The 141,665-nt window shown below is 39.4% G+C and overlaps 7 protein-coding genes across 14 annotated transcripts in view; 4 read left to right on the top strand and 3 right to left on the bottom strand.

The window, feature by feature from the left end:
- Positions 1 to 6,277: 6,277 nt before the first annotated feature.
- apold1b (apolipoprotein L domain containing 1b) lies at positions 6,278 to 19,228 on the bottom strand. Of its 8 annotated transcripts, none has more exons than XM_061031166.1 (24): positions 18,887 to 19,227; positions 18,233 to 18,305; positions 18,080 to 18,145; positions 17,957 to 18,001; positions 17,809 to 17,865; positions 16,174 to 16,233; positions 15,405 to 15,446; positions 15,252 to 15,314; positions 15,092 to 15,166; positions 14,950 to 15,009; positions 14,756 to 14,830; positions 14,444 to 14,506; positions 14,250 to 14,327; positions 13,682 to 13,741; positions 13,513 to 13,584; positions 13,188 to 13,259; positions 10,810 to 10,887; positions 10,654 to 10,707; positions 10,460 to 10,495; positions 8,492 to 8,569; positions 8,348 to 8,387; positions 8,209 to 8,254; positions 7,075 to 7,489; positions 6,278 to 6,958 (listed from the first exon to the last, which is right to left on the bottom strand). In XM_061031166.1, the coding sequence occupies exons 2-24, from the start codon at positions 18,302 to 18,304 to the stop codon at positions 6,476 to 6,478; spliced, it is 2,190 nt and encodes a 729-aa protein (XP_060887149.1). In that variant the 5' UTR covers position 18,305; positions 18,887 to 19,227; the 3' UTR covers positions 6,278 to 6,475. The 8 variants fall into 8 exon arrangements, with proteins under 8 accessions (XP_060887149.1, XP_060887150.1, XP_060887151.1 ...); XM_061031167.1 differs by having other exon boundaries at positions 15,405 to 15,443; XM_061031168.1 differs by lacking the exon at positions 17,809 to 17,865.
- Positions 19,229 to 20,185: 957 nt separating this feature from the next.
- On the bottom strand, positions 20,186 to 38,685 carry si:cabz01007807.1 (uncharacterized). Its single transcript, XM_061031288.1, has 35 exons — positions 38,531 to 38,685; positions 38,307 to 38,381; positions 36,596 to 36,661; positions 36,425 to 36,487; positions 35,813 to 35,860; positions 34,535 to 34,588; positions 33,498 to 34,445; positions 33,225 to 33,371; positions 33,022 to 33,114; positions 32,608 to 32,670; positions 32,147 to 32,206; positions 31,969 to 32,004; positions 31,813 to 31,875; positions 31,225 to 31,275; positions 31,066 to 31,134; positions 30,903 to 30,974; positions 30,722 to 30,814; positions 30,522 to 30,578; positions 30,150 to 30,209; positions 29,767 to 29,832; positions 29,627 to 29,677; positions 29,466 to 29,525; positions 28,786 to 28,845; positions 28,511 to 28,609; positions 28,371 to 28,421; positions 28,152 to 28,247; positions 27,359 to 27,469; positions 27,185 to 27,283; positions 27,061 to 27,105; positions 26,850 to 26,924; positions 25,564 to 25,632; positions 25,219 to 25,258; positions 25,074 to 25,131; positions 23,533 to 23,878; positions 20,186 to 22,128 (listed from the first exon to the last, which is right to left on the bottom strand). Exons 1-35 carry the CDS (start codon positions 38,549 to 38,551, stop codon positions 21,724 to 21,726), a joined length of 3,870 nt encoding a protein of 1,289 aa, XP_060887271.1. The 5' UTR covers positions 38,552 to 38,685; the 3' UTR covers positions 20,186 to 21,723.
- A 3,595-nt stretch (positions 38,686 to 42,280) lies between these two features.
- On the top strand, positions 42,281 to 47,605 carry LOC132958678 (protein translocase subunit SecA-like). The gene is made up of 2 exons (XM_061031655.1): positions 42,281 to 42,339; positions 43,629 to 47,605. The coding sequence occupies exon 2, from the start codon at positions 43,650 to 43,652 to the stop codon at positions 46,848 to 46,850; it is 3,201 nt and encodes a 1,066-aa protein (XP_060887638.1). The 5' UTR covers positions 42,281 to 42,339; positions 43,629 to 43,649; the 3' UTR covers positions 46,851 to 47,605.
- An 815-nt stretch (positions 47,606 to 48,420) lies between these two features.
- Positions 48,421 to 85,241, bottom strand: ndrg2 (NDRG family member 2). Its single transcript, XM_061030944.1, has 16 exons — positions 84,978 to 85,241; positions 61,193 to 61,275; positions 59,142 to 59,183; positions 58,306 to 58,411; positions 58,084 to 58,204; positions 57,196 to 57,258; positions 56,419 to 56,479; positions 54,986 to 55,072; positions 54,699 to 54,755; positions 54,507 to 54,610; positions 54,366 to 54,404; positions 54,208 to 54,259; positions 53,017 to 53,064; positions 52,873 to 52,908; positions 52,380 to 52,431; positions 48,421 to 51,934 (listed from the first exon to the last, which is right to left on the bottom strand). Exons 2-16 carry the CDS (start codon positions 61,262 to 61,264, stop codon positions 51,771 to 51,773), a joined length of 1,104 nt encoding a protein of 367 aa, XP_060886927.1. The 5' UTR covers positions 61,265 to 61,275; positions 84,978 to 85,241; the 3' UTR covers positions 48,421 to 51,770.
- A 16,771-nt stretch (positions 85,242 to 102,012) lies between these two features.
- Positions 102,013 to 105,163, top strand: LOC132958466 (uncharacterized). The gene is made up of 5 exons (XM_061031306.1): positions 102,013 to 102,217; positions 102,576 to 102,608; positions 103,088 to 103,369; positions 104,317 to 104,583; positions 104,711 to 105,163. Exons 1-5 carry the CDS (start codon positions 102,181 to 102,183, stop codon positions 105,010 to 105,012), a joined length of 921 nt encoding a protein of 306 aa, XP_060887289.1. The 5' UTR covers positions 102,013 to 102,180; the 3' UTR covers positions 105,013 to 105,163.
- Positions 105,164 to 113,612: 8,449 nt separating this feature from the next.
- LOC132958937 (uncharacterized) overlaps positions 113,613 to 141,665 on the top strand; it is a 59,562-nt gene continuing 31,509 nt past the window's right edge. Inside the window, exons 1-8 of the mRNA XM_061032014.1 lie at positions 113,613 to 114,302; positions 114,661 to 114,693; positions 115,172 to 115,453; positions 116,405 to 116,671; positions 116,799 to 117,074; positions 128,668 to 128,934; positions 129,062 to 129,340; positions 129,607 to 129,879. Of these exons, the coding sequence (XP_060887997.1) occupies positions 114,266 to 114,302; positions 114,661 to 114,693; positions 115,172 to 115,453; positions 116,405 to 116,671; positions 116,799 to 117,074; positions 128,668 to 128,934; positions 129,062 to 129,340; positions 129,607 to 129,879 (1,714 nt within the window). The 5' untranslated portion in view covers positions 113,613 to 114,265. The remainder of the gene's footprint in view (positions 114,303 to 114,660; positions 114,694 to 115,171; positions 115,454 to 116,404; positions 116,672 to 116,798; positions 117,075 to 128,667; positions 128,935 to 129,061; positions 129,341 to 129,606; positions 129,880 to 141,665) is intronic.
- LOC132958465 (uncharacterized) overlaps positions 138,131 to 141,665 on the top strand; it is a 3,544-nt gene continuing 9 nt past the window's right edge. Inside the window, exons 1-5 of the mRNA XM_061031305.1 lie at positions 138,131 to 138,861; positions 139,220 to 139,252; positions 139,731 to 140,012; positions 140,964 to 141,230; positions 141,358 to 141,665. The exon at positions 141,358 to 141,665 is cut by the window's right edge and continues 9 nt beyond it. Of these exons, the coding sequence (XP_060887288.1) occupies positions 138,825 to 138,861; positions 139,220 to 139,252; positions 139,731 to 140,012; positions 140,964 to 141,230; positions 141,358 to 141,659 (921 nt within the window). The 5' untranslated portion in view covers positions 138,131 to 138,824 and the 3' untranslated portion in view covers positions 141,660 to 141,665. The remainder of the gene's footprint in view (positions 138,862 to 139,219; positions 139,253 to 139,730; positions 140,013 to 140,963; positions 141,231 to 141,357) is intronic.

Raw genomic sequence — 141,665 nt, 5'->3', positions numbered from 1 at the left:
TGTAAGAGCTCAATGCTAAAAATGTCCTCAATGTCAACACACAACTGTTGCCGTTGTGTGTTGTCATGTAGCAGAAGTAGTAAAAGAAGCTGAAGTAGTGTTTCAACACTGATGCAAACCTGTTCTTTCCCCTAAATTAAAGTAACATTTCAACACAGTAAGTGCAAACCAGGATACCGTAAACAATGACATCAGTTCACGTCAGTTATTTTTACAGACTATACTTCAGTCTCATGACAAACAATGGAATGGACTGTGAGTCATTTTGTCCCATGACAGCTTCCTTCTTCACGGCCTTTTTGTGTGAAAACCAGTTCTGCGCCCATGGAAGAGTACAGGGTTTGAGTTGATAAAAGGAAACGTATCTTGTGAGTTGTTTCAGTACCTACTCTTAAGGTGAATCAGGTAAGAAGTTATTTCACACAAGCATGGCATGTAAAGAGTTGACGCTCTAGCTCCTGGGCGGGGAGTCGCGCCGATATGAGCTCTTGGCATGTGGTGCGTCATGAAAAAGTGTAATGACGCTACAAAGGCAGCAGCCGTCTCGCCGCTATATTTATATTTTTTGGCCATTATCAGCTTTCTCCATAGAGCCTGTTAGCATAGCTTCCAAGCAATATGGCGGACGTTAAGTTTCGATTCTGGGAGTGAGTTCCCACCCAATGATCTGTGATTGGTCTGTAGCTTCAGTGGTCGAAAATATGAGGAACTAGCGTTGTAGTTTCACCCCGCTAACCGCAACGTCGTCGGAAGCTCCTTTTCAGACTTAGATATACAAAGATTTCCCATCTCGGGGGAAAATGAGGGCGGGATGCACGACCAGTCAAAAATACTACCAGGTTTCTAATGATACAAAGCTTAATGCAAAGTATCCCTTTTACTGTGTCGTCTTTGAAGCTTTTTTTATTCCCACCTTTCTGACTTGTTCAAGAAACCGGCAGGGATGTAAAGACATATGAAGCGGGAAAATCGACAATCTTGTTGTTGAATTTTGGAAGCTAATGATCAATTTTTAGACGGGGAATCTAAATTGTGACACTCCTGGTAGAGAAACATCAATCAGAGAAGATTGCTGTCGTTTTTTAACGTTTAAAGTCAGCGTACACTCAGTTAGTTTCCCTCTAAAGCCTCTGACGGACAGTTGACAAATACTTAGGAGGGTAGTCGTCTTTTTACTGTTTACTTTCATCCAGAAGTCAAAGACCTTGTGCAAATATTGGAAACCAAATATTTGTCTTCTCCTCCCTTATCACACTGTGTGTACAGTATATCCAAGCTGTATTGCTGTGGTGTTTGATGGATGGTGGGGAGCACTGAATCAGGCGCAGCCCTTCATGTAGTTTCTACGCTAACAAGAGAATATGATTGATGAGTGGAGAGGAGGCAGAGTGCATGGCAGGGAGAAGTATTTCTACTGTAGAGTTAAGAATAAATTACTGCAGTTGTTTGTTACAAATTGGATACCTCCGTTTTTTCTTTTTTTTTTTTACTCACCGGTAATTACTTTCAAGTGTTTTTTGAGAGTTATTGACTCTGGCTTCCCCAATATGAACCCTCTGCACCTTTAAGAAAAAGCTAAAGACCCAGCTCTTTCATGAATACCTACTAACTTAATGATGATGGTCTCCATATTATTGATGATGATGATGGTAATGACGATGGTTTTTGTTCGATAACGATGACTTATAAGATGGTTTCTATACTGATTAGAGCTCTCAAGAACTGCCCTCAATGTTGTGCTTTGCCTCTGGTCACTTCCTGTCAGCACCTGTGTGTCCAATCGGACTCAAAGCTGATCGTTTGCTCTTACTGACATTGTTCCCTTTTTTTCTAGATCCTTGCTTGTGTTGTTCTTACTCTCTGATGTACGTCGCTTTGGATAAAAGCGTCTGCTAAGTGAATTGTAGAATAGTAGAACATAAGACTACTTTCAAACGTAACTCTTCAAGTTCATGGTGTCAGTGGGTCAACAGGTAGCGTAGTGGTTTGCGTGCGCCCCCCCGAGTACGGAGGCTATAGTCCTCTAAGCGGGCGGCCCAGGTTCAAATTCAACCTGTGGCTTCATTCATGCATGTCATTCCCCAATCTCTCGCTCCCTGATTTCCGACTCTATCCACTCCAAAAAGACCCAAAAATAAATCTTTAAATAAAAAACAAAAAGCAAAAACGTCATCATGTGATTGTCATGGATTGCATTTGGGCGTCCCACCTGGTTTGATCCCCACAATAACATTTGTCCTGCATACAGCCAAAGCCTGTAAGTGTAGTCACTCCCGCTGACCAATAGAAAGAATGTCGTTTTAAAGATCTTTGTCATTGGCTTGAATTCTGAAGCCAAGAGTCAATATCCACGTCTTGTATACAGTCTAGAGTGTCTGGAGTTTCTGTAGAGAGACAAAAACAAGTTTGCAACCTACACATTGAGTGCTCTTATGGCTGACCATTGGTCCATAGCAGACCTCGTTGTTCTTTTTTCTCTAAACTGTGGTTTGCTAAACTTGACCCTGTTCCCCAGTAGACCTGTAAATAGCCTCAATCTATACAACAGTAAAGACAAAACACACGAGGGCGTGTTGAAACAACACCTGTGTGTGACATGCAGCCTGAAACATAATTACAGTTTACACATAACGCAGCCTTGCTAAGCCTTGTTTCGTCCCTCAGCAACACAGACAGGTTATACAAGCCACCGTGAATGACTTTAAAGACTGTGTGACCCCTGATCAACTCTGACAGGTTTCACATGTACGGGCGTGTGAAGTTGTGTAGCTTTAACTTTCATCCCAGATGCTATCATGCGCAGGTCTTGATTGTAAAAAACAAACTTAACTAATGTTAAATAAACATAAAAAAGAGAGGTGATCCTTGGAATTATTTGATAGATATCGAGTGTTTATTTGGATATATTTGAGTTAAAAAGTTCATGATTTAAATAACACAAAACAGCAAAACTAAGACCCTGGAAAATACATTTGAATTTTTGTTTGCATGTTTGGTAAAATTAAGTTCAGGTGTAGTAAGTGGAAACACTGTAGTACGCAAATCTCTCTCTCTCTCTCTTGGCATGCTTTAGTGCAGCTAACCACTGCAGGGGTGGGCAGCTGGCGGCCCCCATCGACCCTCAACGTGGCCCTCAGGTCAATTCTTACATATCAATTAATTGAAAAACATGAAGAAAACATGACAAAATCTGCCATGAAATCATGAAAATCAGAAATATGTCCATAATAATATTTGATCACTGGTATATGTGGCGCCCTGGCAGCAGTGAGAATTAAATGAATGTGGCCCTTGCTGTGACCAAAATTGCCCATCCCTGCTTTAGTGGAACCCATTCAACTGATAACTGGTGTGGGGCCACAAAATTATTTTGACCCCCCCCCCCCCCCCCCCCATAAATTGTATTTCCTGTTTTGCTCTATTTTTATGCTTTCAATGTTTGTATGTCATTTTAAATTGGGTACATTTTATTTGTGATAGTAAATATTCTTACTTTGTTTTATTTTCACTTTGTTTCATCTCTTAAGGTGAAGGTTTTGAGAAAAGCCCTCATGGGTTTCCACCTCACCTGCATATGTGTTTTATTTGTTTTATTTTTCTGTTTGACTCTTCCTTCAAAAAAATGCAAATAAACTAAACTAAATGTAAGTTCTGTGTTCTACAATTCTACAATTCACTTAGCAGACGCTTTTATCCAAAGCGACGTACATCAGAGAGTAAGAACAACACAAGCAAGGATCTAGAAAAAGGGAACAATGTCAGTACAATGTCAAGAGCAAACAATCAGCTTTGAGTCCGATTGGACACACAGGTGCAGACAGGCATTGCACAGAGGCAAAGCACAACACTGACGGCAGTTCTTGAGAGCTCTAATCAGTATAGAAACCATCTTATAAGTCGTCGTTTAGCAAACAAAAACCATCGTCACAACCATCATCATTAAGTTAGTAGGTATTCATGAAAGAGCTGGGTCTTTAGCTTTGGCTTTGTTCTGAAATTGAAACATTAAGCCACAAGAATGCAGCTCTGCTTGTCAGTCTTGCTTCACTGCCATGTGGTGTTAAGTTTGATGTAAAGACCGTCCCCCTCCACATCTATCAATATGACAGGCTTATCTAACTCGTGTTCCCAAAACCAGGCAAACATGTTCGAATGGAATTCACACACTGACGCAAACTGAGCTCAGCTCGTCTGCGTCTGCGTTTCTATTGAGTATACAAAATGCAAACAAAAGAAAAAGACAAATAAATCTGCATAAGTGTGAACACAAAGTAGACGTGCCTTTTTCTTAAGTTGACGTCATGCAGCATTTGTCGACTCTTGTGAAAAGAAAAGAAAAGATTTCACATCCTTGTCGTCAAGGACTGCAGACGTGTTTGCTCAAGCTTCATCATCAAGTTTGGACTAAAAAAAACCCAGGCTGTATGTTTGTATACATATGTTTGTATGTTTAATTTAACATTCATAAAGACTTTTATTTGATTGATTTGAACCACTCATATTTTATTTTTCTAAAACTTAAAACTAAACCATACGTTCACAATAAGATTCTTCCCACGAGTTGTTGGATCATATTTTAGAGAAAGGCTGAATGGTTTGTTGATTTATTAGTCATCACTGAATAACCTTATATCTGAAAGCAAACACATGATTGTTGGTGCTACGTTCTCTAAGACTACAGCTCCACTTCTATGTGGACTGAAGGAGTTCAAACTCTTCATCATCACAAGGATTTTAATGAGACACAGGTTTCATCATCCTGTATGTCGAGCATAAATTCAAGTCTTTCTGGTACACCCACCGTTTTCAAAGCTAATGAAGCTAATGACCATTGACTCATTTTATGACTTTTTTTTACCTGCCTGTTGCAGCTTTGCTTTTTTTTTTTTTAAATCCTTCTCCATAAGATCACAATTAATCATGCAGCCCTAGCAGCCTAAACAAGTTAGATCAGATTGTTTCTCTGTTATTCAACAAGAAGGAAATAAATGCTTTCATGATGAGAAGAGGGTAGATGTTTTCATGTTTGCCATAGGTGTACCATTTAGAGTCGATCATTATCAGTCATATAGAAACTTTCAATCCGTGACCAGATGAGATGTCTCAAAGATGAATTACAGTCGCTGCCCCACCTACTTTAACGACACTTACCAGAAACATCTTTTTCTTCCTTCTTGGAGATGAGCCGGAAAAGAAAGAAATGTCTATGTGCACATTTTCGTTTTGTACTTGTTCACCTTATCACAATAAAAAAAAGGAAAAAAGAAAGAAATGGTCTATACTTTCAAAGGTTCCCAATACACTTTGAGAACTAAGTTTGAGCCGCCCAAGAACGCTAACAAGCAGCGTTAGCTTTATTTAAGGTTCCACAAGCCAAAAAGGAGCAGGACCTCCACATCGTAAGATTGTCGGTTTATGAAACACAGAGCTTACTTCTGTCTGATGAGAAAATAGCCCAGTTTCTTTGTTTCGTTTGACCGAGAACAATATATAATCTATTTTCCATTTTTGGCCAAATTGTGATATGGTGTGATGTGACTAGTGAAGTGGTTGTTCACCATGCCAGCTGGAATGTGCACATATAAATGTTTACACTGTTACAATAATGAAGCCTGCTGAAAAGGAAAGCATGGACAGAAACATATGTCAGTGTACACACTGACATATGGACCTGTCCTCCGTTTTTATTCATTTGTAATCAGGACTGAAAGAATCATAGTTGACACTGGGTAAAGCGTAGGGCAGCACAATGAGGGCTTAACGGTCACAAGCCCATTTAGTCAGACCCATTATCATCTTTTGTTCCAGTTGCTCAACTTTTTTTCTGCGCTCTCTCATTGTTTATCATGTAACTCGACATGCGTCAGTTATCTGATCTGACAGCTCCCATGAAGTACTCTGCTCATACTTCTTCAATCAGATAAAATCAGGTACTTAAAAAACGACTGAAGAAGGTTATTTTTCACCTGTCTGTGTAGGAAACTTATACTCTTTGTGGGACTCTCCAATTTAGATTTTTTTGTTGTGAAGGTCACACTGAGAGGATTTAAGTCACTGATATTTTAGTTTTTCAGATTGTTGCTCACAAAGATATGGAAGTGAGGATTTTTTTTTTTTTTTTTTTTTTAAAGTGGTGTTGAAATGGAGAGGGGCAGGATTAGCAGCATTTTACTTGCATCACTGCATCACACGGTCATCACGCCTCCTGTGTCACCCTCGACCGGTCTGTTGGGTGTTCAGTTCCAATCTTTCACAACTTCAAGAACTGACAGACAAATAAGCATAAAAACACTTTTATTGCTGGGAAACATTGTAATAACAATCTTTCATACATATCATTAAAAACTACTTCTATAAATAAGTGAAATATTAAAATGTACAAAGAAAAAAAAACTACAGCATTATTAGTTTTTGCTCAAACTTCATTTTGTGGAAAAAGATTGTTTTAGTGACAGTGAGGTTTTGGTTTTGTCCTTCAATCTTCAAGTTCAAGGAGTTTCTTCAAATCAGCCTTCAGCAGCTCCTCGTCCTCTTCCTCCTCCTCCACCTCTACCTCCACCCCATCCATGGTTCTCTGCAGCTCTTCCTTGATGCGGTTCAGCTCCAGCAGCCCGTCCTGCAGGTCCTTGCAAACCTCGCGGATCTTGGCCGCGAACTCCGTCTTGGCTCCCTTGTTGAGCTCCACCGAATCCTTGGCGAGGAAGAAGACGTCCAGAGCGAGGAAGAGGCCCGACATGACCCCGGTCGTGACGCTCATCACCTGAACGGCTTTGGCGGCGCTCCCCGCGGCGCCAAGGACCTGGACCGTGCCGATCAGGCTCTCCGTGTTGATGACCAGAGCCTTCCCGGCGCGGCCGCCCTCCTTCATCACGTGTTTGACGTTCTGGTTCAGGTGCTTCTTTGAGATGCTCTCGGCGTACTGCTCAAAGTTCCACTCGTCGAGCGTCTCCATCCCCTCCTGTTGGGTGAGTAAGGGGATTATATATTCTCAATAAACACAAAAACTCAAGGTGATTCAGATTTACAATGAACTTATGATTAGTATGATTTTATAATAAAAAAAAAACATCTCACCTGCACAAACTCCAGGCACTCCTTGATGTCCTTCATCTCTTCCTCGTAGTCCTGGATCATCTTCTCCACCTTCTTGCGGTCCGTCTTCGAATGCACCGTGTCCGTGATGTTCGCCGAGGCCGAAGTCACCCCGCCCGCCGTGGCCACGCCGATGCCCACGGCGGTGACGATGAGCGACGTGCCCATCGTAAACGGCGCCAGGATGAGGCCGGTTATGGTGGTGATGGAGCCCGCGACGCTGGCCACGCCGCCGCCGATGCTGGCCGAGACGGTCTTCTTGTGGAACAGGTCTGCCGCGTCAGCCAATGAGAGCAGCTCCAGGATCCTCTGCTGCAGCGAAGCGCCGCGCTGGTTGAAGAAGCGCACGAAAAGACGAGCCGCCATGAAGACGCGATCGGCCGCTTGTTCCACCACTCTGAGATGAGGAAACAAAGGAACATGGGTTACACTGGATTGTAATGACTACAGGTTTGTTTGTCAAGTTGGGGCGCTGGTGGCGCAGTAGGTTGTGCGCAAGCCCCATGTATGGAGGCTGTAGTCCTCCAAGCAGGATTGAATCCCACCTGTGGCTACTTTCCCGCATGTCATTCCATACTCTCTCTCTTCCTGATTTCCAACTCTATCCACTGTCCTGTCGCTCTATTAAAAATTACAAGTGAAGGAAGAAGCAGGATACAATTATAATTTAACTTGAAAAAGATTTGGGCATCGTCCAGGATGCGTCCAACCAGAAAATGGATGGATGGATTGACATTAAACTTTTTAGTATAAAATTAAATTGTATGATTGTGGGGCTGCTGTGGCTTTGATCTCAGCTCCTACAGTCTCCATGGTGATGTGTTCTTTGGCAAGACAAGGAAACCCCAAATCTCCCAGTGGCACTAACATCAGCGTGTGGGTGTGATTAGTCAGAACTGATGGCCACTTTATATCGCAGCCTGTGCCATCAAGGTGTGAATTTGGTGTAAATGTAAATTTGACATTTAAAAGTGTAAACCCACTTTGAAAACTGCTTTGTAAGTATGATTGATGAGATTTGGACATCAAATGCAACTATGTTTGGAATTGTAATCATAGTGATGTTATCGTGTTTGAAAGTTTGAAATTGTCGCCTTCAATAGATGTGATACTTACTCTTCAGCTGCATCATCCTGGTTCGCCACATTCCACTCGTCCCATCCTAACAAGACATTTAGATCAGTTCAGCAACAGCTTTCAACTGCGAGAATGATCACCAATAGATCATCAAAAATTATATTATTATCACACATACCCTCTACTGTTCTCCACCACGCTACCAGGCCCTCCTCATCCTGGAAACGACCAATTACAACATTTAAAAAAGAAGTAGACGTGCAGGGTTATTCAATGAAAGCTTTATTTGAGATCTTAATGTTGATTTCAAATTTCAGCTTACGTCTAGAGGGTCTGGAACAGTTCCTTCACTGTGCACTGGTATTTCTGCCATCTCTAGAGTCTGAACTTCCACGGTCTCCTAAAACAGAGAAATAAAAATGTTGTCACAACCTTTGGACACATTAATGTTCTGAGCTGTTACAAAGTGCTTTCAGTCTACAATCTGACAGACAATGGGGTTAGATTTGCATCATGCAAAGTCAAATTCCTCGTATGCGTAAATGTACTTGGCAATACAAAGTACCATTCTGATTCTGGGTGACCTTTTCAAAAAGTGAAGTTTAGTGCTTCAATGCTGCTCTGTTGTTTACCATTTGCAAGGCTACTTCTAACCGCTAACCAGCTACCATCAGACATGTGAAAATATGTATACAATTTATATAGCACATTTAAAAACATGGGTTTAAAAAGTGCTTTGACATGCAGCAAATGCAGAAAAAAGCAAAATAAACCAATCACAGAAGAACATAAACAACAGCAAAACTATAGACACTGTTGGTGTAAGGGCCTCAAACGCACCATTCAAAGCAAGATGAGGAATCAGGCATTCCCCCTTCTCAATATCATATTTCATCAACTGTGTAAATACGTATCCTATTACTTATGGACTTAACACTTCCAACATGAACATAACAGTCTAAATAATGTATTATTGTAAAATGCAGTCTAAGTATTTCATGGGTGCAACCCACACACTCTGCTCTGCTGCTCATCCCACAAGTGCACATTCCTTACAAATGTGGCAACATTTAAAAAGGGTGTTCCCAACGGTAAAAGATTGATTGCCAAGAAGCATTGTGACAACAAAGAAATAATCCACCAAACACAAATTTCCTTACATTTTGTGTAATGTTTATAATAAATACCACACCTTTGGCCCTGCAATATCACCTGTGTAAATATTGACATACTCACAGGCTTTTGTTTTGGATATTATGTCGGTAAAACAGTAAAAGCTAAAATTCCAGTCCCTCACTATCATGGATCTATGAAAAAAATTAAATTAATACCACAATTGCAGTGTATTCAAAAAATGTAGTTTCAATGGGAGTCAATGGCACAAGAAAATGACGAAGGACTAAAGGTGCGATTTTTTTTTTTTTTAACATTGTATTAAAGAGTTGAGAAATACATGAATTTTTTTAATTCACCCCAAAACTACAGGAGGGTTAAATAACATTTAAAGTCGAAGTCGGCTACAACGGGGTTATCATGACATACAAGCTCATAGTATAAAATGTTACAAAAGATCAGGGCCATGTTTTCAGCTTTTGTGAATTCTCAACCATCTATTTATTTTCTTGCCGTTTGCATGTCGCACATTATCAGAAGATGAAGGCACATTTCCTCCATCTTGATTACCCACTCTTTAAAAATGACCAGAATGGTAGATAAACCTCTTTATTTGAAGTGACATAACCTTATTGGCAGAAAGTATAAACTCACTTCTGCAGACCTACACTGTAGACTTATAAAAGTCGTCCAACGCTTCATTCCAATTATTTAAAATACGACACCAAGAGCAGCTGTCATTTCATTCTCCATTGTTCATTTCAATGTTTCCCTTATCATGTACCGCAGGCTCGGAGTTATCATGATAAGGCGATGTGCACAATAGAGTTCACCTGAGAAACCCAAAGGCAGCTGTGTCATAATGTGGTTGAACAACAAAGAGAGATTCGTTTGAATTGCAAATAGAACATTACCCATCCCTACACACCCTTTATAAATATATGAGCCCGCCTGAGTTATTGAAGCAGCGATGAGCCATGCATGCTTTTATTGACAGGCTTTCATGATGTCTCTACAAAGCGACTCGCATGCGAGGGTGTTATTACTCGACATACAGCTAAAGTAAACTGCACTGCAGCAATACATGTGTGGCCGACGATCTCCTTGGTGTGTCGGGGCCTTTGTACCTTTAAAGGACTGAATTGGGGGTTGGAAAGGTGCTAACTCTCTTACTCACCTGGGTCAGTTCCTGGGAGTCAGGTGATGCAGAGTCCTGTGGAGTAAGAAAATATATAAGAACTCTACATGTAAGAAAAAGCTTAAAAACTCAAGAACAGTCCCATTTTTATTGAACCAGCTAAACCAAACGTTATGTCATGTTATTGATTTATGAAGTGGACCCCTTTGGTTGAGCTGTATAATTATTGGTACCTTTGTTCCCGACCCAAACAATGCACTCGGTAGGATTCTCTTTAACTTGAACGTCTAGAGAGGAAATCAAGAACACACACACACCTCACTTTACGAGTCACCGTGACACGGTCGAACTGTTTAAAGTAAACATTTAGAAACTGCTGATGAACATACCATTCTTCTTTTTTTTGGCACCTCTGTTGGCTGGCTTTTCACTTCACAGCTAGTGTCGCCATCAGTGTACCAAATAGACTGTGAACAGGTGGAGGGATTAGTTTTAAACAGTTTGACTCAAGTTTAAATTATTTACATTTCCTGACAGGTGCTTTATTTTTAAATCTTTTGGAATATGATTAATAAACTCGATGTTTCTCAGTGACTCATAGGTGAGCCTTTTATTTTAAATCTTGTTATGATAAAACTGTAATCCACGGTCAGACTGATGTATTAGTCCACCATTGTTTAGAACTGACTCATGTTAAGACACTGAAGTACAACTGTCATGAAATATGAGCTATTGTTGTTTCCTTGTTAGCACATCATGTGCTTCTCACTTGGCAGTTGGTGCACATTTTTCCTTTAAGCCTATACCCAGAGATCAAGTTTGGTCAATCAGGTTGAGAACTAGATTCATTTAAGAAATTAACGGGAGACATATAAAACTAAGCAAAAGCACTGGGGATAGGAGTTTAAAAGGGACATATTATGAAAGCCATTCCATTGTCTGTTGAATTCCATCACAAGCGCACCTCATTCTACTTAATGAGGTACTGGTTAGGTGATCACCTGAACCAAATCTTATTTAACGAGGAAAAAGTATAAAAACCACTGCTGTGGACATCACTATCCTCTTGCAATAGGACAAGCTGGATGGCAAAAACAGTGCAAGTAGTACTTCAAAAGTAATTGGAATTAAAAAAAAAACAAAAAAAAAACTATTGCCCATGCCGAAAGAGTTTAAAAGAAACGTTTTGAGTGAGGAAAAGAAGGGTTCAATTCTGGCTTTACTGGCAGAGGGATACAGTGAGCGTCAGGTTGCTTCTATCCTTAAGATTTCTAAGACGGCGGTTCATAAGAACAAGGTCAAGCAGCAGACATTGGGGACAACAAAGCTACAGACCGGCAGAGGGCGAAAACGACTCTCCACTGAACGGGATGACCGTCAACTCATTCGAATGTCACTCAGCAACCGTACAAAGACATCAAGTGACCTACAAAAAGAATGGCAAATGGCAGCTGGGGTGAAGTGCTCCTAGGGGCAGGGCTCAAGTCGTGTAAAGCTAGAAAAAAAGCCCTTCATCAATGAGAAGCAAAGAAGAGCCAGGCTGAAGTTTGCAAAAGACCATAATGATTGGACCATAGAGGACTGGAGTAAGGTCATCTTCTCTGATGAGTCCAATTTTCAGCTTTGCCCAACACCTGGTCGTCTAATGGTTAGACCTGGAGAGGCCTACAAGCCACAGTGTCTCGCACCCACTGTGAAATTTGGTGGCGGATCGGTGATGATCTGGGGGTGCTTCAGTAAGGCTGGAATCGGGCAGATTCGTCTTTGCGAAGGACACGTGAATCAAGCCACGTACAAGGTTGTCCTGGAAGAAAACTTGCTTCCTTCTGCTCTGGCAATGTTCCCCAACTCTGAGGATTGTTTTTTTCCAGCAGGACAATGCTCCATGCCACACAGCTAAGTCAATCAAGGTGTGGATGAAGGACCACCAGACCCTGTCATGGCCAGCCCAATCTCCAGACCTGAACCCCATTGAAAACCTCTGGGATGTGATCAAGAGGAAGATGGATGGTCACAAGCCATCAAACAAAGCTGAGCTGCTTGAATTTTTGCACCAGGAGTGGCATAAAGTCACCCAACAGCAATGTGAAAGACTGGTGGAGAGCATGCCAAGATGCATGAAAGCTGTGATTGACAATCAGGGTTATTCCACCAAATATTGATTGAAGTTAAAACATTATATGGTCTTGTGTATGAATGGATATGAACGTGTTTTCTTTGCATTATTTAAGGTCTGAAAACACTGCATCTTTTATTTTCTTTCGACCATTTGACATTTTCTGCAAATAAATGCTCTAAATGACAATACTGTAAGTTGGAATTTGGAGAAATGTTGTCAGTAGTTGATAGAATAAAACAAAACTGTTCATTTTACTCAAACGCATACCTTCAAATAGTACAATCAGAGAAACTGATAATTTTGCAGTGGTCTCTTAATTTTTTCCAGAGCTGTATATTTGGGTAACCTGAGTGTCTACCGACCCACAAAATGTGAAATAAACCCATCCAGTCCTTTGTTTGTGGTCTGCATAAGTCTTACAACACAGAGAAAAATGCTCTCCTTGTGACATCACAGTGGGATTCTGGTAAAAACATACCCTCCCCTCCCCTGGTACCTGAGAGAGCTGGTTTATACAGGGTCACAAACCTCCTCTGGTGCTTGATTCATGTTATACTTTGACCAAAGCACAGCACAGATGTTTCATTTAGACCACAGGGGGACTGTTTGAAAAGGTGGAACAGGGGATAATATGTGTTAATGTCTCACATGTCTCTCTATGGTGCTGTCGTCCAAGCTTTCAGTGCTGGTGGAGTGCTCTTTTTGTAAGGTTTTGGGTTCCTGATAGGAAATGAGAAAAGTTGGGTTAAATTAATAAATGTTAACTTTTGGCATCCAAAGATCAAATTACATGATATTTTTCAAATTAGCCAACTGTGTTCAAAGTACAGGGAAGCTAATGGAGTTAGGCTAAGGATCTTTATCATGAGGTCTTTTATTATTATTGCTAAAACACCATGCATCAAGATGATCTCTGACGTATTAAAAAGCCAAAGCACATACTCCTCCTCCCCCAAAAACAAATCACCTTAACCTTCATCTGCGTCTTCAGTGACGGATCTGGTTTTGGAACTGCTGAGTCCGTTTCACATTCCTCCTCTGGCATCTGCATCGCAACAAAAACAGCCCCAAAAAATACTTCAAACAGGTGAAATTTCAACAACTTGACATGCGATTAGGAAATATTACGATGTTGACTCTACCTGTGTGTAAGACCTAAAGGGGTTAACTCTCTGCATCATCCCTTTGAACATCCCAGGGTTCTAAAATATAATCCATCGACAATTGAAGAGAGATAAAAAGTGAATACAATCATTCATCCCTTTGTATCTCACATGGGTCACATTTGAAAAGCAGACAGAAGCTTTGAACTTTCAACAAGGCTTTGGTTCTTTTCTCTGGCGCCATCTGGTGGTAGTCGGGATAATAACATTGGCAAACAGCAAAGCAGGCTGCCTCGAGGTCTCTCTGTTTACTGCTATAAAATATGCCTGTTTGCTCACAGAACCAAGTGGAGAATAAACAAGCAAACTCCCTTATTGCATGGTAAGGATGCTGATAAATGAAATGATTTCATTGGACCAAAAACTCCCTATAAAGATGATCTAACATGACTTAAAGTCTTTCTTGCTAAATTTAAGCACATCTTAAGACTAAGGGCTTGCATGATTATTATTTCTACATTCATTTGATGACATGCATACATTGTGAACTATCTGATGTTATTATTCAAACAAACAAAGATATTACGTCGTCTGCTTTTTGATCTACCTGCTTCTCGGGCAGGTTGTTGTTTTCTGTCAAGCTTCCCTTGCTGGAGGACAGCTCGTTGCTGAGGGGCTGCGAGTCCTGAAATGTCAACATGCGGGAAAACAAACTTTAAAAAAAAAAAAACGCACAACAGAAACTGCAGACGAGAAGGAACCACTCTGTTGTCATCGGTATTAAAAAACCTGCCCTGGTACCTTTGGCTGTGAGGATTTGAACGGGTTGACCTTTTGCATCACTCCTGCGAACATCCCTGGATTCTAAAGATGAAAAACAAATTGGACAATGACTCTACAGAACACGCTGAAAACCTACACAGAAATCTTACTAACTTGCATTTTTGCAATCATCCACGTCACCTCTCTACAGAAACGCTTTGTTTAAATCGTCTTCAACAGCTTAAACTATGTCCAGTTCCCTTTCCCCCTTTGGATCAAGCTTCCATTTGAAAGTCAGTCCGACTTTTTCCATCCATGGATGATGTACAGACTACAGCAGACTGAATTTACCTCTTTGACTTCAGTTTCTTTCTCAATCTCTGGTGGATCTGCGGCTTCATTTTGAGCATCGCTCTTTGGCACCTGCTGCCAACAAAACAAAAAAAAAAGGAATAAAATGAAAACCTAAAAAAGTACTCAAAACGATATTAATTCCAAGTTAGTCTGAGTTTTTTTTTTAAATGTGAAATATTCAGAGAAGATACCTGTGTGAAGGGCTTGAACGGGTTGACTTTCTGCATCATGTCTTTAAACATATTTGGATTCTGAAACACATGAAGATCATCCTGTGCTTAATCAAGTAACATCCACGATGAGCATGTAGAGACTTTTGTAAAATTGATCTACCTCTTTCTCTGACGAGGTATTGTCTGCTAAGCTTCCACTGCTGGAGGAGAGTTCATTGTTGAGAACCTGGGAGTCCTAACAAAGTCGACATGCGAGATGAATACACAAATTGAGAATTGCTCGCCTTCAAATCGGTGTAATCGGTATCATGTTCTGGTACCTTTGGCTGGGAGGATTTGAACGGGTTGACCTTCTGCATCATTCCTGCAAACGTCCCTGGATTCTAAATCGAAGACACATTCATTGGACAATCAGAGTCGGACACATTGTTATAATAATAAAAATTGTGAGTCAGCGCGCAGACTCAGTTTACCTCTTTAGCTTCATTTTGAGCATCGCTCTTTGGCACCTGCTGCTGAGAGAACAAAGACGGTGATAAAAAAAGAAAGAAAAAAAGAGTTTTAGGTTTGTCTTTTATCACATGTGCAGAGAAGATACCCGAGTCAAGGGCTTGTACGGGTTGACTTTCTGCATGTCTTTGAACACCCCGGGGTTCTGAAACACAAGCTCCAACTTAACTCTGCTACATCAAGTAAGATTCATTACAATAGAGAATGAAAATTAATGTCCTCTGATCGAGAGCTGTCCATGAAGAAACAAAATATACACATTCTTATTTTTTTTCCTGTTCTCTTTTTCTTTTCCTCCCTCTTTTTATGATGGCCACATTAACACCAAAATGTTTTTCTTTCCATTAATGTTGACATATACAGTATATATATATATTTTTTTATATTTTCTTTCCCTCTAAATTATCTTCAATTTTGTTTCTGTTTATTTTTCTTGCTACTTCCCACTCAGCCACTCACTTTAAAGCATCACACTGCCACACACACTTTTCTTATACACTACCTCAACTTACTACTTGACTTTTATTAGATCTACTTTAATTATATTCGTCTTTGCCTGTCTTTGTTTATTTGCCGTTGCTTTAATTGTCATGTCTATGTGCACATTTTTGTTTTGTACTTGTTCACCTTATCACAATTAAAAAAAAAAACGGAAGAAAGTTAAAATAAAAAGGGATTACAAAACAGATAAATTGGGTTTCTTAATGACGTTAATGGCGTTCTTTCCCCCACCTGTTTGGAGTCCGAGTCTCGTCCCTGTTCCAGTGACTCTGATGATGAAGCTTTAGGGACCTGCGTTAGAACATTGACCATGAGTTGACAGCTCATTGTCCAGCACAAATCCTTCATTCTCACGGTTGCTGTAACAGCTAGCAGACAATGCTCTGGTTCACCTTTTTCTCTACATGTACAAGTCTCCCTGTTGTCTTTAAATCGTGACCCAAATTTCTGATATTTTTTCAATCAATTAAATTTATTTAATTTGAAAAGAAGTGGAGGTTTGTATGGAGGACTAAAAGTGCCAAAATTAAATATATAAATATATAATTAATTAAATCATTAAATGTGTCATCAATTATTTAATATTGGAAATAAATCAACAAATATATAATTATTTAATTAAATGCATGTGTTATTAAATAATTAAATAATTATTTAAATGTGTCATTAATTATTTAAAATTGGTAATATATAAATAAATAATTTATGAAATACATAAATAAATGTTTAAATAATTATTTAAAATGTTCATTCATTCTATGTAAAAACACATCTATTTATTCCACTATTTATTTAATTATTTCATGTTTCCTGCTCCAGCAGTGCATCATGAAATAATTTTATCTGTCATCCTCTCCCATCAAACTCAGTAGGCGGGATTAACGTTGATCGAGTCACAAACCATTGCGAGTCAAACAAACATGGCAGCAATCACAGAGGATCTGCATGAGCTCTCCCGTGAGTTAATAACAGATATTTTAGACCTGGCAGAGAATGCTGACGCTGGAATTTCGGACCCTGAACATGTGGCTAGCAAAGCAGAGGGATTTATTGAAGTTCTTGGAGTTATTTCCGCTCTCTCTGATCAAGATATTGACCCAAGAGTGTTCGCAAACTTAGAAGAAGTTCTCCAGCGCTTCTCCCGTACTGGGCCGCAACACACACACGAACCAGGGCGCCCGGCTTTTGACATACCCACTGCCATTCTAGAGCATCATGTCCGGTGTGGGCTACCAGCTCATGCAGATCCTCTGTCATTGCTGCCATGTTTGTTTGACTCGCAATGGTTTGTGACTCGATCAGCGTTAATCCCGCCCACTGAGTTTGATGGGAGAGGATGACAGATAAAATTATTTCATGATGCACTGCTGGAGCAGGAAACATGAAATAATTAAATAAATAGATGTGTTTTTACATAGAATGAATGAACATTTTAAATAATTATTTAAACATTTATTTAATTATTTATGTATTTCATAAATTATTTATATATTACCAATTTTAAATAATGATAATTATTTAATACCACATGCCAACACGCATTTAATTAATTAAATAATTACATATTTATTTATATATTTGTTGATTTATTTCCAATATTAAATAATTGATGACACATTTAATGATTTAATTAATTATATATTTCATTTTGGCACTTTTAGTCCTCCACAGGGTTTGGACCACGATGGGACAAAACATGATAGGAAAAAAAGGCTCTCCATAAACTTTTGTGCCCTCACATTTCTTCTGGCACACATTCGGGACCTACTGAAAGTCGGAATCGCGACCCACTTCATGGTCCCGACCCCACCAGTTGAGTACCAAATGGTCTGAAGTGTAACAATTGCTTTTATTGAAATGTTTTACCTGTGACGTGTACTTGAATGGGTTGACCCTTTTCATAACTCCCATCACGCCAGTCCTCTGATGTTTATACAAAACACACAGATTAAATAAACCCAAACATACTCAGCAGTGGTTGTTGAGATATTACAAATGTGGGACTCTTTCTTACCTTAGTTTTGGGGTTTATCTCACTTGTGACCTCACTGGTATTTTCCTATTAAGAGAGAATAACAGTCAGAATGAGGGGAGACACCTGTTGTCCATGTGTGGGTTTGAACAATCAGCCAATCACCTGTGAGGCTTCGGTCACTTCAGCATCATGTCGGCCCATGCTGTGTGCGATGGGTCTGTCTACTTCCTGGTGACGATGAATAAACCAGCAATTAATTAAACAAACACACAAAGACAAACAAAATACTGCCTCTTTCTCTTGAGCTCTTCATACCTCCTTGCTGGGTTTTGGTGTGACATGTGGAGTTGTTGAAGAAGCGCCTTTGTCTCTTCTGAACATATTCATGCTGAAATACAAAAGTTTTCAATACAAACAGAATACAGAGCTCTACATAAACTCAGTCACGTTGGACAAGGTCGTTTGATGGCCCGACAAACCAAACCCCGGTCATATTTTTGAGTATTTTAGATGCAATGTTTATCGGATTTAAATGTCGTTTAAAGTTGAGTAAGATGCTTAGTGGAAAATACCGTTTCAGTGAAGAAAAACAACAACAACAACAACAACCTCTAACTCAAAGAACCGGTTGTTTTGTACACTACCTCAGCTGATCGCTTACGTCAGTCTCAGCCCGAGCATGAAAGCACAGCAAAAGTTATAATGTGTCAGTCCGGTTGAAGTTTTGTCAAAAAAGATTTTGCCGAATTACAAGAAAGTGTCAAACTGAGCGGGGCTATGTGAGGAATTCGTGTTCATCGACGTGTATCGAGCAAAAAACGCAACAAACCTTTAAATCGGTAGAACTTCGAACGGAGTTTCGCTTGAACGTCACATACGCGTCAGAAACAGCACCGCGCTTTGTATGAGCGACTATGGAGGAATGTTTGACAACACAAAACGACACAATGAAACAAGCAGGGTGCCTACCTCAGTGTTGCGACAGGAAATCAATAATAAAAGAATATGCTGGGTTGCTAAAACACAACAGAAGCGTTAACTAGTTTTTAACTAGTTGATCAAGTTGATCTCCAAAGTCTCTCACTTCCCCTTCATCACGTAGAGACGTCACGACACAAAGTGAGGCGGACCTCAAAGGTGTTTGACTACCGATGATACTGTCACTCCTGCCGGCTCTGATTTCAGGTGAACATTTAGTTTTAAAAAGTGAACAATGGATGAGTACTGAGTATCTCCGACAAGTAACTTCACTCCAGCGCTATAGTTAGACTATAGTTTTAGTTAACAGAGTCCCATGTCTTCATTTGATACACCTGTGTTTCCTGAACTGGGGCGTGGCCTCATTCCTCCAAGATTTATCTGGTCCCATCACGGATCTTTAGTCAGATCAGGACATACCTGACTGCCTCAAATAAAATCAGTATAATTACTTCTGGTTTATAATATACGACGGAAGATTAGGGCCACATTAATTTTTTTATTTTTTATTTTATTTCGAGATTAAAGTCGTAAATTTACGAGAATAAAGTTGTAAATTTACTAGATTAAAGTTGTAAATTTACAAGATTAAAGTTGTAAATTTACAAGATTAAAGTTGTAAATTTACGAGATTAAAGTCATAAATTTACAAGATTAAAATTGTAAATTTACTAGATTAAAGTTGTAAATTTACGAGATTAAAGTCGTAAATTAACGAGATTAAAGTCGTAAATTTACGAGATTAAAGTTATAAATTAACGAGATTAAAGTCGTAAATTTACGAGATTAAAGTCATAAATTAACGAGATTAAAGTTGTAAATTTACGAGATTAAAGTCATAAATTAACGAGATTAAAGTCGTAAATTTACAAGAATAAAGTTGTAAATTTACGAGATTAAAGTTGTAAATTAACAAGATTAAAATTGTAAATTTACGAGTTTAATCTCGAAATTTAAAAAAAAAAAGGCTTCTGTTTTGTCTAAACCTTTAATTTCTTCAAGAATTGTCTATAGCTTCACTTTTTAATAATAGTAATATAATAATAACGTGTGTACTACAAGCAAGTGAATACCTTATTTGGAATTATTATTGAAAACTTCTTAAACTTTAGCTCAAACCTCAGCTAAATTAAACTTTTAACAAAAACGAAAATCAAGCTTTATGTAGTTTGGATGGACAAACTGAAATTACCAAAAAAATTCAAATTGAAGGTTTTCAGTTTTAGTAAAGCGTTTTTTGTTTCATCAAAGTTCCTTCAGAATAACTTTTCAGTCATTTTTTTGCTCAGGTTCATGTAAAATAAAGTTTTTATTCACAGATACATTTTAAATCACGATATCTCAATATACTTAAAGAGAACATTTCATTTTTAACATTCTTTTCAGGTTAATATAATGCAGAAAGATACACTGATTGTGTGGATCATTGACAAGATAAAAAAAAAGGGGGTCCTGTGATTGACAGGCGACTAGTCCAGGGTGAACCCCGCCCAATGACAGCCCTGATCGGCTCCAGCCCCCCCAAGATCCCCAAACTGGATAAGCCACTTCGATAATGGATGGATGGATGATATATAGAGGAACAACTTTTCCCTAAACATTTCTCAATTATGACATGTAATAATAGAAGTCTATTTACAACATCTGAACACATTAATAATAACGTTTGAGAGGGATAACAGAACATTACAGGGACACACACAGGTTCAAACCATGAAGCTATAGGCACACCTTAACACCTTCTGCACATTTACATGGATGACACACGGTAAAACCAAAAGTGTATCAAGTTTTTATTTAAACATTATATTGTACTCGTCTAATAATGAAGCTGCAATACCTTTAAAAAAGTGAACAAAGTGTTTTCTCAGAGGCCTTTTAAGTACCGGTGATGTGTGGCTTAAAGCACTTGAATACAACAAAAGATACACAAATAAAATAGTTGTGATAGAAGAAGGTTGTGTAGCTGACCCACCAGCCAACCAGTACCACTAATTCAGCAAGAGAACATGTGCCATTAATTGGATGTGTCTGGAAATCTTGTTTTAAGCAAAGTTTTAGTTTGTCAATATTGAACACAGGACAAACGTATAAAGGACATGAAGGTTACTTTTCACAAGCTGAGTCCTGCATGTGGCTAAACTCAATATTGCAACTTCAACACCTTCACACTCCCTATGCCACTTTGTTGTCTGCAGTTTCCTCTTTTTATATTCTCATTAACATTTGAAATATAAAACATACACTGATTACACATATAGAGATCAAATTAAATATACTTTAAGTTAAGATTGAATAGCTGTTCAAAAATAGTTTTCTGAGTTTACTTCTTTGTCAACTCGGTGTTATAGAGCTTAAATACACTGTAGTGGACGGTGATGGTGCTTACACACAGTTCAAATGTCTAAACCGAACCGTCTCTCGACACAGAGCAACGTTTAGATTCACCTTATGTTGAACCTCTTCACTCATACAATAGTGTCTAAAGTGCTCAATTAGAGGTGTCACTGTCCCTGGTATTTGGACCAACCTGTGTGTGTTTCGTAAACATCTTACAATAAAGTGCAAATCTTAAGTCACCAGAGTTGAATTATTTGGTTGTGATTTTGGCCAGCGTTTCCGCCAAGCTTTTTTTTAACTTTTGGTTTTTGCAATTTACTGATTTTTAAATAAATAAAATGTCTAATCACATCTTGAGTCTGTTTTAGCAGACTGATTTTAGGAAAGTTTTTAACAGCAGGTGAATTCCTTTAAACAAACATTTCCCTTCTTTAGCCAGTAGAGGGGGCTAACGGTCTTTGTAAGTCAAAGTGGAGTCACAATGTGGCTCACACGTACCCAGTAGCCTCCTGTAGCTCCTCTCTGATTGCATTGAGCTCCACTATTCCATCATTGAGCACGGTCGCCACCTCCTTTATCTGAGACACCACCTCTTTCTTGCATCCTTTCTTCAGCTCTCTTGAGTCCTTGACAAAGTACTTGTCCATGCCCACAAAGAGTCCTTGAACCGCGGCCAATGCCTCATCCGTGACCTCGGTCGCTCGCATGATGGGCGCGTCCACTAAGCTGATCATCTGGACCGCCTGGCGGATCTCCCAGTCCTTCGAGTAGTGCTGGGTGCCCGACCTGAGGAAAGGATGACCGCGCAGTTTGTACAAGCCCTGGTTCACAAAGTGGACGATCTTCCCGATGTCCAGCAGGTGAGCCTCATACTCCTCCAGTACCATCTCCACCTTGGGGAGTAGAAGGGAAACATCAGAATATTTGATAAGCATGTCAGGAAGTCAACCCTGGTTAATTGTGTCAATGTCAGCCATTTTGAACTTTTTGTGTGTCAACACTTAACCCTCAGGCATCAGTTTAATTTACAACCCTCTTAAGTCACTAAGGACAAAAAATGTCCACTTCCAAAAAACTGCTATTAAAATAGAACAGATTGATATTTTTTTCTACTTGTTCTGCATACATCTCTTAAACAACTTCAGCCCTGCTCAAAACTACCAAACATTCAATCATTTTTTAGGAATTTAACCCTTTAAATGCCAGTTTGATTATTTGATGTCACTGTTGTTATTTATGAAAAAAACACAAAAATTAGTTATTTTCCATATAAAAAATATGTGGTGACTGGGGGATTTTTTTTTGGATATGTCAAAGATTATTCAAAATATTGACTTTGATGCATTGTTAGTTTTTGTGTTTTTTCAGATTTAAAATGTAGTTCCCTGTTTGGACATTGGAGGGCGAAAATGTCTATCAAATATTGAATAATTATCAGGAATTTAACCCTTTAAATGCCAGAATCATGTACTCAAACTGGCATTTGAAGGGTTAAATTCCTGCTAATTATTCAATATTTGATAGTTTTGAGCAGGGCTGGAGTTGTTTAAGAGATCTATGCAAAAAAAAGTAGAAAAAAATATCAATCTGTTCTATTTTTATAGCAGAAATGTTTCTCAGTGTTCTATTGAGCTATTAAAAAAATAATAATTTGCATCCCAAAATGTGTCAAGAGAGAGACTTTCTCACAAAAATGTGTGCCATATGCACTAACACAGACAAAATGATGGCCAGATGAAGAGGACACATTTGCCCAAATGGACAAAAGTCCATAATGATGCATGAGGGTTAAAGTGTTAGGATAACCACCATAACAATTCTGATTATTCTTACAATATTGCCAATAATCCATCAAAGAGTTCTGAATACATTTGACTAATCTTGGGCTTAATAGTTTAGAGTTGATGAACTTTCAAAAGGCTTCCCAATCAGAGACCTTAACCCGATCTGCATCATGTATTTGGTCATTATCAGAGTTGTGGAAAGTCAACAGAAATACTCAGAAATCTTTTGTGGTTTGTGGTTGTGGTTGAATAAACACCAGATTTAATGAGTCATTTGATGACTTTTCATTTCAAAAAAGCTATAAAAATTGCAAAATCAAAAAAACTAAAAGGGTCAAAGTGTATCTACACTGTGATTCTACTTTCCTCACTGAAAGAACAACATAAATAAACTTTATAACCCTGCATCAGATTTATGAATGTATGAATTCCCCTGTGTATCTAATATGAGATGTTTCCAGTGACTGCACATTGGATGGGAGACATTTCATTCATAAAAACATCCGGGCTTACCTTCTTGCGGTCGTGCATGTTGTTGACATTATCCGATATTGCCGCAGAGGCCGAAGCGATTCCACCAGCTGTTGCCACGCCAACACCAACAGCGGTTACTATGAGAGAGGCCCCGAAAGTAAAGGGGGCCAGTGCCAAACCGGCAATGGCCGTTACACCCCCGACAGCTGTGGTGGTGCCCCCGGTGATGCCAGCGATCTTCGCCTTGTGATGGAAGGTGCTGATGTTGTCCGCGATGGCGTGGAGCTTAATGACGGACTGCCACAGGACCTCGGCTCGCTCGGTGAAGACCTTGTTGTAGACGCGGATGCCACGGTTAACTTTATCTGCCAAGATGCTGAATGACCTGAGAATCATTTGGGAAGGGAAAGCTTTTTAAGTTCAACATTTAAAAAAAAATTAGTTCAAAGAAAAATATCTAATATTTACAAAAATCACCAAATATTCCATCAACTCTACAACACAAAGATTACCGTAATATTCCAATAATATTCCATTTCTTTTTGTGACTGTGCTTCAGTTATGATCCTAAGGTGAGATAAACTGAATAAAATCAAATGGATTTTCAATGATGCAGTTAACCGACACAAAGCTCCCTTCTGTCTCTGTGTTGGTCCACACTAGGGCTGTGCTCCAAAAATCCATATGGCAATACATCATCATGCGCTCCTTGCAAATACATGTATCGATTCAGATGTTACAGAATCGATTTGGCTGCAAAGCTGTGATGACAGTTTTGAAAGATAATTGATCTATGGTGCAGTTCACAATAACATCATATTTATAGCTCTGGGATTCACTTTTTTTAATGGCTTTCTAGGATCTCTGAGGGCCTGAATTGAAGTGTTTTAAGTTGTATGATCCTTAAATAACAAGTGTTAATCTAGTCAACAAAATAAATGACGAAAATATTCGTTGACGAAGGTCTTTTTAAATTATTCGACTATGACGATGACGAGACGAAACTCCGCTGTTTGGCGATTTGATAAATAATATTACTTCATCTAATTGACGAAAATGTGACGAAACGAAAACTACATTACAAGTGACGATTATCACGTACCCCCTCAGCTGTTCTAAAATCACTGTAAACCATAGCACACTTCATCAAAGGTGTGTGTGGTGAGTGCAACAATGTGCAGCCTGGAGCCTGAAGGTCCGTGAAGCCCCGCCCCCTGGAGCTTCTAAAATATCTTCTATTTTCGTCAACTAAAATGATGTGCAATTTTAGTCAGTGACTAAATTAAATCAATAACAAATGACTAATATCTGACTAAATATAAAGGACATGTTCGTCAGGAGACTATGAGTATGACTAAATTTGAAAATGGTGTGAAGATTAACACTGTAAATAACAGCATATAGTTTGTCCGATCCACTAAAACACTTACCGGTAGCTCTTTCAGCTCTACGCATTGAACCATTCATTTTGTTTCTGGGATTGCAGCACCAGGAATAAATCCTCTGGCATACTTTCAACCATCAGCTCGGTTAAATAAGTACACTTTTAATTCTGTCAAATTCAAATAAAAGAGAAATACCTGGCTTCATCCTCCTGTAGGACTTTGTCCTCATCATCTGACGGCACCTCATCCCATTCTGAAACAACAGTCAGGTAACAGGTTTTAAATGAACGTAGAACATGGGATTTATTTGTTCATTTCTTTGCTCTGGTTTGAGACTCACTTTCCACAGTGTTCCACCACTCCATCAAACTGTCAGTGTCCTGTGACAAAACAGATCAGAATACACACATGAGCACTAAACTACCAGGTTTAGAAAGATACAGTAGTGGATGAAAGAAATGCTTGTGTTTGGGGCGCAGATAGACTAGCGTTTAGGTCGGGTCCCATGTATGGAGAAGAGGGTAACCCGGGTCAAGACCGGTCTGTAGCTTCTTTCCCGCATGTCACCCACCACCTTTCTCTCCCTGGTTTCCTACTCTATCCACTCTCCTATCCAATAAAAGTCAAAAATCCCCAAAACAAATCTTTAAAAAGAAAAAGTGTTTGTATTTTAAAACAAACTGACCCCTTCCTCGTCGTCGTCCTCCAGACCTTCTGCAGCTCGCTCATCCATCTGAGCGGCTAACCACTCCGCCTGAGACAGAGGGGACAGAAACAACACCATAAATATGTCAATAGCTCTTTGCTGCATACTTGAGAAGATTGAGTCATCAACACCGGGCTTAATTTAGCCAAGACCTTTGTATATATAAAGATTTTTTTTTTAAAACAAGTTGATGCTTATGCTAGCATGTTTGCTATGTTGCTGAACTGGCTCAGTCACACGTTGAAGGAATGTGTCAGGAACAAAGAAGTGGAAAACAACAAGGTTTTAAAAATAGCTTCTCAGTGGGAAGATGAAGTCAACAGAGTACATCGTGTATGAATGATGATACTAGTTGTTTTGTAAACTAGAACTGAACATTCAGCCGTTGGCTTTAACACCAAGGCTATGCTAATGCTAATGTACAATCGAAATAACAGATGCTTCAAAGTAAGCTCAACATTATCTCAATAAATAAAGATATTAATGCTGAACTGGCACAATAAAAACACAAGATGCATTTTTACTCTAAATCTGATCCATGTTGTGTTTTCCCCAATAGGCTCGTCAGGTCTGACTCACCGGAACATTTGAGACCAAAAAGTTTCTCTTATCAACGTCAGCAGTCATGTTGACCAATTTAAAACAATGCGTTGCTTCATTGTGAGTTCCAGTTGCACAATAAGTTTATATAAACAAATTAAAGGTGGAGTCAGATCATACGTGGAATCTAGGTCACTTTTTAAGAGTTGTTTATTCTTTGAGGCCAATCTTGATAAAACCCAAGCACAACATGGGCTGGCCCCTTTTTATATATATCTGAGCTTTTAACGCCTTGTGAACCAATACGCAGTCTGAGATCCTCTGGCAGGGCCCTACTGGCTGTTCCAAAGTCCAGGCTAAAAACTAAAGGGGGACATGGCCTTTGCTGTTAGAGCCCCCAGACTTTGGAACAGCCTGCCAGAGGAGATCAGACTTGCAGATTCAGTCCCCCTTGTTTTTACATCCCTACTCAAGACATTCTTTTATAAAAATGCTTTTACTCTGTGATTTCGGTAATTGTTCTTATTTTTATTTTATTAGTCTGATTTTGTTGTCTGCTTGTTTACGCTCTGCCTGTTGCTTTAATTGTCTCTCTGCTTTTATTTTCTGTTGTAAAGCACTTTGTTACTTGTATAGAAATAAAGTATTATTATTATTATGTTTAATGCAAGGTTTTAGCAAATTAAGCCTCACAATGACTCTTTTTTCAAAAAGTGCCAACTCACCTCGGCGGCCTCTGACATGTAGTCTCCAGATGTAGCTCCCGTTGGATCATCCGACTCTGAATCCATTGCTTTGTTCTGTCAAGACGATGAAATAGAAAAAAGGAAAGTGAAAGCATTGACTTTTTTTTTTGTAAAGACGTGGTGGCAAGAAAAGCTCAAATCTTTCTTTCTTCATGGGATTAGCGATGAGTTTGAGAACATGGTTTTTCACCTTGGCCTTGAATTTCTTGAGAAGTTTCAGTTTGGACGACTTCTTCTGTTAACGAGAACAATGGATGGATGAGAAACCCTCAAAGTAAAGCAGCAAAATGTGAGAAGATGAGTGACAGTGATACCGGTTTGCAGGCGTCCGCTTCATCCAGGTCGCTGCCGTACATCTCTTCTGGACTCATGAATTCTTTTCCTGTTTGATCAAAATCCTCAGCAAAGACATCCTGCAAGATATAAACTGTATATTAGTAATTCATCAAACCAACAGAAACAGATTTAAAAGAATGAAGTGAGCTTACACATGCTGCTTGTTGAGGCATGTGGTGGCTGAATCCGATGGGTTCACTCTGGCCGTTGGCCGTCTTCGGCTTGCGAGGTGGGGGATCCGGGGCTTTGTGTTTGGACTTTTTCTGACAGAGGAAAATAGATCTAGTTGGATTCTCAGTCTCATTAAAAACAGTCCGGTGTTGAGCGTTTTGCTCTTCCATTAAAGGCTTTATATGTGATTTTTTGAACAACTCGCGGTGCATTGTTGTGTTAGCATGCTAATGCTAGCGATCTTTATTATGCTCGTATCTTCACACTGCATGTAAATTTACCTGAAATGAGTGTGATCTAGAAACACAGTTAAGCAGTGAGTACAGTATGTTATTCTTCTTTTCTCTAGTCCCTCAATTAAACAACTTTTATACGACAGGGGAGGAGTCAGCCGGCCGTCCCGGCGATGTAAACAAACTGAAGATAGGACTCACAAAACTCTGAAAACATCACAGACAGTGGGACTCTGGTGTCACACCCATTGTAGATAGTCATGATTCACAGAGTTATTTTCAGAGGATATACTTGATTTCTATTACATTTAAGTGTGAAAAATCACATAAAGTCTTTAATGGAGTGTGAAATGAGACCTTTCACAAAAGCACCAATGATAACTTTGTTTTGTTGCTAATCTGTCAGAATGATCTGTGCTTTCTTTGGTCACTGTGTTGAGTCACAGGGTGTTTATACATAAACAAAGGCACTTCCCTTATACATGCAGCAGCTGCTTCAGTAAGCTTGTGACTGATTGTTAAAGATACTTTCATCACATACCGGTTTATCCATCCCCTTTAGATCTTCATCGTCTAACTCTTCTGCGGAGAAGCTGCTCTTCTTCTTCTGAAGATAAGGGTCGTCCAGCATGCCCTCCTGGTTAAAGAAAACATTTCATTTTCTTTTTTATTTGAACCCTCGATTGGCCAGAGTCGTTTATTTTGGTCTCTCACATCCGATCATTTAATTAAAAAAAGAAAAAAAAGAAAAGTGATTTACTTTGGAGCTCCGACGACCCACGTGCAGCATTTTCATCTTCGTCGGTTTCTTCTGTTGATGAAGGGAAAATAAACAACATTACGTGACGACAGACCACACAGCCGTCAATAAAACTCTGTATGATTACAACGGAAACGTACAGGTTTAACATCTTCCATTCCGTATGGGTCTACGTCTCCGTTCAATCCAGCAGACATGTGGAGCGCCCTCTGGAAGTCTTCATCATCCATTAAATCAGCCTGGGAAACAAATTCAAATACTCTTAGTGAAAATCATGACTCCTGGTTTAAAAACATCGAAAGTATGGAACAAAATGTACTTTTAGGTTTTAGTCAAGTCAGCAAATAATAACAGATAACTCAGAACACATCATGCAAACATAACACACATTTATGTATCGATCCAATAACAGTACCTTGCTAGTTGACTGAAGACTCTGGCGTTTCAGCTCCTCTTCATATTCAAAAGCATCATCCTAAAATACATGAGGAATAAAATCACACCTTAGATGTTGAAAACCAAGAAATGGTAATTGGAAAGCGGTTGGGAGCTCTCCAGCTACCAGAACAACTTCCATCATTTGGTCCGCACCGGGACTTGAACTGACAACTCTCTGGTTCCCGACCCAAGTCCCTCCAGACTGAGCTAGTGCTGCCTCCTAAATAAGATGATGAGCGCGCGTTTGCCAACTTTTTCTGGACACATCAAGTCATCCACATGAAAAGATGTCTCAGGGAACATTCAGATAATTCTCCCTTTTTTTTTTTTTTTTTTTTTAATAACTTTTTTGCTTTTCAGTTACACTTGTCCATTTTCTCATGAAATCCTAACATGCCATTTTACCAAACAACTACACATCCATATCCATACACACACCCATGCCTTCATACCTACATTACCTTGATTGACTAACAACTTCTGCAAACATATTGGTAATTTGCTATACAACAGAAAAGTGCATTTAAAGTACAATAAATAAATAAATATATATGGATTTTTATATAAATAAAATATTAAGAGGTGACTAGAGCCCAGGCTTTCTGAATGAGTCATACGAGGTGAAGTTAAGGGAACTGAACTGAAGGAGACCCTTACCTGGGACGTTTTTCGGGGTGTGTAGCCACACGCGCCCAAAATCTCATCCTGTGATTTATCCTGAAGATAAATGTTGAACTGCTTAAGATTCTGCTTCAATATGAACAAAGCCTGCACAGACTGTTCAAACGCCAACATACTCCAAAAGTAAAGAGTCCTACCTTTGAGCTCTTACGAGGTGTGTATCCGTGCGCTCCCTTTGGTTCATCATTCTGAGGAGAGAGTGTCAACATGAAAAACGTCATTAAACAAGTAAACAAGAATCCATGACAGCAGAGTGTAAAGAGTTAAAGCCTGATACCTTTTCTAAAGTGATCGTATATCCCCTTTGTGGAACAAACTTGATCTTCATCTTCTTTGTTTTCTTCTGCAGAGAGAGAGAGAGAGAGATTTTTTGATTTTTCAAACTTCTTTTAATTGCTCAAAGCATTTTCAAAAAAACACAAACAACAAACAACCAACACTCAAATTCAACACTCATCTAGTTTCAGACGAGAGAGAGAGAAAGAGAGAAAAGAGAGAGAGACAGAGAGAGAGAAAAAGAGAGAGAGAGAGACAGAGAGAGAAAAAGAGAAAAAGAGAGCGAGAGAGAGAGACAGAGACGGAGAGAGAGAAAAAGTTCTGCTTGTGTCCATTAAACATCCCAGCATCATTACTATCTATCATTATTCAAAGTATTACAACCTCTACATGATGGGCTTCTCCTCCGTCCTCCTCACCAGTGCTGCCATCCAAAGCAGTCCCCTGTTGACAACGACACACTGAATCAAAAAACAGTCTCTATGAACCGTTTAGTACCACTCAAATTGATCTTTGAGTACTCGGATGAGAAATATTGTGGGAAAGAAAAATTATGAAATTAGGACAGAAAATAATGCATCATGAGTTCTTATTCCTGTGCAATTTTCTACGGTAAAGAAAGTTTTTGCAGCTTGAAATGCTGTTTGAAAAAGTAAAGCTTTTTGAAAACTTCTCATCCTGTTGCACCCTGCACTCTGCAGGAGGTTAAGGACTTACAAAATATTAGTAAGGGTCGGGAAGCTGCTGGTACATTACCTCTGACCATCGGCGTATTATGGAGTCTTTCTTGCCGACACTTTTCTTATCACCATCCTGTTGTAGAATGAGATAAATGAAGTCATCAAAATTACAACATTGTTCTTAGAAGTTCATATGCACTGTAGGGTGGCTGGTTACCAACAGATTCAAGGGCAGATTCAGAGTAAAAAACAAAAAATTGCTTCAGACAATCTCACCTTGGTTTCTTGATGTAAATGTCCATTTAGCACAGAGGAGTTAGTGGATGCTCGTCTAAGCAGCTGACTGACTTTGGTCTTTAGTGGTTTCTTCTGTTTTAAAAAAAGAAGCTTATTAAACAACACTGGTTTTAGAGTCGCTGTTCATTAACAGAATATATATTTTTAAAAGCTGACATACTCTGTAGTCCGTCTCGTTCTGTTGCCCGTCTTCATTTTCTCCAGTTGACAAGTTCCATTCTGAATAATAATCCTGACAAACAAAAAGGACTCACGTTTAATACTGTTCTCTTACAGCGTTAATTACAGACACACGCTCGTAGATTTGATATTTATCGCCTTACCTTTGAAGATCGACGTAATATGGGTACTGTCCTGCTCTTCCCTTCTTTTGTGTCATCAGGAAACTTCTCCTACAAAGTGACAATCACGACAGCTCATGAAGACAAACACCTGAACACAATCAAGGCAGCACCACTGAACTTTCTTTTTGCTTCGTTTACCTTCGACCCTCTTCTGGAGAGGAGTGACATTCTGAGTTTTGGTTCCTTTTTCTGTAAGAAAGAAAACGTGTTTTCAAGTACAGACTGAAAACATACCGAGATAATCACAAACTCTGCCGGGTTTTGAAGGTCATGCTCAGTCTGCTTCCATCCTACCTACAGAGCTACATACTTCAAAAAAGTAATGGAAGTTACCATCTTCGCTCGCAGGACTTACTCCTTCTAATAACGCCTGTACTGAATTAGGAAAAAGGGCGTTCAAGTATGCTGCTCCCTCTTCTTGGAATCGTGTGCAAGATACTTTAAATCTTCGGGAGCTGGTTTCCTTGAATGTTTTTAAAGGTCGTCTTAATGATCTGGAGGCAGAAATATCTGACTGTAGATGTTTGAGCTAACTCGTATTGCCCTTTTTGATCGTTTTGTTGCTGATGACTTATGACAGATTCCGATGATTTGTGATTCCTGTATTTTATGTCTGAAACCCTGTAAAAGTGCTGCTGCCTGTCCTGGCCAGGACGCTCTTGTAAAAGAGATTTTTTAATCTCAATGAGACTTTTTCCTGGGTAAATAAAAATAAAAATGTGGTACCTTGACCTGACTGCCGAGGCCGTCTTGATCTTCCCCACTTCCGCCATCAGAGTCCCCCTTCATCTAAGAAAGAGGTTAGCCTTTATTAGCATCGTCTTTGTGCTTCATAACAAACAAAGCTAAATATATATATTTTTTAAAAACAGGGGTCTTAACCTTGTAGGACTCTCGTCGTAGTCTCAATGTTCCCGACTGAATGAAAAAAGAACAGAAAATTAGACTTCGGAAAGAATATGGGTTTTGAAGAGAACATTGCTGTTTGACATGATGACAACATATTTAAGGACAAATGTGGTTAGGAGAATGAGGTGAAATATTAAAAGGTTTGTTTTACTGGTTTGAAGTTGGGGCTGAGCTCTGGGCTGTCTTCGGGCCAGTCTTCAACACACCTTTCCTATTTCAGTAAAAGCAAACATTTATATAGACCGTTTTACTCCAACATATTTCATTAATTTAGAGAGGTAATGCTCCCCCTGAGAATGACTCAGCTCCATATTTGGAATCTCTTTCTGGTCAATCTTCATCCATGTTTTCTCAAAATCCAGTCTGCAGAATGCCATCAAACTGGTTTGTGATTCACACTCTTACATGGCCTCATTGCCTTTTTTTCCATATCATTATTGTAAAGCTATACCTCACATTTTGTAGCACTACCAATACTTCAGTTTTCAACCATCCACCATGTTTGTCACGATCATAGCCTTAGGGCTTCAAATCTATAATGATGTTTCTCTATTGTCTTGTAAATTGCTTAATAACTGTGACACATCCATTTTCACATTTTGAAAAACTCACCTGTCCAGTAAGCAGGACGTCTTCGTAGACAACATAGTTTTCAGGGTCTGTTGGTTTACTTTCCTGTAAAAAGAAAAAATAAGACATGTAAAAAATAAGAAAAATAAAAAACAAGAAATAGAAAAAAATAGAAATATAAAAAATAAGAAATATAAAAAATAAGAAATATAGAAAATTAGAAATATAAAAAAATTGAAAAATAAAAACATTTGAAAAATAAAAAATAAGAAATATAAAAACATTTGAAATTCTCACCGAAAAAAAAAATACTTTCTATCATAAACACAAACATCCCAAACATACTCTGGAATTTCCATGACCGGGATGGCTGAAAACCTACACAGACTTCCCAAGCATAACACATATATAGCCTGTGGTAATTAGAATGAGGTCAGAGGTCATCAGAATGCCTACCGGTGTTTTGGGTCTATGTGGAATAACCGGTTTTGGGAGCCCTTTGACGGACAGTTTAGGTGATGTTTTTGGCACAGGTGGATCCGGTTTAATCTAAAAACACAATCCAAAAGAATACAGTGAGTTACTTCAGTGACTGTAGTAAGGCAATGAGTGAGTAAAACAAGCAGACAGTATTAGGCTAAACTCTGTTCTGAGCATACAAGGTTTGCTGGTAAGGGTGGTCTTTCTGGTAAGGTGGGTCTTTCTGGTTTCGGTGGCTTTTCTGGCATGGGTGGCTTTTCTGGCTTTTCGGTCTTCTGTAGTTTATTTCGAGGAAGCGGCTTTGGTGGACGCTTGAAGGTTCGAACCTTGAGGATTTGTTGTAAAAAAAAGGTAAAAGGTGCATGACATGTAAATCAGAATACGCCTTAGACAACAATGTGCATTTGGCTTTTTAATATTCGTCCAAATATCAAAAAGTACGAGTGACATACATGGTTCATTTGAGTTTGGGATTGGCTGGGTGTCATGGACAGATTCCTGGCCCGACTGAAGGGAGATGGCTGAAGGATGTCACGTTTAGTACCCCCGGGAGTCGTCAAGACAATGTCCTGCGGCCTGTCGGAAGACAAGGCTTGGGTGGCCATTTTGGATTCTAATGGCGCTGCTTTGAAGAGATCTGGTGACGATATATCCGTCTCTGTTTCTGGCCAACCAACGTTGCCGTTAGTCTTTGATGGAAGTGGTTGGAAGATGTCCGGAGTGCCAATAGAAACATCTTGGAAAGGGTCATATTGTTTTGAGGGAGTAGTACCAAAGGGGTCATCTGGACTGGAAGTGCCTTGGAATAAAGTCCTTGTAATTGGGCTCGGGAATGGGTCAACCGCAGATGTGGATGCTGGTGAAAATATATCACCGATTTCCTTGGAAGACCGTTTAAAATCATGCTCTTTGTTGACGAGTTCCCCACTCTTCATGGGAACACCTTGGAAGAAATCCACTTCATTGGTTGTGGCTGTGTGAAAAGGGTTTGCCACCATAGGCTGAGGAGACTCAGACAGATTTGATGGAGATCTAAACGGGTCGTCAAAGACACTATTGTCTCCAGCACGGGACTGTAAGGGTTTGGACAGGTTTGGGGTTTCAGTAGACGTCGACTTCAATAAGCCTGGCGAGCTCAGGGTTACATCATAAAAATGGCCATTGGTAGACGTGTGTTGGGCAGATGTTGACTTCTGGAAGAGCCCTTTTACTTGGCTTGGGGTAATGGCATCTGGAGGTTCTGAAAAATGAGCTCCATTTCCCACAGTTTTCATTCCAGTTGGAAGATCCAGAGGTGTACTCTGGAATTCAGGAGGTGGGACAAAGATGCCATCAAGGTTTAGTTCCTCTGAAGTTTTCCTTCCTGCGTCTTCCTTTAAATGTCCTTTGCTGCCCGATTCCTGATTTTAAAAAAACACAGGGTCATTAGGAACATGTTTTGTGAAAATTAAAGTAATCGTGCTTAAGAATCAAAAAAAGTTATACTCACCAAATAATAGGAATATAAAGGGTTATTTTTTACCAAACCTCTGTCGACTCCATTCTGAAATTGAAACAAGAAGGAAGATGAAGACTGTGATTATCTTTTTTGGACTTTGAACATTTTAAAAATTATCATGTTTTTACACATGCACAAAACCCAGAACTTTTCAGTGTGAGCTACATTTATGAACTCAAACTGCTGGATTTCCCCCCCTGACTACAACTGGAACTCATCCTGACAGCCCCTAAGTGTTACAGTGTAGGACTCTTTCATCTGGTCTTGCCTCCTGAGACCCCTCAGCCTCAGCCCCCCCCCCCCCCCCCCCTCCGTCCTGTCCGACAGGTAAAACTTCCCACTATGAAGGACACATGAGAATAAGAAAGTCTGGAAGCTTTCAGGGGTAGAATATCCTCAAATGTTCTACATCGATATTTTCAGGAACACGTGGGGAGAACAGCTTCAGATAAACTGGCACTGATAACATACTCGAGGACCTACATGTAAGTGGACTCCAGTCGAATTTAACGATGACATAGCAGAAATGTAGCATTTCAAGTATTGAGAAGAGTTGATGCATGAATGAAATACTAGGTAAGCAAAATATTTAGTTAAAGGCTTTATATACGATTTTTTGATCCAGCAGATGTCGCCCTTGAGCACCAGCATGAAACCAAAACAACTCGCGCTGCATTGTTGTGTTAGCATGCTAATGCTAGCGATCTTTATTATGCTCGTATCTTCACACTGCATGTAAATTTACCTGAAATGAGCGTGATCTAGAAACACAGTTAAGCAGTGAGTACAGTATGTTATTCTTCTTTTCTCTAGTCCCTCAATTAAACAACTTTTATACACGAGGGGAGGAGTCAGCCGGCCGTCCTGGTGATGTAAACAAACTGAAGATAGGACTCTGAAAACAAAGTTATTTTCAGAGGATATACTTGATTTCTATTACATTTAAGTGTGAAAAATTGCATATAAAGCCTTTAAAATTTTCCCTCCTGGAGACAAAATGCAAACTGTCTAATTTTTCAAAAAAAAATATTGACCTACAAATAGTATAGGTGCATCTTAGAGATCAAAGATTTTTTAGAAAAACTAATCTCTTATAAAAAGTTAGCAGTTAAAAGTGGTAGATGAAGGCTGATAATGACTCTTGATTCATTACTACAAAAATATATTTAGACTGCCAAAGATAAACATGCCTACACTATGAAGAGATCTCATGCTAACAACCACATTGTATGTCTAAGTACAAAACCAGAGAAAGGGAGTGGATCGTACCTGTGCTGCAGCAGGAGAAATATTTGTATCCTCTGCCTTCAAACCGTCCTGAAGACAAACGTTTATGATGTTTAAAACATGAAGAGACCTCTGTCCCATTGTGTTACTGGTATGTAACACTCATTCAACAACATTGATACATTCATGTTTTAAAAAAAACACTCGAGGCATTTCAGATAAATCACAGCAGACATTTCTCTGAATTGCACTGCATGACATTTTGTGTATCCTCTGTCGATGGTGAATATCACCTGTCCAAAGTGCAGCTTGTGGTTGTCTGTGACGTTACAGATGAACGACAACATGCGCTAGGTAAGGAGGGGTATGCGTGGGAAGTCACGCATCATGCTTTTATTGGATTTTAAAACGGTGTGTCACTTGTCAGAAATGTAAACAGAAAATTGACAACACTTGCTGTTCATACGATACAACAACAAAGTCGACAGTGGCTGCTGGTTATCCAACAACCTTGAAGTTGTTTTTTTTTTTTGGCTCTTGCCTTTGTGAAGACAATAACTGGGAGTGTCCATACAATGCACTTAGCGTACCACAGGTGAAGTGTGACTTGACGAGGCACTCAGCCTGCTCTTCTCTCTGTCCGTGGTTACTAACCTGTTTGTTGACAGACTCGTTCACAGGCGATCCACTGGATTCAGAGTTTGACGAGACAAGAGTCTGAGTATGAAAAGAAACAAATCTTGGGGAATCAGTTTTGTCTTCCAGTTATGCATTCACAGTGGAAATTGGTAATTAAGTAGTAAAAGCAAAAGGGACGTTACTCACCGTGTATTGGTTTTGGAAAGGGCTGTGGGAAACCTTCTTTAGCATATGTTGTAGCTTCACAAGACTCTGAAGAAAAGACCCAAAAACATCACCAACTGCTCACTCTTTGTAAGTTTCTCATTGAGCTTACCAAGCTGAAAGTTTGGTTGGTTACAGATTCCCCTTAAACAATGGAGTGTGTGTGCTCTGCGGTACACTAGTTTAACTACTTCTTTGCGAGCCAAATTCCCCATTCAAGCCAAAAAACAATCACTGACCAGAAAACATGTCGAACAGAAATCTAACTTTTCAAGCTTTTCACAAATGAAACACAGGAAAAGACTGCTTTTATTTCTAATTAAGAACTTTGATTAATACCACAAGATTCGTATGTGAAGCACGGTGGCTGGGAAGTGCAAAACAAAATGACAATGTGTGAAACGCTTTCACAAGCACTGAGACAAATTAACATTTTTTTTTTTTTTACAAACGACAGAAGCTTGACGGAAAGAGAATATACCAAAATGCAGGAAATGATCCGGGGGTGCATATCTGGTATACACTCCCTTTCCATAAAGATTCTGTTGTTTGTGAATTTGTTTGGGGACAGGTAAAAGTGTTTCACATCTTGGACATTTTATTTTCCAAATACACATTTGTTTTGGCCTTGGTTTTGTAATTTTGTTTTATAAAATGTAAAAATTATTTTCAAAATGTAAATTTGTCTCACATTTTGTGAAAGTGTTTCACACTTAGTGATTTTGTTTTTGCACTTCCCAGCCACCGTAGATTATGACAGAAATCATCAAAAACTGAATTAAAAATACACACTGATGAATACGCGCATTGATTCCACTTCACAAGCACTCTTTCATAATGATGTAATAGCTTGATTGGGCATTAACTAGTTAATTGCTGTCTAATGCTGCAGTCTGAACTACTTCGTCTTTGATCATTACCAGGTTCAACATCACCTTTCCTGAAGGCATTTATATTTCAGATATTGGTTATATATCGTTAACTCTTTAACTCCATCTGTTTGTATTTAAATACTCTTGCTCTAGGCTTGATGGAAACAGTAATCTGATCACTGGAAAGAAGTTGTTCCATTTCTGTTCTGATGCTTTGCCAAGTGCAAATTCCTTCTGCCCTGTACACTTTAACAAACAGAGCCATCAGTCACAGAGATGACAGTGCAAAAAAAAAAAAAAAAAAAACTTTCAAAACAGGTGACATCGTGATCCTCAGGGCTTGGCTACTCGGTCTGTTTCCCTTCAGATAATACACTTGATTTTATCTACAAAAAAACCCACATCTGATCTACAATAAAAGTTGGATTCAAGAAACTTTGATGACTTTTAAAGCTTTTGATTTTTGATTTCTGAATGTGAATTTTCCTACTGCAGAAAATTACATCCATGCACTATTTCATTACAACATTTACATTTTATGTTCCCTTAAATGTTTTTAAACTGTGCAAATGTAAACGAACAATGAACCAGCGCAGTGCAGCGACATATTAGTCCCACATGTTGTGAACTGATTAAGTTGTTTACTTGCTGCTTGAGGATAAAATGAGAAACATGGAAGATGTATGTTGCTGTTTGTGTTGTTTACTGGCATGTCTCTCAATCAAACCTCCAAAATCAAAGCACCATCACACACAACAACAACAACAACAACAACTGTGTCCAAGAGAGAAGTATTCATGTAAAGAAACAAAGTTACTTACAGAGCGTCTTTCACCGGATACAGAGTCTGGACCTGCTACATCTTCTCCATTCTCGTCCGACCCCGCCTCGTTCTCCTAATTAAAAATAATTTAATATTAAAATCACAGAAGAGAATAGACGAGTTTACAGGTGTAAGCTTATCATTAAATCAACTCATGGAAATGTTTGACAACTTTTAAATCGATGCTTCACTAAAAAAACTAGTGAACAGCTCGACTCTTACCTCAGTTTTCTCTTCTCTCATGGCGACAACAATTGGTTTAAAAATGATTCAAAGCAGGATTTCTTTTTTCCACCCCTCGGTTGAGTCTGTGATAACGTTTCTTTGGCATTGAAGCGTCTCACTGCGTCTGTGTGGGAATGACAGCGCTGACGGAGGTGATTATCTCCAAGTTTGATGCACCTGTGTGTGAAGTCAGCGCGTCCGCTTTAAGACATTTCAAAATAAAAGTCTGGAACGTCCAGGCTGCAACCACCCTTGATTGTAAAAAAAATTAAAAAAAATTAAATCAATGAAATCTAGCAGGATTACTTTAAAGATTAGTGCTGACTTGTCGAAATTCTTGTTGTTTTGATTTCTGGCCCTGTTTGTCCTTGCTCCAGATTGTTGTCTGCTTACATTTGCCTGATGTATACTTTTGGAAAAGTTTGATTTTTATTTATTTATTTTTATATATAATCCCCCCTAGTCTTGATTTATGTTTGAATTAACTTGTTCCTGTGTATTTTGCTGTTGTATGTTCATCCTCTATAAGAATTTGTATAAACATTATTTGTATGTTTTAAACTTAGGCAAATCAGAAGTGCCAAAACTGTAGTTCGTTGAGTGTCCACTCTAGGCTTGCTGGAAAAGCAACGAAATCCCCAGTAGGTCTCATATAGGCTTTAAAAATGCACTTTTTTCTTTTTTTTTACAGCAGAAATGAACATGTTTCCTCCATACTAATACTTCTTGCACTATTATTTTGAAGTTAAATTCACTTTTCCTGACTGCTCTAACTTGATAGGAGGATGTTATCTTCCCCACATCTCAATGCGAACAGACCGGTTGTGCTCGTCCAGCCTAACAGGGGGGTGTGGTGCTGGTGTGTTGATGTGCTGAAGCTCTGTGTTGAAGGATGAGGAAACTCTGCAGACCAACAACGCCTGCAGCAATAGAGCAAATACTTTTAGATTTGAAATGAATAGCAGAGAGCAAATTCAGACAGGAGATTAACACTGATCAATTCAAGCATACATCTGGAATGACCTACACAAACCACAACAATGGACATCATGTTCCTCACACATTCACACCGCCTTGGATTTGTTGAGAATAAGACATGCTCATTAAGCGAGTAAATCAATTAGGCAAACATTTCCCCCCTTTAAATTAAAAGGCCTTCACTGAAATTCAAAATGTATCAGCTTAAACACTTTAGACTTTAATTCAGAAAATAAACGTGCCATGAATAATCCTAAATTAGTAAATAAGTAAAATAAAAAGGTAATACATGTAAAATAATAACAGTATCATCAGCAGAGTCTGGGGCTGTGGTTAGTGCTGTTTCCTCACAATAAAGAGGTTCCTGGTTCAAATCCCCCCACTGTTTGGAGTTTGCATGTTCTCCCTGTGCATGCTTGGGTTCCCTCGGGTTACTCCGGCTTCTCGTTAGGTCAAATGGTGGCTCTAAATTTCCTGTAGGTGTGAACGTGAATGCCCGATAACAGCTGGGCCCACCCGACCCTGAACTGGAAAAGCGGTGTAGATAATGGATGGATGGATCTTCAAGGTTGACCCATAAGATAAAAATGTGTATTTAAACCAAAAGTAATTATTGTTCAGAAGCACTTGCGCAATTAAGTGACGCAGACAAAAGTTTGGAGTAAATATTTCTGGAACAATAAAGTCAAAATGTTCTAGTTTCTGGAACATCTTTGTGAAAGCAGAGGTGTGGTCTTTTGGTCTCAGATGTGGATTACTTGCAGATTATTTTAAATAATGCACAAAACACACTCATGTCAAACACAGATGGCACCGTCGGTGAGAGAAGCAGCAGTGATTTTTTTTTGCTCCTTGAAAGTGAAAGTGAATGCAGAAAAACTTGGCTTTATAGTTTATTTCAACAGGTTTGTATTATTTCTAATGCACATGACATAATTTGCATATTTAAAGTAACAGTACCATGAAGACAGTCTTGACATTTTCTCACGGCCGTCCAGTAACATTTAGAGGCGCAGTTGCAACATTTGTCCAGTAGATGTCATAATGTCTTTACAGCCTGTGAATGGGGACTCAGCTTTTGGTAGTCATGTTAAAATACATTTTATTACACCTCCAGGTTGGAAGGCTGATTTCTTAAATCAAATACCTTAATCAGAGACTGTTCAAATGAGGAAGTGCATTACAACAAAGAGTTTGCTTCTTTTGTAAAGTGTGTTGAGATGACATTTGTTATGCAGTGGTGCTGTATGAATAAAGATTGTTTGATGGATTGTTTAACCTCTTTCATTAGAATAATACTGAAGAATACTCCCTGTAATTTATGTCATATATTGGGCAATAGCCTACGAAAATAAATAATATGACACGTCTGGGAGTCAAAGGACAAGTCACTGAGAAACGCCATACTTTTACCAGGAAGTCATGTGATTGTCAGGATAGGAGGAAAAAACAAAAGATGTAACGCATGGTGTGACTTCTTTAAGAAAGCAGAAAGTAAAAGAGAAAGCTTGTGACTTAAGCCCTTATGACTCATTCATAAACATTTATTGAACTAGACTTATTCAGATTCCCCACTCTACCTTTGGACAGTCTTCTAGGAGAAACACTGTATCTACAAACACAAGTTGCCATCTGCTTAATCTAATTATCCTAATTACTGTGTGTAATCAGTGTTGTGGTAATTAAGTGAATTTTCTTTTAGGAATTAATCTGTGTGTCATGTTTACTAGTAATTAGTTTAAAGTAGTGTTGTAGTCAAGAGACCAAGACATACCCGAGACCAGGGTGCTCTGAGACCGAGACAAGACCAAGACATTTAAGGGTCCAGAACGAGATAAGACCAAGTCAAGACCAAGACCATGTAAAATCATAATCTTGTGTAGGGGGCGTCACTCAGACCATAACACCGGGAAGGTTACAGCCGTAATGACTTGGTGGTCTTGTCTGGACTTTATCTAAATCTGGAGTCCGCCCAGTCCCAGACCGAGACAAGACTGAGAGAAAATCCTTGTGATTCAGAGACAAGGGCAAGACATTTTAAAACGTCTGTACATTGTAATCTAAATAACTACAGAAATTCCACCACAGATGTGTGTGTAGCATGTTCATTAAACAGAGTGTAAAACCAAATTTCCCCTCGCAGAATTAATAAGAAAAAATATTACTATTATTATTATTATTATTATTATTATTAATATTATTATTATTACTACTGGTTTAGTTAAATTTCTGAAAAGGTAAGGTTAGCTTAACCGTTCCAGTTTGGGTGATTTGCTCTTGTATGCAAAGCTATGTGTTGCTGATACAGAATAATACAAGCCAAGGTGGTTCAGTATTTTATCTTCTTTTTGAGCTTGGTCCATTCATTGAGGTGTATTCAATGTTAAACCCAATGGAGCGTATTTCTATAAAACACATTTTCTAATCAACTTTCTGCGACAGCTGTGTTAAAAAAGGGTTCATTTGAAGAGGTAAATTGAACGAGGAATGATGTTTTATTAAAATTGAGTTTTACGTTCATTGCCATCTGCAACCACCATCGTACAAAGTGTTGTCTTTGTGAGTTCTGATTTAAAGATGCATATCAATTCAAGCTAGTGTTATAATAATAATATTTATTATTACAATAACTAACTCCGTTTACGAGAAGTCACGTGTATAAATCTAAAACAGAGCAAGAATTTCCCTCAGGCAAGTATGTGGGCAAGCGGCGAAACAGAAACAAAACCAAAGGCACATAAAAGAAAGAATCCCATTTTCGTGAAGCATATTGTCTCAGGTTTCTTTGAAACACTCAGCGCTCCGCATCTTTTTCATCTCGTTAACAGGTGAGTTTCAAACTTCCATAACAGCTTTTATCAATGTGTTGCACTTTGGTGAAATTTGCTGGATTTATACGAACAAAAAGAGCTAGATATAAAGTATGAATGAAAACTTTTGAACATGTGTTTCCCTTACCTTTGGGTCAAAGATACAGATTCCCCTGTGGAAAGGAAAACTTTTTTAAAATATTGTTTTCCCTGCTTTTATTGAATATTTCAATCAGTAAGGCAAGTTTAAAGTCAGTCCACTACCTCATTATGCCTCAAAGCTCTTTATGTTATTATTATTTATGCATTAATTAATTCACACCCCTTCAGTATGTACTTTGAGAATCTGCTGCCTTGCTTTGCCATGTAGCTCTACTGGGTCTGTTTTTTATTCTTATTTTACTTAAATGTAGTTTTTAATTTCCGACCTTGTTTGAATGTATTATCTTGTGTTTTAAATGGCACACTTAAATCAAAGAAACATTTCTGCCTTTAAATGTAAAGTTTGACATTAAAGAGGACATATTATCCCCCTTCTCAACCTTTTCAAACAGTCCCCTGTGGTCTAAAAGACACATCTGTGCTGTGCTTTGGTCAAAATATAACATGCAAATGTTAATTTGCATGTTATATGCAAATTAACATTTATTGTTATAAATGGAATCAAGCACCAGAGGAGGTTTGTGACCCTGTATAAACCAGCTCTCTCAGAACGCTCCGTTTTGGTGTGTGCGTCTCTTTAAATGCAATGAGCCCCCCTGAGTTTTCCTGGTAGACATCACTCCTCTGTAGCGAGATTAAAAATGGCGGACCTGCACAAAAGTTTTCCTCTAGTCTGGGGGTGGAGTCCATGGGTGGAGATACCAGGGGAGGGGAGGGGATTTTTTTTTACCTGAATCCCACTGTGATGTCACAAGGAGAGCACATTTGAAATGGAGCATTTTTCTCTGTGTTGTAAGACTTATGCAGACCACAGACAAAGGACTGGATGGTTTATTTCACATTTTGTGGATCGGAAGACACTCAGGTTACCCAAATATATTTTCAAAAACAAAAAACTAAGAAGTATGTTTTTCACAATATGTCCCCTTTAAAGTATTTATTTTCTATTTTAGTTTATACAAATGTGTTTTGCAGACAATTTTGTACTAATACAACAATACACATTTTTATTTTATTTTACTGGAGCAGCCAGCAGACATTATAGTCAGATTTGGACTGGATTGCAGCTCTCTGTTTGTATAGAATTTGTGTCTGTGTTGAAAGAAACAATCTAAAGTCTTAAACTTTTTTTTAATGTTTACCAGATTTGACAACTTGTCAACAAAATGGATGAATCTGACACAGATGCTGAAGATTTGGGTGGCATGTTAAGAACTCTACTCACTGGTTTGTTGACCCAAAATAATGATCAGAAGCATCTGCTTAACAAGCTTAGAGGGCTGGTTAAAAACATCGGATGGAAACCAACGGATGCTTCTGAGTTGTTCGATGCCCTCTTGAAACGATTCCGGTCGACAACGAATGACCGCTCTCATCTCCACTCATGGATGATGGAAATGTTGCACTGCATCGAGAGTAACTACATCACTCCCACTTGGCGAAAGGAAAAGACGCTAATTGAACTGGTTCGAGATGAGAATGTAACAGAAGAAGAACTCAAAAAATGTCTCACAAAGGAAGAAGAAAAAACACTGGAAGAAATTCTTCAGGAAATCCGCCAGCAAAAGTTGAACCAAATTGACGAAAATCTTTTATGTGAGGTGGAAGACATTGTATCATCAGTTTATCACAATCTTACCTTAGGCAAGTATGCGTTGCAGCAGACTGGCTTGAAAAAAGATCTGCTGAGGCTCTGTCAGGCAGCAGAAAAAATGAAATTCAGACCCAGACTGACACAGATGGTGAGCTTGTGTATAATGGCTCTTTCAAAAACAGGGCGGTTAATTCAGGTTGGCACTGGAGAGGGAAAGTCGTGTATCGTGGCGATGTTTGCTGCTTTTCGAGCCTTGAGAGGGGAAAAGGTAGACATCATGTCCAGCTCGTCAGTTCTTGCAGAAAGAGATTTAAATGAATGGAAAGATTTTTACAAGGAATTGAATGTCAGGGTCGACTGCATCTGCAACAAACAAGAGGAAGCGTTAAAAAAGTGCTTTGAGTGTCAGGTTGTTTATGGTACAGTGGAGGACTTTGCCGGAGACTGGCTTAGGCACAACTTTCAAAGGAAGGACATATTTGGCCAACGGAAATTTGAATGCGCAATCGTGGATGAAGTAGATTCTTTGATGCTGGATAAAGGTCTTCATGTGGTCTATCTAAGTAGTGAGATGCCTGCTTTGCAACACCTCAGGCCACTCTTGGCATTCATTTGGACCACTGTTAATCGGTACAGTAAGATTGGTAGAGAAACATCTGTAAGGAGTAGCATTTTACGGAAAGTTGCAGAAGAAATAAAGCATTCTGTACGTTATACACCATGTGATCTGAGCCAAGATAAACGTATTTGCTATGTTCCAGGCTTCCTCTCAGATTTGGTCGAATCTAAACTTGAGGTTTGGATTAAAAATGCATTCTTTGCCCAAACCATGTCAACAGATCATGAGTATGTTATCGAGAGACATGGGGTAGTGCCTGTCGACTACAGCTGCACAGGTGTCGTTCAAAACAACATGAAATGGACGGATGGGGTTCAGCAGTTTCTTGAGATGAAACACGGGTCCAAGCTGAGCGACATGACAGCCATCACAAACTACATGTCCAACGTCGGCATGCTTCAAAAGTACGGAGATCAGATCTTTGGAATCTCCGGGACTCTTGGCCAACAAACAGAAACTGAAACCTTGCAGAAAATCTACAAAGGAATCCAGACCTGTCAGATACCGTCATTCAAGCGCAGAAAGCTGTTTGAGGTTGACGGAGTGATTGTAGAAAATGATAACAAATGGATTGAGAAAATATGTGATGTTGTCACTACACAAACCAGTCCTACACCATTCAGGGGTCAGAGAGCGGTCTTGGTCATCTGTGAGACCATCAGTCGTGCAAAGGTTCTCCACCATGCCCTAGGAGACAAAGTCCCTAACAAAGAGCTTTATATAAGCAACAACATGGACAACACTGCCATTTTTGCTCATAAGCTTGAAGCAGGAGAAGTCATCATAGCAACTAATCTTGCAGGTCGGGGAACAGATCTTAAGGTCTCTGAACCAGTAAATACAGCTGGAGGACTGTTTGTCTTGCAGACCTTCCTGCCAAAAAATGCCCGTGTTGAGGCCCAGGCATTTGGCCGCACAGCTCGACAAGGAGCTCCTGGATCTGCTCAACTCATCGTCTGCTCCAACCATCTGTCAGAACCACTCCAGTTGCTCTTTTTGAAAAAGAAACTTGAGTCTTTACTGAGGAATATAAGAGATGCCACTACAATGCTTGAGGGTAATTCATCAAGGCTTTTAAGATTCAATCAAAGCGGTATTGGTGGTGGTCAAATTATGTCTTCAATGCTGTCCGATATTTTGTCTGAAAACTCCAATTCAGTAATGAAGACAGTTAAAAAGATGAGAGATGATTCAGTAGCTGAAGAACTAGCTAGCTTCTTGGAGAATGACATCCCACAGATAAGGAAGAAGGAAGAGCTCTTCAACCAGTATCTGGGGATACTTGAAGAAGTGTACAAAAGCCAGGACGACAAACCAGAAGACTCATATGTGTCTGCACTGAATGAATTCTGGGGAATGTGGCGACTCACAAACTTAAAGTCCAGTGAGTCCATTGAAGACCTAAAAGACAAATTAAAGCAAGACCTGGAAAAAGCCAGGCAAAAGCTCAACCAGGGAGAATCACCTTTGTCAAACCTGCACCACTACACTGCAGCTGGAAATGAGCTGCGTGAAAAGGGACATCTTGCGGAGTGTATCCAGTTGTACACAAAGGCCATCGAGACGGATCGATGTTGGGCGGCAGTTGCATATTACAACCGAGCTTTCGCATCTTTAGCTCTACAGAACGGTCATCAGGATCCAAAATGCATCAACCAAGCTCTGGAAGATTTGAAGAATGCACTGAAGTCTGTAGAGCTTTACTGTGAGCAAAGTGAGGTCACGTGTAGATACTCAAGGCAACCAATCATGGACCTCAGCGGTGATTTAGAAACAAGATCTGACAGTCACATGCTAGCCAGAAAAGAAGCGTTGATGTTTTTCAAAGCACACATCTACAAGGCCATCGAGAAGGTAGACAGAGCCAGTGGCTTAGGTGGGGCTGTTAAAGTGAAGGAGAGTCTACTCTTCTTCCTGGTTCCACTTGTCCATTTTCTTCCCTTGTTAATACTTGTAACCGGATCACTGACTCAAATCCGCTCCAGAGACCCTCTGGAGATTCAACAGCTCCTCAGTCATCCTTCCTTTGACATTTTCCATGAACTCAGGTGTCTTGAATCTCTGGGCCTGACTCATATCTATACTTTAGACACACTGTTTTCTCTGGGTGGGTTTTTCTCAAAGTTAAAAAGGCAAATATTTTCTAACTCCTGATAGATGGCAGGACATTTAGATTTTCAGCCAAAAAAATCAAGCCAACCAACCCAGCAAACAATGGATTTGTGGAAGTGGAAGTGGGAGTGTGTTGTCAACCACAAACTTTATAATGAACTTAAAAACAACGCCCAGCTCCAGCTTGCTGTGGGTTTTTAAGTTAACCTCTTTCTTTCCTCATCAGACTTCTGGAAATGTATCTGTCTTCATAAACCATGTGATCCCAAAGGAACTGAAACTCAGAGGAAGAATAAACCCTGGCCTTCATGTATTTATTTTAAATGTTTATCCGCACAGATTTCTGTTCTGTTTTATGGTAAATATAACATGGTATGTATAATAAATGATGGTGTTGATTCAAATAACCAATTTCTAATCAAATATATTTAGCAAACATCTGTTTTTATTGTACTCTTTACATATATCTCTGCATTGAGCAACGTTAACTTTTATTTTTGGTCCATATTCTCTGTTACCTCTTTGTTCTACATTTTGGTTTTGAGATTCTTTAGTTAATTCATCATTTATATTAATTTTTTTTTTCTCCATAATTTATATTCCTTCAAATGACAGAGAGAAAGCATTGTCGTGATCCTGACTATTCTTTCATTTTGTATGTGACATTTTAATATTTGGAAAAGCACCAAAAACACCAATACGTGTATTTTCATTGTAATTGTTGATCTAAAAAAAAGTTGCATTTTTGTGAAATTTCAAAATCACTTTGTGCAATTAAACTCAAGCTACCATCTTAACCATCTTCATTGACTATTGCCACTTAAAGTACATATTTCTACACTGTTGAAATATTTGGGGGAAAAAAAATCTAATTGTAAGACCAAATTCCCACCATTTGAACATGAAGAAAGCATCAAATTGAGACCAGTATAATGCTGAGAGGTAAGTTAATATGTCATTACTGCCACTGTGTGGTTAAAAAGGATTTATCAGAAGTATATTTGAATAAATCATATCAATATAATAACAATACATATAATAATTAATATACAAATGAATATACATTTTATATGTATACAGTGGTGTAATGTAAGGTATAAGCAGGTATACAGAGTTTACCCACTTATTTTTCAGTCACCAGAGTATACACACTTCTAAAACTCCTCTGATTCACACCATTGATTTATTCACACCATTGATTTATTCACACCATTGATTTATTCACACCATTGATTTATGCTGACTTTTTTTCCTAGGATGGTGAAGGGATGACCCTCCCTACTCTGTCTCTAATTGGCTAGTTCACACTAACTAAATATTCAAGAGCAGTGCTAAAGCCACTGTTATTAACAGAGGGCATTTATCCTTTGGGTGATGGGCCACTTAAAAGAAACGTTTTGGGTAAATAATTCAGAGTATGCTCACTTCTTCAGGCACCACTTCACCACTGTATATGATAAGTCAGTTGGAAACCTGGTGTGTGTGTGTGTGTGTGTGTGTGAATGAATGTATAAAGCAAATAAACACAAGTATGCAAAGGCAAACTGTATTAAACAAACAAGCTTTTTCCTTTACATCAGAATCTTTTAAACTTTCAAGACAGGAGACAGGATGTTTCTCATAACCTTTTATTAATATTTAAAGGTTGATTTTTTTTTAGGATGTCCATTTTAATTACACAGAGAAATTAGCCACACAAGTAAATCTGATTGTATTCTCTTTACCTTTTATCTTTTTTTTTTTTTCTTAATTGTTATTCATATTATTTCTCCCTTATCAGCTCTAATGCTAAAAAAGTTACACAAGAACTATCACACGGTTAACTAACTTGTGAGCACATTTGGACGGTAAAACTAACACTTCACGTGGGTTAAAAACCCCAAAAATTAAAATTTAAAAAAACCAAGGAGGTGAAAGACAAATATGATGGAAGAAAAAAAGAAAAAGAGACAAACAAAAGACAAAGTGGACAAGCATTTACAATCGCACAGCCTTGCTCAACTCTGAACAAAAAAGTACCGCTCCTCTTCCATATTTGGCAATTTTATTTTCCTAGACTCCGCCCATTATCCCTTATTTGGTAGATGCTCCCGTGCCCTGTTGTTTGAGTTTAAATTGAAGTCTGGGCAGAGCCAAACATTTACATTCTACTCTTCAGCCCTCTGGAAAATGAGCCTTAAACATGGCAGCATCCTGGTTTTACATATACACTTAAATCATCTTAACTTTAAGATTTGCGTTTGTCTTACTAAACACAACAGTTGTTGACCTTTTAAAGGCTGGTTGTGAACTGCCAGAGGGGAAGCGACTCAAAAACAGATTACTGTTGTCATCATCAATACCTCCCAAGTACCATTTTATTGAGATCTCCAATGTGAGGCTCTCCATCCTCCATGCTTCATCAAACAGGTTTAGGAGAGGAGCATTAGAAAGCAAATGAGGCAACACTAAAAATGAAACTGCTTATTTCACAACAAAAAAAAATCAGATGCAACAGTGCATCAGAAAAAAAGGAGCTTGTTTACAAATACACATGCACTCCAAGGGTATCGTTTCGGGTCCAACTAGGGCCACTTTTAAGAGTATGGTCATCCAAATGGCTACTTGATGTAGGGCAGTGGTACGCTTTGTGTTTTATCTGCAATTGAAATATCACAGAACAAAATTAAATTCAGTGAGACATTATAAAAGATGCTAGCCAGGTACATGTTTGGCTAGCATCACAGCTAATGGCAGGATTTGGACAGAAACCCTACCCCCCAGGAAAACTCAGCCTCTTATTTTTTGGCAGTAAGAATACTTATTGGCGGCCAATTCCAATTGGCTGTTTTCATTCTCATATCAGGCTAAATATTTGAGGGTGTTCCAAGAGGTGCAGTCCTAGTTTTACTTTCTTACTCTCTTGAGTGTTTTGGCAGTGAAGGGGCTGGTACATTGTCATCAATAAGTCACAGGGGGCTTTCTTGGTCTCAGCGCTAATCAAAACTAAAGTTTTCTAAAGGACCCTGGCCCTCTCTGCTGCATTACTTGTGCTTACAGGATACAAGCGCTTCCATTCACCTCACATATCCTTCCTCAGACATACGCGCACATTGCAACGATCACATACAAACACAAATCTCCTGACCCCTTTGCTTAAAATAAAGCTGCTTGTTAACAGAGAGGTGGAGCGGGGCGTTCATTTGACCTCAAACTCAAGTATGCTAGCTGGGTTTTCTTTTAGGAGGTATCCATGCGCGGGCGAGTCTAAGAGCGTACAACCCAGATGATACACAGTGAACCCTCTGGCCACGCGTAACACCGAAATGAAATATCTAAGCTAGTATGCTACTGTAGGGATGTAATGCTTCATGTTGAGTAGGTCATGAACAGGGATATTAGGTCACGCAATGCGAGACTGCCACCAGTATTGGAAGCACTATTTGTAGGCCATGTCCCAATTTAGGGGCGCTGTCCCATTACGGAGACTCCTTCAAATGTAGACGACAAAATCATCCTTCTTACCCCGGCTAATGAAGGATCCATCTTGCGCATCCTTCTTGGCCCACCATATCCTGAGATTCATTGAACGCCAATTCAAATGAGATGGCGGAATCTGAAGCGGTCGAGTAACACACTTTTAAGCGAAAGGGTAAGGGCAGGGACAGCTAGTGGGGAATCCTCTGCAAACCGGAACGGCCTGAGCGGTCTACACAGGCGACGAACACTGGATCCTTAGTAAGCTAGGTCTATCAAGGGAAGGGGCCCCTGAACTGGGACACACTGGGAGAGTTTGACTATGGCTTACCATAGGGTACTAGCTAGCTAGCTAAAAGCACACAAAATCTCTCAGTCTCACATAGTGCTTTTTCTTCAGTCCTCCATGTTAGCTAAACACTCCAAGCTAACAACGCAGCACATGTACACGCACACACACCCAAATCCAAAATATAAAAGAAACATATTATCCAGTCAATATTCACATGGGCTCATACCGGACATGCACTACCCAAACTGTCCAAAAGAAGAAGAATTAGAAAAAAAAAAAAAAAAGCTTCCATCCCGACTCCTCATACCAAACGGGAAAAAACCAAACAGTCACTTATAGACGGGGCGAATGGAAGACATAAACAACCTGGCAACATCAAGGAGGAAGTAGTCACTATAATGGCTCTCATTGGCTGTTACCACACAAAAAGGTCAACCAACCGGTAGCTTTGGCCCCCTTGCTGAGGCAGGTTACAGTTAAGAAAAATTAAAAATCCGATTAAAAGAAAAAAAAGAAATTACACAGTAAAAACTAGCTTAAAAAGTAGTAGACACACATTGTTATATCTGCTATAGTGTTTTTTTTTTCATCTATGTCATTTTTAAATTGCTTAATAAAGAGAAAAGTGTTACAGTTTTTTTTCTGTTACATTATCATCATCATCATTAGCTTTAACATCATCATCGAGAACATTATCAGCATCAAGAACATTGTCATTTTCAGGATTATTACTATCAGTTAATGTCAGGTGTGCTGTCTCTATAGGCCTCCTTCATCTGAATTAAAGGGCTCTATTGGCTGCTCCAATAGAGGGAGGAAGAGAGGACTGGTTTCTAATATTTCCCCACATCCCCCCCTTTTTTTATATTAATCTCTTTTAGACTATACTTTGTTGATTCTTTTTAAGAACAGCCCAATCCATAGTTTACAGCTGGAAAAAGGGATGTGAGGAAAAGGAGTGGACTTGTATGTTGTGCAAAGTCTGAAGATATTCCTCAGAAATCTTTCTACTCGTCTTGTTTCCCTCCCTCTCCTCATCTGTTTTCCTTTCCTGCTATTGTGGGGAATGATGGTAGTTGTTTAGTGACAAATAAGTAACCCATTCATCTTGTTCCTGCGTTACTATCATTTCTTCATCTTTCCCTTCCTTCAGCCCTCCACCTCTTCTCTTTCTCGCTCTCTCTCTCTTTACTATTCTTTTTTATTTTTTTGCTTCAGCAGGACACCTCCATCGTTTGGGAGGGGCTAGGCGGCATCTGACCGCCCTGCGAGCCCTGGGACAGGGTGCGAGAGCGAGAGCGGGACCCATCCATGGAGTAAGAGGAGGAGAGGGAGGTGGTGCGTGAGCGGGACAGGCGGGTCATGCAAGATGAAGCCACTGTGGAGGGAAAGAAAGAGAGTAAAGGATTAGATTTATTAGAGACGCTATCACACATCTAAAGAGTAAGGCTGAATTATAATGAAGTAGTTTGAGGCTATCTACATTTCAAAGCGAATATTTGGAGCACTGGGGAGATGGATTTGTGAAAGTAAAGGTCACAGGGGAACTATTTTTCCCATAGGAAAACCAATGGACCACTAGAAGATTAAACTGGACTGGGATTTGGCTACAACAGACATTACGTGTTAGTTGAATTCATTAATTGTTGACTTTTTCATTGGATTTGTTGAAATTAGTGACAGACAAAATGAAAATTTTGAGCAAGACCTGCACACAACAGATGGACCAACATACTTTAAAACAAATCAAAACGTTGAGTACAGTCATGCCCTCTGTATTTATAACATCTTGTATCACTTTGTATGCAACCTGTACAACTTACTGTAGCCCATTCCCTGGATGAAGTACTTGAAAGCCTCGGTCAGTTTCGCTGGCTGTAAATACAAAGACATTTTTTTTCAGTTTTACATTCAGGTTGGCGTACAGGTATTCCATTCTGCACATATCAGATATTTATAATTATGACCCATGTAGCAGCCAAGGGATAGTAATAATAACTAATAATCATTTGAATGAGTATAACACCAAGAAGTTCAGCTTGATCAGTCAAATTTGATCAGTGGTGTGTCTGGTTGGTTTTGCTGAATTTTGAAAAAGACCTCATAAGTATTTCTTACTTCTGCTAAATATTAAATATTTGTGTCGATAGGTGACATTTTGGCTCTTGTTTGTGCACAACAAATTATTGCATTGTTTTTTTTTTTTTTGTCTTGAAAGCCTTAATTTTGATAGTTGATTTTAACAGGTATGTCAAAGTCATGCCTGTTTTATCATCTGTTTCAAATGTCGGACAGAAACTGCTAGTTTTTTGTTACCTGAGTCAGCTGAGGGAGACCACCGGCATCCGCCATCTGTGAAGGAAGGACAGAGGAAGTCAAGAGATGTGAATTTAAAAAAATAATAAAGTATGGAAAAATGTATAAATATTTCAAAAAGAGATTGACATGACGGTTGGTTACCTTTAGGAATGAGGTTGTTGTTGGGTCCATTTTGCTGTTGCACTCCACCTAGTGGTAACAAAAGGAAAACTTAATGACACTCAGCTCAAATAGCAACATGTTAAAGTCTTCTTAACCATGTTAACATTCATTAACTAGAGAATGCACAATGCACCTGGTAGTCTGTCAATATCCCTTAAAAATTGGTTCAACATCGTACTAGTCTACTTCTGTTTGAATATGTATACTTCTTGGCTTAATGGAGGTGAATGGAAGTCCTTAAAGTTTCACCAAACAGGTGATCCGAGCCTTCTCTCTATTTGGTTTATCTCATGTTTTCCACTGGGCACAGCTCTCTGTGCCCCAGACACTCCCACTTTCATTAGCAGTGGATTAGTATTGTTCTAATGTTTTTTTCTTCTAATGTGATTGGACAGCTGACGTCTGTCATTCACATGTTATTTACAATTAATAACTTTATTAACACAGCACCTTTTATACAACTACATATACAAACCGTCACCCTTTAGCTAACTGAGTGACCAAACACAAACACACATACATACAGTCATGCACACACAAACAAAACAAACCATTACAGTAATGCACCAGCCACTACAAATATGCCAAGTCATTAAGGTAAACCCTGGTACTTAAGTTTTACATCTATGGATTGTTTATTTCATGTATATTTGTATCGAGACTAATATGGAGCAAGATGCTACACACTGTAGCATTTATTACCGAAGCTAATTTGCAATGTCCGTCCCTAGATGGGCCTTTAAAATACATAAAACTCAACAAAAGATACACAAAAAAACAGAGCCAAAACACAACCATCATTCAAGCAAAGCACTGACAAAAGATGTTGTTTGATGACATCATGCAGTAGTGTTGGATCCACCAATCCACCATTTTCCAATTCCCATCTCTATTTGCTGACTTAAGCAAAAATCATATTCATGGTTGAGGTCATGTGCTCGAGCAAAAGTACATGCCAGTCAAATAACGCCAGTCCAGTTTAGACTTTGTTTTGAAAGGAACTGAAGGGTTAAAGAGGACATGACGCCATTCACAGTTGATCAAAAGAAAGTACGCATTTCTCCAGAGAAGGCCGTTGTTGAACACATCTTGGATAAACTAACAATTAACCAACGCTTAAAACATCTTAGAAGAAACACATAAGACATAATGTGAGTTACTAAGACTTACGGCTGCTTCTTCATATGGAGCTTGATCGCCCACCACCAGCATCACTGGACATCTGAGGGAGTCAGAAGATAAGATCAGGGGGTTAGCTTTGACAACTTGACAGGTTTTATTCAGATTTGACTTTAAAAAAAATATATAAAAGTTTAGAGGGTTTTTACTTGAAGGTGCTGTTGCGGTCAACGTTCAAGTCTCTGCGACTGGAGGGAAAAAGAAAAGAGTTCTGTTTGTTGGCTGTTTGATGTGTTGTGTGAATGTGTTTATCCCGTAATATCTGAAGGTGTGTGTTTTTTTTTTTTTACCTGTTGTAAGTCTTCCAGAGGAGCTCTATGTTGATCAGATTAGACGCTTTGGAGATGCGCTCTCTGTGAGACTGCACTAGATCTGTGTTTGATGACAGCTCCTCCTACAGAAAAAAATACTTGTTTGAGAAGACATTTTCAAACTGCAAGACAAAAAAAACAAAACAGGAAGTATTTTTTGTATTTTGATACCTGACTGAAAAGGTGGGACAGGATCTGCTCTGTGAGGGAGGAAGTCACAGAGCTGAGCTGGAGAGGGAAGGACGAAAGGGAGAAATCAATGAGACTGTTCATCATTTACAAAGTGAAATGTGAAATACAATGACTCAATCAATCCTGCCATGGGTCAAAACCATCAAATGATCTCATAGAACTCACTTAAGTGACTAAATAGATTAATATGGTGAATGTTCCTGTGCAGTTGACAATGGCGTCTTGCCTAGGAAAGGATATAAGGAACGATGTAAAAGGAAAGGTACCTTCTGAGCGGCCCAGTCTATCCATCCTCGGGCGTTAGTGTCGATGTTGACCAGGACCAGACCCTCCACTGAATCTGGGTTTGCAATCTATAGAGAGGGACAAGAAGCAAAAGCAGAGACGAGACATGTGGAACTGTTAAACTTTGTGTAAGTAGTTCAGATTGGATATCAGTCAGGGAGTGAAAAAAATCACTTTTTCAGATACGATACTTTACGAAACGACAAGAAACAATGCGCCAGTGTTGTAGTCAAGATCACACTAACCGAGACCAAGACAAACCTGAGACCAAAGTGCTTTGAGACTGAGACCACACCAAGACATTTAGGGCTAGAGACCGAGTCAAGACCAAGACATTTAGGGTTAGAGACCGAGTCAAGACCAAGACATTTAGGGCTAGAGACCGAGTCAACACCAAGACATTTAGGGTTAGAGACCGAGTCAAGACCAAGACATTTAGGATTAGAGACCGAGTCAAGACCAAGACATTTAGGGATAGAGACCGAGTCAAGACCAAGACATTTGGGGATATAGACCGAGTCAAGACCAAGACATTTAGGGTTAGAGACCGAGTCAAGACGAAGACATTTGGGGCTAGAGACCGAGTCAAGACCAAGACATTTAGGGCTAGAGGCCGAGTCAAGACCAAGACATTTAGGGCTAGACACCGAGTCAAGACCAAGACATTTAGGGCTAGAGACCGAGTCAAGACCAAGTCAAGACCAAGGCAGGGGGAGACCCAGACAACACGAAGACATTTAGGGTTAGAGACCGAGTCAAGACCAAGTCAAGACCAAGACCAAGACCAAGGCCAAGGCAGGGGGAGACCCAGACAACACCAAGACATTTAGGGATTGAGACCGAGTCAAGACCAAGACCAAGGCGGGGGGAGACCCAGACAAGACCAAGACATTTAGGGATTGAGACCGAGTCAAGACCAAGACCAAGGCAGGGGGAGACCCAGACAAGACCAAGACTATAAATATCACTGATATCATCTTGTGTGAAGTGGGCGTGTCACTCACTTAGACCGTTACGGGCGTAAATCAAACTAAAAAGTGAAGGTATTTGTTCTTTTAGAACGGGACGTTTTCCTTCTAATCACAGCAATGACGAGGAAAAACAGCATATCAGAGGTGGTCTTGATCGGTCTTGATTTAAAATCTGGAGACCGCCCAGTCTGAGACCAAGACAAGGCAGATTTAAAAAAATGCTTTAAATTTTGACCATGACCTTCAAAAATTGGTCTCGAGACCAAGACCGATTCTGAGTACTTCAACACTACAACACTCTGTACTTTATTGTCCCTGTAGGGAAAAAATCTGTCTTGGACTTAATGGCTGCACACATTAGAACAATATGAACTGCTGCTTGACCAATAAAACACCACATAAGAGCATTCAGAACATGAGAGAGCAAAAAAGACAAGACTCACCGCAAACCTGGAGAGGATGTACGCTCCAGCACCCACACCCACCCCAATGACAGTACGGAAGCTGAAAAGGGACACAACGAGTTCATAACAGAAAATATAAAGATGCATTAAAAGATCGAGCCGATCACAACTCAAACCACAGATCTTCATTTTCAATCAATGAATGTTAGATCTATAACACTTAAAAACACTTTTTTTAAAGCTTAAAAAAAATTTTTTCAATCAGTGTCCACGATGGCATCTTGTTTTGTCCTTTCTTAAGACACAAGGATATTGATAAATTGAGCTTTGGCTGGATGGGTTTGCTAGTTGAAACAGTCCAGAAAATGGGAAGTATGCAGTTGTTCTTGTTCAATAAAAAAAAAGGAAATGGTAGAAACCTCTGTAGAGTCCACTCAAGGACGTAGTCAAATGATGTGTCTTCCAAGGAATTCATTATTTGGCCCATTAACTTTCAATGAAACGTGAATCAATGTGCAAATTAGATTCTTTTCATCCACCTAACTGTGCGGGCTGACACACTTCAGGAGTGGACGTTTGAGACGCACTGTATGATGGTTGTGCGCAGGGTAGGTTTTCCCACCCTGTATCTTTATAAAACTTGAAGTTCCAGCAGCCGAAAAGCATAGTCCCACATAAATTCACTGTACATAACATGACTTAAACATTAGGAACAATCAGAGGGGAAATTCCTGCAGGTCTACACTTCCCTTTTGTTTGCATTTGCTCAAGAGTATTTTACATGTGATGAGGACAAAAGGAATCATGTTGACTCACTTGAAAAACTGCAGGACGGCCGGGATCATCTCTGCTACGGTGTCCATGGAGGGATACTGGTAACTACGACAGAAGACACAAGTGAACATTTTTGAAACTGAAAAAACATGGAAATGTGCTCCCAAAAAGAAATGTCTGTACATTTACATGAACAGAAAATGACATGCCAGGGGGGAAAAAAGAAAATCGATTTGATGTTCTCGTAACTCAAGTTGCTGCTATACTTTCCACAGAGCACTTTTGGTGGATGCAACAGTGGGATTTGTAGTTTTTATTAGACACAAGTATAGTGAACTGAAACCCAAATATTGATGAACAGCCCAATTGTTATTACTAATTCAAAAAGGAAAAGTATTTCCTCGGGAGAAGACCTCTTTGTAGTTTTTGGATGATTTGATGTCTTATGGTTTCACATTGAGAACATTACAGTAGCTGTGCCATTTTACCCACAGGGATTTAAAAACCGAGATAAAACAGAAGAATAAGCCTCAATTCCTCGAATCACCAGCAGGAGTCAAGGGTCAAAGTCGTGTTGCCGTGACAATACACGAGTCGAAATCCTCCTGAGCCCCTCATACGGTCACGCAGAGGAAAGAGACGTGATAGAGAAGTGTTGGGGGGGGGGGAAAGAAATGAGAAGAGACGGAGGGAAAGGGTTTGGATTTTTATTTAAATCTCTGACAAGAGCGTATTAGAGAGCGGAGAAGAGGGAGATAGGAGCGATGGGAGTGTTGAGTATTTTCGGAAGAGATTAGGTTTTAAGCCTTCCACAGAGGATTGTCTCCATTTCTGAGAAGTTTACTTTAAAAAAAATAAAAAGGTTACATCAGGACGGTCGAGGGAGGGAACACCAGCACGTGAACACTGATCTAAGTGGATTTTTCATACCCTACGGGGTAGGCAGCAGCCCCCTCCTCCTGGCCCGGAGCATCCACATGGATCAGGGTGAAGTTCTTGACAATCTCCTGCATCTCCTCGAACTTGAACAGAGGGGAGAAGCAGCTCTTACCTGCCAGGGAGAGAGAGAGAGAGAGAGAGAGACGGGAGGTGAAGAAAAAGAAGACGTGAAGAGAGACTAAAAGAAAGAGAGAGAGAGAGAAAGTTACTTACTGTCCAGACCCACGTCGTGGAAGGTGAGGATAGCGGGCCTGCGGGTGGTCCGTGTGCCATGGAGGGTCACATGCAGGACACCATGAGGGGTCTCGATACTGTGCTCCTGGAGAGAGCGTAAGGAAACCCCAACAAATTGAATATGCAATGTTGACATTCCTTCAATGATGTCTGATTTATTTAACAGCTTTAACCCCGCCATTGTTTTTCATTTTGCATTTTTGGATGGACCGCATCACAGCTGGACAAGACCTAAAACATGAAATTCTGTCCGTCATAGATCACATTACCCATAGGAAGCCATCGAACTGGGCCAAGAATTCCTTTCTGGTGCACTAATCAATGATGACAGTCTAACTAGAAACTTGATATGTGAGTATGTAGTTGGAGTTGTTACAGACCCGTGTCTACAACCCGATTCTTAGCTGAACTTGTATGCAGATTTTTGATGATTTTTGACAAAGTAAAGCTCGGTCGTTGTCAGATTTTTAGCCCATGCAATCCGTCTCTTTTGTTCTCCACACTGATCGTTTTCCTGTTTTTCGATCAATATCTGCTAAAACCATATTAGAACATTCTACTCAAACATTTAAAACCTTGCTGATACCCAAACCCTTTCCTTGAGAGTTTGTATCGAGAATCCGATACAAAGAGTTGCACAAAAACAGTCCTCAACTACGAGGATTATACAGCGAATACACACAATACAACTCACTATTTGAAAACAGTTCTGACACAATTTATTACTTCACACAAACAAGTATTGTTCATGTTAATCTGAACTCTTCAGTCAATCCTCAAGTCTTAAACCTTACACTAAAAACTAAAAGTCTTACCTGGCCTTGGTCCAGCAGTATCCTGGCAGCGGCCTCAGCATCCTGTGAGAAATGAGGAAGAGTTCATTAAGGGAGGCAAATATGAGAGACACAAATTCAAGTTGAATTTATTTATTCAACGGGGACGATGCAAGTTAACAAAGTTTCAAAACAAAGAATGAAACTGATCAGCAACACACAATTGAAAAAGAAATCGCTATTGGTAATTTCCAACTCTTGGTCCCTTGTTGGGCCATTGGATAAAAGCCGGACACTACACTACTCGGGTCATTTTTTCTTCATTAATAGTTTGGTCTATATGACCTCATGGAACTCTTAAATAAATATCTGTCCAGCACAAATCCAAAACTCAAGGATAATCAATTTTCTCACATGACTAAACCTAGTACCATCAGATTTTTAGCATTTACATGAACAAAAAATGTAGCCGCGATAACATACACCACCTGTCTAGTAGATTTTCAGCCAATGGGCTAACAGTGTTTGCACATTGTTTATGTTACTTTCTTAGAATCAACTCATTTCTACATCATATCTGAATCTTTGAAATCCAAAGGATGGAAATACTCTCACTAGTTTCCCAACGACTGAAACAGAAACTATCTGAAGGGGAATATGAGGATAAAAAACGATCTTTTATGGTCTCCATCATCATGTGCATATATAACATGTAGAGCATAATGTTAGAGAGGAATTACGTGTATAGTCTTTCATGCTCCTAATATGATAATTCCGGCCTCCTTTCCTAATTAAAACCCACTCAGACTCCACGTGGAGCTTCACACTCCTCATGCAGCAGCAGAGGAGACGCTCTTCAGGGGAGCAGGTGTTGGTGGGCTTCTGACGATTAGATGGAGGAAGTCAGTCAGTGGGAGGTTTTTTTAAAACGAGATGCTCAATTGCGACCTTTTGATCCATTTTACCCTCGCTAATGAATTGCTGACATCACACGCTCTTAGGAGAAATTAGCAGGAGTGGGAAGTTGCAATTGGAGGAGGGGCGTGTGCTTAAAGGCCTGGCGGGGGTTTGTGGTTGGCGGGGGTACAATCCATAGATACAATACAAAGAAGTCTACACTAAAGCTCAGCGTGTGTTCAGAGTCAGAGCGGAGCTGCGTGTGGGTGGAGGCAGGAGATCACGATGACAGACGGAGGTCCTGATATCATCTAGAAAATCTGTTTTTTCATTACATTTGCAACTCAGATCCGCCCATTCAAATCCATAATAATTGATGAAATAGCTCCTATACGTGATTTATTACTCAAGTTTTTTGGGGGGTTATCACATTGACATAATAACTAACATTATCTTTTGCTGTTCACAAATGAATCCTCTACATGTTCACTGACTGGCTCCCAATTACAAGCATACAAATGTGTATATTTTTTATCCCCTGTGGCTGTTTTTTATTTTTATTTTTTAAAGTGTTGTAGTTCCCAGTCTGTCCAGCAGGTGTCAGCAGTGAGAAACAGACAGCTCAGCTCAGCTCAGCTCAGCTCTGCGGCGCTGTGTCTGCTCGGCAACATCGGCAGAGCAGAGGAGCCGCTCGTGCTCCCTCTGGGGGCTTTGACGTCAACGCAGCACATCCAACACACACACACACTGTCCACATACATAAGCGCGCACACACACACACACACACACACACACACACACACACACACACACACACACACACACAGTCGTGAACACATGTGTTGGCAACACACGTTGTCATATGGAGGCATGCACACTCACATTCATGCACAAAGCAAGGACACAAATGGTAACAGACACAAACCAGCCCTTGTTTTCTCTGCCTCCTGGGACACACACACACACACACACACACACACACACACACTTTCTCTGTGGTTTCAGATTAAGCCCATTGCACAACTAATGCACTTATGTGGTCTCTTTCTCAATTCCTGGATAACACTTATATAACGCCTTTTTCCATGCAGTCTGCAGTGAGTGTACAATATGTACATTTTGCATGTGTGTGTGTGTGTGCATGTGTGTGTGTGTGTGTGTGTGTGTGTGTGTGCGTGCGTTGCATCATCTCTGACCTTTGCTTCAGCCTGACCCGTGAGTAAAGGCTTCTCCTCCGTGATGGCGATCTCTTGCATTTCTGTCGTCATGGCGTCGCGTCCTGCACAGGTGAAAAAGAGAGCACAGCATGAAAATTTGTGTGTAAAAAAACACACACACACAAAAAAAGGCCGTCACACATGTGGACACAAGCACGCACACACACAGCCAGCGATTAAATACAGTATGGAGCTGTTTTCCTCTGGGATTAACACAGATGTTAATTAGTACTTAGTGCCAGCTGAAATGAGCAGAAAAGGATTGTGGGATGGAAGAAAAAAGCAGCGACACGAGACGGACTTGACGTATTGTCGGAAACACACACGAGGCGTATAAAACACACAAGACGGTGAGACGGCTTCAGGACTACATTACAAAGAACTAGTAAGATATGACAAAGAACAGGAAGCGGAATAGATGGATAAAAGCAGGTGGGATGACATGGAGAAAAGAGGAATAAAAGCGAAGGTGTAAGAAACAGAAAGTTGGGACACAGTTGTGCATAATGAGAAACCAGAGGGGGAGGACGACTGTGACAAATAAGAGGCTGATAAGGATGAAGAGAAGAGTTTTATCCGTTTTGCAGCTAACGGCGTGTGTTAGTGTGACTTTACAGAGAGCAGGTGGAAGTTACCTGCCACGCCCACGGGCACCAGAAAGGTCATAGGTCGATTTAAGATAAGTTCATTTAATTTAGCCTTCACTGATCCCTGCAAACGACGGACTAAAGGGACCCGTATCCGGGCAGATTGCCTTTTGCTGCAAGTGTATGCAAACAAATGAGATTCTATCTTTTTCACTTCCCAGTCCTCCCTGAAAACAAAATCATATTATGCAACTTGACGACTTCAGGCAGCCATTTCTGTTATATATCAGACAAATAAAGCAGCAAACAGCTCATTCCTGCCATCGTGCATACTCTTCCCCTGCTTCTTTACATTTTCATTCTGTCCTATTTTCTAAATGCTTTATGTTTATTGCTTTGCACAAAAAAAAAAAAAAAGACAAATCCAGCCAGATCTCGCATCCTGTTATTGTTTAAAATCTCTCCAGCTGAGGAGCTCGGTTTGTTATACGTCAACAACTTCCTGTTGCGCTTCTGAATTGCTTCAAGCTGAAAGGGCGTATTAACGGTAAGTGAGCAAGCACAGGTTGTGACTGTGTCCAGTTGACAGCGCTACATCCCCTCTGACATTTCAAGATGAAATATGGGACCTTTTATTATGAGTGTGTGTGTGTGTGTGTGTGTGTGAGCGTGTGTGTGTGTGAGCGTGTGCATAATTCATGCCCTTATAAACCCGTGGCTGTATTCCATCTGCAGATTTGGGGTCACATCAGAAGGGGGGGCGAGGCATGTTGGGTTTGTGTGTGTGTGTGTGTGTGTGTGTGTGTGTGTGTGTGAGAGAGAGAGTGTGTGTTTGTGTTTGTGTCTTTGTGAGCTCATCAGAAAAATGAACGGCTGCCCCCAGGGGCCCCGTGTCTTAGTGGGTCTCAAACGGAAATGATTCATCACCAAAGCAACCTCCAGACCCACCAACACACATATACGTGTACACACACACACACACACACACACACACACACACACACACACACTCATCACTACAATTGTTTGCCATCCATCTCTCCTGCCCTCCTTTTACATACATCTATTTATTGGTCCTCTGTGTCGAGGTAAGCGTCCACTTTCAGTGATTTATTTCCCAGCATGCAAAAGCTGCTGTAGCCTCTGTCACAGTCTCGATCACAAACGTGTCAAATGTTGCAGCTTGGTCAGTTAAATAAATATAAATAAATATGCAACATTCACTTGTGAATTATAGAAACAGGCAACATCAGCCAGATTTTCAAAAAAAACCATATTTTCACTTTTATGACTTTCAGAAAGACAGAAAAGTTAAAAAAAATTCAATCAGCTTGACACAAATTGAATTCAAATCCACACCACTATATTTTTTTCACATCAACTGATCCATGGGGTAGAACTTCCCGGCAGCTCGGGCGGTCGCTGAAGTCCTCACATACTCCGAATGCCACCCATCTATAAACACTCGCTGTGATATGAGAGAGTTCATACAGACGTTCATGTCTGCATACCAAGCTGTGCCTCCTCACTGCCTGCTTTTTAAATCCTTTAAAACTTCCCTTTCTTGACCCTTAACGTCCAGCGGCACCTCATTGGCTCTTTACAACACCATGTTTATTGAACAATAAGTGTAAAGTGTAAATTGCCCATCACAATTCTTGAAAAGGTCGAGATGACGGCCTAATAAGTGAATTCCCATTACTAGTTTATTCATTTAAAATGGAACTAAATACAGATGGATCTTATTTAGGGAAAAAAAACCTGACTCTTAACTTGACCAAACAGTTAAGCCATTGATAAAGAAAAACAAATATCAGATTAGTTATATGAGAAGATAATCTTTAGCTGCAGTCCAGTATTTACATAAGCCTCTGGAGTATACCAGGATCTTCCGCGACGATAATACTGACAATCCTGACCACACATGACAAGAAAAAAAACAACAAATCCGAAACCATTTGAGTGATTGTGTGCTCTTCCTTACTGCCCCTCCCCCCCTCCCCCCCGCCCCGTCTCCTCCGTGACCGACGGGCTTATCATGCCTGCTTCTGGACTGCGGCTTTGCCAAGGACTTTGGTGGCTCCACCGCAGTTAACATGCCTCTAGCATCTCGTACATACACAAATACACCAGCGCAAATGACGCACCAAAGCACACACAAGCACTTCCACTGGATACCCAGATAGACACGACTGCGTATGAACTGACATGCGTTCCAACTTGATACTGGACTTAATTAAATCAGCGGCGCATGAAATGACTGACAGAGGAGATTAAGTGTTTGTGGGTTGAATGCAAATAAGCTGAAACCAATCTATGTGGAAGTAGCTGCCATTTGCTTAAGCACACTACAGTACAAGCATTCTGAATGTCTCAGATATTGCGAGATTAAACATGTTTTAAAAAAATTGTGATAAATTAGGAGTGCATGCTCTCATGGTAACCAAAATCAAACATGAAGATGGAAGAGTGTTATCTACAAATTACTTATTTAGTTTAGGATTGTAGGCTCGGGTTTGCCATTGAAAATATAGTTCTTAGAATATCACTCTGAAATATCCTGACTGAAGCAGGCCAGATGATTAAAGCTACAACAAGCAATGAGAAGCGAAGCGTGGGTAAGGCCAGCCGCAATGAAAGCAAAAGCCTTCTCAGATTTGTGCCGTCTGAGTTTGAAATCGTCCACAAAAGGTGAGAATGACCCAACACAGCATGCTGCTGCAGTATTAGCAACAGGGGTTACAGGGGGTCCCCAAGTGAGAGTGGTAGACAAGTTACACAGTGACAGAGTGAGAAAGTTCTGGTCATGGTTGCATCCCATTCTCCCGCCGTGAGGAGCATGTGTGGACTGCCAGGTCAGGAGAATATCCCGAGCAGTCCTTCTGAAATGATCTCGATATTTTCAGGAGTATATTTGTGAAAACGGCTTTACTGTATAGAAGTCCAAGTGCTCATTATGTTTCCTGTCGCTATTTCTACTCTGCTAACAGGGTTATACACAATTGTATACCGTCTTATAGCATCAAATAACTAATTAAAAAGAAACTTTACAGAAAAAAATACAATGAAAGAAAATGGCGTCTACAACTACAACGACGATGATCAAAATGTATTTGATGTGTATTTTGATTTTTATAGTTTGACCCATGTTAACATACAGAGGGTGGGGTTTGTCCCCAGCAGCCACTCAGCAGGGGGAGCTCTAAATCTTTGGCTTCACTCGTATGTCCATTCTTTATATAGTCTATGTCAACATGACAACATTAAGGTTTTTGTTTTCCAATTTTGACATGAAAGATCATCATTCAAGCTCAGCTCTATTAATAACACATCCAAAGTTGGGAGGACTTCGGTATCCGACCCCTCAGCACACTCGGCCAACTGTTTGCCCAAGAGTAGCTTTAAACCTGACCCCTCTGCCTGACCATGATCCCTCTCATTAAATACAGGGGGGCCTGCCCCTCCCCCACTACATTTGTAGGTTGGGCATGTCCTGGCATGACTGCAGAGTCAATTTGTATAAATGTGTCTCTGTGTTTATTAATAGGTATCTGGTGTTTCTCCATGTGAGTGTTTGTAAGAAGCAAGTTCTGCTGTAGTGTAAAGAAGTCTCTGTAGTGTCTTTGTGTACCAAATGAGCCACCAATAATCTGCACAGTTACATTCTTTTAAACCAGGAGTCTTCAATTTTGGAAAAAGTACAACCTATAATATTGAGCACATTTTCAGCAAGTTTATAGTCAGTTACAGCCATAAAAAATGTTTTTTTGAGAAAGGTTAGAAATCGTCTAGCCTCTTAAGTTCAATAACCAGAAAATAAAATCTAATAAAAATTAGTTTTGGCTCATTTTTTGGGTCTAGACGTATTCACCTTCAAACTGTTGATTTTCTGCTGGTTTATCAACCAAGAGATCTACTTAGTTAATGCACTAGGATAGAACATTTACCCCCAATTTCCACATACTCTAGTCAATGGTTGTGTTTTTACAGCGAGCATCGCGGCCCGTCTCCGGAGCGTGCCAGCAGCGTCATATCTCACACTATATTGGACGGAGGACGCTGCAGGCCCGCGCCAAGCTGGACAGACTAGAACGAGGAAGGAAGTCAGACGAGGAAACGCACAGAGCGTCCGCTCAATTTCAAAATAAAACACAATATACGGACTCGCGATTGTATTTTTCCATCAGTTCATCGACGTTCCATCAAAACGAACAACAAAGCAACCTCAGAAAGACAAAGCAACGTGTCAGTTGCTCGTTTTTTCACCTAAATTCTCACGTGATCTTGGCTGCGCTCCCCTGCGCTCACGTTCCAAAAACGGATCCAGTGGGGCCGTTCGACGGAGCAAAACCGTGGCGCTGACGGACCACAGGGTGCACGGATTGTGGATGTGGAAATTAGGGGTTAAAACAACATTATGACCAGTTCCAAACTGCAGAGAAAACTGACTTTGCTGATGAAATGAGTCAATTTGGAAGCCCAATTAAAAGCCAAAGGTCAATGATAGACTTTTATGCTAATAACATTAGCAGCCTCACTTCCTGCTACTAAATCCTTAAAGCAGACAAGGTGGTCTAAAACACTGAGTCACATGACTACATCATGCATTCAGCATTGATACAGGTCTCACATAGCTCAACTATTTTTATTTAATCTCCCCCAACACACCCTCTCTCTCTCCACCACATAGCACAGTTTTCCTGATGCTGTTAACGTTTTAAATCGGCCTAACTCCCTCCATCATCCATCTTTTTTTTTTTCTTCATCTCTGCCTCTTCCCGTCTCTGAGTCAGTGTGTTTCGAAGCGTGTAATAACAGTTAAACCGCACAGTGGGCACCGTCTGTCACCGTTGGAAAGAGAAACAGGGAGATGGAGAGAGGAAAAAAAAGACAGATTTGCACGAGGAGCAGGAAGGGTAGGGAGGAGATCGTGTCCCTCGCTGTGGAAAAGGGGGAAAAGTACGCCTTTGCGCCTCGTTGGCCATTTTTCTACATCCACATTTCAGCTGTCGGACGACAGTTGCTCGGTTCATCTGTTGCACAAAGCAGGCTCCTTGTCTCAGATATCAGTCTGCTTTAAATACTTGCCCCAGCTGTATTAATCCAAGCTCGTTCCATTCGCATTCATAATCATGCAAAGCAATGGCATTTCATTTTGTCCACTGTTAGCAGGCCATCTCATTCCAGCCTGTCACAATCTGTTTTCGTCAATCCATCCTGTCATTCCTCCCCCACCCCCCTTTTTCTCTCTCCATCCTCCCGACTCCTGCTCTGTCACGCTGACTCCCTCTCTTCATCCTTTGATGCAATGTCACCACACAGTAAACTCAGGATTCAGGCTGCCAGTCGCCGCCGTGAACCCTCCAGATTTTTTTTTTTGGCTGTCACTGGGATGATGATGACGTGCAAATGTTTGGCTCAGGCCAATGTCTTTTTGGGCAGATGAACATAGAAAGTTGAGGTTGAGGTTATTTGATGAAGTTGACTTTTTTTAAATGAGTCATTCAATCACTTGATCCAAAGGCAACTGGACTGGTTGAAGATCTTGAAGACGAGTCACCTGTCCTCCCAAAGGCTTCTTCAGTTCTAAAATTGTCTGCTGGACGGAGCTAGAAATGTACGCCTCAGTGGATCATTAGCATGCTAATGGTGAAGGATGACTCACTTCCGAGTCGTTCGCTGAGACGTAAACCTAGTTTTCATCTTCAACCAGTCCAGTTTCCTTTGGATTAAGCTTCATTTAAAGAGGTCATATTATGCCCTTTTTGGGGTTCATATATTTAATTTTAATTATTAATTAATTAATTTTATGTAATGTACTTTTTTTTACTTTTGTACGTTCACAATAGCTAAAGTTCGAAAAAAGTGTCTGTTTTCATGTACTGCCGCTCCATGCACCGGCTCACTTCTGATTCTCTCTCTGAGGCTCTGAAGTGCCCACGTTCAGAGTCCCCACGTGTGCCAAGTCTGATCTGATTGGTCGGCCTGTCGGCTCTGCCGTAATTGGTCAGTCGCTCAGCACGGTTCTCGGAATTGTCCCGCCCCTTTTACCATATTGGGAATGCAGCCACTTTGGCTCCGAGGGCCTGGGAGTGAAAACATTAGCACCTTAGCACTACTGTGCTACCGCAGGCTACCGCGTATCGTGGGCGTGCTACAGAAGTTAACGGGCCTGCAACATGAGGGCAGGGCTTGCCACAACGAGCCAATGGACTTAGATCAGTGATCTCACACTGACAATGACGTCACACTGGCAAAAAATTTCCGAGGGGGGCTAGAATCGAGCGTTACATGCAGCTAATGCTACAGCTAACAGGAGGATGTAGGAGAAGCTGCGTTTACGCAGACTTTGAATTTTTGCAAATAGATGTGCCTAAACATGCACAGGACACTTGGAAAACACACTAAAGAGCATATAAAACCAGAAAAAGCATAATATGGGCCCTTTAAACAATTAGCTAGTTCATAGCATCTAGAAATAACTCAAGAAGGCACCTAAAGCTTCATATTTTGACATGTGGGGCCACTGACCTAAGCTGTTTTTTAGCCTTAAGAGTGAGTATAGAAATGGAGCGAAATACGCAAAAATAAATTAGTTAGATACTTCACTCCAGGATGAGCTCTCTTCTGGAATAAAAGCTCTCCGACTTCAAATGCACTTTTGTATATTTCTTTAATCATCCACTACATTTTTGTGCTCTGAGATGATGTAATGAGCTGCTGTCAAACAGGAAAACATTCTCTCCCTCTTGTCTCCATCTGCCCTCTTCCTCTTTATATTTAATCTCTTTCTCACAGCTCTGCACTTTTTCCCCGTCTCTCTCCATCCATCTTTTGTCAAGCGTCTGGCTTTCCATTTTGCGTCTCTCTCTTGATTTCTGCCAGTCTCACTGCAGGTCTTTGTCTCGTTTTCTGTCTCCCCGTATCTGTCTCCAGCTCTCTTTTTCTTCGCCCAATAGAAAAGGGTAAAGGAATGAAACGGGTAAACAGTACAGCTGGCAGACTCTCTCTTTCATTTGCTCTCTCTCTCTCTCTCTCTCTCTCTCTCTGCTGCCACCGGTGTTTGCAGCTCGGAACAATAACATGTGCCCAGACACTGAGATACACACCCAGACACGTAAACAGTGTGCTAAAGTAGGGCACTGAGCACTAAGGTCACCTATATTGAGTATGTAGGCTGAAGGCTGAAATGTTGAAAGGTTAAACCTGTGGCATTCAGGGGGACAGATGTTTGAATATGTGAGGCAGTTGATATTGAGGGTGTTTATTGCTGCACAACTAGAGGGCAGAGAGCAAAGGAGGACTTGATACCACTAGTCCATGACATCATTTTCAGAAGGACTCTTGGTTCTGGTTCATGCAGACCTATATTAGGGTCTACAATCAGACCTTGACAAATTCTCATTTCAAGCGAACAGAAATTCAAAACAACCTTGACTTTCAAAACTCCAAAACGCCCTTTTTTGCATTTTAAACACCATTTTGTGTATCTGAATTGCTGCAGAACAAGCACCACAGACATATAAACACTATAAAAAATGGAGAGTAAAATCAACCAATCCATCAGGACGATATATTGGTTATTAGCTTGATTCCGAAATCATGGGTACATATGCCATCCAGTGATAAACGAGATATTGCGGTACCAAAATACAAAGTTCAGGGGTGCTTGTGGCGTTGTGGTTGGTGCGCGCGCCCCATGTATGGAGGCTATGGTCCTCCAAGCGGGCAGCCCAGGTTCGATTCCCACCTGTGGCTCCTTTCCCGCATGTCATTCCCCACTCTCTCTCTCCCTGATTTCCGACTCTATCCACTGTCCTATCTCTCCATTAAAGGCACAAAAAAGCCCCAAAATACATCTTAAAGAAGACAAAATACAAAGTTCAGGTGCCAACATTACATTGATTGTTAAGCTGAGACTTAGTATATCTCTAGAATGTAAGAATGAAGATGTTGATACTTGTGTTGAAATAAACATTGGGGTCAAAAGGTTATAGTTTCAGTACCCAGCCCAGCTAACCTTTCGCACTCTTCTTTTAAAATGTCTAGAAACTTAAACGCTTTGTACAAAATACAAATCTTTAGTAGAAAATATTAAATTTTTCATTTCAAAACTAAACTCATTGGAGATTCATGGTTTTGCATTCACCATAGTGCACACCTGCAAGCATGCAATGGCCTTTGCCACACACATGTATCACCCTGCTGACACACAAACACACATACATTGAAACTGTAGGGAGACCCAGGTGTTAAGGGCACAAACACTCAGGACTGAATCTGTTCTGTGTCCTGAAGTGAATCGTGTTAAGTCTGCAGAGCGCCGCCGCTGTCACACCTGGGTACCACTGTGTCAGTTTTATATGCACCACACGGTGATGTGCAGCTCTGCCTGAGGCCTGTCTGCTGAGGGTGAAATTTCCTTTTTTTTACAATTCAGCACAATGATATATGGAGGCTATACACATGGAAATGAAAAGATGTGACAGAAAGTATGGCTGTTCATTTCATGCTTTATAAATCACTGCTCCCCCTTGTGCTCACTTTCAGATGGAAATTCAAAGAGTTATGTTCCCTTATAGGTCACAGGAAGAACATCATGGCAAGCTTTAGTGCCAAGATTCAAGTTGAACGTGTCTGTTTGTTAATGTAGCCAGTTATTTATTGCTATGGTGGAAAAGATTTGTTTAAAATTTTCGGAAATATCTGATTTTTCAATGTTAGTCATATCTTTCCAATATTTAAAAAACTACAATAAACAGAATGCTAGCTTAGCGTAGCATAAAGTGGAAGCAAGTGTATACAGCCACCCTACCTCTACCCAACCAAAAGTCACTCGAAAAATCTGTTATAACACTTATCTTTTAAAATCCATACAAGCAAAGTGTATTTATGGCGGGACTATTTTTGTGGCAAGCGGTCGTAGCTTTCTGCATTATTGGCGTCAAGATTTGCCATTGGCATTTCTTAAAACAGCAGAATATGAGTTGTTCAATGCTTAACAACATGCTGCCCTGCAGAAGATTCAAAGAGGAAATCAATACCACAGTCATGTTTGTCCATTCATTAAGAAAACGGAACCCATGGAGAGTTAGCTTAGCTTAGCATAATAGCCAGACGCATGTGGAAAGCAGCTTCAATCCAAAATCCACCAACAAACACCTCTGAAGATAGCCCTTTATTACATCTTCTGTTAGAACTTATTGCATCATTACAAAGAACAAAGTTTTAAAAAAAAAAGTATTATAATGAGTTAGCGTAGCTTAGCATAATAACTGGATGCAAGGGGAAAGCAGCTCCAATCTAAAATCCACCACCTAGCGCCTCTAAAGCTAGCCTTGTAATACGTCATTTGTTATAACTTATCCCATCAATACAAAGAACAAAATTATCAACGAGCTAGCTGTAACATTTATTGGGTGTAATGTTTAGATACATTCACAAGAAACAAACCTCACTTCATCCCTCAGGGAAAAACAGCTTTTTTTAAAACTACACTATAATACACAAAGGGTACTGTGCATTTCTAAGCATATCCACTCCCTAACAAACACTTTGAACATCAGGTTTTTTGGCTTCAGTTGTTCAGTCTGCTGGATGAATCACACTCCAAGAGCATAAAAAAAGAGAGAGAGAAAGATGAGCGACAAATATCTGTAGAGAGAGAGAGGAAGCTCAACAGCAGCCAGCATGGAGACCCAGAGCGGGGGGGGGGGGGGGGGGGGGCAAAGCTCCCCTTGTCTCCTCTTTGAGCCAAGCCTCATTTCACTCTACCCCTCTTTAAATCTCCCGTGCAGATTCCCACGGCGTTGGATGGGCATACGTGGATCACCTCGGCTCTCCAAAGACCCTCAAACAAACGAAAGAGCAGCTTAGAAAAAGCCTGTTTTCCCTCTTTCTCTCAGCGGATCGCTTTGTCTGCTTGTCCTCTCAAATCCTCTATCGTCCATCACTCAGCAGAACAGCTCAGTTCTTCTTTTCATTTACCGGACCGCCTTTTATTCCCTCTATCATGATCTCACCTCCACTCAGACATCCAGTCTCTCTGCCCGATTGAAAGCGAAAGTACTCATCAAACCAACTGTTATTCAAGTGGTCATATCAGATGATACTGTAAATAAATACTTTGGCTTATAGAGTGAGTACTTACTTGTTCAGAATAGTGTCACTTCTTAACTCTTCTGTGCCCTCATAGGTCTAAGTTTGATTGGTTCAAAATAAGTAGGGATGTGTGCAACTAGCTGAAACCAATTACTAAACAATTAAACTATATCAACCTCGCTAGACGGCACCAGAATGACTTCTCGGTTAAACTTATGATTCATATTTTTACATGTTGGCCCTTGATGCCAGTCAAATGTTGGGCTCAAACCTTAAGACTGCCTGACAGAAGTGCATGTTACAGTTATTTCCATCTTGTGTCGTGTCTACCCGTGAAAGTTGGTGCAGTCTGAAGTGAAAAGAAAACTTATATCAGCAGTATATCATGATAAATGAAGTGTGTGGTCACATAGCTCTAAGGTTCACAGGACGTCCATCCATCAGTTGTTATTCATGCTCAATCACCAAATCCAAAAACATTGGGAACACCAGTTTTATTTTGTTTCTTATTTACAGAGACCCAACATTAATCAACCGTGAGCACTGCACTTGGAAGCATTGGCAAAGTAACAGTGGCAAGGAAAAAACTTCCTTTCAGCTGGCAGCAACCCAGAGCAGATCCAGACTCATGTTGAACGGCCATCTGCTGCATCTCATTAGAAAACGTGAAAAAAGCTTAAAGTCAAAGTAACAAGTCAAATGGGATTTGTAATTTCCTGTTATTTCACAAAGGAATGGTATTCATTTCCTACATCATTGTATGGTGAACTTGCAGTACTGACATGCAGAGAGCAAATGTTCCGTATGATAACGCAACAGTTTGTGTTTCTGGTTTTCTGACAGCTCCTGGATTATCTATGAAATTCAAATTCCCTCTCCTCCTGCGACGTCCACCCCTGAATGTATAACAATGTCCGACAAATAAGCCTTTAGTTAGATCAACAGCAAGGGAGAATGCATCACAGTGTGAAGCGTGAAGTGAAACCAGGAGCCCTAATTAGCTTGACTAATTATGTAAATACATTAAAGACAGCAGCTCATTGTCCATTGTTCACGTCAGATCTGTGAGTGTGTTCATGACGTGCAGAGAATAAGAGACTCAGACAGCTCAATCGATTGTTTCGATTTAGGTCACAAGCCAATAGACGGCGAGCGCATGATCCCAGTATGCTTCCCCTCCCCATACACAAAACACAAATTGACCTTCAAGCTAAGGGTACATTCAAATTGTCTGGAGCCATTTGCAAAGAGGTGAAAGTGACAATTGGCTTATTGATGGTGAGCTCATTGTTGCTGCAGCCAAACATAAAAGAGATTTTTCTAAAGGCAGCTACTTCAAAAACACACGGTTTTAAAAATACATCAGTACCTACCATGTGATAGAGTGTTAGTCCCAGTGGGTTTCTATAAGCATATTAAGAGCCTCAATTTATGCTAAGCAAACATTACCAGGAGGTTTTTTAACCTATGAAAGGTTTCAGCCAGTGAGCAGGCCTGCCGAAGCAGCTGGCGGCTTAGTGCTCATCCAAGTGTGTTAACTTGACCTCTTTGTATAACTGTGTTATTTCATTTAAATAACTGCATTCAAAATTTGAAAAATAAATGCTGAACTTTTTGTCCAACCGAGCCTCCAAAACTGAAACGGTGATACATTTAGAATAGGACAAAATGGATAACTAAACATCTACACCTGCAAGGAGTTAGAAGGCCTTGTTCCACAGATCCAGATGTTGGTTTTGGATTGTCCATTTTGAGGTTTCCGATATCACCGACTATCCCAACTAACAGTAGACAATAGTGTGGTGATAGCAGAAAGTGTAATATCAGTCAAAGTTGATAAAATGCCAACCATCTATGTTCGTTCATCCATAAAGGTGTATATTATTTATACAATTGGAATTAGAGAGGCAATTAGTATAGAATGGTATCAGGATGAACTGGGAAGAAAAGAAATGGTATCATAACATCTCCAGTGAAGTCTGGTCTCAGAGCAGGAGCCAAGTTCTTCACCGCCAAAATGGGAAAAAACATTTCTTTATGGGTCCGGGTCACTTGCACAAGGCTCTGTCATATTTAAACTGAAAAGAGCTTTATTCAAACTGCTGCCTCAATTCAAAGAGCACCATTGTCTGACTGATCCTTGGAAAGTTACAGCATTAAAATGTTCCTTAATGGGAACAATCAAGCCAAGTCATCAAACTACTAGTTCTATGATGTGCATTTAATGCCACTTATAGTGCACTGCTAGTTATAATGGTCTTGTTTTTTAAATGCTCTCTCGCCTTTTGGAGTAATGTGTCCCTAGAGAGTTACTGTGGCTGCCGTAAAGCAGTGGTTGTTGTTGCCGTAATCTGGCTCGCTGCGTTGCTGTTATCTGGTTCGCTATGTTGAAAAAAGATGAAGCTGTAGTTGGAGAAGTTACACCTCTTCATTGTTGTCTTGCTAAGTATATTCTGTTAGCCAAACGCAGACAGCTCAGTTAAACATGTAACGCTAACTAAGTTGAACTGTAGCCTTTAACAAAAGGATGTGCGACAGTGCGAGTACTGAAAGGTTCCTCGAGTAATAATGTCAACGAGTACCCGAGTACTCGTACCCATCCCCAGCAGCAAGCTAGCTTTGCCATGTTGCTGTAGACTAGCTTGCTACACTTCTCCCATAGCTAGCTTTGCTGTAGTGAAGCTTAATTGTCAGTAGGCTAGCTTGTAGCTTAGCTCTCTCTACATTTTACAAGTAGCTTGCCCAACACTGCATGCAATATTCACAGAAGCTGCCGCCGTTATCTACAGTATGAGTCACGCTGATCCCATAGATCATGTGCTAAATAAAGCCCATGAAGATGGCCGCCTGCTGCTGCAGCATCTTCCAGCGTCACTCCAGTGCCTCATCCTTATAACATAAGACCTGATGGTTATAAGAGATGTGTCTTCATGGAGCGGTGGACTCAGTTAAAGCAGAACTAATCCATGTTGAACAGCGTCTGTCACTGGCTGGAATATTTCTCGATAATGAAGAGTTCACAGTGTTGGTGGCTGATTATGCGGATGAGTGAAATATGTTTAAATGAATAACAGATTAACAGACACTAAATATCCTCCTCTCTCTGTTACAGTGACTGATTGAGAGCTCGGCACTGAGTGGAATGAAACCACATAGAGTGAATAATTATGAGCTAATATTACAGCAGGTGCCTAATTACTGTGATTGCTGTGTTCACTTAACAGTTATGGAGAGAAATAACGTACACGAGTTAATGACCCTTCTACTGGGAGTTTTTAAAAGGCACGATTGCGTCGGTTCTGTGTGTGGTAGAAAACGCGGTTGGGTAAAATGGCCGTGATCTTCAATCATGTTAATGGAGTCAGATAAAGCTAGCTATCAGTTCCCTCTGGATTCATTGGTGCCATTTGAAAACACAGGTGTTGTGTAACAACAAATGGTGCAGGTCTAGTGTCTAATGTTAAATATGAAGTAGTTCAACAACATTTCTCTGGTAGGTTTCATGTTGGCGATGTCATAACTCATTCATAATCTCCACACATACTCAATAAACTATACATGTACCTTTTAAGATCATTTATTCATTTTTGTTGAAGAGTTGTCGAGTACTTGACGATTTGTTCGGCAGAGCCTCAGTCGACTATGCACAATGGTCATTCCATTCCAGCTACATGGGGGTGTTTAATGTCTAATGACGAATGGTGATGTATGGTTTTTGGAAGAAATCACAGTGTGGATTATTTCTGTCAGAGTTGATTGGTCTGAAGAAGCAGAGCGGGACTTTATGGCACAACTAACGAGGTGAATGAAGAGTGAAAGGCTTGAGGAGGTCAAAACGCTTCAGCAGCACTTTTAAGTATACTAATTAGATAAAAAAATTAGAACGGCGCGTTTCGGCTTGTGTCCTTCATCAGGGTCATCCAGAGTCGATTAGTCTGCCAGAAACTGTATTCACATATGCACACCATGCAAATGTCTCTCCAAAATTCCAGGACAGGCTGTCCCTGAAATCTTCATGAGTTGGCTGTTAGTTTACATCTGCACCCCCACAGTGGGAAACTTCCCCTGTCGGATTGGTTACAGTTAGGGTTCTCAGTAGGCAAGACATGATATAAAGAACAACACCAAAATGGCAGACTAAGCCAATGATGACATTTTTAGCCTTCATATAAATGCTACTTGTCATATTATATATCAGCAGTATCAACAAATTAGTGGAGAAGAAAATCCTGGTGAGCATGAAGCAGCTGATATTAACGTCGTCCCCATTTCATTTGCAGGTGAATTTTCCTGACTTTTACCTGCTGCTGTGTTCACACACCAGCTCACCCTGGACTTCACGCAGGATTTTGAATAGCGGGCTAGTAGGAAAAAGTCAGGGTGAAAAAAAGTCAGCCATTTATGTTCATGGTTTAAAGAAACACCACCTGTTGAGAGGACACTCCAACCCAGCCGTTACCCTTCAGTGTTAGACCTTCCAAAGTCTGATATTTGATTGCTAAATCCGGCCACCTGGACTTTTTAAAAAAGGTCACACATCTTCAGTCCAACTTCAGTAAATGTCATTTTTTGGACCATCCACTGAACAACTTTCTTTATCTTTTGGCGGTCTAGGCTACAGGAAGCTGTTTTCCTACACTTACATATTTATCCATCACTACCCTACAGCCATCCCCCCCCCCCCCCCCCCGTCAAGGCGGCAGCTCTTGTTGCTAGGAGATACATGACCCAACTGCAGACAATCTCCTCCATATAAAAAAACACTTCACAAGGATATTGCTCATACCAGCAGGGGTTTGAACGTTACCCTTGCTAGCATGCTTTTCGCTGTTTATTTTCGGCCCCTCCTGTGCCCGCGGATCTATTGACAAACATTCCTGATTATGTAACTGCAGCGCCGTGGAATGCTAAAAACACACAACACTGAGAGCCGTCGCCCTCTGACAGCAACCAGACTCGAGGCACATTCGGGTCGTTTTGAATCGAAATCAGAGAGTGTGAAATTTTGCACCACGCAGTTCAGCTTTAGAAGAAGAAGAAGGTACATCTACACAATCTACTCCACACATCCCACATCAGAAATATGAATGGAGTTTGGTTGGAGCATTTGTCTATAAATAGGGTGTTGTGAAGGGCTGCTTGGACTTGTGGGAACAGACAGGGCATTGTACGGGCTGCCCTATCTGTGTCTGGCCTCACGCCATCAGGCATAGGACTGAGCAGTGCACCCACAAACACACACACACATACTTAAACACACACACACTGCCCAGCGTATGACTGCTGTAATCTCATACACCTACACAGTATAAAATCCATACGAACTGACCCAGATGCAGAGAGATTTACGCTCCAGTACATCTACACAGATTATTTAAAAAAAATGAAAAATCCATACTTTTTATACACTGAGTCTAATATGCACCAGACACTACAACTGGCCAAGACATAATGATGACAATTCTGATACAAAAAGAACACACTCACATGGGCAGAATTTATTTAGAATAGACAAATCTCAAACACCTACACGCTCAGTGCTCTTCTTACTGAACTTAAACTATAAATACAACCAAGCTCCGAAAAACCTGGGCGAGCGCACACTGCTGCCACACAGAAATAACAGGAGAATAATATTACCGACCAATCTCCGGCCATTTTTAACACAGGAGAGGCCTGCTTTTTCGGCACGTTAAAACTTACTAGGAATATTAGAATTCCTTGGAATCGTTAAACAAATTTAACAATTTTAATGGATTACTGTCCATAATGAGATTTATCTTAATTTTCTTCCTCATAAGCTATTAACAAAATTGAGTAAATCCTCTTAATACAGCGATAGATGCAGATCTGACTGAGTGGGGGTGGGGGTGGGGTGGGGGGGTAACATTTCAGCTGTTTGCTGTGCATTGGTTTCCATCCAAATGAGTAATTTTTAATAGCCTGTGAGCACAAATCTCAATGTTTGTTTTGCATTTGCCATGGTCTCTCCTGTCGTGTTTGCAGGTTTTTTTGTTTGTTTTTTTTACACAATGAGCTGAATCTACTGTCAACAGAGAAGAATCAATGTTTCTGTGGGCGCCAACAGGCAGAGGTGCAACATTAGACAGTGTTAGTAACAGAAGCTGCACTCAGGTGGGCTGTACAACTGGAGCATGTAAATAAGGGACAGGAAGGGAATTTCCTTCATATACTGTATAAAGTATATTTGATCAAATAAATGCATTTCGAGTTATACCTACAATTATAATAACCTGCAATATATATCATATGGGATGTGTACTTTATTGGCTAATGGGCTAATAGTTCCACTTTACATGCACAACCATTTTCGCAACCTTTTAAAAAAACATTAACATTTAAAAATGAAGTAGCATGACATTTTTACAACTCACCTTTGGATTATATTGAGACTAAGAGTTATGCATAGTTAGGGGCGTGGATGATCTGACAGACTGGTGAGCGCTTGCCAGGAGGCTTGAGATCCGCCTCAACTCCACCGCTTTGCCTGACCTAAAGTTATAGTCTGAGATAACATTTCCAACATGGCGACTGCCATTGTCGGGGATTGAAAAGTACACTTTAAAAACCAACGGGTGACATCACTGAGACTACATCCATGTTTTATACAGGTTATGATAATTACCTGTGTTTTGTTACTGTGAGCAAACCTTCTGACATTACACAAGGCCATTTAACCCATTTCATGTTGGTGGATGCGGCTTGACAAACAAACGTAATCCTTGTATGTGCTTTAGAATCATTATATATTATTATATATTATATCGTTTATGTTTTTTTCCAATTCCAATTTTTCCAAACCATCATTCTGGATCTTTCCAACACTTGTGATGGTAGCTGCTATAAATGAGCAGCGGTAATGAAACTGAGCAGTGAACAAAACTCTTACTCCAAAGAGGCCAATTACACCCACAGTGGAGAACATCAGCTCAATAACACCACCACCACTGAAACACCATCAAACACATTAAAACCGTCCACTTACTCCAACAATACTTCACATTTAATCAGCGGCTCAGGTCGACGCTGCACCGAGATGCAGTGCCCATGTCACAACACTGACAGGTTCGCATTAACCCAACAGCTGGTGTGCACTTAGAATGGAGATCACTGCAGCGTTGTTAACACGTCAATGTAAGGACAAAGACTATTTTAAGATGACAACAGCATTTGATTCCATGTTATTCTGGGACCTGAATCCACGTCTGAAGCTTTACTTCCAATAATAGCTTGTTTACTGGCCTAGTTTTCTGCATATTCACACATTAAGCTACCTCTCGACACTGTCATCAATGTCTTCTACGTTGTAGCAGCTAACAGATCTTAACGCCAGGCAGTCAACGCTGATGAAGCACATGACTTGCTATCATTTTACATCTCCATATCCACTTTCTTCAGCGCTGAATGTCACAATAAACTGCAATTTCAACCTCAACACTGCACAAATCTGCCATTCTGACAGCTCAAGCACATCATCTTTCCCTGAAGTCCAACCTGATGGATTAGCAAACACGGCGGGAGTAAATGTTAATATTGGGAGAGTCAACAGGCGAGGTGACAGTCTGAATATGCTTGAGTAAGTTTCCCACTTATACCAAAAGAATATCAGTGCATTCGTGCCTTGGCAGATGGAGCAAATGGTGCAATGTATGTATTAGCTTCTTGTATGTAAAGCTGCTTTACAAACAAAAAAAGATCTAATGGTATACTATTTCCCTGACTGATAAGTAATATACACAACAATACCTAGCTAACAATTGCTAACTTCACCTAACCTCTTTTGCTTTCATCAAATAGAAAGAAGACTAAGTGAGGCTATCGCTTAGTGATTATACATTTAACAAAGGAAAAGGCACATGGTGTATCTTTTCTCCGACTAATATGTAAGCTACACAGCAATATTTAGCCTCCTTATGCTAACGTTAGCCAACTTCTCCCTGCCTATTCGCTCATGGTTATACCAGAACCAGTGAAGCAGTGCCAGCAGAATCTTATAGGTTAAAGAAATAAGCAAACAAACAAAAAAGTTTATGAATCTTTTCATTGACTTAAATAACTAGCATATGTTGGCTAATTATGGCTAACCTTCAAACAAGACCAAAGTAGGCTGTAGCTGCAAGTCCCTGACATCAGTTGGCCGAGAAAAGGAAAAGCAAACAGTTGGTGTCACCTACACACAACAAGCTAACATTTTCTAGTTTTGGCGTAAGTTTCCTGCAATACTTTGATGGTCAAACAAGAGTAAATAAGTCTGTAGAGAGAAACTGTCTGCATAAAATCAATCAGGAATATGTCTTTCTTATACTGTATGTAATATACTTTAATTTGACAGAGGAAAATGGTTAAATCGCTTCTTTCCACACTTCATAGACTAGCATTTTAGTAGTAATGCTTTTTGATGCAAGAGTTAGCATCAAAAACTGTTCCCTGTGTTTTAAAACCCTAGCAACCCTTTGGATACATTTGATTCTGCCTGGAGAGCAAAAGGTCAAACTGTCACTGATAATCCAAATGAACACAGGGGATGTCCAATGATGGTACAACGAGCCTGTAATGAGGCCACATTGGTCAATAGCAACCATGGCAACCAGGTCAATGGTGCAGAGACAATTTAAAATGACTGCATTGGTTTACAAACAAGGTCATCCCCATCTGCAGTTTAAGCAAGGACAAACTTCCGCCGTAGTCGGAATAAGTGAAACGCAAGTTGTGAATTAAAAACTTTGAATGTTATTTCAAATTTTACAGATATTTTTGTGTTTTTCGCTTGATTCAGAGATGTCTGCAAGCTTCAAGCAGATGCCTCAGGAGAGAAATGCTCCCATCCGCCACGGTTTAATGATGTCAACAAGTTGATCTCTCGGATTATTAGTCTGGCCAGAACACAAACACTCGGGGATGTAGCATCAGGCTGAAGGGCGACTGTTCAGGCTGAAGAGTTTATTTTTGGGCCTGCCAGAAAAAAAATCACACGACTCCAGAATAACCCAAAAAGCTACAACAGTACATCAAAGCCCAGATCATTCAAAGTCCCAGCACCCTGATTAAACCTTGACCTTCTGAATGTTTGATGGTTATGAAGTTCTAGAAGACTTCATCCAGTATTTCAACATTGATGGAAACTTTTTGGCTCATTTGCCAAACGTTACAGTTCCAAGCTAAGTGATAGGGAAGTAGCTGATTTAGTGAAATTACACAAAGTTAAATGATAGTTTGATCAAATAATATTGATTCATGTTACATTATAGTTTATTTCATTGCTTGGTTTTTCAACAGTTTGATTAACTTTATTAATCGCATTGAGGGGAAATTACTTTTTACACTCCATCCGTTGTTGAACATGCTACACACAAATAGGCTGAAATACACACACATGCACGAATGGGATCCAGTAGACATGCACTAATGGAGGGGTGTTAGAGTGAGGGGGGGCTGTCCACAGGAAGAGCTCCTGAGCCGATGCGGGTTCAGTGCCTTGCTCAAAGGGCAGGAAGTGAAGTGAACTGGCACCTCCAGCTACTAGATCAATTTCCAGACTTGGAATTTAAAAATAAAACATAAATATGGTGGGGAGATCTGTATTTGGAATCAAAATGGTGATTAAAAGTCATTCATTTTAGTCTTTATTCCCTTAAACAATGACCTGAAAAGTGGATTTCAGCACAGGGTTACAAGCGTCCTTGGGGTTTCTTGAAAGGTGCTATATAAAGCCAAGCTTTTATTATTATTAGTAGTATAACATTAGCATGTTTTTTCTTCATCAAGTCTTTGTTTTTTTTTTATATATGTTCTCTATACCGAGACCCTCACTAAGGCCACATGCACTCTTCTGGTAAGTCAGTGTTGCACAAGCTCGGCTCTGCAGCTCGACACCGTATCAAGTCAAAAATAAATAAAAAAATGCACAGCAGAACAATGTGTTCTCCAGACCTCCACAAGTACCCCGTGATTTGTAGTATCTCATGCTGGAACAGAGTGGAGGGAGAGCCTTTGAAGTCCAGAGGCATGTCCTCCCACCACCGTGATAAGCTCAGGAAACATGGAGACGAGAGACAGGAGAAAACATCTACAGCGTTCGAGTGAAAGGAGAACTACGATGTCAAGTGGAGCAGTTATATCCTGCAGTCAGTGTTCGGATCATTGGTGCGCCCTAACACATAAATATGCACTTAACGATTATAATAAAAAGCCCTAATTTAGAGTGTTTCAGTATTTATTTGTTAATGTTTCAGCAGCCCTAAAATGTTGGCAATGGTCCTGGTGGTGCTTTACTATTCAACTAACAGCACTGTACTTTACACAGGCATTTTAGCTTTTGAGTAAATATGTGGAACGGATATGAAAACAAGTCTTAATAAGAGTTAGGGTATAAAGAGTTGGTTAAAAAAATGTACTTGATCAAGAATTTACTCCGGGATTAATAAAGCTCCATCTCATCTTAAATCTTTGCTTTTCACTTTAGGCGTCCAATGCTTTGGTTAGCAAGAATTGTTTTACACATGTTGATCATGGTCCATGTTTGTCACCAGTTTGCATCAAAGAATTTAAAAGTCTATCTTTGTACTCATGAATAGGGACAGTTGCCCTGCAATGAATGACCTGCAGCTTAAAAGACAAAGGAGATGGTGTTGGACCCAAGAAGAACTGAGACCTCTCCTTCCCGGGATCTGCATAGATATGGGACTTATGTGGAGAGCTACCAGCCTGTTGTTGCACATTCTTCTTTGCTGTTGTGTGCTGGGGTCAGGGAGCGAGCCCCACAGCAAAAGATGCCAACAGACCGATGAATAAAGCAGAGTCTGTCGTGGTCATGCAGTTTGACAGACTGGAAAAGGTGGTCAAGGCCAGAATACTGGCTGAACGGTTGAAAATAATGGACACACCCTCTCAGCAGCACGCTGGACAATCTGAGAAGCAACTTGAGCAGAATTCATCCCCATTGCCCCCTACTATAGGTACAGTGGGTAAGTACACTGTGTATCATATTATATATTCTATTCCTCCCTATCTTTCAATTACATATCGTATATTATATCTGGCACATCCCATTACCAGATATTTTTGAAACTGATGAAAATTTTTATTTATATAGTCTTTAGGAACTACTTTCTCCAAAGAAATAGTCCCAAAAACCTGCCCACAGATGCAGATAAAGGCAAAAACCTTGCAGACATACATAGAAAACTTGGCATGTAAATCCAAAACTAAAATGTGGGTGAACTGACCCTTACACATCCAAATAAATAACTGCATTTTTGAGGATTTACATTTACAATGGGTGGCCCTCATACCAAAAATTCATTTTAAAACGCCACAAAATTATAAAAACAGGATTCCTGACACCACACCCAATCCAACAAAGACCAACACTGCACTTTGTGTCAGTGTCCGTGTGTGCGGCCGCATTTCTGTGTCTCAACACATTATCATTTCAGCCACAGACTCGTGGAGAGCCTGTGAAGCGCGTGCCTCCTCGTGCGCCTTGCATTGGTACATCCAAACAAACAATCCTGGAACAAATGTCTTCTTCTTCTTCTTCTTCTTCACAAGAGGCCTATAGCCTGTGTGCTCCTTGCGCTGTGTGTGTGTGTGTGTGTGTGTGTGTGTGTGTGTGTGTGTGTGTGTGTGTGTGCGCGCACGTTATCAGCAGGGGGCTCCACTCCACTCAAAGAGCAGTGAGGCCGCGAGCCTCCAAATGCGGTATGACTCACAGAGGATCTGCGCGCGAGCGTGTTGGAGAGCGTGCGTGCGCGCAGCATAGTGAAAACCTGTCTGTGTTGAGCAGTGTGTAGACAGACGGAAGATGTGCGAGATTTTGTGTGTGTGTGTGTGTGTGTGTGTCTGTGTGTGTGTGTGTGTGTGTGTGTGTGTGTGTCCTTGGTCTGGCACGACACACAGAACCATAACATTTTTCCTATATTCCATATGGGAGACTCTTATGAAACAGATATTTTCTGGGCATGCTGGGTCTTTTTTTTTTTTTTAATGTCCTCTCACGTTCTAGCCAAGCCAGCGCGAGGCTACTGAACGCACACACAGGGGGACACACCTCCATTTGACATTGACACACATTATAACCCCCCCTCTCTTAACCTCCTCTGGCGCGCCAACAGTCAAAACATCCCTCTTTACCCCCCCCCCCCCCCCCCCCCTTCTCGTGCAACCCCTAACTCACTGCCTCCCTCTTAGAAAAAAAACACATTTAAATTATGTTGTAAAAAAAAAAAAAAGTGTGCTATTTAACCATGAAATTGCTGCGTCTCTGCAGGGACACCCCCCTTTTTTAAAACACCACAAAGGAAGAGCAGCGAGGCACCGGGTTGGCTGAAATACAAAAACAGTGATGTAGGGGAAGGGGCGTTCAGGTTCACGTATGATTCAAGTTCATGCGGCACCAAGATGTCAATATATAGGCCTGTATTCGTTCGGCCGTGAGCTGTCATGCCTGGGTCGGCTGTTTAGCAGAGGGGGAGGGAGGGGAGGGGAGGGGGGAGAAACAAAGACCCGCTGGCTATGCCACATGTGCGCGTCAATAACACGCACTATCTCTCTATACCAGACACTTATCCAGGTCACATGCATGCAAAAGAAACACATATTCAAATAGGCTATATTTTAGTGTGCTTGCAAGCTGAGTTTGAAAAACGAATTTCTTGCACTTGCACAATTTAATTTTTAAAAAAAAAAAAAATTTTTTGACATGGGCAGAGCAGCATGTTTCTGAATTGAAACAAGGAGGAAAACACCAAAGGGGGGCATTGATTACTTTGACATCGGTTTTGCATAATGCAAAAGGGGCCATGCTGCATCCCTGCACGTTTTATCATTCAGAATTCCCTCAAGAAAAAAAAAAGAAAAGAAAAAAAAATTCTCTCGTTTTACTGCCTTCTTGCACGACTGTTGAATGAACAATGACAAATCTGCACAGGCTACTCCCTGACTTTCTCCAGGAGGACATAAAGACCGAAAACACTTGCAAAAAAAAAGAAATGCTACCACAGCTTTGTAGTAATGCTTCAAAAAATGAAATAATAAAAAAAACGGGATGAACTCACCTTTTTATTCCTCCAAAAAAAATCACAAAAAAAATCACTTCTAAATATATATTGCAAGTCTCGTTCTCCACTTGCGCGACGTCTTCTTTGCTCTCTTTTCCAAAACCTGTTCCTCCAATCTTCCCGATTTTCTCCTGTTATTTCACTTTTTTCCTCCACCTCCTTTTATTTTTAACGCTGTGCTTTCTTCCTCTCAGTTTTCCCCCCAGTCAGTGTTGTTTTTTTTTCTCCTTTCTCCAGCAGGAGGAAAATTCAGCACAGAGGGAAAAAAATATGGAGCGGTCAATCAAAAGACGAGACGGAGCGGTGGAGTTTTTTAGGGGTGGCACATAGTAATTAGCCTTTAAATATGTAATAAACACAAGTAAAATCGTGAATTGAAAACCCAAATACGTTTATTATTGTGTTTAATACGCTTTCTCACTTGCTCACTAATCGACAATCGATTAGACGCTGTATCAGGAGACAATGGTTTGTTTCTCTTTCTGGCTCCCCCTCCGCCGAGGCTCCACAATGGTACAGTCCGCTCTTGTTCAGCAAGTGGAACTGAGCCGAGCGCTCGAGCTTCCCGCCTGGGCAGCAGCCAGTAGGTAAACAAACACACCTGGAGTGAAAAAGCGGTCAAAAAAGGGTGAAAGGATGGGAACCTTTCAGAATTCAAGCAGTTTAACAATGAAACCTTCACCCAATGGGAACTTAAGTGGTTCAAACCTGCAATCTGAGTGGCCTTTAGGGGGTCACCAAGAGGGGTTCAGGTCCACTTGTGTCCCTGAGGACTGTTTAGAATCAGGCAGGACAGTTAGTTTGTCAAAGAGATGGCTGTTTTGTTCCTCACACGCCCTTGTAAACTTGTTGTTTCTCACTAATGAGTATTTAGAAGGTGAAAGAAACCAAAAAGACGTCACAAATGTAGGCTGATTTTATCACCTGAATGAAAACAATCACAGGAAAATGCGTACACTTGAATTCATTTGAGCATTTACTGGAACATTAGCCCTCCTGTTATGAGACAATAACTGGTTTCATTCGATAAGGGAGATTTGATGCAGCCAATTTGATCTTTACCCCAAAATATTTCACTCATTTGGAATCATTATGTCCCCAATAGAGTCTTATTCAATTTGGTAAACAGAGCACATCATTTGTTAAAGGCTTTATATGCGATTTTTTGATCCAGTAGATGTCGCCCTTGAGCTCCAGCATGAAACCAAAACAACTCGCGCTGCATTGTTGTGTTAGCATGCTAATGCTAGCGATCTTTACTATGCTCGTATCTTCACACTGCATGTAAATTTACCTGAAATGAGCGTGATCTAGAAACGCAGTTAAACAGTGAGTACAGTATGTTATTCTTCTTTTCTCTAGTCCCTCAATTAAACAACTTTTATTCGCGAGGGGAGGAGTCAGCCGGCCGTCCTGGCGATGTAAACAAACTGAAGATAGGACTCTGAAAACTCTGAAAGCATCACAGACAGTGGGACTCGGGTGTTACACCCATTGTAGACAGTCATGACTCACAGAGTTATTTTCAGAGGATATACTTGATTTATATTATATTTAAGTGTGAAAAATCGCATATAAAGCCTTTAATTATATGCCCAGAAAAGTGAACATGCTATAGAAAAACAATGGTTTCAATTAGTGTAAATTTCGGGGAGGAAACAGTTCATGATCAGAATGTCAGTACACTTCAATCTTACATAACAACAGATTCAACTGAGAGTTTGACTTTGATCAATTCTGTAAGTCACCCAAGTTATTTAATAATGCCAGCCCGTCTTTCTTTATTTCATACATTTGTGGTGCACATGAAGATCCATAACAAAGTGCAATTTGATCAAATGACTTAATAACAATTAAGCAGGGATGCTAATCAGGCCCCTTGTAGACGGCCTCCCTTGTTGTAACATTGTTGACAGAATAATTGATCTGGTGCGCTCCCTGCCTAGCAGTGTGTAGCAGCCCGACCCTGACGTCTCTCCACTAATGCACGTCCACAGGTTCTGTTTGTGCATGTGTGTGATTCGGGCCTATGTGTGTGAGAAGCATGTCTCTAAAATAACAGAGTGTAAACCAGAATTCCCCTCAGGGATTAATATATGTATAGCCTATATATATATAGGGCACATTTTTTTTACTACTTTATTTAGCGCTTTTGCTAACAGTTGGCCCATTAAACATGGATGAACAGGTTTGATAACAACATTTATATGATACATTTTCTATGATATTCATTTGTGATATAAGAAAGGATGAATCCACATAACATTTTAGAATTCTTCTTTTTTCTCAACCTCCAGTCCCCTCCGGCTTCAATGTCACCAGTTCTTCCACTTCAACTTGAACTAGCATAAATCTCCTTTCCACGCTGGAATACAATACAAGCTCTTTAATACAGGAAGAAAGGGGGGAAATAAACATGACACACATAATCCCAGCAGACACTGTGCTGCACTGTATTCCAGATCCAGAGCAGAGCTGCTGAGAACCAGACCATCACTCTTCATCTCTGTGCTTATGTAAGTCAGCTCATACTTTCCCCCGAGTGACACTCATACACTACACTCCTGTTTGTGTTGCCTTTGGACGACCACAGAGTTTCCTGAATGAGCTTCCCAGCTGCAGAAAGAATGGAAAAAGACAACAATGTGCATTTGTGATGAGTCTGTGGTCCTCTGTGATGATTATTGCCACCTTGACATTTAATCCTTAATATTACAATACCTCCAAAGTGCTTGAATTATGAAAATTTTGCAAGAAATTTGTTTAAATGCTACACTTAAAACATTCTTTCCAAGTATCTGAGGCAGACAATTATTTTCCTCAGATGATATATAGACGTTTTTGCAGTATTGGGATTTGGAAAAATGCTCCCTCAATATGCTATCTGCATCATAGTTGGCCGTTTAAAATCCCTCCATGGCCCTAAATTAACCACCTTACATAATGATCCTCCGGCCCTTGCCTTTGTCATGCTGGGGTGAGCCAGATATTTGTTCCACCCGAGCTCACTGACGCACATTTAAACAAGTTACTGTGTCACTGTGAAATCCCAGAGTTATTGAAAGCATTCCAGAAAAGGTCTTATACCGATGTTAAAAAAAAAAAACCTTTTTGTTCAGCTGCTTTCACTTAAAGAGGAAATATTATCCCCCTTTTCAAACAGTCCCCTGTGGTCTAAATGAAACATCTGTGCTGTGCTGTGGTCAAAATATAACATGAATCAAGCACCAGAGGAGGTTTGTGACCCTGTATAAACCAGCTCTCTCAGAACGCTCCATTTTGGTGTGTGTGTCCCTTTAAATGTTTTCCTGGTAGACGTCACTCCTTCGCTAGCGAGAATAAAAATGGCGGACCTGCGCAAAAGTTTTGTTCTAGGCTGGGGTTGGAGTCCATGGGTGGAGATACCAAGGGAGGAGAGGGTATTTTTTTTATTAAACAGAGCATTTTTCTCTGTGTTGTAAGACTTATGCAGACCACAAACAAAGGACTGGATGGATTTATTTCACAATTTTGTTGTGTTGGTAGACACTCAGGTTACCCAGATATATGTTCAAAAACAAAAAACAAAAAGTATATTTTTCATAATACTGTATGTCCCCTTTAAAAACATGTTTTATCTTTGCTCCATTAAAAGTAGAAGAGGTGTGTGCAAAAAGATCTGCTGACATGCACTGCAGCAGTTGCTTACAGTTATTTATCACTAGTCATCGCTTATCTTGGCAAACCAGCTGTGCAGCCCGGCAGGATTAGAAGGCTTTCAGGTGACGTAGGTGAATGCTAAGTCCAATATGCACATCAAAATTACATGATTTTTAAGTATGAGCTCTAAACATCTTTCAATATTAAGGGAGCTACCCAAAAAGCAAGGAAATGGTCAATGCTTGTGCAAAAGCATTTGCAACCAGGGATGTGTGTAACTGCTCAGTTCAACAAATAACTAATACAACTAATGACAGTTTTATAAGTTTGCCCACAATGCCAATCAAATGATGTGCTCAAACTGTAACACAGTCACCTGCCACTAACGGGGCAGAGAGAACTAATATCGGGCGATTTATCGGTATCAGATTTTTTTTTCTCCCCAGTGTCGATATCGGCCCCAAAAATCCCACATCGGTCCGGCTCCAATAAAAAATAACAAATGTAACAGCAATTCTATTTTGTCTCTTGTTTGTTGTGTCCATAGAGAATGATCATCAGCTAAAGAGTTGATGAGAGAGTAACTAGGCAGATTTCCAAAAATATCAAAAGATACCTTTGAACGTTATTAAATGTCTACGGACAACAGGAGTAGTAATAGTAATTAGTCAATTTAAATACAAATACAAATTCAAATAAGTTGTAGTTTAACAAAATTGACAGTTGACAGAACAAGAAGAAGACAGCGAGTGTTTAGTTCAGACATCTTTTCCTTCTTAACTCCGTCTCTAACCGCGCATCTTTCCCTCCTTCATCGTTCTGTTCCAGTCACAAAGAGCCTTTTCTGTCACACCGCTGCACAGCTGAGATTCATTTGACAAGATATGTGCGAGTGTTTACCTCCATCTCTGGTGACCTCTGTGTGACCTCAACAACCTCAACCTTTTAAATCAGTCCCGGGCCAAGGCTACCGTGTTAGCATGAACTGTGACACAACAGAGAAGCAGCACCTGTGCTCCTCCAAACAATGAGAGGTCCATTTGATGATAAGATGCATGATAAGTTTTGGTTATATTTACAGAAAAATAAAATGTGCGGTGTGGTCTGTGGGGATTTTTTCAGCACGCCTCAAGTCGGCCAGCTCTGGAGCAAACAGAAAAATACCTTCAAGTGTAAACATGTCATTTAGCAGTACAAAGAATGTTGTTTTGTACTGCTGCCAATGAAAAGGTTAGCAGAAGGAACACACAGAGAACAATCAGGCTGGAAATGTTTGTTTTCTGATATCATTCTGGCTGCTGTGCTACAAAGACAAGCCAACAGCTACACGCTGAGCAGGATGTGACAGCACAGAGCATTTCACTGGTGCTACGTGCAAAATGAAACTCATTTCAGTTTGCACCTGAGTCACCCTGGAATACTGTGTGGTGCAATCCATTATAGTGCTTTTGAAATTAGGGATGGGGGATTTATCATAACAGAAACATTATATCAATATCATGAGTGGAAATGTGGTGGGGGAGGGAACAATAAGTCTTGTGTTTATTTTCAGAACAAATCCAGAAGTTTGTTTGAATACGTTCATCATTTACTCACGTAAAAAAAAAAAAACATTTGTTTGACATTCATAAATTAATATAAACATTTAAAGATGCAGTCACAGTTATTTGCCACCAGGGGGCAGCAGAAAAGTTGTGGATGAAAATAGACATATTTCCGCTATCTACATTGATATGTTTTTCCTTTTTTAGTGATTATTTTTGTTCCTTTTTTTGTGGCAAAAGTAAGACCAAGGCTGTTAAGCTGGGGGCCAAAAGTCAAAATAACTAGCTAAAAAGTGCGTAAAACTTCCAAATTATGTACTTTTGGGATTTATCATGGTGAAACTTTGATTTGAATAAAGCAGCTCAACAAAAAAAAAAAAGGTCAGTAATGGATGTCCCCAAAACTAAAAACAAGTGTGAAACTTCCAAATTATGTATTAGTTGTTTTTTTGATTGTTTGTTTGTTTTTTATTTTTATTTGGGGGGGGGGGGGGGGGGGGGGGGGTTATCATCAACAGTGATATTTTGATTTAAATATGCAATCCATTATTCAAATTTGAATAAAGGAGCTCACCAAAAAACGAGGTCAGTAATGGTGGACCCGACCAGTAACAATTCTCAAAACCGAAATATGGAGACATTTTTATTAAAAGAAAATAACCCTTCTGGCTAATACAGAAAAATACTTACAGTATAATGAGACGGGAATAAAACTGACAAAACTACCTCTATATCATATAAGATGTATGTACCTCTCCAAATCAAATCTGAATTATTTCTGCCCCCCTTTGTACAAGTCTAACATGCGTAAGAATACACACATAGGTGTCAAATGTAAAGTTTTTCTTTCCTTTTAAACCCCTTAAAAAGTTCAGAAACATTCCTGATTACATGACATATATCCCCACACACAGCCACATGTCTCTCTTTCAGGAAGCATTTATTACAATAGATGTTGGATTGTCAGAGCTAGAGAGCTGAGGGGGGTCCTGCATGTGGTCCCAAGCTTTTGTCCAACCAGTTGTCCAATAATCTGAAGCACTGATGCTGATGTCCTTTATACTTTGTCCGTAGTCATCGTCACACAATCACTGCCACTTCAAAATCGGTGATCTCTGTGTTCCTGTTCCACACCACAATCAGCAGCACCTTTGGCCTGAGGGTGACAATCCCCTTCATCATCATCCTCAGCTCCTCTTGTCCGACACTACGGATGTCCTGCACTTTTTTCAGGTTGACAGTTACAGATGAAAAGATGAAAGACATCAGGCTTGTTCCATTACTTTGAAAGCTTATTTTTCCTTTTACATCGGACAGGAATCATCAACGCAGAGGCCTTTGATCCTTTACATTTTCAGATTCTCATCTTTCTATTGAATGTATCGTTCCTTGTAAAGTACCAAAACCTGACTGGTTGTCTGTCTTCATCTCCTCCATGCTGACCATTTTGGGAGTACAGAACCTTCAGTTTCACTTTCAGCTCTTCTTCTGCATTCTTGTTGTCGTACTCAACCCGTCTTATTCAGAAATCTCTTTGTGAACAAAGATCTCACGGCTGGCTCCACGTCTCGTCCACTTCTCTCGGTGAGTTAAAGTCCGACTGGATAATAATGTGCTGCCAGCTCCACTAGGTCATTGGGGACCCTGATCCTTTTAATCACTCTATTTGAACTATTGACCCATCTGCCCTCAAACCCGCCCTATTTTACTTACTGCTGGCTGCTGTCCAAAGAGGTTAACACTGACGGAAAACTAAGAAAACAAGAGTGGAAAGAAACCCTTAACGCTAATGATCCAAAGGCAGTCCGGCTTTATTTCTGCTTTCCACATTACGAGGTAACCAGCACTAAATGAATGCAACAGTTTACTCAGTGCTCTGCTGAGGAAAAACTGAAGTAGCTCTGATGAATGATTTGATTCTGTAAAACCCAATATTTGCAACCCCTTTCCAAAAAGTCTTTCACTTACCAACAAACATACCTCGTACTTGGCCAAAAGACGCCTTATCAAAAATGTTGAAAGCTGCGTCGTACATTTGAAATTATTTAATTCATCTGTAGCCTTTTATGTAAACTGGAATCTCTTCATGAATTATTCATGCTTTTTTTTTTTTAACCAGTCTCATATCCACTTGATGCCCTTCAGTTGCACGTCACTACACAATCCTCTAATACACTAGACACTTTACAACACAACGTTTGCTTTTCAGGCACTGAGCTGACACAGTTTTCCCAGAGTGATTAACAGCGTCCACATTTACACACCCACTGTCAAGCCAGGCCACATGCGTATAATCACACAACACTCTGATTATGTTGGTGAGATTACACTCTTAGCCAGAGAGAGTGTCATTTCAGGAACATATTGTTGCTGCAGGGAGCCAATCTCATGACTGATTTTGTCGATTTTTGCTGTAAGAGACGGATACCAACGTTTCACTTTTAATAAGAATCCTGAACTCGTTGAAAACTCTCCAAAACTGGGTAGAAAAAACAAATGAATTCAAAGTGGAACCAGATATTTTCCCTTTTTTAATCTCTGATCTATTTTTTTAATTGATCAATAAGCGCTTGTACTTTATACTTAAATTGTTTCTCTTTTACTAGGAAGGTGTCCCAAAGACTGAGGTGCTAAATTTGTGATAGATTTAGCAAGATTTAGGAAGATAACGATTTAGGAAGATAACAAATGTTTTTTTGAGAACAAATCGACTCAGTGTTTTCTCCTCTTCACCTCCAAAATTGGAAGAGGATATACATGGGGCAGCTGTGGCTCAGTGGTAGAGTTGGTTCGATCCCCTGATCCTGCAGCAACATGTCTGATGTGTCCTTGGGCAAGATGCTTAACCCCGAGTTGCTCCTTCTTCTTTGTTAGCTTTGGCGTATGAATGTTGCAGCCCACTGTGAATGGGTGTGAATGTGTAGGTGTGCCCTGCAGTGTAAGGGCATAAAAAACCCAGAAATAAACCCTAGAAAAGAAAAAAAAAGGGAGTTACATTTGTGCTTTAAAGACAACAAATGGAAATGTGCCAGATTACACTGTATGCAGACGGTATTTGATTATTCATTTCTGATTTTCGCCTGCTTTTAAAAACGTTTCTGCTTGAAACCAACTGAAGTGACCTCCAGCCTTATCTCGGGCCATGTGCTCTATCTTATCTTTGTTTTGTAAACTATTCTATTCAATTCGAACAACTTTATTAACCCCTTGAAGGGCAATAATACAGTTCAAAGTTTAGAGAGCCCATTGCAAAGTCAAAGGCTCTTTACCAAGATTGAACAACAGTAAGTACTGAAACAATAGAGTTCATAGTGATTATTCCAAATAATGGTGCTATTGATTGGATTATAACACCCATATGAATTCAATGATTACTCATTATAGTTGTCTATAATGCATTGTCTCAAATAAAAATGTGATCATCTATTGTGATCTAATTTGCGTTTTAGACAAAAGTCTATGGAAGCAATTAGTGATCAGAATTCAAATGATAAAGCTAATTTGAAAATTCAAATGCATTAACAGAAATTCTTTTTAATTTTCAGAATATGGGTGTATCATTTGACTCAAAAATAAAATGATGATTAATTTATCTAATTTGAATTTTAGTTTTCAACTTTAAAAATGCACATTCTTTGACTAAATTAAAATGAGGAAGAAAATGACATTTGCTTTATCATTTTCAAAAAATGCCCCGCTAAATCTGTATCATAATTCAAATGAAAAAGCTAATTTTAAAATGAAAATACAGTAACAGAAACATGTTTTAATTTTCAGATTATAGGTGCATTATTTGACCTATATTTAAAATGAATATTCAGTCATCCAGTTTGCATTATACTTTTACTCTCTATGTATGCATATTGTATGACATCATTCAAATGAAAACTAAAAGGTCTTTGGCTTTTCGTTTTCAAACTTGCCGTGCTAAAAAGTTATCATAATTCAAACCAACTCGAAAACGAAATGGCAAAGTGGACGACGCAGGAAAGTGACGTCAGACTCCAGCTCCCAGGCAGGTGAACGTAATATTTACAGTCTATGAGGCGAGCGGGCAGAACGCGCAGCACGATGGGTGGCGGAGTGAATCTTTAACACTAGGGCAGACTTTAGTTCACACTGTGATACAGGTGGCGATTGGAGTGTTTTTTTCAGCGCACACTGAACTTTTAGCGAGCATGACGCAGCAGCTTTATAACCCGAGCTGCCAAGTCTCACGCGTGACACCATGCCCACTATCTCTGACCGTGAGAGTCACTCAGCATCTGCACACCGTGAAATTCACACAGACGTGTCCTAAGACCGGTTTATTGATAGATTATAGATCACTCTCTTCTCTGCTTAACTTAATTACATTAAAAAAGATTATCGATTGAATTTTCTGTTTCTAATAATCTCTCCAGCTCTGTCCACAAAGTGTCTCTCATCCTCTGTGCGTAATGGCACACACTCTCCCTCTCGACCGACTGTATGAGCTCTCTCTCCCTTTCAGAGATTGTTTTGTAGTTATTAAAAGAATAATCAACTACAACGCCAAAATTGAATCAAAATCAGGGCAACAACTAGTTTGGAGCTTGTACCAGCGTTAAAGATTCACCCCGCCACCCATCGTACTGCGCGTTCTGCCCGCTCGCCTCATAGACTGTAAATATTGCGTTCGCCTGCCTGGGAGCTGGAGTCTGACGTCACTTTCCTGCGTCGTCCACTTTGCCATTTCGTTTTCGAGTTGGTTTGATTTATGATCACTTTTTAGCATGGCAAGTTTGAAAACGAAAAGCCAAAGACCTTTTAGTTTTCATTTGAATGATGTCATACAATATGCATACATAGAGAGTAAAAGTATAATGCAAACTGGATGACTGAATATTCATTTTAAATATAGGTCAAATAATGCACCTATAATCTGAAAATTAAAACATGTTTTTGTTTTTATTTATGAATTTATTTTCATTTTAAAATTAGCTTTTTCATTTGAATTATGATACAAATTTAGCGGGGCATTTTTTGAAAATGATAAAGCAAATGTCATTTTCTTCCTCATTTTAATTTAGTCAAAGAATGTGCATTTTTATACAAATAATAACAAATAATACACTCATATTCTGAAAATTAAAAAGCATTTCTGTTAATGCATTTGAATTTTCAAATTAGCTTTATCATTTGAATTCTGATCACTAATCGCTTCCATAAAAGTCTAGACATTTGAACAAAAACAGATCAACTTAGCTGTGCGTATGACGGATAATTAATAATTCATAGTTTGCTTCACTGCCTCATTATCTCCTCTTTCATCTGTGAATATAGAAGACAAAGCTTTCTCTGATTGGACCTCACTGGCTTTCTACTAATATTATGTTATGTTTTACTTTTTGAAAAAATCTTTTTGCTCCTTCCCTGTACCCTAACATTACAAAGTATCTTCAGCAACCTTTGGTAGTTTCCAATTGAAGAGTTTACACTGACAAGTTCTCTCATTTTCATTATGCTCATAGCCCTGCCTCAGCCTTAAGGGTCAGAATAAATGCTGAGACTTAATAACACAAACTCTCTCTCTCTCTTTCTAAACTCAGGATTTAATGCAAGGAAGAGGAGGAAGACAAAGACGAGAGAGGGGGAAAACAAGTTAAAGTAACTGCATCTCCTCTGGGACTGTAGTAGTCTGCTGTTACTGTCAATGTCAGCCTTTATAGCAGCAGGAATGTTCATCTTTTCATGACTGGTCGTCTGTGATTTGAGACAGCTGCAGGGACGGGGTGGTGTGTGTGTGTGTGTGTGTTGGGGGGGGGGGCCTGCAGTTTGTTTTCCTGTGGCTGTGGAAAAAGTGGGTGTGTCCCTGCATGTGATTGGCCGATGGGCCGTTTCCAGTATAAGTGACATCACAATTTGGTACCTGACCTACTTAAAGTGGCCGTGACGTCACTGCTGTCTCTTCCACTCTTGTCTCTATTTTTTATTTTTTTACTCCGTCCTCTCTTATACAACATCTTTCTTGGATCTCTATTCGTCTTAGCTCTTTCCCTCCCATCTTTCAAATCCCTTCCCTCTTCTCAGTTGTTTCTCTTCTCTCCATTATCCAGACGCATGGACAGAAGAGGAGAGCTAATTAGGAGAGAGACACAGAGAGGGAAGAGAGCAAAGAGGCAAACTCATCGACTGTTGCCAATAACCCAATTTCTACAGATTAAAGCGATATTGATGAATATTAATGAGTTGGAAAGCAGCGCTGGCCCTGTGACATGACAAAACGGAGAGGCAAGCTCCCACCATATGGACAGACAGGCCCGGTGGGATCAAAACAGAGAGGGATTTTTATGCTGATCCTGTTTGTTTTTTTTAGCATATACAGTGTTTTCATGTACACAAGTAAGAAATCAAGAAGTACTGCTGATGCACACCGTATCCAAACACAATCCTGGGATGTGGGGCAACTCAAATTCTCAATGAAGTTGCTTATATAACCTGGTGCATTGGCTACATGTGTTTCTTACACAATCACATGATTGAAAATGTAAGTAGATGAATGTCGACTGTGGCAGACTGAGCCTGTTTTAGGGGCGGGGGGGGGGGTTGAAAAAGAAGAAGACCTCATCTGTGGTGTGGGGTATCAACATGCAGAAAGTCCTGAAGCATTTGTTTTTGTTGAACAAGCTCCAAACATTTCAACAGCATGTGGGGCAGCCTATGTGTAATCGACCGTTTTTAAAGGTACAGGCCACCAAGATTTCTGAAATAGGAGAGCAGTCAGTACGGACAGATTTGCACAGCTGTTTTGTCCATTTCAAGGAAACACAAAGAGTGTACTTTTCATCTTAATATTGTCCACTAGGGGGGGCAACCTTGTTTTCTAAAATGAGTTATTCCTAGAGCACTAACTTCTCCATTTTTTTTTTGACTAAGGGGAAGTCCTGTAAATTGGGTGTAGTATTCTCTACCAAATGCTCCTTTTCACACAGGATGTAGTCTTGGCCACCAGCAGCAGCAGCAGCAGCAGCAGCAACAGCAGCAGTTTGCTGTATTTGTACTGGATGAGTGAATTAGAGGTGGGAAACAGATGTATTTTGTTTTTGTGTGTGTTTGTTTGTTTCTGAGCACTAGCAGATAATCTGTTTGAAGCAGGGAGTGCTCAGGGTTGATTACAGCCATGGGGTCGGATCTAATCTGAGGCCGCAGTCGGATCAGACAACAATCGCTCCGGAGCAGGAGATATGGAAGGAAGGACGGAGGGAGAAGAGAGCGATAGTGTCTGATGGTTAAAGTGTCAAAGGACGCAGATAGGGCAGCAGCAGATGGGAGAGATGTAGAGGGACACAAGGAGCAACGGGATATTGGGAAAGAGCAAAAAAAAAAAAAAAAAGGGAGAACGGTAAATACAGAAGAGTAGTTCAAAGGTTGCTGGGATTAAAAAGATAAAGAGCAACAGCAAGAAGGGCGTAAAACGGAAAAAAGATAATCCAACTTCTCCAGAAAGCAAAAACAGCCGAGAGCAACAATTTCTCCTCTCGTCGTCCTCCTCTTCATCTCTTCTTCCCCCTTTTGTGTTTCGCTGAAAAACCCCTCTTTCTCACTCATTTATATTCACACCAGCTATGGGGCTAGTCACAGGGCAACCACTGCACAATGCTATTCAAAATGAACACTCGCACACACTCTCTCACACACACACACACACACACACACACACACACACACACACACACACACACACGGTGACAGTCAGGCTCGTCTTTGTACGAATTAATTAAGTGCAACCAAGTGCAGCCACAACAAGGCCCGAGCAGGAGAGAGGACCGTTCGTTCATGAAAAATACGCTGGTGTTGAAAAAGGTTTGACAGGAGGTGATCTTTTTTTCTCTCTTTCGGTCCCACTTGTTCCCACATGGGCTGAATGAGACATTTATCATATCGACCCGGAACAAAAAGGAAGGTTTTTTTCAGGAAGCTGAAAGTGGCATAGCTGCTCGGATATCTGGAAATAGTTCTTGACTTAACTTCATCATCAGTAATTTTAACCGACTGATTTATCCTTTGTGTCCAGCAATCTTGCTGCTTTTTCTTTTGTTCCTCATGATTGTGAATGGAGCCCCTTGAGGTCACTTTAAACTTATTATGTTCGGTAACTTCATTGTAAAAACCTTTATGTTGTAAAATAAAATATATTTGACATGTATTTTAATTTTAAAGTTTGACCCATGTTGCACCTGTTAACATGGAGGAGGCGGGGCTTATGAACTACACTGCCAATCGGTGGATGTAGCTCTTCATGTTTTGACTCAACGGGGTTTGATCCCCAGCTCCTGAAGCCACATGTACGATGTGTCCATGGGCAAGACACCTAACCACAAGATGCTCCTGCTGCTTCATCAGCGGTGTATGAGTGGGATTAGTTACTTCTGATGGTCGCTTTACATAGAAACCTCTGCCAACAGTGTGTGAATGAGTGTGAATGTTAAAAGTGCTCTACAAGCTCAAGTCTATTTACAAAATAAAGTTGTTATTAGGACCCTCCGCGGATCTGTGTCAGCAATCAGTGCATCAGCAATTAGCAGAGTTAATGGACGGGGAGTTCGGTGTAAATTGGTATCAAGACAGGTATAAATTAAAATGTTCTGTTGTTGCTTTATACACACACACACACACACACACACACACACACACACACACACACAGTTTGCCGAATTACACCCTCAGGCACTTAACTTTCTCCTCCTATGCTCCACTCATATTCCGTTCATTGTTTCTAAACTCTCACACACACACACACACACACACACACACACACACACACACACACACACACACACACACACGGATGCTCTCTTTCCATCTTGTTTTCTTTTCACACTCTGCCTCTGTCTCCAGTGTCTCCCTCACACATTCACATTCACACAAAGAGCTCCCAGTGACATCCGTAAATCACCCTGGAGGATTACAGCTCCATCCCTCCATCTCTCCCCGTCACCCCCCCCCCCCCCCCCCCCGCCCTCCCCCGCCCTCCCCCTGCTTCCTGACCTCTGTGCAGCCCTGTAATACTCTCCGTCTTTCACCCCCCCCCCCCCCCCCCCCCCCCCCTCCTCCTCTTTCACACCCTCCTCATCCCTCGCTCACCTTCCTCTGCTCTCTCCGTCTCAGCCGTGACCTCTCTGTGGCTCTGATTACTGTCTCACTTTTATCTTCGGCCTCGCGACGCTCTGTCACCTTTTGCACCGTTCACTGTCGTTCATAGTTTACATCCGATGATTCCCGGGTGACAAGCTGACAGTATGTGATGACTTTTCTTCTTAAAACTACACTCAAGCCAAGAAGAGCCGTGTTTGCAGAGTCATATTTCTCATGGGTCCATTGTTTTTTTTTCAGAACGAGGCCTGAGCTTTTACAGATGTCTCATTTCCTGGCTAATCTTTCATATACTCTTAAAAAAAAAAAAGATTACGTAACCAACACCTTAATAATCCCAGTTTGAAGACGACTTCTAGACCCTTCTTTTTCCTTCCAATACGATTGTTGGTTCATGTCTGTATTTTGGGCCTATGTGTCTGCAAATAGGTTTATGTTCTAGCCAGGATTGAGCTTTGAAGATTGATACCATACAGCCTTATTCACACATACCATTACTATGTTTGACTTTCAGAGAAGCTGCATGTGTGTACCCATCCCCCCCCCGAGACTTCTTCCTGCCAGCACCCTAGAAACATTTCCATAAGTCATGTAGCTTAAATTAGCATAGCCTTTTTCTCATGGCTAAATTGGCAAAAAGATTGCTAAAACTTCCAACAGAAAATAAACAATATGACGAAGTGACCAATAAAGCAGCAAAAGGTGAACACTTTTTATTTCCACCAGTACTTGTCATCTTCAACGTTGTATTCTCACCTTCCTTTTACGCGCAGAGCCAGTACTCGATCATACAACTTCAGAATGACAAGGTGCTAAAGTCGTGAAAAGGTAACTTGTTAAGCATTGACCAGCTTTATATTTGTGATGTAGCAATAATTATTTCCACACTTACCAATGCCTCTCAGTGGATGTTTGTCACAGCCAGAAACATAAAAAACCATCATGAGGCCATTAGTGATGTTACTGGTCACACAGGTGTAACTAATGGTGTCATCAATGGTTTGGTTACATTAAAATACTTCAAGCTGAGCCCTCTGTGTGCTCGCTGGCTCAGCTGCCAGATCTAAATGGAAAGAAGCCATTACCAGTGCCATCAAAGTGTTTCCTGTTGTAAATAATAAAAAAAATAAAAAAAACACTAAGAAGGTCAACTTCAGACTGAGACCAGGTGTATTTTAGCAGAGACAAGATATCTGTGAACACCTTCTAAAAATAAAGGAAATACTTAAATAACACATAAGAAGCTATATATACACTGCAGGAAATGACAGACACTTTAAAGATGCTCAAGTTCAACAGGTTTTTTTTTTTTAGTTGTTTCAGAAACTGCATTATGTTCTTAAATGGGTTAAACACGGTCTATTTAGAAGTATAAAAATATAAACACATGAAACATGACGTGGTGTGTGTTGCTTTCCCCCCCCCCATGGACAATGACGTATTGTTTCTTCGCTGAATTGACCATTTTTTACATAAATTGTCAACACATCCTGTTTCATTTTGTAGAGTTTAAAACACATTAAAAGCTAAATATTGAGTGTTTTGCTCTCAGAAAATTTCCAGTGACAGTGTATGTGTGTGTGTGTGTGTGAGCTCCTTCATATACTGATCCATTGACTCCACCTCACTGGGCATTGTTCCAGTGATTACACTTCAGCAGCACGTTCACTGTACTCACTTTAATTACATCTTTGTTGATTAAGCTACAGTCACGCATCCATTCAATCTAAAGGTAAGGCCTATAACATGAGACTGAATGTTACAGGGTGTAAAAGGTCACCTGGTTTTGTTTTTTAGCCGTTAGCCTTAGCCATGATTTGATGCATGTTTTCACCCTGATCGAGACATATTAGATATTTGTTTCCTCTTTGGTAGCAGGTTGCAGTCATTATTATTAATGAATAAGATGACCTTGGGATTAAAATTCAGAGGGGGTAGGAGCTGTAGGGAGGGCTCTTTTTTTGTTAACACAAGGTTAGCAGGCAGAATTTTAAAGAACAGGTAAATGACATGAGGTTACACCTTGTTGTACAGTAGGCGGTGGCACCTCCAAGTTGTTTGCAATCCGCCAAAAAAATGACAGAAGAAGAAGAAGAAGAAGAAGAAGAAGAAGAAGGGATTACAAACCTGCTCCATGAAGTCAAACTTCAAAAATGATTCTTCAGTTTTAAGGACCGGTTTTCACTTTTAGTTCATATTATGATCTCTTATTTTGTAACTGTAGGCGTTAGCATATTTATTAGTTTTCCTGAAAACTTGGTTTACTTTTGAATCCATCAATACCTAAAATGTAATCCTACAAGCAGGGTCCGAAATTAACACCCGCCAAGCGCCAAATGCGGGTAGATTTTCCATTTACTACTGCCTACAAATAATACAAAAAACAAAGGCCAGCAAATATATATTTTTTTTTTCCAATTTCTCAATTTCCTGATCTGATGACATGATCGAATCTGTGACTTAAATTTGTTATTGATTAAACAAAACATAATACCTTCTCAGTTAAATGTACTGTAACAGATGTGTATAGGACACAAAACAAAATTTCTTATTTTGGCCGGTAAAAAAATATGTTTGGCCGGTGAATTTTTTCATCTACGTGCCACCTTGGCCAGTGAGTCAAAAAGTTAATTTTGGACCCTGCACAGGATCTTATCTCATTTCTTATTCGAGCAGTAGACAGGAAGTGTAAACAGGTTTGTTGAGGTTGGCACATCTTTTTTTTGTGTATAGGGAAGGAAGTACAGACAAAGAAGAAGTCCGAGAGAAACTCTGCTCTCACATTTTAATGAACTGTTTCTTGTCTTTCTCCTCTTTTCCTTCTGCATTATTAGAAATGTAAAGTTAATGTGTTTTTTTTAAAAGCTAAGCGTCAGAGCTTCATTGTCGTTTTCGATGTGAAGATGGACCAAACCTTGCGTTGTGTGCTGGGGTTTTTCTGTGAGTACATCAGAGCTTTTTAAGTTTTGTGACTTTCAAACAGCGAGTCATGTTTCTATGAACATGTAGTTCAGCTGTTTGAATAATACAACAGGAGTTAATCACGTGCTGTTTGTACAACATTTGAACAAGGCGTGAACAGTAAATAGTCTATAGTTTTGGGAAAAAAAGCTTTAGGATTGAAATGGCTGCCAAACATTTGTTGTTTTGTGAGTAATTCTGTTTATTGATGGATAGCCCCTTGAGATGAACCATCTCGTTTTTGAAAGTTTTGACAATAACAGTTACCTAAAATGAAACTCTATCTGGATTTAACACCTTTAATTCTTCCCTGATGAACTATTGATCTTTATTTTAGTGCTGAATTTGATCCCCCACGGATTGGCTCAAGGTAAGTGATTGTCTTATATTTCTATGGTTTTTGTTTTTTAAATATTTCTGCAGTTCCTCTATTTATTACCTACTTCATCACTTTAACATCATCCACATGTAGTGTTTTGTGTTTATGTTTTATCTCTTAAGTTGAATCAGAAAAGAAAATGTCCTAGAACATGAACTGAAAATGTTTTTTTTAAGCTATGCATTTTAGTTTTCTCTTTTGACTCGACTCTGTCCTTACCATGGAAAGCTGCTGGTATTTCTAGAAACTGTTGTGACTCTGTAAGCTCTTATATCTCTTCAACAGCTGCTTCTTTTAACGCTGCTTTATACGTTACTTTAAAACCATTTACAACATTATTGTTGTGTCATTATTATCATAGTTATATTGTACAGACATTTACTCATTACAATAAGGATCATGGATGAAAACTGTAATATTTTCTCTTTTTAGTTTGTTTTTCCAATCCTGTTTCTTTGTGATGTGAACAGGTAACCGTCCCCGTGTGACCACAACATCCAACTGGCCTGAAACATTCTGGGCTGAGACGCTCACTCTCAGATGTGAGATTGAGGGAGGTGGAGACTCTGAATGGACGTTTGGATGGAGAAGAGACAGAACATTCAGCTCAGACAAATATACAGCAGACAATAAATACATTATTAGCAGAGCCACTGAATCTGACAACGGAGACTATGAGTGCATCGGCAGAAGGGGCCACACTAATTCTACCTTCACGCCTTGGAGTGAACCCTTCAAATTGACTGTAACACGTAAGTTGAACCATGTTGTCAATAATTAAAATGTCCAGGTGAAAATGATTTCATCTAAATGAGAAAACAAAACATTGCTTGCTTAAAGCATTTTGCAGGGAGCTGTGACAAATTATATTTTACCTTTCAGCATGGTAACAAAATAACTGAGAAACTTAAGACTATCACATCTTTTGTAATTCTTAAAATATGTCTTAATATGGTTTAAAACAGTGAATTTTGATTTCACTAACAGTGTCTGAATAATTGCTTATAAATATTGGCTAAGTTATTCACATTTGACAAAGATGTTTGTTGATATTGATAGAGCTCTCCTAACTTATGATTGTGTCAAAGTGAGAAAAGTATCTCAGATCCTCAAACATGGGCCTCCTGGCTCCGCCTCCTTCCCGTTATAAACTTCGAGGTGACCGAGTCTTTGCAGTCAAGGCCCCACGGTTGAGGAACAGCCTTCCTCCCTCAGTCAGGGTCTGCCCCCTCTGTGGAGTCTTTTAAGTCACGCCTCAAAACACACTTTTACATGTTGGCTTTTGAGTCCTAATTAGGTTGCTTGTGTTTCTTTCTGATGTATTTCTATGAAATATAATTTAATATTATAGTCTAATTATATAGTTGGTATCGTGTTTGTGCATTTGTGTGTGGGGCGGATTAGGTTTAAAAAACAAGACAAACATGTTTGTGTGAGTTTTTTTTATTCATTTTTTTAAATGTGCTTTATAAATACATTTGATTGATTGATGTTGTTTTTTAAAATGATACATGAGTTGGATCTTTTCTGGAATTGAACTACTTTAAATTTAATATAATTTAAGAGATAAATCTTATCACTAGTTTCTGCTCATAATTCTTAAAGTCATTTTTACTTCTGGGCGCAGAACTGTTTGAATTTGACCAAATTGTAGGTACGGTAATTTACCTTTTTACATCTTTGTTTCCAAATCAAACAGCAAGAAGACCAAAGGCTGAACTGAGAGCTGACAGCACATCAATTCCAGCAGGGGGCGCTGTGACCCTGACCTGTGATGTGAACCCTCCATCATCTGGCTGGACGTACATCTTGTACAGAGGAGATCACTCGCGCACACAAGATGATGGTAAAAACTTCAATGGACGAATCAGTGTCTCCCAGGGAGGAGTCTACTGGTGCGGAGGAGAGAGAGGAGAACCAGTTTACTACACTCATTACAGTGATTCAGTCACTATCAACATCATTTGTGAGTTTAACATTTTTGAAAACTTGTAATAATATATTCTATCCATAAATTGATTGATATAAAAAGCTAAAGATGTTTATTTTTTCTCATCATCGTGTCCTTGTTGGGATCTCTTGAACACAAACAGTATCAAACAGAGCTGTTGTGACTCTTCAGCCCCGTTGGACTGAGATATACAGCGGAGAGAAGATCACTTTTAGATGTGAAATCGAGGGTGGAGACGACTCTGAGTGGGAGTATGAGTGGGAAACAACCACCTCTGAAAGATCTGTAAGACAGAGTAAATCCTTTGAAATGACTGCTACTTCTTATAGGGAAGGAGAATACAAGTGTAAGGGAAAACACAAAACTGAGGTACTTTCCTCAACACCATGGAGCACTCCAATCACCTTGAAAGTATCAGGTAAGATGGACTTAAAATCAACATGAAAACAAGTTTTAAGAAGGTTTGTGTATGTTAAGAGAAGCTATCATTCATAGCTGAGCAGTACTCAAATTGTGACTTTATTTCTTCATTGAGAAAGTTTTAGTGCAGATCACAGTGATTAAGTGTGTCTTTGGTACAATAAGTTTCATGGATGAAGTTCATGTTTATTTCCAAAAGGTATTTTATTAATGGCTATTTAAAGAGACAGTGATCTCTTTTTATATCTTATATATACAGTATATATATTTATATATATAGAGAGAGAGGAAACCCAGTTTACTACACAAAGGACAGTAATAGAATTCAGTTAAAAGAAACTAGTAAGTTTTGCATATTGACATTCTTTGGTGTAGATTTAAGGTTTTTTCATCTTTGTGTACTTACTGTGAATTCTTCAACATTAGCGGTTGCAAACAAGGCTGTCGTGACTCTGCACCCCGACTGGTCTGAAATATACAATGACGAGTCGATTACTCTAAGATGTGAGATAAAGGAAGGAGACGACGCTGAGTGGGAGTACGAGTGGAAAACAAGCAGCTCAGTCAAACCTCCAAAAGAAAAGGAATACAGTATTGGACATGCTAATACATCACACAGTGGAAACTACAGTTGTAAGGGCAGAAAAAAAAGTGATCAGTCTCCAACAGGTTGGAGCGATCCCATCACATTAACGGTTTTATCCAGTAAGTAGCATTTCTTTTATATAAACATTATACTGTACTATCAGATATTCCATCATTACATGGTTTTATTTCTTTGAATAATCACTTTTCCAACAGGTTCACCCCAGCCTGTCCTCACCGTGTCTCCACTCTGGCTGAGTCCTGGAGACTCTGTGACTCTGATCTGTGAGGTTAAACACCCATCAGCAGGATGGAGGTTCTACTGGTATAAAGCTATTCCCAAACTATCTGACAACTCCTACAGCTACCAGCTGCTATCTGGAAGCAGAGATGGAACTGAAAAGTATTCCTTCATTGTTCATGGAAAGACACACACAGCAGGATATGTGTGCAGAGCTGGAAGAGGAGAAATGAACACTCCTTATAGTAAACTAAAGTTTGTCTGGTCTGGAGGTCAGTTTGTTTCTGTCTTTATCTTTATTCAGTTTTGATCTATGAACAACATATAGTTTCTTCAGTACTTTTGTCTGTATTGTACAACAATCCAAGAGAAAGATAGGAATTGATCACGATGACTTCATGCTCTTTCTTTCCCCTTCCTTTTAGTGAACAACTTTTCATTGAGTTGTAAGTGTGTATACATACATATACATTCTCAAAATAGTTAAACAGAAAGCTCAATATCTACACTCGATTACCAAAATAAATACACAACTTAACTTGGAGCTAATGTGCAGGTAGTTTGCAAATATATCTTCATCTGTCTAAATAGACAATTTAAAAGCATCATATATGTGGTGTGTGTGTATCCACAAGTGCATATGCATGAGCCTACAGTACAATATACACGGCCAAATGCCAAACTTGTTTCCTTGGTGAGTGGTTGATGTTGTTTTTGGTAGCATGAAAAACATTTAAAGGAAGATTATTAGAGTCTATCACTTAAATAATCGTTCAATAAAAACATTTTACTTTGTATAATTAAGCATCTTATTGCTAATTGCTTACTCTCACATGTGAGGGCTTGTATGATTAAAATAATGTTGGTCAGTAATCACTGATGGAAAAGAAGAAGAAAAAAACAATGCTAATCTGTCATATCTTTGAAAAATGGCAGGTCAAAGAAAGTCTTTCAATTTACAGACCGAATTCCTTGGTTGGATATCGACATTAAATATAAAGTCCAATGGCAGCTAACGGTCTGGGCTTTGTTGAACCTCTTGTTTCTTTCTTCTTTTTTAGATTTGCCTTCATCAGCATCTCTCACAGTGAGTCCTGAAAGAGTGCAACACTTCACCTCTGATTCTGTCTCACTGGAGTGTAAGGGGAACTCTACTCAGTGGAGAGTGAAGTTTCAAGAGGATAGCTCCCTGGCAGATTGCTCCCTGAGGGATACAATGACTGGATCAACATGCACATTAGAACGTTTCATTTCAAGAAATAATGTGTACTGGTGTGAGTCTGGATCAGGGGAGTTCAGCAACGCTGTCAACATCACTAAACAGAGTATGTTTTTATTACATTTCTTCTTAAAGTTTTTATCTTTCAGCATCCAAGTATTCAATTCAACATCATTCAGTTACACGTTATCTCCATCGACATTGAGAAGTAAAAGAGCAGCACAGTGTGGGAGCGTTTACTCTCTTAATTAGATAAAAGCAAAGATTAAGGTCTGAGTGTATATCATTATTAAATACTGATCACATTTGTAGACAGTTGCTGTTCAAACACATTTGATGCCAAAGTGTTAAACATAAGAAGGAGTAAGGTGTACACAAGATAACACATCAGATTAATCATCACTTTGAAGCATTGCTGTAAAAAAATAGATATTCTCATCATTCTGTGTCTGATAATTTTTATGTTTGAACCTGATGATCTCTGACTGAATCCTCTTTTCTTTAACTGTTTTACAGATTTGTATATTATCCTGGTGAGCCCTGTCCATCCAGTGACTGAAGGAAGTTCAGTTAGTCTTAGCTGCAGATTGAGAAGCTCAGATAATGTTTCCAATGTGTTCTTCTATCGGAATAACAAACTCATTCAAAATGATACCAGAAAGGAGCTTAATATCTCTGCTGTGTCAAAGTCTGATGAGGGCTTCTACAAGTGTCAGACCTCAGGGAGAGAGTCGTCTCAGAGTTGGATGTCAGTAACAGGTGAGTAAAATAACCAACACTTGTCTGCTTTAGTGTTTACCAAAATTTCTTTAGTATCCTTTAAAAGGGAAAATCAAATTAAATTTTTAGTTCATACCTCCTGGATTCTTAAACGTAGGTGATCACATTATGTATTTATGTTGAATATTATTTGTATACATTTTAGAGGTTTTGTCTTTACTACCAGGACTGAAACTATGAAATAACACTTTGAATCAGTTGAAGGAGTGTTTGTATGATTGTAGTATCAGTGACTATTTGTTATTCTTTATGGCAGTTATGGAAATGCTGTTTGAGGAATCCACATTTCCTGTAATTCCTGTGATTGTTGGGCTGATTTCTGGAGTAGTGCTTACAATATTTATCCTCCTATTGTATCATTTCCTTCAGTCCAAGGGTAAGACCTTTCTTTTACTTCTAATTGTTAAATACTTTATTTATATTAAATATAAAAATGCACTGACAAAGATTAGCAATGTGACTTATATAAAGTATAAAACAATGTAACAGAAAATGTCCTTTTCACAGACTCATGCTTCAGGAGGTAGGTTCAACTCTCTCTTTACTTATTTTAAATATAGCAGTAATTAAAGCCATGGTCCTCAATGTAATGTTTGTCAATCCTGCATGTTTAAGGCCAAGCCAGTCTGAGAGTAACAACCAAGACTCTGCCAGAAGTCATGAACTTTACCAGAATGTGGCTCAACCTGATGTATACTCTACTCTCCTGCACGGTAAGCATTTCATCTTGATATTGTGTATATATACACACAATTTTAGAAATTAATGTAGCCTTCAAAATATATGAATCCAAAATGGGATCAAATTGACTTTTGCTTGGTTTTGACTTCTCTATAGGTGATGCCAGTGTCTACGAAACACTGCAAATCTCTGAGGACAACAACGCTGGTACTGCAGTTTTTTAAATTAATATACACTGAATGAAATATTTCACATTTAAGGAAAACATGTCACAAAAGAGTTTCATGTTCGTCATGCATTTGTCTATTTGAACGACACTTGTCCTTAAAACTTTGATGAACAAATACTTGCTTGATTTTCATTTTTCTAAAGGGGATGATTACGTCAACCAATCAGTAAGGCACTGAAGACACTGAAAATGGTACAGTGTATACCTTTTATATTCATGTGCACTCCAAAAATGCCCAATGTAATACAGTTGAAAACATGAATATATATTTATTTCTTTACTGGGTTTTTTGGAATAGAGGCCAGGCGTCTTGAATCAACAGCAAATAAGTCAAAATAATGTTAGTTGGATTCTTGTTTCTAGTTTTAAAACGACAGTCTTTGAGTTAAAAGACATGCATAACTATATACAGAAGCCACTTGGCCATCTGATTTCTAGAGAGGACCTCTGAGGCATATCTGATCTGAATGTATTTAAAGTAGATATTTTGTGCAAAGAAAAGTGTGGGACTACACGGACATAAAAGACAAAACATTTTAATAATTTCAATATAAGCAACTGTATACTGTGGACTAACATGTTTGTGTTTACTTCCCCAGTTCTTTGAACACACAGTTTGTAAATTCCGCCGCCAGGGGACTACCACAAAAGACGACATCAAGGCTGGCGGGGAATCATGGGAGTGATTCTCTCTGCTACTCTGTCCCCAACCCTGATGAAAATGAGCTAAGAGTTGACCGTAGTGAAGACAAACGAACGAAACCGACCTGAGGAAGAGAATATGTTTACCGACGATGTATCCAAGTCTGATTTACATGAAGTTTTTATCACAGCAGCACATACAGCAACAGTACGGTGTTTCCATGGCAACGAAATACATGTCGTGTCTGTCATGGAGGCTCTGTCATGGTGGCCACCACGACAACACGGCTTCTGTTACTATAATATTAAGGATTTCTTTGGCTTTGAAATATTTGCGGGAATGTAAGTACAAGACGAAAAATATATTTATAACATCAGTTTCGTCAATTTTTAATTATTTAGATATTTAAGTGTAAAAATTTGTATATCTTTCTACATATTGTATATTTAAAGGAGCTGATTAAATTACATAAATTATGTTCACATCGTTACTTAACATGCAACTCTGCTTTCCAATTATCACAAATGTTCAAGGGTTAGTACAGTTCATTTGTTTTCTGGTTAAATAAGAGTGACAGAATATGTATTACATTACTCATATTAGCTAAAAGCTTACAATTATTACCAGAATATTCTTGACTATTCTTATTTTTAGAAGTATATATTTTATTTTGTCATTTATCTGTCAATTTTGTGTACTAAACTTTGGATACGAGTTGTTTCAGCTGCTTCATACTGTATATTTTAGCTTGAGCACCCAGTTGATAGTGCAGCTTTAAAGTCGGCTTCTTTGTCAGTGTTGGCTTACAAAGATCCCGGATGGACATCAACATTACTTTTATATCTGTGATGACCTGCTCTCCACCAACATAATCATTTACATTATAGTTTATTGAACCGTCAGTAATTTGTATCTTAATTATTTCATAGTTATGTATTGTTAAAGTATTTCTGCTGTAATGTTCCTAATAAATGTTTTAAACAGGAACAACAGTTTCTTTTGGTTGTACTTGCTTTTTGACCAACCAGCCAATAAGAATAAGGTCTTGCCACATCAACCCCAGATGCAGTTCCGGCCCTCATCCCTGTGGTCTCTGTTATCCCTCTCTCTCTTTCCCATATTTCCCATCTATCTTCAGCTTTACTATCTAATAAAGACGAATGCTAAAAATCATCCTTGAAAGAAGTTATGGTTGTTACTCTTTGTCGTTATCTGTCAAAGACGTGAAGTTCTCTACCGTTGAAAATATAGAAATACAAATTATTAACAATTTCACCTTTTTACAGCATTGCAGCTTTGTGGCAGAAAATAACAAAGGTCCTGCATCCCATGAGCAGCCATTTTGTTTTCTTCTTGACTTTAAAAGCAGAGCTTTCAATGTTACACATTATTGGTAGTTTCCTTTTAGTAGTAGTTTACTCAATCAGTATTTACAAATTACCCCCATACAAGAATATATAAACGTTCTATTCAAATTATGAATAAAATACGTTGAGGGATTAAACTTGTTGAAAAGGTTTAGGCTGACTCTGAAGCTTTCTATACCTTCTCTTTTTAACATCAAATATACTTGAAGTCGACCCTTTAACTACTAAGTTCACTTCACAGAAACAGTTTCAAACATTTCGAACAAAACAAAATGAAGTTCTAAAACATTTTATACTAATCAAGTAGGTATTAAAAACAAGACACAACCAACAGTTTCAGTCTTTGATAATCTTCCTTTTGTTCTTATATATGATGCTATACTCTATATGTATATATCTATACATTTGGTTAAGCACTTTGTAACCTTGATTAGTGAAGTGCTATATAAATAAAGTTATTATTACTATATCTTTTTATCACCTTATTTTAAACATTTTTTATGAGCTTTGAGCCTTTATTTGTTAGGACAGTGGAGGCATCAGAAACTTGAGAGAGAGGGTGAAATGGTTGCAAGAGTAGACACCTGTCGGACTTGAACCAGGGCCGCCTGCTTGACGGACTTCAGCCTCCGAACATAGGATGCTACCTCACCGCTAAGCCATCAGTGCTCTTATGTTTTTTTTTTCTTTAAATGAGGAAATTGAAATACGTTTTATTAACTTCTGTTTGCACTGTAACTTCTTCATGTACATTGAAGCCTCTCACCAACAATCTTCTCTTTTTCTCTTCTGCTTTTCTCATATACGATTGGTATCAGGACCAGCTGGGGCTCTTCCCTGTGCAACTGGCTGCTGGACTTCCTCAGCGAGAGGCCTCAGACAGTGCGGGTCGGCGGCAGCACATCAAAAACCACCGTCATGAGCACTGGGGCCCCCCAAGGTTGTGTGCTCAGCCCCCTGCTCTTCACGCTGCTGACCCACGACTGCGCTCCATCCTTCAGCAGCAACCACATTGTGAAGTTCGCGGACGACACAACAGTGGTTGGTCTCATCTCCAACAACGATGAGACGCACTACAGGATGGAGGTCAGCCAACTGGCCACATGGTGTAGAGACAACAACCTCTTCCTGAAGGTCGACAAGACCAAGGAGGTTGTTGTCGACTTCCGGAGAGTCCCCACTCCTACACCTCCACTGACCATCGACGGTGCTGCTGTGGAGAGAGTGAGCAGCACCAAGTTCCTGGGGGTTCACATCAGTGAGGATCTCTCCTGGACAACCAACACCACATCACTGGCCAAGAAGTCCCAGCAGCGCCTCTACTTCCTCTGCAAGCTGAAGAGAGCACGAGCCCCCCCATCCATCATGTGCTCCTTCTACAGCGGCACCATCGAGAGCATCCTGACCAGCTGCATCACTGTGTGGCTCGGGAGCTGCACTGCTGCCAACCGCAAGACCCTGCAGCGCACAGTGAAGGCTGCTGAACGGATTATCGGTGTCCCACTCCCCTCTCTTCTGGACCTCTACGGTACCCGCCTCACCCGCAAAGCAACCAGCATTGTGCGTGACCCCACCCACCCCTCACACAGCCTCTTCAGCCTCCTGCCATCGGGGAGACGGTACCGCAGCCTGCGGGCCGGCTCCACCAGACTGGGAAACAGCTTCTTCCACCAAGCTGTCAGGAAGCTTAACTCTCTCCCCTCTCTTCCTTCCCCCCCCCCCCTCTGCCCCCACGAACACTGGACGCTGAAACCCCCTCCCGTGTGCCACCAAGAACTCTGGAATAATAACTAATTATCAATCAGTTTAATGCACACTGCACATATTGCACAAGTTTACTTTTTCTTAAAATTGTATTTTATTTATTTTATTTACCATTTTGCACAATTTAGAATTTATTACTGTAAATATTATTTATCTTATTTTTACCTCATTTTATTTTATCTTTTTACCTCATTTTGGTTGTATTGCACCGCGGGTCGGAGACAAACGCAATTTCGATTCCACTGTATGCCTGGCATATTTTGAAATTGACAATAAAGTTGACTTTGACTTTGACTTTGACTTTGTATACTTATAAAATGTTGGTATTAATTACTACTTAATTGTCAACAACAACATCAAGCTGCTTTCATCACATGAAAGGTGCTATATGAATACAGTCACATCAGCATCCACTCGTTGTTAATACTACCTTAAGTTGTTCAAAGTTATAAATACTGTGAATTCTGCTGCTTCAGTGACATCATGTCCGGCCTGAGTGAAAGGCGGGCCTCCTATAGCAGAGGTGTTAATACAGGAAGTGGTCAGCCAGACTTTACCAAGTACCGACTATATCATGGGGAAATTCAGTTCGATCATAGGTTTCCTCATATTCTGTAGAAGATGTGAGTTTTGAGGTTTCTACGTTCTGTTTAATTAAGATGAATAAAACTGAACTTTTCACCAAAGTTTCCAAAGAAATCACTGATCAACGAGTTAGAGCACGCTGTGAAAGCTTCAACTGTTCCCCGAGTATTCTCAATAAGAAAACCCCACTGAGTTACAGTCAGGACTAAAAGAAAAACGTCTAGATGGTAAATGAGGCAGAACCTAAAGTAACATGTCAGATTAGATGAAACATATTGTTATCTTTTTGTCTTCTTTTTTCTGCTAATGAAAACAAACTGAAAACATTAAAACTTTCTCATGGGCAATAAGCAGTTAGTGTTTCCGGTGTTGTGGGCTTCAAACAAACTAGAAACTAGAACTCTACCACAATGTGGGAACATTTGCATGTTGAGGTTCTGCTTTTTTTTCACCATCTTACCGTGGCTTTAGTTTTTTGAATTTGAATTGTTATTTTAAAATGATATACTGAGAGACATGCTTCTCACACACATGTTCAAACAGGACCTGTGGACGTGCATTAGTGGAGAGAAGTCAGAGTGGGGCTGCTACACACTGCTATGCAGGCAGTGCACCAGATCAGTCGTGGGTTATTATTTATTAATGATCATGTGAATCATTAGATGGCATTCTATTTGTAATTCTGCCACCAGGGTGTATTAGACAAGGACACTCATATATTGTGTATTGCAAAACATTATTTATTTTGTTTATAAAAACACAACATAAATAAATATAATAATATATTTGGCATAACATGCAGCACATAGAACACTAGAAATGTTAGGTGTGTATGTGATCTTAAAGTTATTGGCATTATGTTTCATGGATGTGCAATAATTAGTTATTAGTGCCATTATTTATTTATTTAACCCCTAACAGAAGCCATTTTACATGATCTCTTTCTTATTCGAGCAGTAGACAGGAAGTGTAAACAGGTTTGTTGAGGTTGGCACTTCTTAGAATTTTGTGTATAGGGAAGGAAGTACAGACAAAGAAGTCCGAGAGAAACTCTGCTCTCACATTTTAATGAACTGTTTCTTGTCTTTCTCCTCTTTTCCTTCTGCATTATTAGAAATGTAAAGTTAATGTGTTTTTTTTAAAAGCTAAGCGTCAGAGCTTCATTGTCGTTTTCGATGTGAAGATGGACCAAACCTTGCGTTGTGTGCTGGGGTTTTTCTGTGAGTACATCAGAGCTTTTTAAGTTTTGTGACTTTCAAACAGCGAGTCATGTTTCTATGAACATGTAGTTCAGCTGTTTGAATAATACAACAGGAGTTAAGCACTTGCTGTTTGTACAACATTTGAACAAGGCGTGAACAGTAAATAGTCTATAGTTTTGGAAAAAAAAGCTTTAGGATTGAAATGGCTGCCAAATATTTGTTGTTTTGTGAGAAATTCTGTTTATTGATGGATAGCCCCTTGAGATGAACCATCTGGTTTTTGAAAGTTTTGACAATAACAGTTACCTAAAATGAAACTCTATCTGGATTTAACACCTTTAATTCTTCCCTGATGAACTATTAATCTTTATTTTAGTGCTGAATTTGATCCCCCACGGATTGGCTCAAGGTAAATGATGGTCTTATATTTCTATGATTTTTGTTTTTTAAATATTTCTGCAGTTCCTCTATTTATTACCTACTTCATCACTTTAACATCATCCACATGTAGTGTTTTGTGTTTATGTTTTATCTCTTAAGTTGAATCAGAAAAGAAAATGTCCTAGAACATGAACTGAAAATGTTTTTTTTAAGCTATGCATTTTAGTTTTCTCTTTTGACTCGACTCTGTCCTTACCATGGAAAGCTGCTGGTATTTCTAGAAACTGTTGTGACTCTGTAAGCTCTTATATCTCTTCAACAGCTGCTTCTTTTAACGCTGCTTTATACGTTACTTTAAAACCATTTACAACATTATTGTTGTGTCATTATTATCATAGTTATATTGTACAGACATTTATTCATTACAATAAGGATCATGGATGAAAACTGTAATATTTTCTCTTTTTAGTTTTTTTTTCAATCCTGTTTCTTTGTGATGTGAACAGGTAACCGTCCCCGTGTGACCACAACATCCAACTGGCCTGAAACATTCTGGGCTGAGACGCTCACTCTCAGATGTGAGATTGAGGGAGGTGGAGACTCTGAATGGACGTTTGGATGGAGAAGAGACAGAACATTCAGCTCAGACAAATATACAGCAGACAATAAATACATTATTAGTGGAGCCACTGAATCTGACAACGGAGACTATGAGTGCATCGGCAGAAGGGGCCACACTAATTCTACCTTCACGCCTTGGAGTGAACCCTTCAAATTGACTGTAACACGTAAGTTGAACCATGTTGTCAATAATTAAAATGTCCAGGTGAAAATGATTTAGTCTAAATGAGAAAACAAAACATTGCTTGCTTAAAGCCTTTTGCAGGGAGCTGTGACAAATTATTTTTTAACTTTCAGCATGGTAACAAAATAACTGAGAAACTTAAGACTATCACATCTTTTGTAATTCTTAAAATATGTCTTAATATGGTTTAAAACAGTGAATTTTGATTTCACTAACAGTGTCTGAATAATTGCTTATAAATATTGGATAAGTTATTCACATTTGACAAAGAAGATGTTTGTTGATATTGATAGAGCTCTCCTAAGTTATGATTGTGTCAAAGTGAGAAAAGTATCTCAGATCCTCAAACATGGGCCTCCTGGCTCCGCCTCCTTCCCGTTATAAACTTCGAGGTGACCGAGCCTTTGCAGTCAAGGCCCCACGGTTGAGGAACAGCCTTCCTCCCTCAGTCAGGGTCTGCCCCCTCTGTGGAGTCTTTTAAGTCACGCCTCAAAACACACTTTTACATGTTGGCTTTTGAGTCCTAATTAGGTTGCTTGTGTTTCTTTCTGATGTATTTCTATGAAATATCATTTAATATTATAGTCTGATTATATAGTTGGTATCGTGTTTGTGCATTTGTGTTTGGGGTGGATTAGGTTTAAAAAACAAGACAAACATGTTTGTGTGAGTTTTTGTCTTGTTTTTTTTTTAAATGTGCTTTATAAATACATTTGATTGATTGATGTTGTTTTTTAAAATGATACATGAGTTGGATCTTTTCTGGAATTGAACTACTTTAAATTTAATATAATTTAAGAGATAAATCTTATCACTAGTTTCTGCTCATAATTCTTAAAGTCATTTTTACTTCTGGGCGCAAAACTGTTTGAATTTGACTAAATTGTAGGTACGGTAATTTACCTTTTTACATCTTTGTTTCCAAATCAAACAGCAAGAACACCAAAGGCTGAACTGAGAGCTGACAGGACATCAATTCCAGCAGGGGGCGCTGTGATCCTGACCTGTGATGTGAACCCTCCATCATCTGGCTGGACGTACATCTTATACAGAGGAGATCACCCGCGCACACAAGATGATGGTAAAAACTTCAATGGACGAATCAGTGTCTCCCAGGGAGGAGTCTACTGGTGCAGAGGAGAGAGAGGAGAACCAGTTTACTACACAGAGTACAGCTATTCAGTCACTATCAACATCATTTGTGAGTTTAACATTTTTGAAAACTTGTAATAATATATTCTATCCATAAATTGATTGATATAAAAAGCTAAAGATGTTTATTTTTTCTCATCATCGTGTCCTTGTTGGGATCTCTTGAACACAAACAGTATCAAACAGAGCTGTTGTGACTCTTCAGCCCCATTGGACTGAGATATACAGCGGAGAGAAGATCACTTTTAGATGTGAAATCGAGGGTGGAGACGACTCTGAGTGGGAGTACGAGTGGGAAACAACCACCTCTGAAAGATCTGTAAGACAGAGTAAATCCTTTGAAATGACTGCTACTTCTTACAGGGAAGGAGAATACAAGTGTAAGGGAAAACACAAAACTGAGGTACTTTCTTCAACACCATGGAGCACTCCAATCACATTGAAAGTATCAGGTAAGATGGACTTAAAATCAACATGAAAACAGTTTTTAGGATGTTTGTGTATAGCTGAGCAGTTCTCAAATTGTGACTTTATTTCTTCATTGAGAAAGTTTTAGTACAGATCACAGTGATTAAGTGTGTCTTTGGTACAATAAGTTTCATGGATGAAGTTCATGTTTATTTCCATAAGGTATTTTATTAATGGCTATTTAAAGAAACAGTAATAATTTTTATATCCCTGTTTTAAACTGAACAGAACAAAAACCAAAGGCTGAGCTGAAGGCTGATAACACAGATATTCCAGTAGGAGGCTATGTGACCCTGACCTGTGATGTGAGGTCTTCATCTGGTTGGAAATACTACTTTTGGTACAGAGCAGATAAATCCTCTAACCCATCATCCATAAATGATGTCTCCTCGGCTGGACAAATGAATGTCTCAAAGGAAGGACTCTACGGGTGTAGAGGAGCGAGAGGAAGCCAAGTTTACTACACAGAGTACAGTAATACAATTCAGTTAAAAGAAAATAGTAAGTTTTGCATTTTGACATTCTTTGGTGTAGATTTAAGGTTTTTTCATCTTTGTGTACTTACTGTGAATTCTTCAACATTCAAAGTTGCAAACAAGGCTGTCGTGACTCTGCACCCCGACTGGTCTGAAATATACAATGACGAGTCGATTACTCTAAGATGTGAGATAAAGGAAGGAGACGACGCTGAGTGGGAGTACGAGTGGAAAACAAGCAGCTCATTCAAACCTCCAAAAGAAAAGGAATACAGTATTGGACCTGCTTATACATCACACAGTGGAAACTACAGTTGTAAGGGCAGAAAAAAAAGTGACCAGTCTCCAACAGGTTGGAGCGATCCCATCACATTAACGGTTTTATACAGTAAGTAACATTTCTTTTATATAAACATTATACTGTACTATAAAATATTCCATCATTACATGTTTTTATTTCTTTGAATAATCACTTTTCCAACAGGTTCACCGCAGCCTGTCCTCACCGTGTCTCCACTCTGGCTGAGTCCTGGAGACTCTGTGACTCTGAACTGTGAGGTTAAACACCCATCAGCAGGATGGAGGTTCTACTGGTATAAAGCTATTCCCAAACTATCTGACAACTCCTACAGCTACCAGCTGCTATCTGGAAGCAGAGATGGAACTGAAAAGTATTCCTTCATTGTTCATGGACAGACACACACAGCAGGATATGTGTGCAGAGCTGGAAGAGGAGAAATGAACACTCCTTATAGTAAACTAAAGTTTGTCTGGTCTGGAGGTCAGTTTGTTTCTGTCTTTATCTTTATTCAGTTTTGATCTATGAACAACATAGAGTTTCTTCAGTACTTTTGTCTGTATTGTACAACAATCCAAGAGAAAGATAGGAATTGATCACGATGACTTCATGCTCTTTCTTTCCCCTTCCTTTTAGTGAACAACTTTTCATTGAGTTGTAAGTGTGTATACATACATATACATTCTCAAAATAGTTAAACAGAAAGCTCAATATCTACACTCGATTACCAAAATAAATACACAACTTAACTTGGAGCTAATGTGCAGGTAGTTTGCAAATATATTTTCATCTGTCTAAATAGACAATTTAAAAGCATCATATATGTGGTGTGTGTGTATCCACAAGTGCATATGCATGAGCCTACAGTACAATATACACGGCCAAATGCCAAACTTGTTTCCTTGGTGAGTGGTTGATGTTGTTTTTGGTAGCATGAAAAACATTTAAAGGAAGATTATTAGAGTCTATCACTTAAATAATCGTTCAATAAAAACATTTTACTTTGTATAATTAAGCATCTTATTGCTAATTGCTTACTCTCACATGTGAGGTCTTGTATGATTAAAATAATGTTGGTCAGTAATCACTGATGGAAAAGAAGAAGAAAAAAACAATGCTAATCTGTCATATCTTTGAGAAATGGCAGGTCAAAGAAAGTCTTTCAATTCACAGACCGAATTCCTTGGTTGGATATCTACATTAAATATAAAGTCCAATGGCAGCTAACGGTCTGGGCTTTGTTGAACCTCTTGTTTCTTTCTTCTTTTTTAGATTTGCCTTCATCAGCATCTCTCACAGTGAGTCCTGAAAGAGTGCAACACTTCACCTCTGATTCTGTCTCACTGGAGTGTAAGGGGAACTCTACTCAGTGGAGAGTGAAGTTTCAAGAGGATAGCTTCCTGGCAGATTGCTCCCTGAGGGATACAATGACTGGATCAACATGCACAATAGAGGAATACAGATCGAGAAATAATGTGTACTGGTGTGAGTCTGGATCAGGGGAGTTCAGCAACGCTGTCAACATCACTAAACAGAGTATGTTTTTATTACATTTCTTCTTAAAGTTTTTATCTTTCAGCATCCAAGTATTCAATTCAACATCATTCAGTTACACGTTATCTCCATCGACATTGAGAAGTAAAAGAGCAGCACAGTGTGGGAGCGTTTACTCTCTTAATTAGATAAAAGCAAAGATTAAGGTCTGAGTGTATATCATTATTAAATACTGATCACATTTGTAGTCAGTTGCTGTTCAAACACATGTGATGCCAAAGTGTTAAACATAAGAAGGAGTAAGGTGTACACAAGATAACACATCAGATTAATCATCACTTTGAAGCATTGCTGTAAAAAAATATATATTCTCATCATTCTGTGTCTGATAATTTTTATGTTTGAACCTGATGATCTCTGACTGAATCCTCTTTTCTTTAACTGTTTTACAGATTTTTATATTATCCTGGTGAGCCCTGTCCATCCAGTGACTGAAAGAAGTTCAGTTAGTCTTAGCTGCAGATTGAGACACTCAGATAATGTTTCCAATGTGTTCTTCTATCGGAATAACAAACTCATTCAAAATGATACCAGAAAGGAGCTTAATATCTCTGCTGTGTCAAAGTCTGATGAGGGCTTCTACAAGTGTCAGACCTCAGGGAGAGAGTCGTCTCAGAGTTGGATGTCAGTAACAGGTGAGTAAAATAACCAACACTTGTCTGCTTTAGTGTTTACCAGGATTTTTTTAGTATCCTTCGAAAGGGAAAATCAAATTAAATTTTTAGTTTATACCTCCTGGATTCTTAAACGTAGGTGATCACATTATGTATTTATGTTGAATATTATTTGTATACATTTTAGTGGTTTTGTCTTTACTACCAGGACTGAAACTATGAAATAACACTTTGAATCAGTTGAAGGAGTGTTTGTATGATTGTAGTATCAGTGACTATTTGTTATTCTTTATGGCAGTTATGGAAATGCTGTTTGAGGAATCCACATTTCCTGTAATTCCTGTGATTGTTGGGCTGATTTGTGGAGTAGTGCTTACAATGTTTCTGCTCCTATTGTATCATTTCCTTCAGTCCAAGGGTAAGACCTTTCTTTTACTTCTAATTGTTAAATACTTTATTTATATTAAATATAAAAATGCACTGACAAAGATTAGCAATGTGACTTATATAAAGTAAAAAACAATGTAACAGCAAATGTCCTTTTCACAGACTCATGCTTCAGGAGGTAGGTTCAACTCTCTCTTTACTTATTTTAAATATAGCAGTAATTAAAGCCATGGTCCTCAATGTAATGTTTGTCAATCCTGCATGTTTAAGGCCAAGCCAGTCTGAGAGTAACAACCAAGACTCTGCCAGAAGTCATGAACTTTACCAGAATGTGGCTCAACCTGATGTATACTCTACTCTCCTGCACGGTAAGCATTTCATCTTGATATTGTGTATATATACACACAATTTTAGAAATTAATGTAGCCTTCAAAATATATGAATCCAAAATGGGATCAAATTGACTTTTGCTTGGTTTTGACTTCTCTATAGGTGATGCCAGTGTCTACGAAACACTGCAAATCTCTGAGGACAACAACGCTGGTACTGCAGTTTTTTAAATTAATATACACTGAATGAAATATTTCACATTTAAGGAAAACATGTCACAAAAGAGTTTCATGTTCGTCATGCATTTGTCTATTTGAACGACACTTGTCCTTAAAACTTTGATGAACAAATACTTGCTTGATTTTCATTTTTCTAAAGGGGATGATTACGTCAACCAATCAGTAAGGCACTGAAGACACTGAAAATGGTACAGTGTATACCTTTTATATTCATGTGCACTCCAAAAATGCCCAATGTAATACAGTTGAAAACATGAATATATATTTATTTCTTTACTGGGTTTTTTGGAATAGAGGCCAGGCGTCTTGAATCAACAGCAAATAAGTCAAAATAATGTTAGTTGGATTCTTGTTTCTAGTTTTAAAACGACAGTCTTTGAGTTAAAAGACATGCATAACTATATACAGAAGCCACTTGGCCATCTGATTTCTAGAGAGGACCTCTGAGGCATATCTGATCTGAATGTATTTAAAGTAGATATTTTGTGCAAAGAAAAGTGTGGGACTACACGGACATAAAAGACAAAACATTTTAATAATTTCAATATAAGCAACTGTATACTGTGGACTAACATGTTTGTGTTTACTTCCCCAGTTCTTTGAACACACAGTTTGTAAATTCCGCCGCCAGGGGACTACCACAAAAGACGACATCAAGGCTGGCGGGGAATCATGGGAGTGATTCTCTCTGCTACTCTGTCCCCAACCCTGATGAAAATGAGCTAAGAGTTGACCGTAGTGAAGACAAACGAGCGAAACCGACCTAGAGGAAGAGAATATGTTTACCGACGATGTATCCAAGTCTGATTTACATGAAGTTTTTATCACAGCAGCACATACAGCAACAGTACGGTGTTTCCATGGCAACGAAATACATGTCGTGTCTGTCATGGAGGCTCTGTCATGGTGGCCACCACGACAACACGGCTTCTGTTACTATAATATTAAGGATTTCTCTGGCTTTGATAACTGTTGTAAATATTTGCGGGAATGTAAGTACAAGACGAAAAATATATTTATAACATCAGTTTCGTCAATTTTTAATTATTTAGATATTTAAGTGTAAAAATTTGTATATCTTTCTACATATTGTATATTTAAAGGAGCTGATTAAATTACATAAATTATGTTCACATCGTTACTTAACATGCAACTCTGCTTTCCAATTATCACAAATGTTCAAGGGTTAGTACAGTTCATTTGTTTTCTGGTTAAATAAGAGTGACAGAATATGTATTACATTACTCATATTAGCTAAAAGCTTACAATTATTACCAGAATATTCTTGACTATTCTTATTTTTAGAAGTATATATTTTATTTTGTCATTTATCTGTCAATTTTGTGTACTAAACTTTGGATACGAGTTGTTTCAGCTGCTTCATACTGTATATTTTAGCTTGAGCACCCAGTTGATAGTGCAGCTTTAAAGTCGGCTTCTTTGTCAGTGTTGGCTTACAAAGATCCCGGATGGACATCAACATTACTTTTATATCTGTGATGACCTGCTCTCAACCAACATAATCATTTACATTATAGTTTATTGAACCGTCAGTAATTTGTATCTTAATTATTTCATAGTTATGTATTGTTAAAGTATTTCTGCTGTAATGTTCCTAATAAATGTTTTAAACAGGAACAACAGTTTCTTTTGGTTGTACTTGCTTTTTGACCAACCAGCCAATAAGAATAAGGTCTTGCCACATCAACCCCAGATGCAGTTCGGACCCTCATCCCTGTGGTCTCTGTTATCCCTCTCTCTCTTTCCCATATTTCCCATCTATCTTCAGCTTTACTATCTAATAAAGACGAATGCTAAAAATCATCCTTGAAAGAAGTTATGGTTGTTACTCTTTGTCGTTATCTGTCAAAGACGTGAAGTTCTCTACCGTTGAAAATATAGAAATACAAATTATTAACAATTTCACCTTTTTACAGCATTGCAGCTTTGTGGCAGAAAATAACAAAGGTCCTGCATCCCATGAGCAGCCATTTTGTTTTCTTCTTGACTTTAAAAGCAGAGCTTTAAATGTTACACATTATTGGTAGTTTCCTTTTAGTAGTAGTTTACTCAATCAGTATTTACAAATTACCCCCATACAAGAATATATAAACGTTCTATTCAAATTATGAATAAAATACGTTGAGGGATTAAACTTATTGAAAAGGTTTAGGCTGACTCTGAAGCTTTCTATACCTTCTCTTTTTAACATCAAATATACTTGAAGTCGACCCTTTAACTACTAAGTTCACTTCACAGAAACAGTTTCAAACATTTCGAACAAAACAAAATGAAGTTCTAAAACATTTTATACTAATCAAGTAGGTATTAAAAACAAGACACAACCAAGAGTTTCAGTCTTTGATAATCATACTTTTGTTCTTATATATGATGCTATACTCTATATGTATATATCTATACATTTGGTTAAGCACTTTGTAACCTTGATTAGTGAAGTGCTATATAAATAAAGTTATTATTACTATATCTTTTTATCACCTTATTTTAAACATTTTTTATGAGCTTTGAGCCTTTATTTGTTAGGACAGTGGAGGCATCAGAAACTTGAGAGAGAGGGTGAAATGGTTGCAAGAGTAGACACCTGTCGGACTTGAACCAGGGCCGCCTGCTTGACGGACTTCAGCCTCCGAACATAGGATGCTACCTCACCGCTAAGCCATCAGTGCTCTTATGTTTTTTTTTTCTTTAAATGAGGAAATTGAAATACGTTTTATTAACTTCTGTTTGCACTGTAACTTCTTCATGTACATTGAAGCCTCTCACCAACAATCTTCTCTTTTTCTCTTCTGCTTTTCTCATATACGATTGGTATCAGGACCAGCTGGGGCTCTTCCCTGTGCAACTGGCTGCTGGACTTCCTCAGCGAGAGGCCTCAGACAGTGCGGGTCGGCGGCAGCACATCAAAAACCACCGTCATGAGCACTGGGGCCCCCCATGGTTGTGTGCTCAGCCCCCTGCTCTTCACGCTGCTGACCCACGACTGCGCTCCATCCTTCAGCAGCAACCACATTGTGAAGTTCGCGGACGACACAACAGTGGTTGGTCTCATCTCCAACAACGATGAGACGCACTACAGGATGGAGGTCAGCCAACTGGCCACATGGTGTAGAGACAACAACCTCTTCCTGAAGGTCGACAAGACCAAGGAGGTTGTTGTCGACTTCCGGAGAGTCCCCACTCCTACACCTCCACTGACCATCGACGGTGCTGCTGTGGAGAGAGTGAGCAGCACCAAGTTCCTGGGGGTTCACATCAGTGAGGATCTCTCCTCGACAACCAACACCACATCACTGGCCAAGAAGTCCCAGCAGCGCCTCTACTTCCTCCGCAAGCTGAAGAGAGCACGAGCCCCCCCGACCATCATGTGCTCCTTCTACAGCGGCACCATCGAGAGCATCCCGACCAGCTGCATCACTGTGTGGCTCGGGAGCTGCACTGCTGCCAACTGCAAGACCCTGCAGCGCACAGTGAAGGCTGCTGAACGGATTATCGGTGTCCCACTCCCCTCTCTTCTGGACCTCTACGGTACCCGCCTCACCCGCAAAGCAACCAGCATTGTGCGTGACCCCACCCACCCCTCACACAGCCTCTTCAGCCTCCTGCCATCGGGGAGACGGTACCGCAGCCTGCGGGCCGGCTCCACCAGACTGGGAAACAGCTTCTTCCACCAAGCTGTCAGGAAGCTTAACTCTCTCCCCTCTCTTCCTTCCCCCCCCCCCCTCTGCCCCCACGAACACTGGACGCTGAAACCCCCTCCCGTGTGCCACCAAGAACTCTGGAATAATAACTAATTATCAATCAGTTTAATGCACACTGCACATATTGCACAAGTTTACTTTTTCTTAAAATTGTATTTTATTTATTTTATTTACCATTTTGCACAATTTAGAATTTATTACTGTAAATATTATTTATCTTATTTTTACCTCATTTTATTTGATCTGTTTACCTCATTTTGGTTGTATTGCACCGCGGGTCGGAGACAAACGCAATTTCGATTCCACTGTATGCCTGGCATATTTTGAAATTGACAATAAAGTTGACTTTGACTTTGACTTTGTATACTTATAAAATGTTGGTATTAATTGCTACTTAATTGTCAACAACATCAAGCTGCTTTCATCACATGAAAGGTGCTATATGAATACAGTCACATCAGCATCCACTCGTTGTTAATACTACCTTAAGTTGTTCAAAGTTATAAATACTGTGAATTCTGCTGCTTCAGTGACATCATGTCCGGCCTGAGTGAAAGGCGTGCCTCCTACAGCAGAGGTGTTAATACAGGAAGTGGTCAGCCAGACTTTACCAAGTACCGACTATATCATGGGGAAATTCAGTTCGATCATAGGTTTCCTCATATTCTGTAGAAGATGTGAGTTTTGAGGTTTCTACGTTCTGTTTAATTAAGATGAATAAAACTGAACTTTTCACCAAAGTTTCCAAAGAAATCACTGATCAACGAGTTAGAGCACGCTGTGAAAGCTTCAACTGTTCCCCGAGTATTCTCAATAAGAAAACCCCACTGAGTTACAGTCAGGACTAAAGGAAAAACGTCTAGATGGTAAATGAGACCTAAAGAAACATGTCAGATTAGATGAAACATATTGTCATCTTTTTGTCTTCTTTTTTCTGCTAATGAAAACAAACTGAAAACATTAAAACTTTCTCATGGGCAATAAGCAGTTAGTGTTTCCGGTGTTTTGGGCTTCAAACAAACTAGAAACTAGAACTCTACCACAATGTGGGAACATTTGCATGCTGAGGTTCTGCTTTTTTTTCACCATCTTACCGTGGCTTTAGTTTTTTGAATTTGAATTGTTATTTTAAAATGATATACTGAGAGACATGCTTCTCACACACATGTTCAAACAGGACCTGTGGACGTGCATTAGTGGAGAGAAGTCAGAGTGGGGCTGCTACACACTGCTATGCAGGCAGTGCACCAGATCAGTCGTGGGTTATTATTTATTAATGATCATGTGAATCATTAGATGGCATTCTATTTGTAATTCTGCCACCAGGGTGTATTAGACAAGGACACTCATATATTGTGTATTGCAAAACATTATTTATTTTGTTTATAAAAACACAACATAAATAAATATAATAATATATTTGGCATAACATGCAGCACATAGAACACTAGAAATGTTAGGTGTGTATGTGATCTTAAAGTTATTGGCATTATGTTTCATGGATGTGCAATAATTAGTTATTAGTGCCATTATTTATTTATTTAACCCCTAACAGAAGCCATTTTACATGATCTCTTTCTTATTCGAGCAGTAGACAGGAAGTGTAAAGAGGTTTGTTGAGGTTGGTACTTAAAATTGTGTGAAGTGCAATAGGGAAGGAAGTACAGAGAAAGAAGACGTCAAAGAGAAACTCTGCTCTCACATTTTAATGAACTGTTTCTTGTCTTTCTCCTCTTTTCCTTCTGCATTATTAGAAATGTAAAGTTAATGTGTTTTTTTTAAAAGCTAAGCGTCAGAGCTTCATTGTCGTTTTCGATGTGAAGATGGACCAAACCTTGCGTTGTGTGCTGGGGTTTTTCTGTGAGTACATCAGAGCTTTTTAAGTTTTGTGACTTTCAAACAGCGAGTCATGTTTCTATGAACATGTAGTTCAGCTGTTTGAATAATACAACAGGAGTTAAGCACTTGCTGTTTGTACAACATTTGAACAAGGCGTGAACAGTAAATAGTCTATAGTTTTGGAAAAAAAAGCTTTAGGATTGAAATGGTTGCCAAATATTTGTTGTTTTGTGAGAAATTCTGTTTATTGATGGATAGCCCCTTGAGATGAACCATCTCGTTTTTGAAAGTTTTGACAATAACAGTTACCTAAAATGAAACTCTCTGGATTTAACACCTTTAATTCTTCCCTGATGAACTATTAATCTTTATTTTAGTGCTGAATTTGATCCCCCACGGATTGGCTCAAGGTAAGTGATTGTCTTATATTTCTATGGTTTTTGTTTTTTAAATATTTCTGCAGTTCCTCTATTTATTACCTACTTCATCACTTTAACATCATCCACATGTAGTGTTTTGTGTTTATGTTTTATCTCTTAAGTTGAATCAGAAAAGAAAATGTCCTAGAACATGAACTGAAAATGTTTTTTTTTAAGCTATGCATTTTAGTTTTCTCTTTTGACTCGACTCTGTCCTTACCATGGAAAGCTGCTGGTATTTCTAGAAACTGTTGTGACTCTGTAAGCTCTTATATCTCTTCAACAGCTGCTTCTTTTAACGCTGCTTTATACGTTACTTTAAAACCATTTACAACATTATTGTTGTGTCATTATTATCATAGTTATATTGTACAGACATTTATTCATTACAATAAGGATCATGGATGAAAACTGTAATATTTTCTCTTTTTAGTTTTTTTTCCAATCCTGTTTCTTTGTGATGTGAACAGGTAACCGTCCCCGTGTGACCACAACATCCAACTGGCCTGAAACATTCTGGGCTGAGACGCTCACTCTCAGATGTGAGATTGAGGGAGGTGGAGACTCTGAATGGATGTTTGGATGGAGAGGACACAGAACATCCAGCTCAGACAAATATACAGCAGACAATAAATACATTATTAGTGGAGCCACTGATTCTGACAACGGAGACTATGAGTGCATCGGCAGAAGGGGCCACACTAATCCTACCTTCACGCCTTGGAGTGAACCCTTCAAATTGACTGTAACAAGTAAGTTGAACCATGTTGTCAATAATTAAAATGTCCAGGTGAAAATGATTTCATCTAAATGAGAAAACAAAACATTGCTTGCTTAAAGCATTTTGCAGGGAGCTGTGACAAATTATATTTTACCTTTCAGCATGGTAACAAAATAACTGAGAAACTTAAGACTATCACATCTTTTGTAATTCTTAAAATATGTCTTAATATGGTTTAAAACAGTGAATTTTGATGTCACTAACAGTGTCTGAATAATTGCTTATAAATATTGGATAAGTTATTCACATTTGACAAAGAAGATGTTTGTTGATATTGATAAAACTCTCCTAAGTTATGATTGTGTTAAAGTGAGAAAAGTATCTCAGATCCTCAAACATGGGCCTCCTGGCTCCGCCTCCTTCCCGTTATAAACTTCGAGGTGACCGAGTCTTTGCAGTCAAGGCCCCACGGTTGAGGAACAGCCTTCCTCCCTCAGTCAGGGTCTGCCCCCTCTGTGGAGTCTTTTAAGTCACGCCTCAAAACACACTTTTACATGTTGGCTTTTGAGTCCTAATTAGGTTGCTTGTGTTTCTTTCTGATGTATTTCTATCAAATATCATTTAATATTATAGTCTGATTATATAGTTGGTATCGTGTTTGTGCATTTGTGTTTGGGGCGGATTAGGTTTAAAAAACAAGACAAACATGTTTGTGTGAGTTTTTTTTTTTTTTTTTTTTAAATGTGCTTCATAAATACATTTGATTGATTGATGCTGTTTTTTAAAGTGATACATGAGTTGGATCTTTTCTGGAATTGAACTATTTTAAATTTAATATAATTTAAGAGATAAATCTTATCACTAGTTTCAGCTCATAATTCTTCAAATCATTTTTACTTCTGGGCGCAGCACTGTTTGAATTTGACCAAATTGTAGGTACGGTAATTTACCTTTTTACATCTTTGTTTCCAAATCAAACAGCAAGAACACCAAAGGCTGAACTGAGAGCTGACAGGACATCAATTCCAGCAGGGGGCGCTGTGACCCTGACCTGTGATGTGAACCCTCCATCATCTGGCTGGACGTACATCTTATACAGAGGAGATCACTCGGGCACACAAGATGATGGTAAAAACTTCAATGGACGAATCAGTGTCTCCCAGGGAGGAGTCTACTGGTGCAGAGGAGAGAGAGGAGAACCAGTTTACTACACAGAGTACAGTGATTCAGTCACTATCAACATCATTTGTGAGTTTAACATTTTTGAAAACTTGTAATAATATATTCTATCCATAAATTGATTGATATAAAAAGCTAAAGATGTTTATTTTTTCTCACCATCATGTCCTTGTTGGGATCTCTTGAACACGAACAGTATCAAACAGAGCTGTTGTGACTCTTCAGCCCCGTTGGACTGAGATATACAGCGGAGAGAAGATCACTTTTAGATGTGAAATCGAGGGTGGAGACGACTCTGAGTGGGAGTATGAGTGGGAAACAACCACCTCTGATAAATCTGTGAAAAAAAACAGTAAATCATTTAAATTCACTGCTAATGTTTACAGTCGAGGAGAATACAAGTGTAAGGGAAAACACAAAACTGAGGTACTTTCCTCAACACCATGGAGCACCCCAATCACATTGACAGTATCAGGTAAGATGGACTTAAAATCAACATGAAAACAGTTTTTAGGATGTTTGTGTATGTTAAGAGAAGCTACCATCCATAACTGAGCAGTTCTCAAATTGTGACTTTATTTCTTCATTGAGAAAGTTTTAGTACAGATCACAGTGATTAAGTGTGTCTTTGGTACAATAAGTTTCATGGATGAAGTTCATGTTTATTTCCATAAGGTATTTTATTAATGGCTATTTAAAGGAACAGTAATAATTTTTATATCCCTGTTTTAAACTGAACAGAACAAAAACCAAAGGCTGAGCTGAAGGCTGATAACACAGATATTCCAGTAGGAGGTTATGTGACCCTGACCTGTGATGTGAGGTCTTCATCTGGTTGGAAATACTACTTTTGGTACAGAGCAGATAAATCCTCTAACCCATCATCCATAAATGATGTCTCCTCGGCTGGACAAATGAATGTCTCAAAGGAAGGACTCTACTGGTGTAGAGGAGCGAGAGGAAACCCAGTTTACTACACAGAGGACAGTAATAGAATTATGTTAAAAGAAAATAGTAAGTTTTGCATTTTGACATTCTTTGGTGTAGATTTAAGGTTTTTTCATCTTTGTGTACTTACTGTGAATTCTTCAACATTCAAAGTTGCAAACAAGGCTGTCGTGACTCTGCACCCCGACTGGTCTGAAATATACAATGACGAGTCGATTACTCTAAGATGTGAGATAAAGGAAGGAGACGACGCTGAGTGGGAGTACGAGTGGAAAACAAGCAGCTCAGTCAAACCTCCAAAAGAAAAGGAATACAGTATTGGACATGCTAATACATCACACAGTGGAAACTACAGTTGTAAGGGCAGAAAAAAAAGTGACCAGTCTCCAACAGGTTGGAGCGATCCCATCACATTAACGGTTTTATCCAGTAAGTAGCATTTCTTTTATATAAACATTATACTGTACTATCAGATATTCCATCATTACATGGTTTTATTTCTTTGAATAATCACTTTTCCAACAGGTTCACCCCAGCCTGTCCTCACCGTGTCTCCACTCTGGCTGAGTCCTGGAGACTCTGTGACTCTGATCTGTGAGGTTAAACACCCATCAGCAGGATGGAGGTTCTACTGGTATAAAGCTATTCCCAAACTATCTGACAACTCCTACAGCTACCAGCTGCTATCTGGAAGCAGAGATGGAACTGAAAAGTATTCCTTCATTGTTCATGGACAGACACACACAGCAGGATATGTGTGCAGAGCTGGAAGAGGAGAAATGAACACTCCTTATAGTGAACTAAAGTTTGTCTGGTCTGGAGGTCAGTTTGTTTCTGTCTTTATCTTTATTCATTTTTGATCTATGAACAACATAGAGTTTCTTCAGTACTTTTGTCTGTATTGTACAACAATCCAAGAGAAAGATAGGAATTGATCACGATGACTTCATGCTCTTTCTTTCCCCTTCCTTTTAGTGAACAACTTTTCATTGAGTTGTAAGTGTGTATACATACATATACATTCTCAAAATAGTTAAACAGAAAGCTCAATATCTACACTCGATTACCAAAATAAATACACAACTTAACTTGGAGCTAATGTGCAGGTAGTTTGCAAATATATCTTCATCTGTCTAAATAGACAATTTAAAAGCATCATATATGTGGTGTGTGTGTATCCACAAGTGCATATGCATGAGCCTACAGTACAATATACACGGCCAAATGCCAAACTTGTTTCCTTGGTGAGTGGTTGATGTTGTTTTTGGTAGCATGAAAAACATTTAAAGGAAGATTATTAGAGTCTATCACTTAAATAATCGTTCAATAAAAACATTTTACTTTGTATAATTAAGCATCTTATTGCTAATTGCTTACTCTCACATGTGAGGGCTTGTATGATTAAAATAATGTTGGTCAGTAATCACTGATGGAAAAGAAGAAGAAAAAAACAATGCTAATCTGTCATATCTTTGAAAAATGGCAGGTCAAAGAAAGTCTTTCAATTTACAGACCGAATTCCTTGGTTGGATATCGACATTAAATATAAAGTCCAATGGCAGCTAACGGTCTGGGCTTTGTTGAACCTCTTGTTTCTTTCTTCTTTTTTAGATTTGCCTTCATCAGCATCTCTCACAGTGAGTCCTGAAAGAGTGCAACACTTCACCTCTGATTCTGCCTCACTGGAGTGTAAGGGGAACTCTACTCAGTGGAGAGTGAAGTTTCAAGAGGATAGCTCCCTGGCAGATTGCTCCCTGAGGGATACAATGACTGGATCAACATGCACATTAGAACGTTTCATTTCAAGAAATAATGTGTACTGGTGTGAGTCTGGATCAGGGGAGTTCAGCAACGCTGTCAACATCACTAAACAGAGTATGTTTTTATTACATTTCTTCTTAAAGTTTTTATCTTTCAGCATCCAAGTATTCAATTCAACATCATTCAGTTACACGTTATCTCCATCGACATTGAGAAGTAAAAGAGCAGCACAGTGTGGGAGCGTTTTCTCTTAATTAGATAAAAGCAAAGATTAAGGTCTGAGTGTATATCATTATTAAATACTGATCACATTTGTAGACAGTTGCTGTTCAAACACATTTGATGCCAAAGTGTTAAACATAAGAAGGAGTAAGGTGTACACAAGATAACACATCAGATTAATCATCACTTTGAAGCATTGCTGTAAAAAAATAGATATTCTCATCATTCTGTGTCTGATAATTTTTATGTTTGAACCTGATGATCTCTGACTGAATCCTCTTTTCTTTAACTGTTTTACAGATTTGTATATTATCCTGGTGAGCCCTGTCCATCCAGTGACTGAAGGAAGTTCAGTTAGTCTTAGCTGCAGATTGAGAAGCTCAGATAATGTTTCCAATGTGTTCTTCTATCGGAATAACAAACTCATTCAAAATGATACCAGAAAGGAGCTTAATATCTCTGCTGTGTCAAAGTCTGATGAGGGCTTCTACAAGTGTCAGACCTCAGGGAGAGAGTCGTCTCAGAGTTGGATGTCAGTAACAGGTGAGTAAAATAACCAACACTTGTCTGCTTTAGTGTTTACCAAAATTTCTTTAGTATCCTTTAAAAGGGAAAATCAAATTAAATTTTTAGTTCATACCTCCTGGATTCTTAAACGTAGGTGATCACATTATGTATTTATGTTGAATATTATTTGTATACATTTTAGAGGTTTTGTCTTTACTACCAGGACTGAAACTATGAAATAACACTTTGAATCAGTTGAAGGAGTGTTTGTATGATTGTAGTATCAGTGACTATTTGTTATTCTTTATGGCAGTTATGGAAATGCTGTTTGAGGAATCCACATTTCCTGTAATTCCTGTGATTGTTGGGCTGATTTCTGGAGTAGTGCTTACAATATTTATCCTCCTATTGTATCATTTCCTTCAGTCCAAGGGTAAGACCTTTCTTTTACTTCTAATTGTTAAATACTTTATTTATATTAAATATAAAAATGCACTGACAAAGATTAGCAATGTGACTTATATAAAGTATAAAACAATGTAACAGAAAATGTCCTTTTCACAGACTCATGCTTCAGGAGGTAGGTTCAACTCTCTCTTTACTTATTTTAAATATAGCAGTAATTAAAGCCATGGTCCTCAATGTAATGTTTGTCAATCCTGCATGTTTAAGGCCAAGCCAGTCTGAGAGTAACAACCAAGACTCTGCCAGAAGTCATGAACTTTACCAGAATGTGGCTCAACCTGATGTATACTCTACTCTCCTGCACGGTAAGCATTTCATCTTGATATTGTGTATATATACACACAATTTTAGAAATTAATGTAGCCTTCAAAATATATGAATCCAAAATGGGATCAAATTGACTTTTGCTTGGTTTTGACTTCTCTATAGGTGATGCCAGTGTCTACGAAACACTGCAAATCTCTGAGGACAACAACGCTGGTACTGCAGTTTTTTAAATTAATATACACTGAATGAAATATTTCACATTTAAGGAAAACATGTCACAAAAGAGTTTCATGTTCGTCATGCATTTGTCTATTTGAACGACACTTGTCCTTAAAACTTTGATGAACAAATACTTGCTTGATTTTCATTTTTCTAAAGGGGATGATTACGTCAACCAATCAGTAAGGCACTGAAGACACTGAAAATGGTACAGTGTATACCTTTTATATTCATGTGCACTCCAAAAATGCCCAATGTAATACAGTTGAAAACATGAATATATATTTATTTCTTTACTGGGTTTTTTGGAATAGAGGCCAGGCGTCTTGAATCAACAGCAAATAAGTCAAAATAATGTTAGTTGGATTCTTGTTTCTAGTTTTAAAACGACAGTCTTTGAGTTAAAAGACATGCATAACTATATACAGAAGCCACTTGGCCATCTGATTTCTAGAGAGGACCTCTGAGGCATATCTGATCTGAATGTATTTAAAGTAGATATTTTGTGCAAAGAAAAGTGTGGGACTACACGGACATAAAAGACAAAACATTTTAATAATTTCAATATAAGCAACTGTATACTGTGGACTAACATGTTTGTGTTTACTTCCCCAGTTCTTTGAACACACAGTTTGTAAATTCCGCCGCCAGGGGACTACCACAAAAGACGACATCAAGGCTGGCGGGGAATCATGGGAGTGATTCTCTCTGCTACTCTGTCCCCAACCCTGATGAAAATGAGCTAAGAGTTGACCGTAGTGAAGACAAACGAACGAAACCGACCTGAGGAAGAGAATATGTTTACCGACGATGTATCCAAGTCTGATTTACATGAAGTTTTTATCACAGCAGCACATACAGCAACAGTACGGTGTTTCCATGGCAACGAAATACATGTCGTGTCTGTCATGGAGGCTCTGTCATGGTGGCCACCACGACAACACGGCTTCTGTTACTATAATATTAAGGATTTCTTTGGCTTTGAAATATTTGCGGGAATGTAAGTACAAGACGAAAAATATATTTATAACATCAGTTTCGTCAATTTTTAATTATTTAGATATTTAAGTGTAAAAATTTGTATATCTTTCTACATATTGTATATTTAAAGGAGCTGATTAAATTACATAAATTATGTTCACATCGTTACTTAACATGCAACTCTGCTTTCCAATTATCACAAATGTTCAAGGGTTAGTACAGTTCATTTGTTTTCTGGTTAAATAAGAGTGACAGAATATGTATTACATTACTCATATTAGCTAAAAGCTTACAATTATTACCAGAATATTCTTGACTATTCTTATTTTTAGAAGTATATATTTTATTTTGTCATTTATCTGTCAATTTTGTGTACTAAACTTTGGATACGAGTTGTTTCAGCTGCTTCATACTGTATATTTTAGCTTGAGCACCCAGTTGATAGTGCAGCTTTAAAGTCGGCTTCTTTGTCAGTGTTGGCTTACAAAGATCCCGGATGGACATCAACATTACTTTTATATCTGTGATGACCTGCTCTCCACCAACATAATCATTTACATTATAGTTTATTGAACCGTCAGTAATTTGTATCTTAATTATTTCATAGTTATGTATTGTTAAAGTATTTCTGCTGTAATGTTCCTAATAAATGTTTTAAACAGGAACAACAGTTTCTTTTGGTTGTACTTGCTTTTTGACCAACCAGCCAATAAGAATAAGGTCTTGCCACATCAACCCCAGATGCAGTTCCGGCCCTCATCCCTGTGGTCTCTGTTATCCCTCTCTCTCTTTCCCATATTTCCCATCTATCTTCAGCTTTACTATCTAATAAAGACGAATGCTAAAAATCATCCTTGAAAGAAGTTATGGTTGTTACTCTTTGTCGTTATCTGTCAAAGACGTGAAGTTCTCTACCGTTGAAAATATAGAAATACAAATTATTAACAATTTCACCTTTTTACAGCATTGCAGCTTTGTGGCAGAAAATAACAAAGGTCCTGCATCCCATGAGCAGCCATTTTGTTTTCTTCTTGACTTTAAAAGCAGAGCTTTCAATGTTACACATTATTGGTAGTTTCCTTTTAGTAGTAGTTTACTCAATCAGTATTTACAAATTACCCCCATACAAGAATATATAAACGTTCTATTCAAATTATGAATAAAATACGTTGAGGGATTAAACTTGTTGAAAAGGTTTAGGCTGACTCTGAAGCTTTCTATACCTTCTCTTTTTAACATCAAATATACTTGAAGTCGACCCTTTAACTACTAAGTTCACTTCACAGAAACAGTTTCAAACATTTCGAACAAAACAAAATGAAGTTCTAAAACATTTTATACTAATCAAGTAGGTATTAAAAACAAGACACAACCAACAGTTTCAGTCTTTGATAATCTTACTTTTGTTCTTATATATGATGCTATACTCTATATGTATATATCTATACATTTGGTTAAGCACTTTGTAACCTTGATTAGTGAAGTGCTATATAAATAAAGTTATTATTACTATATCTTTTTATCACCTTATTTTAAACATTTTTTATGAGCTTTGAGCCTTTATTTGTTAGGACAGTGGAGGCATCAGAAACTTGAGAGAGAGGGTGAAATGGTTGCAAGAGTAGACACCTGTCGGACTTGAACCAGGGCCGCCTGCTTGACGGACTTCAGCCTCCGAACATAGGATGCTACCTCACCGCTAAGCCATCAGTGCTCTTATGTTTTTTTTTTCTTTAAATGAGGAAATTGAAATACGTTTTATTAACTTCTGTTTGCACTGTAACTTCTTCATGTACATTGAAGCCTCTCACCAACAATCTTCTCTTTTTCTCTTCTGCTTTTCTCATATACGATTGGTATCAGGACCAGCTGGGGCTCTTCCCTGTGCAACTGGCTGCTGGACTTCCTCAGCGAGAGGCCTCAGACAGTGCGGGTCGGCGGCAGCACATCAAAAACCACCGTCATGAGCACTGGGGCCCCCCATGGTTGTGTGCTCAGCCCCCTGCTCTTCACGCTGCTGACCCACGACTGCGCTCCATCCTTCAGCAGCAACCACATTGTGAAGTTCGCGGACGACACAACAGTGGTTGGTCTCATCTCCAACAACGATGAGACGCACTACAGGATGGAGGTCAGCCAACTGGCCACATGGTGTAGAGACAACAACCTCTTCCTGAAGGTCGACAAGACCAAGGAGGTTGTTGTCGACTTCCGGAGAGTCCCCACTCCTACACCTCCACTGACCATCGACGGTGCTGCTGTGGAGAGAGTGAGCAGCACCAAGTTCCTGGGGGTTCACATCAGTGAGGATCTCTCCTGGACAACCAACACCACATCACTGGCCAAGAAGTCCCAGCAGCGCCTCTACTTCCTCCGCAAGCTGAAGAGAGCACGAGCCCCCCCGACCATCATGTGCTCCTTCTACAGCGGCACCATCGAGAGCATCCCGACCAGCTGCATCACTGTGTGGCTCGGGAGCTGCACTGCTGCCAACCGCAAGACCCTGCAGCGCACAGTGAAGGCTGCTGAACGGATTATCGGTGTCCCACTCCCCTCTCTTCTGGACCTCTACGGTACCCGCCTCACCCGCAAAGCAACCAGCATTGTGCGTGACCCCACCCACCCCTCACACAGCCTCTTCAGCCTCCTGCCATCGGGGAGACGGTACCGCAGCCTGCGGGCCGGCTCCACCAGACTGGGAAACAGCTTCTTCCACCAAGCTGTCAGGAAGCTTAACTCTCTCCCCTCTCTTCCTTCCCCCCCCTCTGCCCCCACGAGCACTGGATGTTGAAACCCCCTCCCGTGTGCCACCAAGAACTCTGGAATAATAACTAATTATCAATCAGTTTAATGCACACTGCACATATTGCACAAGTTACTTTTTTCTTAAAATTGTATTTTATTTATTTTATTTACCATTTTGCACAATTTAGAATTTATTACTGTAAATATTATTTATCTTATTTTTACCTCATTTTATTTTATCTTTTTACCTCATTTTGGTTGTATTGCACCGCGGGTCGGAGACAAACGCAATTTCGATTCCACTGTATGCCTGGCATATTTTGAAATTGACAATAAAGTTGACTTTGACTTTGACTTTGACTTTGTATACTTATAAAATGTTGGTATTAATTGCCACTTAATTGTCAACAGCATCAAGCTGCTTTCATCACATGAAAGGTGCTATATGAATACGGTCACATCAGCATCCACTCGTTGTTAATACTACCTTAAGTTGTTCAAAGTTATAAATACTGTGAATTCTGCTGCTTCAGTGACATCATGTCCGGCCTGAGTGAAAGGCGGGCCTCCTACAGCAGAGGTGTTAATACAGGAAGTGGTCAGCCAGACTTTACCAAGTACCGACTATATCATGGGGAAATTCAGTTCGATCATAGGTTTCCTCATATTCTGTAGAAGATGTGAGTTTTGTGGTTTCTACGTTCTGTTTAATTAAGATGAATAAAACTGAACTTTTCACCAAAGTTTCCAAAGAAATCACTGATCAACGAGTTAGAGCACGCTGTGAAAGCTTCAACTGTTCCCCGAGTATTCTCAATAAGAAAACCCCACTGAGTTACAGTCAGGACTAAAAGAAAAACGTCTAGATGGTAAATGAGGCAGAACCTAAAGTAACATGTCAGATTAGATGAAACATATTGTCATCTTTTTGTCTTCTTTTTTCTGCTAATGAAAACAAACTGAAAACATTAAAACTTTCTCATGGGCAATAAGCAGTTAGTGTTTCCGGTGTTTTGGGCTTCAAACAAACTAGAAACTAGAACTCTACCACAATGTGGGAACATTTGCATGTTGAGGTTCTGCTTTTTTTTCACCATCTTACCGTGGCTTTAGTTTTTTGAATTTGAATTGTTATTTTAAAATGATTTTCTGAGTGACATGCTTCTCACACACTTTGACCTGAATCACACACATGTTCAAACAGGACCTGTGGACGTGCATTAGTGGAGAGAAGTCAGAGTGGGGCTGCTACACACTGCTATGCAGGCAGTGCACCAGATCAGTCGTGGGTTATTATTTATTAATGATCATGTGAATCATTAGATGGCATTCTATTTGTAATTCTGCCACCAGGGTGTATTAGACAAGGACACTCATATATTGTGTATTGCAAAACATTATTTATTTTGTTTATAAAAACACAACATAAATAAATATAATAATATATTTGGCATAACATGCAGCACATAGAACACTAGAAATGTTAGGTGTGTATGTGATCTTAAAGTTATTGGCATTATGTTTCATGGATGTGCAATAATTAGTTATTAGTGCCATTATTTATTTATTTAACCCCTAACAGAAGCCATTTTACATGATCTCTTTCTTATTCGAGCAGTAGACAGGAAGTGTAAACAGGTTTGTTGAGGTTGGCACTTCTTAGAATTTTGTGTATAGCGAAGGAAGTACAGACAAAGAAGTCCGAGAGAAACTCTGCTCTCACATTTTAATGAACTGTTTCTTGTCTTTCTCCTCTTTTCCTTCTGCATTATTAGAAATGTAAAGTTAATGTGTTTTTTTTAAAAGCTAAGCGTCAGAGCTTCATTGTCGTTTTCGATGTGAAGATGGACCAAACCTTGCGTTGTGTGCTGGGGTTTTTCTGTGAGTACATCAGAGCTTTTTAAGTTTTGTGACTTTCAAACAGCGAGTCATGTTTCTATGAACATGTAGTTCAGCTGTTTGAATAATACAACAGGAGTTAAGCACTTGCTGTTTGTACAACATTTGAACAAGGCGTGAACAGTAAATAGTCTATAGTTTTGGAAAAAAAAGCTTTAGGATTGAAATGGCTGCCAAATATTTGTTGTTTTGTGAGAAATTCTGTTTATTGATGGATAGCCCCTTGAGATGAACCATCTGGTTTTTGAAAGTTTTGACAATAACAGTTACCTAAAATGAAACTCTATCTGGATTTAACACCTTTAATTCTTCCCTGATGAACTATTAATCTTTATTTTAGTGCTGAATTTGATCCCCCACGGATTGGCTCAAGGTAAATGATGGTCTTATATTTCTATGATTTTTGTTTTTTAAATATTTCTGCAGTTCCTCTATTTATTACCTACTTCATCACTTTAACATCATCCACATGTAGTGTTTTGTGTTTATGTTTTATCTCTTAAGTTGAATCAGAAAAGAAAATGTCCTAGAACATGAACTGAAAATGTTTTTTTTAAGCTATGCATTTTAGTTTTCTCTTTTGACTCGACTCTGTCCTTACCATGGAAAGCTGCTGGTATTTCTAGAAACTGTTGTGACTCTGTAAGCTCTTATATCTCTTCAACAGCTGCTTCTTTTAACGCTGCTTTATACGTTACTTTAAAACCATTTACAACATTATTGTTGTGTCATTATTATCATAGTTATATTGTACAGACATTTATTCATTACAATAAGGATCATGGATGAAAACTGTAATATTTTCTCTTTTTAGTTTTTTTTTCAATCCTGTTTCTTTGTGATGTGAACAGGTAACCGTCCCCGTGTGACCACAACATCCAACTGGCCTGAAACATTCTGGGCTGAGACGCTCACTCTCAGATGTGAGATTGAGGGAGGTGGAGACTCTGAATGGACGTTTGGATGGAGAAGAGACAGAACATTCAGCTCAGACAAATATACAGCAGACAATAAATACATTATTAGTGGAGCCACTGAATCTGACAACGGAGACTATGAGTGCATCGGCAGAAGGGGCCATACTAATTCTACCTTCACGCCTTGGAGTGAACCCTTCAAATTGACTGTAACACGTAAGTTGAACCATGTTGTCAATAATTAAAATGTCCAGGTGAAAATGATTTAGTCTAAATGAGAAAACAAAACATTGCTTGCTTAAAGCCTTTTGCAGGGAGCTGTGACAAATTATATTTTAACTTTCAGCATGGTAACAAAATAACTGAGAAACTTAAGACTATCACATCTTTTGTAATTCTTAAAATATGTCTTAATATGGTTTAAAACAGTGAATTTTGATGTCACTAACAGTGTCTGAATAATTGCTTATAAATATTGGATAAGTTATTCACATTTGACAAAGAAGATGTTTGTTGATATTGATAGAGCTCTCCTAACTTATGATTGTGTCAAAGTGAGAAAAGTATCTCAGATCCTCAAACATGGGCCTCCTGGCTCCGCCTCCTTCCCGTTATAAACTTCGAGGTGACCGAGCCTTTGCAGTCAAGGCCCCACGGTTGAGGAACAGCCTTCCTCCCTCAGTCAGGGTCTGCCCCCTCTGTGGAGTCTTTTAAGTTACGCCTCAAAACACACTTTTACATGTTGGCTTTTGAGTCCTAATTAGGTTACTTGTGTTTCTTTCTGATGTATTTCTATGAAATATCATTTAATATTATAGTCTGATTATATAGTTGGTATCGTGTTTGTGCATTTGTGTTTGGGGTGGATTAGGTTTAAAAAACAAGACAAACATATTTGTGTGAGTTTTTGTCTTGTTTTTTTTTTAAATGTGCTTTATAAATACATTTGATTGATTGATGTTGTTTTTTAAAATGATACATGAGTTGGATCTTTTCTGGAATTGAACTACTTTAAATTTAATATAATTTAAGAGATAAATCTTATCACTAGTTTCTGCTCATAATTCTTAAAGTCATTTTTACTTCTGGGCGCAAAACTGTTTGAATTTGACTAAATTGTAGGTACGGTAATTTACCTTTTTACATCTTTGTTTCCAAATCAAACAGCAAGAAGACCAAAGGCTGAACTGAGAGCTGACAGGACATCAATTCCAGCAGGGGGCGCTGTGACCCTGACCTGTGATGTGAACCCTCCATCATCTGGCTGGACGTACATCTTATACAGAGGAGATCACCCGCGCACACAAGATGATGGTAAAAACTTCAATGGACGAATCAGTGTCTCCCAGGGAGGAGTCTACTGGTGCAGAGGAGAGAGAGGAGAACCAGTTTACTACACAGAGTACAGTGATTCAGTCACTATCAACATCATTTGTGAGTTTAACATTTTTGAAAACTTGTAATAATATATTCTATCCATAAATTGATTGATATAAAAAGCTAAAGATGTTTATTTTTTCTCATCATCGTGTCCTTGTTGGGATCTCTTGAACACAAACAGTATCAAACAGAGCTGTTGTGACTCTTCAGCCCCATTGGACTGAGATATACAGCGGAGAGAAGATCACTTTTAGATGTGAAATCGAGGGTGGAGACGACTCTGAGTGGGAGTACGAGTGGGAAACAACCACCTCTGAAAGATCTGTAAGACAGAGTAAATCCTTTGAAATGACTGCTACTTCTTATAGGGAAGGAGAATACAAGTGTAAGGGAAAACACAAAACTGAGGTACTTTCCTCAACACCATGGAGCACTCCAATCACATTGAAAGTATCAGGTAAGATGGACTTAAAATCAAAATGAAAACAA

This window comes from Labrus mixtus, chromosome 23 (genome assembly GCF_963584025.1).
Source record: "Labrus mixtus chromosome 23, fLabMix1.1, whole genome shotgun sequence".
Taxonomy (NCBI): Eukaryota; Metazoa; Chordata; class Actinopteri; order Labriformes; family Labridae; genus Labrus; species Labrus mixtus.
The sequence above is the reverse complement of the archived record's forward strand: the minus strand, read 5'-3'. Positions and strand labels throughout refer to the sequence as shown.

Bases quoted from the DNA above. Each gene is read 5' to 3' on its own strand.
- LOC132958466 (XM_061031306.1), top strand. From the start codon at position 102,181: ATGGACCAAACCTTGCGTTGTGTGCTGGGGTTTTTCT. The intron at 102,609-103,087 runs GTAAGTGATTGT...TGATGTGAACAG, and splicing joins CCCCCACGGATTGGCTCAAG to GTAACCGTCCCCGTGTGACC. The intron at 103,370-104,316 runs GTAAGTTGAACC...CAAATCAAACAG, and splicing joins CTTCAAATTGACTGTAACAC to CAAGAAGACCAAAGGCTGAA.
- LOC132958678 (XM_061031655.1), top strand. From the start codon at position 43,650: ATGGATGAATCTGACACAGATGCTGAAGATTTGGGTGGCATGTTAAGA.
- apold1b (XM_061031166.1), bottom strand. From the start codon at position 18,304: ATGAATATGTTCAGAAGAGACAAAGGCGCTTCTTCAACAACTCCACAT. The intron at 15,010-15,091 runs GTAGATCAATTT...CATGTGTTTCAG, and splicing joins ATACCTCGTCAGAGAAAGAG to AATCCAAATATGTTTAAAGA. The intron at 8,570-10,459 runs GTGAGTAAGAGA...TCTCTGTTTTAG, and splicing joins ACTCCCAGGAACTGACCCAG to GAGACCGTGGAAGTTCAGAC.
- ndrg2 (XM_061030944.1), bottom strand. From the start codon at position 61,264: ATGACGACAGAAATGCAAGAGATCGCCATCACGGAGGAGAAGCCTTTA. The intron at 59,184-61,192 runs GTCAGAGATGAT...CATTTCTCACAG, and splicing joins CGGGTCAGGCTGAAGCAAAG to GATGCTGAGGCCGCTGCCAG. The intron at 51,935-52,379 runs GTAAGTTGTACA...TTCCCTCCACAG, and splicing joins CATCCAGGGAATGGGCTACA to TGGCTTCATCTTGCATGACC.
- si:cabz01007807.1 (XM_061031288.1), bottom strand. From the start codon at position 38,551: ATGAGAGAAGAGAAAACTGAG. The intron at 30,815-30,902 runs GTATGTCAGCTT...TTTTTAAAACAG, and splicing joins AGAACGAGACGGACTACAGA to AAGAAACCACTAAAGACCAA. The intron at 30,579-30,721 runs GTGAGATTGTCT...ATTCTACAACAG, and splicing joins ATTTACATCAAGAAACCAAG to GATGGTGATAAGAAAAGTGT.